General features: G+C 46.4%; 7 protein-coding genes across 12 annotated transcripts; 4 read left to right on the plus strand and 3 right to left on the minus strand.

Moving 5' to 3' along the window:
* The first annotated feature begins 1,530 nt into the window (after window positions 1-1,530).
* LOC134143592 (fatty-acid amide hydrolase 1-like) lies at window positions 1,531-12,337 on the plus strand. 2 transcript variants are annotated; one of them, XM_062581743.1, is made up of 15 exons: window positions 1,531-1,800; window positions 3,146-3,259; window positions 3,969-4,112; window positions 4,833-4,966; window positions 6,107-6,313; window positions 6,743-6,783; window positions 7,546-7,670; window positions 7,905-8,030; window positions 8,403-8,500; window positions 9,059-9,158; window positions 9,458-9,498; window positions 10,191-10,230; window positions 11,265-11,373; window positions 11,757-11,902; window positions 11,993-12,337. In XM_062581743.1, the coding sequence occupies exons 1-15, from the start codon at window positions 1,612-1,614 to the stop codon at window positions 12,119-12,121; spliced, it is 1,743 nt and encodes a 580-aa protein (XP_062437727.1). In that variant the 5' UTR covers window positions 1,531-1,611; the 3' UTR covers window positions 12,122-12,337. The 2 variants fall into 2 exon arrangements, with proteins under 2 accessions (XP_062437727.1, XP_062437728.1); XM_062581744.1 differs by having other exon boundaries at window positions 1,722-1,800; window positions 2,991-3,259.
* Window positions 12,338-15,198: 2,861 nt separating this feature from the next.
* LOC134143370 (vitamin D3 hydroxylase-associated protein-like) lies at window positions 15,199-27,055 on the plus strand. Its single transcript, XM_062581390.1, has 15 exons — window positions 15,199-15,408; window positions 16,851-16,964; window positions 17,317-17,460; window positions 17,860-17,993; window positions 18,351-18,557; window positions 19,110-19,150; window positions 19,792-19,916; window positions 20,712-20,837; window positions 21,881-21,978; window positions 23,248-23,347; window positions 23,777-23,820; window positions 24,517-24,556; window positions 25,520-25,628; window positions 26,418-26,563; window positions 26,867-27,055. The coding sequence occupies exons 1-15, from the start codon at window positions 15,199-15,201 to the stop codon at window positions 26,993-26,995; spliced, it is 1,767 nt and encodes a 588-aa protein (XP_062437374.1). The 3' UTR covers window positions 26,996-27,055.
* A 4,082-nt stretch (window positions 27,056-31,137) lies between these two features.
* On the plus strand, window positions 31,138-42,877 carry LOC134143493 (vitamin D3 hydroxylase-associated protein-like). Its single transcript, XM_062581597.1, has 15 exons — window positions 31,138-31,344; window positions 33,228-33,341; window positions 33,714-33,857; window positions 35,010-35,143; window positions 35,651-35,857; window positions 36,157-36,197; window positions 36,876-37,000; window positions 37,775-37,900; window positions 38,726-38,823; window positions 38,995-39,094; window positions 39,930-39,973; window positions 41,055-41,094; window positions 41,525-41,633; window positions 41,909-42,054; window positions 42,752-42,877. The coding sequence occupies exons 1-15, from the start codon at window positions 31,138-31,140 to the stop codon at window positions 42,875-42,877; spliced, it is 1,761 nt and encodes a 586-aa protein (XP_062437581.1).
* Window positions 39,229-48,652, minus strand: NSUN4 (NOP2/Sun RNA methyltransferase 4). Of its 3 annotated transcripts, XR_009959118.1 has the most exons (8): window positions 47,825-48,274; window positions 47,096-47,250; window positions 46,339-46,493; window positions 45,436-45,560; window positions 43,735-43,847; window positions 41,882-42,056; window positions 40,393-40,486; window positions 39,229-39,637 (listed from the first exon to the last, which is right to left on the minus strand). XR_009959118.1 is itself a non-coding variant. In XM_062581546.1 (6 exons), the coding sequence occupies exons 1-5, from the start codon at window positions 48,184-48,186 to the stop codon at window positions 43,778-43,780; spliced, it is 867 nt and encodes a 288-aa protein (XP_062437530.1). In that variant the 5' UTR covers window positions 48,187-48,274; the 3' UTR covers window positions 40,393-40,486; window positions 43,735-43,777. The 3 variants fall into 3 exon arrangements, 2 of the variants coding, with proteins under 2 accessions (XP_062437530.1, XP_062437532.1); XM_062581546.1 differs by lacking the exons at window positions 39,229-39,637; window positions 41,882-42,056; XM_062581548.1 differs by lacking the exons at window positions 39,229-39,637; window positions 40,393-40,486; window positions 41,882-42,056; window positions 43,735-43,847 and adding exons at window positions 44,107-44,612; window positions 48,582-48,652 and having other exon boundaries at window positions 47,825-48,240.
* A 1,069-nt stretch (window positions 48,653-49,721) lies between these two features.
* LOC134143355 (cytochrome b-c1 complex subunit 6, mitochondrial) lies at window positions 49,722-51,496 on the minus strand. Its single transcript, XM_062581367.1, has 4 exons — window positions 51,380-51,496; window positions 50,931-50,957; window positions 50,492-50,653; window positions 49,722-50,010 (listed from the first exon to the last, which is right to left on the minus strand). Exons 1-4 carry the CDS (start codon window positions 51,419-51,421, stop codon window positions 49,978-49,980), a joined length of 264 nt encoding a protein of 87 aa, XP_062437351.1. The 5' UTR covers window positions 51,422-51,496; the 3' UTR covers window positions 49,722-49,977.
* Window positions 51,497-51,867: 371 nt separating this feature from the next.
* On the plus strand, window positions 51,868-61,558 carry LRRC41 (leucine rich repeat containing 41). Of its 3 annotated transcripts, XM_062581543.1 has the most exons (10): window positions 51,877-52,014; window positions 52,088-52,174; window positions 53,142-53,212; window positions 53,689-54,865; window positions 56,066-56,311; window positions 57,836-58,000; window positions 58,559-58,657; window positions 59,166-59,288; window positions 59,365-59,440; window positions 60,735-61,558. In XM_062581543.1, exons 1-10 carry the CDS (start codon window positions 51,909-51,911, stop codon window positions 60,967-60,969), a joined length of 2,385 nt encoding a protein of 794 aa, XP_062437527.1. In that variant the 5' UTR covers window positions 51,877-51,908; the 3' UTR covers window positions 60,970-61,558. The 3 variants fall into 3 exon arrangements, 2 of the variants coding, with proteins under 2 accessions (XP_062437528.1, XP_062437527.1); XR_009959117.1 differs by lacking the exons at window positions 59,166-59,288; window positions 59,365-59,440; window positions 60,735-61,558 and adding an exon at window positions 58,308-58,439 and having other exon boundaries at window positions 51,868-52,014; window positions 58,559-58,641; XM_062581544.1 differs by lacking the exons at window positions 59,166-59,288; window positions 59,365-59,440; window positions 60,735-61,558 and having other exon boundaries at window positions 51,868-52,014; window positions 58,308-58,650.
* RAD54L (RAD54 like) lies at window positions 61,018-81,739 on the minus strand. Its single transcript, XM_062581545.1, has 18 exons — window positions 81,727-81,739; window positions 81,540-81,617; window positions 81,048-81,167; window positions 80,283-80,343; window positions 78,518-78,653; window positions 77,679-77,748; window positions 74,922-75,210; window positions 73,983-74,107; window positions 71,214-71,364; window positions 69,202-69,328; window positions 67,031-67,105; window positions 66,457-66,587; window positions 66,256-66,366; window positions 65,980-66,103; window positions 65,606-65,684; window positions 65,322-65,501; window positions 63,691-63,854; window positions 61,018-62,463 (listed from the first exon to the last, which is right to left on the minus strand). The coding sequence occupies exons 1-18, from the start codon at window positions 81,727-81,729 to the stop codon at window positions 62,262-62,264; spliced, it is 2,226 nt and encodes a 741-aa protein (XP_062437529.1). The 5' UTR covers window positions 81,730-81,739; the 3' UTR covers window positions 61,018-62,261.
* Between the last annotated feature and the right edge of the window lie 58,072 nt (window positions 81,740-139,811).

Here is a 139,811-nt window from a genome sequence, read left to right on the forward strand (position 1 = left end):
CTCCTCACGCTCCCGCAAAGGTCCGGGGCTTGCCACCATCCTGCACGGCACATCGCCCCCCGCCGCATTTATCCCCCCCGATACGCTTGCCCGGGAGAGGGGAGAAGGTGCCTGGGGGGACCCACGCACCAGGCTCAAAGCTGCTATTTTGTTTTCTTCCTTCCTGCAAGCTGAAAAGCCAGATATCTTTCCTGTGTGAGAGGTTTTAAGCTGGACTAATAGCAGGGAGAGGGTACAGGAGTAATTTTCATGGGACTGCAGTGCCCGTGGACGCTCATGCTGCTGACTGAGCCTCCAAACCCCACAGCCAAGAAGAGTGGGGAGAAAAAGGAAAAAAGAAAGCAAAACAGTGGCTGGGAAATAAAAGCTGTTACTGCAAGTTACCTCTTGACTCCAGATAACAGGGAGATGCTTGTTCTCAAATACAGAGCAAGAAGCTGCGAGCCGTGGGCACAGAGAGGGCTCCTCGCCCGAACACCCGCACCTGGCTGAAGAAGGCCTCTCACACCACAGGCTTCAGCCTTTCCACGTCAGATATTCTCCCGGCTTCAGTACCCTCTGGCACGAAGAGTCCCAGGACACTGTGAACGTGCAATGCGGCGTTTCCCCCCTCTTCCCCCTCCCCAGCCAGCATCTCTCACCAGCCACCAGGGTGCTGCCAGGGGAGCCCTGATGTCCTGATGGCTGTAGCAGTCAGTGACCTGACAGTAACACCAAAAAAATCAGGTCTGGGGGTATGTCATTCTCCATGACGTTTTCTGGCTCAGCACCACATCTGCCAGGGATGGCTTAGGCACTGCCGATCCTGCCAGGAGACAGGAGGACAGAGAAAACATCCCAAATCCTTCCCACCAGGTTTTCCATGATCCTATAGAGAACATCTAAACAGGACAGCTTGAAATATTCAGGCATGAGCTTTTACAGGCAGTGAGGGGTTTTTTTTAGGACAGGCTTGTGGAGAGAGAAATCATTTTGGTGTTTCTCTCCAAACCACAAGTCCAGGCAAGCACTTCCCTGGGGGAGCAGGGATGCAGCCTTCTGGGCTGGACACTGAGGGTTTTAGCAAAGTGCAGGCACTCAACCACTTGCGTGTAACAACATGGACTCTGCAGGGCACAGGCCAAGGGCATTAGTTGTTTTTTTCTCCCCTCCACAGCTGCCTGGGTTCCGGAAATACACTGCTCTTCCAATATGGCCAAGGCCATCCCCAGAGAGCACTGGCTGCAAAACTGCGGGGAGGAGCGCAGAGAAAAGCACATACAGCCCCGGGATCAAAGCCTCTTTTGGGGAGCTGCAATATGAACCTTATCCGAACAGGACCACTCCGTGGTGTGGAAGGAGGGGCGGGTTTTTATACAGGACCCTTCCTGCTCCAAAGCCATCTCCGCTCTGCATGTGCTAGCGATGGCTGCGCCTGCAAAGCTGCAAACCAACTAACCCGCTTCGCAGCAAGTCCAGCCCTTTCCTGTGTGCAGATCCCTCCCAGGTTTTGCCTGCCTCTTCCTTTCTCCACATCCGCCACTGAGTGGCCTTGGACTAAGCAGAAAGAGTCCCTGGTGGGTACAGAGGTGCTGCAGGAGGAGAGAGGACACCCTGCTTGCGGTCGCAGTCATGGTTCCCAATGCGCGGGCGTCTCTGCCCTTCCTGCCCACCCTGCTCTGCTGCTCGGCCGCCAGCCTCCTGCTGCTGCTGCGATGGCGACGGCGAAAGGGGCTCTGGAAGAAGGTGAAGGAGGCTCAGCAGAGGCACGATCGGGGCTTAGCACAGATGGAGAAGGCTGCACTGGGCTTTCGGAAGCAGGTGGGTACAATAAGCTTCATGGGGGAGCTATAAATATGCAAACCACCCCCACCTACCTTGTATAAGCTCATCACCTGGCTCAAAGAGGTCCTTTTCCCAGGAGCATGCAGAGGGTGGTGGGTGTGGAGCCCCTCTTGCAGGCGGTGGGTTTGTGGCTTTGCAATGGACGATTGCCAGGCAGGTGGGAGGCTGCCCGGGCTGGTTCTGTGGAGCTTGCAGCAGCATCAGAGGTTTGCCTGGGGGTGAAACTGGGTCCTGGCTTATTTTTAAGGGCTTGATTTCTAATCAGGGGGATTTTCCTCCTAAAACCTGTGCATCCCTGCACTCGCTAGAAATGCAGGCACCCCCTTCAGTGGAAACCCCCCTGGGGAGTGCAACAGAGAAGAGGAGGAAAAGCTTTGTGGGAGTGCATGGGGCTGCCTGAGCAGAGGAGGGGGCGGGCAATGGGCAGCAGAGCAGGTGTCAGCAAAAAATAGCTCAGAGCAAGAGGAGAAAAACTTCTGCTTCTCATTGGAAAATGCTGTTAGTGTTCCCTGGTCTCTTCTGCCTCAGTAAAATGCTCAGTCTGGATGATAAGGAGGCAGTAGGAATTGGGGAGAGGGAATGTATTGCAGGCAGAGGAGGCCAAAGTGCAGCTGCACAGCCCAGGGACTGTGCCCGTAGGGCAGGGGTGATGCCATGGAGACAGGGAGCTGCTCGTGTCCAGCTGGCACGTCCCGAGATCCAACTTGTGTGCGCTGCTTCTCTCAGGCGGGCCACGGTCCCGCCCAATCGATGGTATGAGCAAACTCGCTCGGGCTCAGAGCCCAGCTTGGGGAATGAAGCTTGCTGCTCTCTCAAAATATTTAGAACACAGCAGGAAAATTTCTACTGGCTCAAAAATGACCCCTGTGCTCCCAGCAGAGCCTCTCAGGCCGCCGTGGTGACACCAGGAGAAGAGCTGGTGCCAGGGACAACTTCTTTCCTGGGTGGAGCAGCATCTACAAATACAGGGCCAGTACACACTGCCATTCACCAGGGAAAACTGTGCTGGGCAGAGCCTGTTGGCTCACTGCAGCCTGTCTGAACAGGGTTTTGTGAAGATTTTCTCCTGAACAGCAGATGCAGGGTGAGACCAGTCCATCTGGGAGTTCACAAACTTTGGATTTGTACTAACTTTGTGAGTTTTTTTTTTCCCCCATACTCACCAGGAGCAGGACTACAGTCTTGAGGCAGGCATTGGATTGGGATCATTTGACCCCTGAATGGCAGATGTTTTTAAGATGAGCGTGAAGGGGAGAAGCAGAGCCCTTGGCCCAGCAGTTGAAAGAGAGGTGGGTCATTCCCTGTCCAACCTTTCCCGTAGAATCCCTCTGTGGACATGGCCTCCATCCTCTCTCTGTCCTTGCCGGAGCTCTCCAGGAAACTCCGTGATGGCTCTCTCCCTCTGGAGCAGGTCTTCTACGCCTACGTGGGCAAGGTAAGGAGCACAGGTGGTATCTCTCCAGAGCTGGCACTGACTCCACTGGGAGAAGCCCAGTGAGAGAGCACTGCCTGGTTCAGACACTGCTGAGCTGTCACATCTTGCCAGGTGGTGCTGGCTCCTTCAGCATGTTTCTATGAGCTAAGGAGATCTGGGTGTCTGGCTGCTACAGCTCTAGCCTTGACTTGAAGAAAAGGGGGGCAGTAAGCACAGCATCTGGGAAGTCTATACATATTTGGGGGCAGGTATAAGCTATACCTGATAAGCTATACTTATTAAGATGCCGGGTGATGGTGTGTCTCCTCTCCCTTCCATGTCTAAGTGGGTCAGAAAACTTCAAAGACTCAGTGTGCGGCTTCATTATCTTATTTTGCCAAAATGCCCTGATCCCTCCTGGGTTTACGCTTTGGGTGTTGCTATTTTATGCAACAACAGAAGCACAATCAGGGGAACAGCAGTCTGCATCCTGCCAGGGTGAGTGTCTGTTGGGACACATCCATTTGTACCATCCTACACTATGGTCCCCCTGCATCCAGAAAGTGTTTTAGTTTGCTGTGAAAATACCTTGTAAAGAGGTGCAAAGGGCTGCCCTGACATAAAACTGCCTGAATGGGCAAAGGGAAAGAGGCAGATGCCCTTTTCAAAGCAATGGCTGTGCAATAGCGCAGGCTGCATCTCACCTGTGGGCTTTGCCGGTTTCCCCTAGGCCCTCCAAGTCACCAGAGAGACCAACTGTGTCACAGACTATCTGCAGGAAAGCGAGACCCAGCTCCAGCACGCAGCACAGCTAAGACAGCGGGGTTTGCTCTACGGGGTGCCCATCAGCATCAAGGACAACATCAATTACCAGGTACTGCCAGCGTCACATGTCCCGAGGTCCCCATGATTTCAGGTTTGGCGCTGGGGAGAGGTTTGACCTCCATGTCTAGCTGCACTGCAGCACTTGCTGTAGAGGATGTGGGATGCCCCTGCCCTGCCAGGTGACAGGGATTCGCTGCCTGTCTCCCACACAAATGGGAAAGGCTGGTCAGATCTATTTAAAAAAAAAAAAAAAAAAAGCAGTGTGTGTGCTGGATGTGGGTGTCCTCACAGCTGCTTATGAACCACTCATCTCAGATCAATGCTCTGATTTATTTAGGTATTTCCTGTGCTTCAGAATATCCGGTCAGTCCATAAGAGGGTGGTGTAGGGCAGGTACCATCTGCAGCTTGGCCAGTAGCGTGGTTCCTGAGCACCGTCCTTCCCACAACAGCTGTGCTGCAGCCCTGTGACCTCTTTTCCTGAGCAGAGAAAGGGGAGGAAATGGGATGTCAGCAAAGGAGTGAGAAAAGCCACTTTTGAAAGCAGCTTTCCAGCACTTACTGTCTCCCCTGGAGACCTCAGTCTGCCTGCCCTCCGTGTGACGTCCCTACACGAACCAGGGGGACGGGTAGTGGAGATGCATGCCCAGTGTATTATGTAAGTGGGTGCTTTTGGGTGCTGAAAAGGCCTTCCACATTTGTGTGACAACCACAGTGCTGAGGAAGACTGCCAACCTCCGTTTGGAAACCTCTTTGTCCTCCATTCCCAGGGCTACGACTCCACTATGGGGTTTGTAAAAAACATCAATAACCCTGCGGCAGAGGACAGCGTGCTGGTGCAGGTGCTAAAGAGACAGGGGGCAGTTCCCTTCGTGAAAACCAACGTCCCTCAGTCCCTCATCAGGTGGGTGGAGAGCTGCCTGCCCTCTGCAGCGGTGGGATTCCTCTCTCCCGGCCTCACATAAGGATTTCTATCAATTACAGTCTAATTCTCATTTTCCCCTTCTTTTTAAATGACACCGATTTCCCTTCCTTAGTCTAAGTTTTAAAGTTACTCAGGATAAAAAATTAATTCTAATTCCAAATGAAATAAAGAAATGAAAGAGGAGAAGAAGAGAAACCTGCCTTGCCTTCCTGTGCTTGGTGTTTCTAAACTACTTTTTATCTGACTAAACCCTCAGAGGCAGTTCTTTCTGTTAGGCAGACAGTGCAAATGCCCCTTTGTGGAGGGGGAAGCTAGTTAGCTACTTAAGCTAGCAACCTTAAATTATCCTACCCACCAAAGCTCCTGAAGTGTCTGACAAGACTACTCTCAATACCATTGCTGTTTGAGTGCTTTCCCAGTCAGCAGCCCCGCTAGCATCCATGAGTCCTGCCACTCTGGCAAAGCTCCTCCGTGGATGACTATTGCTCAGCCCCTATGAACTGCCTTCCGTAGTTTTGAGATGATCACTGGCCATGTGTTTTGGCTTTTTTCCTTTTTTTTCCCATCTTTCTCTTTCCCCCCCTTTTTTTTTCCTTAAAGAAAAGCCATATGAAAGGCCTGCCCCCAGGATTATCAGATGTTACACTGGTTGCTGGGGGAACCCAATGTTCAAGTATCACTGCCAGTTGCATTCAGCCTATTCTCATGCAGAGGCTCACGCTCTGCCATCGCTCTCACCATAGGAGGGCCCAGACCCACCCTGGGCAGGTTGCTTCAGATGGCCAGTGGCCCTCAGTACCACCTGAATGGAAAGTCTTCCCAAAAGGTTTGATGCATTTGTGCTGCCAGAGAGTGTTTCCTTGGTCTGGGGATGACTTGGCACTAAAATGCGTTGGCAGTGAATTCAAGTACTTGGACCACTGTGAAAATGCTGGTGGTCTTAGGAGTTTTTGAGAAGCTCTCTAGAACTAAGTGATGTCAATGTAACAATTAGTGAATTGGCTATTTATAGAGGCTTTTAAAGCCAGCCTGTGGCCTGTGTGTCTTTGATGTGACCTTCCATGAGCAGGTATCTACATTTTGCTCATCTACTCTCTCTCTCTCTCTCTTTCTCTGTAGCTATGACTGCGAGAACTTAATCTTTGGTCAGACATTCAACCCTCTGCTCTACGTTAGATCCCCTGGAGGCTCCTCTGGTGGAGAAGGGGCACTTATAGGAGCAGGTGGGTCCATCCTGGGCTTTGGGACAGACCTCGGAGGGAGTCTGCGTTTGCCTGCTGCGTTCTGTGGGATCTGTGCTCTCAAACCCACCGGGAACAGACTCAGGTACTACAAGTAATGCAGCTGCCCAGGTGAGACCTGCCCTGCCACCCCACTGACTGCTATGTCAGGATGCTCCAGCTTCCCTCAGCAAAGGGAACGGGGCAGGGCTCATTTCTCCCCTCTGCCCAAACAGACACTTCAAGGGGGCTGTATGGAGGAAAGCACCATTCTGAAACAGGAATACTGACCTAGAATGGAGATGGGGGAGGCTTTCCAGTCCCTATGTTAAGGGGTCATTCTTGACTGACAGGACATAAGTCATTTTGACCTAGTTTGGGTCCCTCTCTCGTCTTCCTCTTGGCTCTTCATTGTCTGACCTCTGCATTTGCTTAGGAAGGGCAGTGCTTTTTAGTAGCACTTGCTAATGCTTGAAGACTTTGCCTTCTCTGAAAACTGCTCAACTGCTGTCTCTTATGTGTCTTTACTTCACAGCAAAAAAGGAGTCATTTCTGGTATCCTTGGGCAGAAGTCAGGTAGGAACTGATGGTTGCCCTCCAGAGAGGGGAGTGGGGCAGAGATGGAGAAGGTCCCCAGCTATGGTGCTTCCCAATACTTTCAAAGAGGGAAGGTTTCCTTCCAGACACCCTTTCCAAAGGCCAGCCCCATGTAGTATCACACAGCTGACACAAGGCAGCCAAGTCAGACATGGGAGCCTTCCCTAGGAGACTCACTGCACCTTGGATATTGATGGGGCAATTGTACAGTGCTTGAGATGTGCCCTAGAACAGGCAGGGTGTTGCACTGCAGCTGCACTGCACAGGTATGACCAGAAGGCCCAAACACCCTGGTTTTCCTGGAACATGCATGGCTGTAGCTTGGGCTACAGGACCCCTTATTCCCTGAGTCAGAAACTAGAAGGCTCTGGACAAAATGTCTGGGTACTTATCATTGGATAATGATTCTGGGTCCATAGCCACTGCAGTGAGGGCTTGTGGAAGCAGAGTTTTGGCAAGGACACAAGCTCCTGTGCCCCTGGGCACAGTGTCCTCTGAGAAGGGCAGGCCGCATCTTGCCTCCCACTACTTCAGCCAGCCATAGGCCTGTTGGTGGGAAGAGCAGTGCATGTGTCTCCAGCTCAGCTCTCAAAGAGCTAATGTTGCTAATGCTAGATTGGGTCAAAACAATACCAAGGGGCCCTGCTTTTGGAGGACATTCTCTGTGCAAGCTGTGTACTTCCTCAGAAGACGTTCTTCCCAACCCCCCAACCATGAATGCTCTTTCCTGATCTCCTGCAGTGGTTGCAGCAGTGGGGCCAATAGCAAAAGATGTGGAGAGCCTGGCACTGAGTATGCGGGCGCTGTTGTGCGAGGACATGTTCAGCCTGGACAGCACAGTGCCCCCCCTTCCCTTCAATGAAGAGGTAAAGGACTCCAGACGGGGAGGATGAGCTCAGAGAAGAGCTGCCTCTGCTTAGTCTCAAAATGCCAGTGGCTCATGGGAGCCATCCGGGAGCCATTCCAGCCTGTCGCATGCTGCGGGTGGGCACGTGGGTGAAAATTTTACTGCTTTCCAGTCTTGCCCTGAGGCATGGGTGTGCTGCCAGCTGCTGACATTGCTGGTGCCCTTCCAGCTGGAGCTCTCTCTTGTTCCACAGGTGTATTCTAGCACGCAGCCACTTCGCATAGGCTACTATGAAACCGATTTCTTCACCATGCCGAGCCCTGCCATGAGACGTGCTGTTCGGGAGACAAAGCAGCTTTTGGAGGATGCGGGTCACACAGTAGGACATTACATTAACCCCTTGCACAAAGATCAGGAGTGAAGTGGAGAGTGCAGATTTGTGCTCTCTGTCACCCTCAGCAAGATTTTGGAAGGGTTTTTGTGTCTTTGGCCATCAGGCAGCCAAGCCCATCCTGTATCTTTTGAATTATCAATTGCTGCTCAAAGGGAAAGCTGCATTTTTTGTGGGATGGATGGTTGGGATGGGGGGGACCTGGTGGCCTCAGATACCAGAGGCTCTCTGAGGGGTTCATGTCAAGAAATCCTCAGGTGGTCAAAAGAAACCCATCTCAGGGCATTGCAAGGCCTGAATGGCTTTTCCTACCCAGTTGTTGTGCCTGCGGCACTGACTTCTCTTCTACTGTCCTTTCAGCTGGTGCCCTTCAAACTTGATAACATCAACTACTTCATTTTTAACTTATGTGTCAGAGGATTGTTTGCAGATGGAGGCACCTCATTTTCTAGCAAATTGTAAGTATAGCTGGGAACAGCTCAGTGTGATTGGTGCCTTCTGTGAAAATCCTCCCTTGGGGGGGGGGGTCTGAGTTTCTCAAACAAATGGTGAATTAGATTTAGGTCTGGTTTGGTACTGATCAGGTGACAAGGCTAAATAGGTCTGCTCTTTGGGTGCTGGATCTGGAAGAGGAAGAGCTGAGTTTTGTTCCCAGCTTTGTTGCAGATACCCTGTATGAGGCACTTGCTGTGTCTCAGTTTCCCCATTTCAAGGTGTCTGAGGCCAGTGTCTGGATATGGGAAGCAGACCCACTGGAAATATATAGTGGCTGATGATACTCATTCAGATTTACGGGGAAGTTTACAGACAAGCATTTCAGCTGAGCCTTGGGTTTGGGAGAGTTACCAGCATGTGACAGATCAGAGTCAGATGCTGATATCCTATAAGTGCACAAACACCATGGGAATCAGGAATGCAGAGGGATGGACAAACTTGTTTCTGTCACTTAAATGCACTGTTCAGGGGGGTTGGCCATGCAAAAGCTGATCTACTGTAATTGCTTTCTTTCTTTTCAGCAAAGGGGAGCTGAACAGAAGCGGCATTGGGCTGCTTTTGCGGTTGTCAGGAATGCCAGACTGGCTAAAAACTCTCCTGTCCTGGATTACCAAACCCTTCGTAAGATCCGTTTCTTCCTAGCATAGACAGTCAAGCAATAGCTGGTGCATAACTCATTTCCTTATTGGAATGAGGCTTTGTTGCGGGGAAGGCTCCAAGGCTTTGCTTCCTGGCTGTGTTCAGACACATTTCCTCCAAGCTGGAGTGATGCCATTTCTGTTCCTCCTGTACCCTTTTTGGGGAAAATCCACAAGTTCTGCCTAAGCACTGAGTCAATCGCTTGTGTTGGTGCTAGAGCTGTCTAGGAGGATAAGGCTGTAATTAATGTAACTTCTTTTCTTTGTCTTTTGCCTCCTCAGATGCCCCGATTGTCGAGTGTTATAAGAAGCATGAGAGTAAAGTGAGTAAATCTGAGCCAAAGCAAATGTGTAAAGATTTGAATTTCTCTTCTGGATTTAAAATTTAAACACCAGTGTTTTTTATGTTAGGGATACTGCACAGTCAAGTGCATCTGAGAAAATGTAAGCCAATGATGGGAGCAAACAGAGCAGAATTATGCCAATGCTATAACTCTGCAGGGTTTGTCAAACTCTTCTAGTACTGATGATGTTAATGAGGACAGGAGCTCACAGCCTCTTTCTTACAAATTAAATGAAACTTGCAGACATGAAATATGCTGTTAGCTTCAGCGTTGGTTGATGTATCCATCATGCTATGAACTAGGGGCCGCGTAAGACAGAATGAAAGGCAAATGCACAGGAATGGAGGCTGGCACTCCCCTGCTCTGATGCCAGTGTTAAGCTGCCAGTGGCAAGAAAGCACTCGATTTCCATAGCTCAGAGGCTGTATTTTGCACTGTGCCTCCAAGACTGTCCCCACATCAGTGGATTAGTCTGTCTCATCCAACATGGCCTTTTAGAAGAAGAGTCATGGTCTTGCAAGAGGTGCTTGTTCCCCTGAAGGCACTTGCATTTCTCAGTCACAGAGCACTTTGGGGAAGATACTCTGGCAGTTCAATGGGAGGGCTGAAAGGGACTGCAGCCAGCTAATAAATAAGGTATAAAGACTGAGCTACTTTGCTTCCTTTTCCAGCACAGTGGAAGAGCTCTGGAGTCTTCACAATGAGATTGAGGTAAAATATCACCATTTGGGTGTTGGATGTTTCTTTCATTCTCTGCCTCTTTGGGAAGAGGTGGATTCAGTGGCCACCAAGATTAGGAGACTATCAAGTCACTATCAGCCTGAGACCCTAAACGTTTTTAGGGTGAAACATGCCAATCTAGTATATTTTCATTCACTTATTTTCCCCTTAAGTATAACAAAATCAGCACCTGCATCTTGCAAGCTGATGGTATTTTGGTAGGGACAGCTAGAGATCCCAGAACAGAGCAGGTCCCAGTGTACCAGACTCTGTACAAATATGTGATAGGAGCTGCTGCTTCTCTCCAGTTCCACACAGTCTAAAGAGACCAGATGAGCAGTGAGAGGAGGGGCTGCTTTGCCTAAAGTCACCCATCAGATTAGTGGCAGAGAAGAGAACAGAGCTGGGGTATCCCAAGGCCTATCTCCATGGATCACACTTGCTCCTGTAAGGTTATGTCTTCTACCCTGTAAAAATTGTTGTGCAGCTTTCAAAAGCAAAGGAGTAGCAAAAGAAGCTCCCATGAGCTTCTTTCCCACCCTGGCTGGTCCCGTGTGTGGCCTCAGCGATTTCGCTTTGCTCCAGGGAGATACATGTATATATATACACCCAGGTTTTTCTAAGTGGAATCACACAGAAGTGGCTTCATTTTCACTAGGTAGGAATGTATGTCATTCCAGAACTGATCTCACTTGGATCTGCAAGGTTTCTGCACACTTAAAAATTAGGGCCACGCACAAAAAAGGTATTCCTTTTCTTGAATTAGTGTTTAATTTTTTTTCCTCTTTCCCCCCTCTGGTGTTAGCAGAGGTGAGGGCACTTTGGTTGCAGAGAGGGCTGCCAGCAGAACAGCAAAGTGTTGCTGGATTTTTATCAGGCTCGGACCTGACATAACTTGCCCCAGAATCGGTGGCTGCTCCTTGGGAAGGGCCAGAAGCCAGGCCGAGAGCCAAAGGAGAGATTTTGGCTGGCAGCTGGGTGGCAGCATCTCTACCTCACTGATCAGCAGTATTTTTGCTCCTCAGGAGTCTTGCCACAAATTCATCACCCAGTGGAAAAAACTGAATCTGGATGTCATGCTTTGCCCTGTGCTGAGCCCCGCTCTTCCTATCGGCTTCCCTAGGAAGCTTCCAGGTAGGACTCCCTGTGTATGCAGGAGTAATCAGCCTTAATCCTTTAACTCCAGTGTCCCCCTCCTGTTGCACTTGCACCAGTTTGAATGGGAGATACTGTCCTTAACTTCTCCAAGGCACTGCTCAGCAGTGGGGAGAACTCAGCTCTTGGGGCTGCTGAAGGTCCAGCCTCTTGGATGAGCCCCACAAAAACCACTGTGGTGCGTGAAGGAGCCAAGGGGCAAGATTTGCTTCCCACAGCCCCTGACTTTTCAGTGCAAAGGACCTGTTAACTAGAAGAGGCTTTGGGCATTTGCCGTAACTGCGTGCTACAGTAGCCTTCACATGCAGAGGGCTTTTCCTCATGATACGCTGGTGCTGCGAGCTTGCCCTGCTCTCCCCCAGTGGCAGTCAGCTACACCATCCTGTTTAACTGCTTGGACTTTCCTGCTGGAGTGGTCCCCGTCACTGCTGTGACGACCAAGGATGAGGAGGAGCTGAAGGACTACAAAGGGCACTTTCAGGACTGGTGGGACCGGATCCTGGCGAAGGTGAGTACCGCCGTGTCCCTGAGGGATGCAGGCATGCCTGGCCCATTCCATAGACTGCTCCCTGCCCTCACCCCACTCTTTCTGTGACAGGGCTTTCACAACAGCGTGGGGCTGCCTGTGGCTGTCCAGTGCGTGGCGTTGCCGTGGCAGGAGGAGCTGTGCCTCCGACTCATGCGGGAAGTGGAGAAACTCACTCAGGAGAAAAATAAACTCTTCTGAGGCCTGCACATCTGCCAAGAGCGGCATCCGAGCAACACCTACAAGCGCTAACAGTGGTACAAGCCATCGTTTCACTTAATTAACGCACAGGACTCTCTACCACCTCTGAGGCTACACTGATAGCTGTGATGGTTGCTCGTTTTGGGGCACAAGGGGAAACTGAGGCGAAGTTTTGGCAATGATTGTCCTAATACAATCTTTTTCATTATTGAAAAAGTCTGTTATTTCAAGGGAGGTGTGCTCGTGTTTTGGGTGGGAATTAAGTAATGCTCTCAACATGCTCCAGGGAAGTGCAAGAAAGTGATTTTTATGAACGTGGAAACTGAGGCACAGGTTTTGTGCAAGGCTGCTCAGTTGTTCGGTCTCCTGCTCGCAGTGCCATAGAAAAAGAGCTGCTCCCTGAGTGCTCCCCTCTGTGGAAGCTGCTCTATGCGTAAGAAATTTGGTATTTTCCCCTGCTACAGATCAGTAATTGGAGATCAAAACTGCAGTCTCTGGTAAGCAGGGAGGAGCTGGGCAGCTTCCCACAGCTTGGAGCTGCAGACACCCACCTGCCAGCTGGGCAGGCACGCAGGGAAATGCCCAGGGTGGTTCCTAGCTCCTCGATCTGAACAAAACACCTCTTGTTTTTCCTGCAGCAGAGGTACAAGCCGCTTCAGCCTGCCATACCGCATGTGTAAGCGTTGCGCCAGTGTCGGGTGTCCAGCGGGACATTCAACCCTGCACGCTCCCTCCTCCGTTTGGTGGAGAGAGCCAGGCCACGTTTTCCAGCTGGGTTTTCCAGCTCCTGGCAGGAGCTGACCCTGGCACTGGCACACAGGGTCGGTGCTGCTCTAGCTTTCCCAGGGTGCTGGCTCTAGCCGTGGGGCTGAGCAGGGATACCTCACTTGAGTGTTCGTGGCAAACAGCCAGCCAGTGCCCAGCAGGGCCTGTGGCCAGAGCAATGTTTCTTCCCCTTCAGAGCTCAAAAGACTTTTCCCGAAGTAGCAGTGTCACAAACAGATTATAAGAGATGTCTAGCAGGAAAACTTGTTGGTTGTTCATTTACTTCTGCAATTCATGCAAAAGCATGGGATCTTTTCAAGGGCTAGCCAGAGAAGTTTATCCTACCCTGATTTTTTTTTATCAACAGGCATTAATAAAGGAGACAGAAAAGGATCTCCAGGCAGCCCAAGATCGAACACTATGTAAGGACAAAGGACATTTATTTGGAAGTTTGATAGAGAGGTCTTTTCCTCCAGTACAATTGCAGAACATCACTGCCCACTGAAAAAAATGTTAGAGGGGGTTTTAACCTTTCTGTGTTTGCATTTTAAAGTTAAAGCTTGTAGGAGAGTGTCCCAGGACTGGCAGTGCCATGTGCTGTCCTGAGCTGGTGGGATACTGACCCAAGCAATGTGCTCTTGAGCAGCTAAGCACTACATTGCCCTGTCCACATTCTCTGCTTCATGTGGATGTGGCAGAATGTGAGATTTGAAGCGGTGGAGATGGCCTGCGAATCCAAGCCAGGAAATGCTCTGCTTTGGGACCTCAAGTGAAGGCCATGACAGCTGTCAAGAAGCAACACATTGGAAAGGGCAAAGGCTGCTATGCAGCTGCTGGGACAAAAATGAGCCCCAGCCCAGCATAGCCAGAGAAAGGTTGGTGTATATGGTGGCACCAAAGCTGAATGCCATCATGGGACAATTTAGGATCATCTATGCCAGGGCCACCAGCTCTCAGCTCCCTCACAGCCAGTGGGGAGAGGTTGAGACAAGTGAGCTGTTTGACTGTTTTCTCTCTCCATCCTAACCGAAAAAGGAGGATCCTCTTCACTTTTCCCAGTTGGCAACAAATTTCTCTGCCATGTCTTGCTGCTTCTCTGAGCTTCCTCTCTGCTGGCACAGGAGTAATCACACAGGAAGTGTCCATAACAGGTAAGATAACACAACAGTAGCAGGAGCACCGGCTTTCAACACTAAAACAAGACATCTCTGTCAGAGAGCAATGATTACCCTGGTCAATATCTCCTTACAAGTCTGCTACTCCTTTTCCGTGAGCAGAGCCAATATCTGCTGACAAATCCACATCATTGCAGATGTATGAGGTATCTGGGCAATGAGCTTCCAGAGACATCCCCCATTCCTTGTGGCTTTACAGATCCTCAAGGTTTGAGAGAAACTTGATCTTCAGCCCATCCTTTCTGTGCTGAAATGCCATGGCAAGTGTCAGCTTCTGTGGTCGGCAGGATTGCAGGGTCCAACTCCTTTGTCTTGTGCTGGTTGGAAGAGAGCTTGGAAACTGGAGAGCAGATAAGGTACATTACAGGGATTTCCCAAGGGTGTTCATCACCTGATCTGGGTCACCAAGAAGGCATTTCAAAGGGGTTTGGCTTGAAAATGACACAGCAGTCATATTCCTTGAAGGTGTCTTCACACGGCTCCTCTAGGCTTTTCCAGAGTCAGCATGTCCTACTTGCTCCCAAACCCTGCTCAACACTTTTCATTATCCTGGCTCCTGAGTTTCCTCCTCTCTGATGGTTCAATTTCATTCCCTATACTTGCCCTCCCCCCTCCCCGGGCAAATAGAGCTACTGTTGTCCCCAGGCTCAGAGGGCTGCACATGCTGTTGTCAGGGAGAGAGAGATGACAGCTGAGCACCTCTGGTTAATGGTCTTAGCTGCTAATTAATTATTGCTAGAGATGTGGTGGGAACAGCCTAGAGCTGGGTTGTGCAGATATCCATCTCTGTTAATCAGCTCTGTCTATTCCCTGAAGCCAGGTGAGGCAGCAGTCAGTGGCCTGGGGAGACCCAGCCTTGGTTTGTCATTCTCCCCCCCCCCTTCAAACTTGATGTGATCTGAGCACTCTTCTTGTAGCCCGGCCTGCAGTGTTCCTTGGGCAGGCAGACCGTTTCAAAGTCCACGGTCTAAAAAGTCCATTCCTGGACTTTGTTAACACAACTCTGCTTCAGAGCTGATCTTGCACAGGAGAGAATTGAATAGGCTGTGCATTAACCATCCCCCTCTAAGGAGAGGGTAGGAGCCCCAGGTATCTGTAGCTGGACCAGAACAGGAAAGAAGGACCAGCAGAGAAATCATGATCCAAGAGCGACTGTGGCAGGTCCTGCATCCTTCGTGGGCAGACTCTCGCACCCTCTTGTCCCTGCTCTGTGGTTCAGCTGCAGCTGTTATGTTGCTGAAATGGCTAGGCCAAAGGCAGATCCAGCAGAAGATGGAAGAGGCAAGGAGGATGCGTGATCTGGCTCTGGAGCGAATGGAGAAGGCAGTTTGCAGGTTTAAAAAAGAGGTAATCAGGGCAGAAGTGTTGGGAGGAAGGCATTGTATTTTGGGTACTCTAACAAAGGTGGGAGTCCTGATCAACCACCCTTTGAATGGTGTTTAGGACAACAGTGGGACTGTGTGACACGCATGCGCCTTGGGTCGGCGCTAACTCTTTTTGAGGGTCATCACTCTGCTTTGTCAGGAAAAGCCCTGTAAAGGCAGCATAAAGGAGACATTGCTTAACACAGACCTGTGGTGGGAGTCCGGAGGATGACTGCAGGACGAGAGTTTGGGACTCCTTGAATCAGGCCACCAACCCCAGAAAGTATTCCCAGACCTCCCCGCACCCTTGCATCTTCATCTTTCCCTACCGCCAACACTTTCTGTTCCTGTCCCCTCCCCTCTTCCCCGTTTGTACGAAGGTGTTTGTCCCCTCATCCTCAAAGTGCACTTTGTATCTTTACATTCATCCGACTGTGACCAAAAGCTGCTCCATCCTACTCACCCTCAGGTAAAGAATCACCTGGGTGGTTTTTTTTTTTTTTTTGGGGGGGGGGAGAATTGTTTGGTAACATTTTTGTTTTGGGGTAGGTGGTGTGGATTTTTTTTTTTTTTTTTTTTTTTTTTTTTTAGGAGGTTATGTGCTTGGATTCAGGACTTGTCTTAAACTCAAAATAAATACTTGTTGCTTTGTTGCTGCTGCTGGTTCTTTTGGGGGGGGGGGCAGAAAGAGGGTGTTGCATACTGCCCAGATGCTTCTTTTCCTAAGTTAATGATAAATTTTGAAAACTTCCAGCTGGTTCAACCGTCTTTCAACACATTGTCAATTAATTACAAGGGGCCAAAGGCCTGTAAGAAAGTAAACACAAACAGTCCACATAAACCTCTAAGATATTCATGTAACTCTCCAGGCAGTAGCTGTTTTTCTGCCCATTTTGGTTCTGTTTTTAGCAACCAAGACTCTGTAAATTCCCTGTCAGCAAATTCCTTGCTCCAGCACACTGTTCTCCGGCAGGTCGGTGTTTCTGTAGCTAATATCCCTTAAAATGCTGCATTCTAGTTCACCACTCAGTAGATGTTAGAACTGATCAAGAAACAAAGTAGTTTCACGGGGGATTTTGAAGCTGTTGCCTTTTGCAATATCAAAGTGGAGTAATTTCCTGTTTATTTTTGTTGGTGTGTCCTATACATGGTACTTTTCTGCCAGAAATTGTTATCTGTCATGTTTATTCTTGGGGTCATTTTTAATACCTTCGAGAAAAGAAAGTGTTTCAGTGATGGGAAAATAGCTCTATTATAGTTCTTTGACATTCCTCAATATTCTTCAGTGGTGCTGCTAGAGAAGCAGGAATAAACCATCCTGTGATATGACTGAATACACCTCAATGGTATTTAAGTGAGCCAGACTCTTCCCTGATGAAAACTGCCACTCTCTCCCCTGTGCATCCAATTTTCTACCCTTTGCAGAACCCAAGTGTCCAGACTGAGCACATCCTCTCGCTGCCAACAGTGGAGCTGGTGGAGAAGCTGAAGGAGGGGTCCCTGACCCTGGAGAGTGTTCTCTACTCCTACATGGGGAAAGTGAGTGATACCTCCAGGGTTTCCGGATGCTGCAGGGCTCTTGCACAAGCAGTGTGAGGGAGGCTTCCAAACTGAAAAAAAGAGCCTGTTTGCTGGGAGAACTAGCAACACTAGCGATCACAATTTGCAAACGTTAATAGTTGAAGGGTGGCTTATGGGCAAATAAATTGGACAGAGATTTAGGGCAGAAAATTATCCCAACAGGCAACAAGCAAGTCTATAGATGAGGTCTGAATAGTGAATGCTGCAGGCTTGAGGAGACTGAATATTCAGCTGGAAATCTCAGTTTAAATGCTGTTGCCTTCCTTCCATCCACCTGTCTCATTGCTCTTCACCTTGTATCTTTGGAGAGGCTTTGGAGGTGACCCAGGAAGTGAACTGTGTGACAGATTTCATTCATGGCTGTGAGTATCAGCTCCAGAAACTGAAGGAGCAGAAGAAGAAGGGGCTACTCTATGGTGTTCCTGTCAGTATCAAGGACCACATTAACTGCAAGGTATGTCCTTGATTCTCCTGCCCCTTCTCTGTCCTTGGGCTTGGGAACAGAGTAGGACATCCAATCCTCTCCACTCCATACAAGGGTCCCAAAGGGATCTGGGTTTGTTCCTTTTCACCCCGTTGAGGCTGTCCAAGAGTTCCCTCAGACAAGGATTTTCTGGACCAAATATCTGTGGATTCAGCAAATTCACTTTTCTTCTGAAGAAAATTTTGTCTTGGGAGATGTGTAACTTGCTCTGATCTGGTTTCTCCAGGGGTAGTTCGGTTCTCTTGTGGCCATTAGAAAAGTTGGATAGCAACTTTGTCACAGGAGGTTTCAGAGCTTATGTCCCTTATTGCCATGGCTCCAAACAGCACCTTCCCTGGTGCCTGAAGAGCTTTGTTTCTGATCCTCAAGGGCCACATCTCTTCTGGCGGGATGGTGAAGTTTCTGGGCCAAGCAAAGGAAGAAGACAGTGTGATCGTCCAGGTTCTAAAGAGCCAGGGGGCAATCCCCTTTGTGAAAACCAACGTCCCACAGACAATGATAAAGTAATCACATGTTCATGAAAACGCTACACCACGTGACTCCTGTGATCTGAGAGTGGACGTGCATGCTCCCACTCTTGTCCAAACAAATCATGTGCATTAAGCAATTTCTTCCTTATTTCAACCTGAGTCATTTCCTCATTGTTTTTCCTACAGAATACTATAGAGACAGAAAATTATTTCTCCTGTATCTGATTCCCCTTTCTTTCTAAATCCAGCTGTCCCAACAAATCTATTTCATACTGATCCTTACCCTCCAGGATTAATTCCACGCTCATCCCTGTGTGAACACTCAGTGCCATGTATTTACAGTTTGCAGAGACAAATATTGCACTCATCTGTTGATCTTCCTCTCCCCAGCTATGATTGCAGCAACCTCATCTTTGGCCAGACGCTGAACCCTCTCAACCACAAGAAGAGCCCTGGAGGCTCTTCTGGAGGGGAGGGAGCTCTGATTGCAGGGGGAGGCTCCATCCTGGGAATTGGCTCAGATGTAGCTGGGAGCATCCGCTTACCATCCAGCTTTTGTGGGCTGTGCGGACTCAAACTCACAGGCAGCAGGATCAGGTATATCCCATCATCGCTCTGCTCTTCCACCCACTGTGGAGGCTGCAAAATGCCCCTCACAGTTCATCAAACTGTACAACAGATATCCACGATTTCATCTGGGATTATGTTACTACCCTAGCCTGCCTGCTTCCCTGTCATATCTAGGGCTTAGGACTAAGCCTCTAACTATGATTATCTCTAACTACTAACACAGCAAAGAGTTATTCAATCTATAATAGCCCTGGCCATGAAGCTGAAAGAAACTACTATAGGGCCATCTCCTCCTTAGATGGCTCCTAGCCCTTTCTTTGCTTGTAAGAGTTCTCTGTTTATCAGGCCTGGTTTATTCCTAGATGAGGAATTATACCCACCAAAAAAAAGGAGATGATAAAATGTTTCTCTATCTCCTAGTAGTTTTCAGTCCATGAAAGTCTTCCTAGCCTAAAAAGTGCCAAGTCAGTGCAGGATCTTTCATTCTCCTAGATGTTGGCTAGGGGCAAATGGGAACCCAGCATGGCAACTTCCCATACGAGAGCTGCTACTAATGCACTTTTCCCATTATGTTTCTAGCAAGCTGGGTGTGGTTTCTTCTATCACAGGAATGAAATCAGGTAAGTCCATCTAGATGATACATTACTACTACTATCAAAACTTCTTTTTTTGCATCTCTTTCCACTGCTGAGGTGTCAACAAAAGTACTTGCTCAGTTGTGTGTCTTATGACTAGTTTAAGATAGAGGTGATCTAATATACTAGATCCTGCCTGTATTACTTCTTCATACCAGTTATTCTGTTCTTGACTGTGGTGGATATTAATTTAATTAGAACAGAATCGAAACAAAATCACTTTAAGAAATTCAGTGAGTAGTAATGAGAAATGAGAGGAAGGTGCCCAAAGGCCTGGGATATTTCACTGAAGAATCTTCAAAAAGACTTCTGGATTTAGCTGCTGCCAGGTGATATTGCTGTTTGCAGATGGGCTACAGTCCTTGCTTCTCTTGAACAGATCTCTGCTTGCGCTGTGCCAGCAGAAGCCTGACCCAGAATGTCAGCCTCAGGAGGTGGTAGCCTGCTTCAACTCTGGCATATGGGTCTAGGGCATATAGACCAACCCTCTGGGTCTCGTTGTTCGCTTCCCTCACAGACATTACACTGTTCCCGGTTCCTAGCTTGACTGAAACTCTGCTCTGCTGGGTCCCTACCAGTAACTAGGGGCCCATCTGCCTGCAGTGATGGGATCTCTGTGCTTGCAGTGACTGGGATGCTGGGGCCGATGGCGAGGGACGTGGAAAGCCTGGCCCTGTGCATGAAAGCGCTGCTTTGCGAGGAGATGTTCCGGCTGGACCCCACTGTGCCCCCCATCCCCTTCGACGAGGAAGTAAGGCTGAGTCAGAGGCAATCTCATGCCTCCATTCACCCGTCAGCAAAGTGGGTTCTTAGGAGACTCCTACCTGGTTTCATGTCTCACGATAGCGAAGGACTCAGAAGCAAGTTTCCTTCTGAACAAAGGGCCTCCAGCATGAGCAACTGCAAGAAGCAGCCTCATGGCAGGTTGGCAGGCCCCTATCAGCTTGCCCTGATGAGATCTGCCAGATACTGAACCCTTACCTTCCCTTTCTAGGCAACGCTCAAAACAAGCTTGTTGTTTCCATCCTGGCCCAGTCCCTAAAGGAGCTGATTTCTCCTGAGCAGAGATACTCACTGCTCACATTTTAATGAGAGCTTAGTTCAGCAGTCACTAACCTAAGAAAGAGCTGGCCTTTGCCATTAGCTCTCTGCTGTTGTCATCTGGTTGCTGATTTTTTTGGCTCAGGTCGTAGGACCCTGATCTTTCAGTTGTCCCTGATACTCAGACCAGTTGCTTACACTACAGAAATAGGCCTCTGAAAACTCTCTGCAGCCAGGCATCCCAGGCATTTTGTCTACATAGATGCTATCACACCTGCCATCTCAAAGTTGGCATATATTCACACAGCAAGAGAGTCAGAAAAACCGTATCAAGGACCACTGCTGCAGACCCATGTCCTGGCCATCACTGTTGCTGCTTTCCACCAGCCTTATTGCTCCTGTTTTTCCTCCTACCCAAGAATTCTCAGTTATGCCTCCCTGAGCCCTGAGAATGATCCTGCGTGGTACTTCTCACATGTCCAAGTGATGGCTCCTCTCCCTACAGATTTACTCTAGCTCAAAGCCACTTCGGATTGGGTATTATGAAGGAGATGGCTACTTCCAGCCCTCACCCAGTATGAGACGGGCTGTCCAGCAGACCAGAAACCTTCTCCAGGAGGCAGGACACATAGTGAGTTTTCATGCCTGTGGTTGCCAGGATCTGTTATCCTCCTTCTCCCTATGAACTTTGGACAAGTCACTTTCCATATCAGTTTGTTGCCTGTAAAACAGGTTCCTTTAACCATCTGCTGTGAGGGTCACACAAGAGAAAACAAATGTAATAGTTCTGAAACAGAACCAGTGCATCTGTTCCTAGTCTGGCAAACAGGACAGTGACCTTCAGATATCTCCAAGTCACCCTTTTTCTAAAGCCCAGTGTGGGATACTGTTTTTTCCATGATGTCTGGTGTCCCCATAAGTATCAGATTATCAGCAGTTTGTGTGATCCTTCAGCCCACGAACCCAGTTTACACCTTTCTTGGTGGGCAAGTAGGAAGGGAATTGGAGCAGTTGACTCCACGGGGATACCTTCTAACCTAACTTACTCTAATTCTACTGAAAGCAATTTCTATATAGGGACTATTCTAATGATAGGCATTAATTAAAAATACTGGGTGTTTTGAGGTCTCTCAAGATCCGTCTCTAAGAAGTAGAGACAGATTGCATCAAAAGTATATGTTCATGTCTTGAGGCATGGAGAATGGCCACGGGTAGATGCTGCCTAATCTGGCCCCTTTGAAAATGAGGCCTTGCAGGCTAGCACACTCCCTGCTGTGAGACCTCCACCTCTGGCCTGTTATGTGACCCTACATACTAGGAGGTCAGTGTCCACAGTCAGGGCAGCCAGCTAATCCGGCATGTTGCTCGACAAATGTATGAGCTCCAGGGGAACTCGAGGCAGAATCCAACAGTGTGAGCTAACTAGAAGAGTCCTACCATGTCCCTTAAGCCTGAGAAGATGTTTAATGAGCCCCTCCACAGTGGTAGGTTGCAACCTCCTGTGTAGGGGTGGAGAACTGCTGGCCCCACTCTACAGCTGTGCTACTGCAGCTAGAAGAGCCTAAACTTCTGATCACTTCCCACTCACCTCACTAGTGAGACAGTGAGATTTACAGAAGGATTTATAAATAGCGCATTTTTCTTGCCTCTTGAATGTGGATGGTTTTCCTGCAGCTTGTTCCTTTTGCACCACCCAAGATTGACTACATGGTAGATGAGCTGTTCACTAGAGGTCTTTTCTCAGATGGCGCTGCACACCTGGTGGATTGTTTGTGAGTAAATCCCATTTGCTTTGAGCGTGGGCCCTGGGACTTGACACCATATGGCCAGGGGACTGCACACATCCAGAATGTTTTTATTCTCATGGATGCATATTCAAGAATGGGCAGCAGAGGAGCAATTTCTGGAAGGATGAATTTAGTAAGGACAGCAGTTAGTTCACACACATGGATAAGAAATATTGGGGTGATAAGATACCATGTGTAAGCAGTGCTGTGGTAACTGATTTACTATGCTTGGTTAGTCCCATAGCACATGGGAGACATCATGTATTATTTTAACCTCCTTTGGAAGCTAAGCAAATGTTCAAGCTAGCTTACATTTTCCGTGGGCTAAGGGCCTACACATGAAGAGCTGCTGCAGACTGGCTGATTTCCAATAGCCTGATCTATACCCAGAGAGCTACCTCTGAAGCACTGCAGCTCCGCTGTCTATAAGAGCTTGGGAAACATCCTGAAAGCCAAGTAGAAGGCTGGCCCTAGCAGCCCTGTACTCCTCCCTCTCTGGTTGCTAGTGGATGCAGAGTTAATCAGTCTGTTTCATTTTTGGGATATCTACCAAGGTCTGCCCCAGCTGATCTGATTTCAGTGACTTTGCAACATCCAAGTACTGCAAATGAGTCCCCAAGCTACAAACTGAGGGGATGTTAATGGCTGGGAGAAAGTAGCACATCTGTCCATGTGTTGTACTTGGAGGGTGAAAGGGCCATTTGGAGAACGTCACCTTTTGGAAGCTGCTTGGGCACCTAACCTGAACCAAACTCTGGGCTTGACTTGAAGGGAAAGGCATGTTCTGGGATAGCACTTTTAATCAAATCAAGTACTGTCCCTTCAAGTGTCCCCTTGGCCTTCACCAGCTGCAGCAACCCTCCTGATCACAGATACTGAAGGAAGCTGCAGTAGTTTTTGAACTCTTTTAAGTGATTGCAGCAGAACTTCAAGGTGAAAGATGTCCAAGGTTGTCCATGTTACTCTGTGTGTGGACCCACCTCTGCAAAGCAGTTCAGAGCCGTTACAGTTATGATATAGGAGTTGAAGTATTCATTTCTTTATAGATCTTGAAATGAGCATTTATGCCTGAGCATCTAAACTCCATGGGAGTATTTTTTTATTATTATTATTCAATGCTTTGGACTGAAGTAGACAGACTTTTTTCTAGCAACTTCACCCTAAGGCAAGCTCTGCTTCAGAAGTAGCATTGTTAGAGTAGGTTTAAAACAGACAGGCTTGTCCTGACTACCTGTTCACTCTATCATCTTCCAGCAAAGGAGACATCGTGGATCCCAACCTGAAATCCCAGTTCAATACGTACAAACTTCCTGTTCTCATGAAAAGGCTTTTGGCTATCATCTTGAAACCCATAGTAAGTGTGTGGACATCTCATCTGCACCAGAGTAGATCTTCAAGATGGGAAATTTTTCACAAAAAGAAAGAAGTCTGCTCTACTCTGAGAATGTTTTGCTGCTTCTTGTTAAGTGCCTGACAGGATTCAAAGTCAGATTTAACTCATTGAGTAGCTTGGCAGCCATGTGTGGGAGTTTTATGTGGGGTGGCTAAACTATGGTCCACTTTAATGGATTCATAAGCCATACAGCTCATCAAGCAAAGGGCTCCACAGAGAATAAAGATCACTAACAAGGATCTAAAGAGCATCCCCAGAGCTAACAGCATGGTCTGGAGCCTTCTTTGCATGGATGCACTGTTATTGACTAATCCCAAGGGTTTTCTTTGTTTTTTTTTTTTTGGTTTTTTTTTTTTTTTTTTTTTTTTTTCTTCTTCTTCTCTCTGAAAGTATCCACGAATTGCTCGGGATCTCAATGCCCTCTGTGGAGTCGGGTAAGTAGCACCGAAGTAGCCCTAGAGAAAGGGTGTGTGTGTGTGTGTGTGTGTGTGGACATGCCCACATAGATTCTTGTAGGTAGATGCCAGCCCACTGTGCAAAGCCCGTCACAGCGCTGTGCGGTACAGACTGAGCTTGCATGAAAATGTGCTGTTTCAACACCACCTGGGCTCAGCATAGTGTTATCCAGGGTTATGTAGCTAGGGATTATTTTAAAAGCTCAAGGATCCTTATCATAGCAGGCCTGGGCTGTCTCCATGGAGCTCTGCATGGATTGAAATAGCCTACTGTCCCTGGTACCAAGTAGATTCTGGTACGCTGCGCAGCATGAGCCATGTTAATGCAGATGTCTCTGCATGCTTGCCTGTGCAGCACCTGCCATGAGCATATCACCCTTGTGAGAGAAACAGAGACCAGTAACACTGAGAGAGAGCAAATTTAGAAGACTTTGCCATGACTTTTGTCTAGCTGTAAGAGCAAATGGGAATGTCACAGTATGTCTTTAGAGAAAGCTCTTTTGATGTACCTGTAGGCACGTGTGAACGGTCTAGAACACATGTGATCACCTATGTGATACTATAGCTATTCCCCAGAATGAGCTTTCCAGAATAGTGGAATAGCCATATACACATTTTAGTGGTAGTTCTCTGTTGCCAAAGTCCCAACGCTGATTAGTTCTATCACCTTTCTAGGTCTGCCAAAAACCTCTGGAATCAGCATGAGGCAGTGGCGGTAATGTGATTTTTTTTTGGGGGGGGGGGGTGCTTACTAATTGCAGTTAGAGATTCCTCAAGTCTTTTATTGAATTTCTGAACAGTTGCTTGTTGTGTTTCCTGGAAACACATTCTCTTTTGTTGAACTTTCAGAAAGGAGGATCTCAGATTGAGGATGAAACTTGGTGTCAGACAGAATACTCTTGTGATTAGGCCTTTAATAGATGTGGAAGACTTATGGGGTAAGAGACAGCTGCATGGAATACAGGCTAGAACATGGGATAAATATGTCCCATAGCAAGCATAGGCTGCAGAGTTGGCCATGCTCTGGTCCACTGATTTATTTACTGAGACAAAACAGAACAGCTCTTAAAGGATGGATTTTTTTCATTGCTTGATGTTCACGAAGATGTGGAAGACCAGAGTGCAAATCTAGGTGTCCCTTGGATCTACAAGCTCTTTGAAACTTCTATCTCATGGTGGGAAGACCTCAGCACTTAACTATCTGTCTCTTGTGGCTTCTTTTTCTTACCTATATCCTGCTGCAGAGTAAAAGGTTTTTTGGTAAGATTTAGAATTCATGTTTTCTAGATCTCCCTACCAAAAAAAAGTTTTTAAGAAATGTATAGTTCAGTCTTCTAGAAATGGTTCTTTGAATTATTATTGATCTTCCTTCAACCAAAATCAAGCACAAAACTATGCATAGAAGATTGGGGTAATGCTTAAAAGAATCAACCCTGAAAAACCCATCTGGCATCACTGTCTAGGTCTGGACAGGACATGGTATTCTTCCAGGAAGCATAAAGGTGGAGGAACAAAACTCATTGGTTCTTTGAAAACGCAACTCAGATCTGATCTGATTTTTCAGTTGTATCTAAGAGTTCTTTTTCCTCCTCTTTTTTTTTTTTCTATCTGGTAAGTATTGATCCACCACTGCTGTCCAACAGACACTGTTTGTCGTCATCTCTGTCTTTCTCTGCAGGTTTACCGAGCTGAATTCATTGCTAAATGGAGGAAGCTAGGGCTGGATGTGATTCTTTGTCCTGTGCTGGGTCCAGCCTTTAACCATGGCTATGCTGGGAAGCTATTTGGTAATATCTAGTTAGATGCCTCTGGATGCCCACATATGGTATTTGTGGGCATGTGCAGTGCCTGGCCTTTCCACTGGGTGGAGAAAGCAAAGGAGAGGTCTCCTCTGGGTGGGTCTTCTCATGCCCCTGCTTCACCTGAGGTGCAGCTGTTTGGGTTATTGTAGAGTAGCAATTAGTGGCATATTTGTTTCAGTCATTACTGTGTGACCTTCTCCTGGATTATCCATCCTGCCCCCAGGAGGTACTGCCGTGTCAGACGGGTGGCAGACCTTGGCACAAGTGCCAAGCTCTTCTGAACACTGCCTTCTCACATTTCCCAGGACTTAGACAACAGAGCCTGTCTGCTATTTGCAGTGACTTGCAGAGAGGCAACTCGATAGCTTCTAGCAAACAGTCAGAATTCTTCATCTCTCTAGCAATAAACTCTTTGAAATCCAAAGTCCCCAGGACTGAGCTGGAAAATTGGGTTATCTTGAAAACATAGCATGAGTATTTCCTAGGGTATGGGAGACACGGAGTCAGGCTCCGTCTGAAACAGACAGATATCTCTCCCAGAGCAGATCTAACCTCCACCTCACTGATAATGAAAGGTTTTCAGGGCCACACATCTGCTGAAACCAGAGAAACTTTCCTACAAGAAGTCCCATTAAAGCTAGTCTTTTTTCATGGTTTCCTCAGCTTCAGCACCTCTAGTCCATGATTTCTCCAGCCCAAATTGTCATCTGAAAATCGCTGCTGGCCCAGCACATTAACCATGCTATGTTGTATGCTCTGTGTGATCTTTTCCAGCTGCTACCTCCTATACCAATTTATACAACGTCTTAGACTTCCCTGCTGGGGTGGTGCCAGTCAGCACAGTCACAAGAGCCGATGAAGAGGAACTGAAGCATTACAAAGGGCACTACGGGGACCCTTGGGATAAGAGGCTGAAAGAGGTCAGCAGGGAAAATGTTTAAGTCATAGCAGAAGGCTCTAACCAGCATGTTGGCATCACTGGACGTTGCTCCAAAGGCCTCTCTCCAACTCTTGATGAGAGGAGTTTCTTTAATAGTAAAGTTGCATACACTGTATTAGCACCCTAACTGTGGTGCAGCTAGGCTGATTTACAACTAGAAGTCTGCTCTCCCGTATGTTTTCCTTGATCTGTCTTCTCTCTAAAGTCAAGAGATTGCATTCCCTTGTGTGGCTCCCCAGGTGTTCTTACTCTCACTACCCTGACCTTTTTGTTGCTGCTGCAGGCTGTGGAAGGAGCTGTGGGGCTGCCTGTGGCTGTCCAGTGTGTGGCTTTGCCATGGCAGGAGGAGCTGTGCCTTCGGCTCATGAAGGAGGTGGAGACAGTCACTCATGGCACAAGGAGAAATGTGTAGTTTCTTGGGGCCTGCCTTCACCGTGAAGATGGTTTTGATTCCCTGCCCATCACCCCAGCCTCTGTCTATCCAATGCACAAAGCAAGCTATAGGCTGTAGGTAATGATCTGCAGACTCTGATTCACTGTTTCCCTAAACTGGCAATAAATGCTGTTTTAAAACAATCAGCAAAATCTCATCTCAGTTCAAACAGTGCTTGTTTGTTAAATATGAGCCAAAGGTAACTACCAAAATTAATGAGAGTTAATGGTGGACTGAAGGAGTCCAATAATAATAGTGTGTGTTGTGCAATGTGAGGTCAAAGAGACATTTACCCCAATATTTTACCACAAGTGGCCAGTAGCAAATATTTGTATTTCTATACAGAAATATAGAATTCTCTCTCTGCCTCTGCCATTAGCTTGTTGAGAGACTTTTTGGCTAAGAGTTGCAGTCAAGCCATCATGTTTAATAACCTCCAAGAAAGGTCTCCTTCATAAACCTGCTGGGTCCCTTCCTGAACTAGTTTATTCTCTTAGACTCCACAACATCCTGTGGCAGTGGGCTCCACAGTTTAATCGGGCAGCAAGTAGGGGAAGAAAAGCTTCATTTTCTTTGTTTAGGTGTATGCTGTGAGAACTAGTATGTAGTACTTCTTCATCCACTTCTGTTCCTCATGGTTTCTTCCAGCTGAGCACTGAGAGCAGGGTCTTTATTAATTGCTGGTGGGCACTTGATGGAAACTTGAGTTTGTCTCATCTGTGAAAACACAGCTGCAACAAAAATACATGTTCCTGAAAGAAGCTCCAGTTAAGTCCAAAGAAGGTGCTTAGGAATAAATGAGACACAGATTGCTGGTACTACCTGTGTTTCACATGAGTATGGTCACCACTCCCATCTGGGTATCTTGGACCTGAATCAAAGCCAGATGAGAAACTTTGGTGAAAAAGCTGCACTTGAGCTTGTTTGTTTATCATTAGTGCAACCTGGAGGAATGAACTGTGAGTCTGACAGGCCTGACTCCTCTGCTATGGACTTGAGGTGTCATTTGGGATGTCTTTTTGCTTCTCTGCCTCAGTTTTCCCAAGTACAAAAATAAATGGGGAAAGCAACATGTTCAATCATGTTACTTGAAGGTTGTAAGCATGGATTAGTTCATGTCAGTGAAGTGTTTTGGGCATAGCAAGGCATTGCAGGTGTGTGACACTTTATAGGTTTGCTGTGGTCTTTGCACTTTCTGGGTTAGTGAAGAACCTAGGGAAGCAGAACATTGCTCTGGAGGTAATTTTACTTCCTTTATAGAAATGGTAGACGGTTGTGCTCAGGAGGGGGTTGATGTTTAACTATGCCTTTGCTTACAAAGTTTTTGAGGGCTTCTGTCTCAGCCCAGAAATGAAGTATGAGACATTTCTCTTCTCAAGTTGGGCAGCAACAGAAAGAGCTGAAGGGAAGAAAATCTATATTTTCCCATATCCTTTTAAACTCATACTGTACAGAAAGTTAGCAATCCATTGGCTCCCTTGACACTCAGTTAAGCCTTTGCCACCATACAAGACTGAGCTGTGTCATCAGAGCTCAGTCTGGAAGCTACCATGGAAGCTGTAATGTAATGCAGAAGAGCTGAAACATTACACAAGGCACTACAGGAACCCTTGGGTTAAACAGCTGAAACAGGTTAGCTGGAAGCAAGAAAGGTTATTTTTCATGGGGAGCAGAAAGGAAATTTCTTTGCCCAAGTCTTAGTGCGTTTCTGGGGACTGAGCGATGCAGAGCTGAGGTTGGAGATGTACTGGGGACTGGCCCCGGTATCTAGTATTTGCCCTGAGACAATCCTGGGTCTGTCTTAGCTAAAGCTCTCATTGCAACTGAGCTTTTGGGAACAGCTGAAAGCTGTGTAGGCCACCATGGTGTTGTGGGGTGAGGAAGCAAAAAAGGCTTCCTATAGCAGATACCTAGATCTGGAACATCCTTGGTGCTGGACCCACTTTGCCTCAGTGCAGAAGCATTTTTTGTGAACTGGATTCCTGGGGTCAGGGATGTGATCAGCTCAGAGTTGGCTTCCCACATCCATGAGGATAGTGGTCTCTTTCTCAGAAGCCTTGCCTTTCTTCCCAAACACCTCCTCTTCCCCTTAGCCTAGCTGAGAGTCCGTACAAAGTCCTCCACTGGGATGTCAGCTCATCCATCTCTATGTAGCTGTTCCCATCCAAGGGAAGGACTTTTTAATTTCCTTGGGTCTCTGTGCAAGGTGAAGTGCCTCAGCAGCCCAAAGGCTGCTGGTGGGAGGCCTGCTGAGGCCTACTCACAGGGTGCAGAAAGGGATTTGTGTTTCCTCAGGGAGGATTTAACCCTCATTCCCCTCCATACATTTCCCATTGCCTGTATCCTTGTTGCAGGCTGTGCAAGGAGCAGTGAAGGTGCCTGTGGCTATGTAGTGCATGGCTTTGTTGTGGCAGGAGAAGTTATGCTTCCAGTTTGCGAAGGAGGCAGAGATGCTTACCCATCAATAAGAAAAGGTACTCCCTCAACAAGGTTTGGCCTCCTGGAAATGCAGCTGTGCCTGCTGATAAAGTCTCCCTTTGAAATTCCAACTCTGCTCAGACACAGCTGGTTGTTTCCATTAAACATTTACCAAGCGTCTAAAGGGCAGGATCAGAGCACCGGAGCTAGTGTGCAAGTGGATGTGGGAAGTCAATGCCTCAATTGCCTCCCAGGAAGAGGTAAATAACTCCATCTGCTCAGTCTGTCGCAGGAGTTATGTTATCATCACACCCAGACACCCAGAGCCCACCTCTAGTTCAGGAAGCCCTTGCACAGATCCCTGGAAGCTGAGAGAGGATTTGGGTGTCACTGCATGCTGAATCTGTTCATATGCACCTTCCCAAGGCATCTGCTGTAGCTGGCGCTATGGGGCAGAAGAGAGCTAGGTGGCCTGCTGATCTGTCTCCAGGTGAGAAGTCTTGTAAAACCAACAATTGTTTAGCCTGAGGATGCATCCTCTGAGACAAAGATGTCATGAAAGGGAACACAATAGGAGGTCACCTTAACTAAGTAATTGCTGTCATCTTCAGACTGTTTCTTAGAGAATGCCAAAGTCAGTTTAGTCAAGACCCTTATGAATATCATCAGTTAAAAACAAAGAGAACATTTGCTATTTTAACCAATTTTAAGGGGAAACAACAATGAACTTGGCTAACTGTTTAAAATGGACCTGACAATGGACGAGAAAGCAAGTATTACAGGATTCTCTAGCCTTGATGAGGGAAGGCTCTTTACCTTTCTTTCTATAACTCTTCCGTATCCATCTATATCCATTCTATATACTCTGTTAGACTGAGATTGGATTCTTGCATTCTGTCATGGCTCTTCTGAGTAGACGGTCATGAACTAAGACAGGTGGAGAGGATCACAGATAGACCGTGGTCTAGCTTGAGGCTGATGTCAGCTAGATTGTTGCAAGCAGTGTCTGCTTCTTGCTGGAAGAATATCAGCCAGCAGATTTCTCTCTTTCTACTGGGAATAGTCTGCTTTTGTGCTGCAACCCTATGAGGATTTTCCACTCCTAAAGTGGTATCGGCAAATTCTGTGACGAGGTGGACCCAGCCTTTCCCCACGGTGCATGTAGACATCGTGGCAGTGCTGAGCTGTATCTCACAAGCAGGCTGAAATGGGAGCAGCACAAGCTAAGGAGTTTGGGAGTTGATGGGCGCCCAAAAGGTACGTGTCCTCTTCTCTGCATCACTGCGCAAGGAAGTCTTGTGATTTCGAGCTGGATTTTCCCCATTTCCCATTGTCCTTTTAGATTGCCCAGGAAACAAGAGAAGCTATTTCTTTGCTTCTTCTGTTCAACTATCCCACAGCCATTCCCTCCCAGAGGTGGTCCTACCATGGTCCAGAAAGTCACTCAGTATGAGCCTGACACACCTCAGAGGTTCACTGGCCATGCAAATTTCTCATTCTTCACTTCCCAGTCAATCATTCTCCTCTACACACCTCACTGAAGGCAACTCTGCAGCGGTTGGCATTGGACTTTCAAACCATTTTCTGAGCTGAGACAGTGGTGGTGGGTACAGGGACAAGTTCAGAGAGGCAGTTAAGCTGTCCTGTTCCTGCCTTGCTTTTCTTTATTGCCCCATCTCCAGAGACTAGAAAGCTGCATTACGATGCAGCAACAGCTCAGACAGCTTCTACCAGATGTGGAGGTGGGTCCTTCTGCTGCTCTCACCGTATTCTTTGGCTCCGCTGCAGCCGTGGTGGTCTGGAAATGGCTGGGCAAACGGCAGATCCAGGAGAAAATGGAAGAGGCTCGGAGGACCCGGGATCAGAGCATGAAAAAAATGGAAAAGGCTGTTCAGCAGTACAAAGAACAGGTAACATGTCCCTCAGGGGTCTGAGTCACATGGGGCAGTCAGGTGATGTTGTTCTGTATCTCCTCCTACTAGTTCGATCTTCTATACCCTTTATAACAAGGAGTCCAAAGGAGATGTGCTGGCAGCCTTCAACAACAGGAAAGGCTGCTTTGAGAGGAAGGGAGATCACTGCTCTCCTCGAGCTGGATGAGATACAGTGGAAGTCTGTAGCCAGAGATGTGAATTATGCACTGGGAAGAGGTTTAGGACAACACAGGTGGTTTGGACCTTCACTGATCAAAATTCAAGCTCTTTTGGGACCTGGAAATGTCTCTTGCCTCTATGGGTGCAAGAAAGAAATGAATTTCTTTGTAACTCTGAGTTTATTCATCTGTCCATACCCTTCCCATGTATCTTTATCTCTAAAATCTAGCTTCTTGAAGGCTCTCGAGTCTTCAAAAGAGTTTTACCACGGATCCTAGCAAGGGAGGCCGCCCAGCCCAGTAGGCTGCCTAGAAGATGTTTGGCCTGACTTAACACTAACAAAGCACAGGCATTTGGTGTCCTCTGGGAGCAACTGGAACACAGCAGGGGTGAATAAGGCAGGCACCCAGCTAGCATGGTCACAAATTCCTACAGTGACACTGATCGTTAACCCCCTTTCCTCCCTACTCCACTCTTCTGAGAATATCCTGGTTAAACCATCATATATTTACGCAGATAATGTACCTGCACATAAAGCATACCAGCTACAAGTGATATATTCAAAAGAAATTATAGAATCATAGAACAAGTAAGGTTGGAAGGGACCTCTAGAGATCATCTAGTCCAACCTACCCACTCAGCACGTCACTTAGAGCATGTTAGACAGGGTTGCATCCAGGCAGACCTTGAATGTCTCCAGAGAAGGAGACTCTACAACCTCTCTGGGCAACCTGTTCCAGTGCTCCATCACTCTCACAGGGAAGAAATTCCCCCTCACATTCAGGCAGAACTTCCTGTAGTTCAGTTTCTGCCCATTGCCTCTTGTCCTATCACATGGGACAACTGAAAAGAGTTTGTCCCTGTCCCCTTGACACCCTCCCTTCAGGTACTTGTACACATTGATAAGATCCCCCCTCAGTCTTCTCTTCCCCAGGCTGAACAGGCCCAGCTCTCACAGCCGTTCCTCATAGGGCAGGTGCTCCAGCCCTCTGATCATCTTCGTAGCCCTACGCTGGACTCTCTCCAGTAGCTCCATGTCTCTCTTGTACTGGGAGCCCAGAACTGGACACAGTACTCAAGATGAGGCCTCAGGCTCATAAATGTATATAAGATGAAACTTTAAAAAGAGTTGGCAGCACTGAGAACTACCAGGCTTATTCATCTGAGTAGTCCTTATTCACCTGTGAGCCCTACTGGCTTCTTTGTAGTTTGCCAGACTTGGGTTATTAGATGTTTAGGCCAGACTGGGTTGACTCCAGGGCTGACAACACAGTGCCTGTACCCACGCTGAGGGATGAAGGGCCAACCTGAGACTTATGTACAAGGAATTCATTAGCAGCTTTTTAGCACTGGTGTTTGCGCAGCTGGGATTACCTCTCAGTCATGGGTAAGTGCCACAGTGCATGGAGGAAGGATCAGAAGTGATACATTGTCTTGTCCCTTGCTGCAGTGGATGCATGAATGTCTTCTATATGTTCAGACACAGCTGGGCTAGTGTGATTTATACCATGTTCATGCCATCCACAAGGCCTATAGAACAGCTCAAGCTTGGGTTCAAACAGCCAGAGTCTGCCTTTCCAGAAAGCTCAGTTGATAATGTTGATAAAACTTAAGGGACTTATCTCTGAACTAAGGCACAGGCCCCTCCCTCAAGTATCTGGAAATGCTGTCCTGGCATCCCCTTCTTCTTCCTCTTGCAGATCTCCCATGTCCAGACTGGTGCCATCCTGTCCCTGCCCCTGGTAGAGCTCGCCGGCAGACTGCAGGAAGGGACTCTGTCCCCTGAGACAGTCCTCTACACCTACATAGAGAAGGTGAGAACCTATCCACAGCAGGAAGGGATAGGTTCATACATATATACATGATAGGTTCATTCATACATTCCCCATACTATGCTGTGTGGGTTGGTGGTTGAGGAGACTTGCTGGAACTGTTGATTATGGCAAGTCTCTAATACAGCAGATATCAGAAGAAAGATATAAAAGGGAAGGGATCTCTGTCTCCTCAGTCAGACCCCCTCACGGGGTAGTCCTTTTACAGGGTTTGAGCTGGGATATTCTAGGGAGGGCTTATCTTTCATCCTGAGCTGTTAGTCCTTGCTTTACAGATCCAGATAGCAACTAAAGGCATCTAGGTAATTACACTGTTCCTAACTAACACATCTTTCTCAATGTGTCCTGGCAAAGGCCCTGGAAGTGACCCAGCAGACAAACTGCTTGCGACATTTTATCCCGGAGTGTGAGGAGCAACTCCACGAAATACAACAACGGAAGGAGAAAGGGCTGCTCTATGGCATTCCCATCAGCATCAAGGATCACATTGGCCACAAGGTGCTTCCCTTTGTGCCTGTGAAACATCCCACTGAGAGTTAGGCTTGAAGTTAGATGGGCTGCGAGGTAAGGGGGACACAAGAGGATGAGGAAGGGGCCTAATGCTCTCCTGCTTACACCACAAGAAACCTTGCTGGTCTGAGCCTGTGGCCTCACATCTCCTTGAAGCTGCATCTCTAGCAGTTAGAGAGTTGCTGACCCTCCAAGAAGATGAGCATTGCCCCTGCATCAGCAGTGCTGCTCTTCTGACTGCTTTCGCTTTGAACAGAAAAAGCCAACTAAGCCAGAGTGGTTTAAAGAGCAGATCTTCGCTAACCTTGCTCATGCTGATGGAAGCAGGCTAGGGAGCCATCACATGAGTGATCCAGCTGCCAGAAAAGGATGTATGTCCAAAGCCTGAAAGAAAAAAGTACTGAGCAAGAGATCCCAACTGTATCAGCAAGTCTGTCCCGGAACTTCCATTGGCCAAAACCAAGGCATGAATAGTTATACACCCAGACAACAGGGTTCAGCTTCTGGAAACCTGCTAGCAGCAGGAACTGTTAACCTTGAAACCCTGCTACACTGTAGCCTGGTCACTGAGCCCCTTACCATTAAGCCTGTGTTCAGAACAGATGGACTAGTGATCCTGTCACAGGGACAAGCCCTGATGAGGACTGGCCTTGAAGACCATACTCCTGAGCTGTATTTGTTGGGCTCTGCTTCATGCTGAGTTACCAACAGAGCTAAGAGCGCTCAAGCCCAAAGCAAGCCCCAGACGCCAAGGATAACTGAGAAAGGAGTACACTATTTGCCTGGTTTTATACTGCCTCCCTGAATGTCCTCTGCTGGCTACCTCTGGAGAGCAGGATATTGGGTTTGATCTTGTGACAGTGGGCAAAGGAAGAACACCTGTAGAGTTGTGTCTGGGATGCAGGAGAGAAATAGCATGAAAAGGAGCAAGGACAGCTTTAGGAGAAGCCTTAACCCTGTGAGTGCTTGGCAGCCCTTTGCTGCCATGGGCATCACTGGACCAAGGAGCCCTTGATGCTTTGTGCAAGGGCACACACAGTAGGGAGCAGATTAGTACCCCAACATGGGCACCAGATCTTCCTTTCCAAACTGCAGAGGAACTGCCCTGACCCTCTCTGCTGTCATTTCTCCTCTTCGCAGGGGCATCTGTCGACCTGTGGGCTTGTGCAGTTCTTGAACACCCCAGTGGAGGAGGACAGCGTCCTGGTCAAGGTTTTGAAGAGACAAGGGGCCATCCCATTTGCATTTACCAATGTGCCACAATCTCTCTTCAGGTAGTACCTCAGAAATCTCTGCTCTAGTTGTGTTCCTGAAGCCAAAACCCAGCCCAAGGGTCGGGGACAGGCAGCCTGTGTGTTTCTTGGGATGTTGCCTGTCTGATTTCCCCCTCCCATCATCTGCAAATAATCCTAATTCAGGCGAAAATAGCTTTTATATAAGATTTAGGGGAAAAGACACATCCTGAAAGAAATCTAGTGCACTTATGCATGGGAGGGAGAACTGCGATACGTGTTTTCTTACCACAACCTACAGTAGGCAGCCTGAATACAATGCTGGGACTCGGAGACCCCAGTTCTATTCACTGCCCATGCAGAGTGATCTGTGACCTCAGCCTGTACCTCAGTTCCCAACTCTTTCTGATGGAAACAAGCCATGCCCCAAAGGAATTACAGGGTGGAAGGGGTTGGTTCTGCCACACAGACTTACAGTAAGGGACAGTCAGCAAAGTCAAGGCATTAGGCTGTTCCTGACAGTCTGCTTGCTGGTTTTCTTCTGCCCAGCTACGACTGCAGCAATACCATCTTCGGCCAGACGCTGAACCCTCTCAACCACAAGAAGAGCCCCGGAGGCTCCTCCGGTGGGGAGGGAGCTCTGATCGCAGGGGGAGGCTCCATCCTGGGCATTGGGTCGGACATTGGTGGCAGCATTCGCCTTCCCTCCAGCTTCTGTGGGCTGTGTGGGCTCAAACCCACGAGTGACAGGCTCAGGTAGGTGCTGGGGCCTGCTCTGCCAGGAGCCTGCAAACTCATGTTGCTCCTTACTGAGGTATGCACAGCCCCTCTGAACTCATACGTACCTTGTCCTACACGCACTGCAATCAGGGACAAACTGGGGCTGATTGAGCAAACTGATGGTTCAGCAAACAGCTGCCCGGTCACACAGAACAGCATTTCTCTGGTGAGGGAATGGGAATTCAGACTGAAGACTCCACAGTCCATTCAGACCTCCTGGGAATATCTCACTATTATTGAAATGACAGTATGATTTTTTTTCCCTCCCCTTCCAGTTTGTCTGGAGCAAGTGGCCCAGTCAATGGGATCCTGTCAGGTATGTGAATTTAGAATTGTTTTTCTGTCTGCTGTGAAGAGCAGAAAGGGTGGAAGGAGGGAGAGGCTAGCTTTGCTTGCCTGGACACTTCACAGGACAGCATGAGGCTTTGACTTGGGTTCAGAATACCCAGTTGTAGATTGCCACAGCTGCTTAGGATCACCTTATTAAAAAGTCATGTCATATCTAAGGCCTACTGGCCTACTGTAGAAGCAGAAAGGTTGTATTCTCTGTCTCTAATTTGTCTGTTTAACTTAGCTGTCTTCAGTTCAAGGATCAGCTCTTTATACGCCTGTGTACATGAAGTGGAGGATGACAACATACTATTTTAGTGGGGATGTTTAGACTCTCCTTAAGTACCACTAAAAGATTGATGCCTCTTACAACATTTGCTTTCACAGAGGCAGTCCAGATGGATGGGCTGGCAAAGCAGGAAAGGGTACTCCCCCTGCAGCTACCTTGATCTTACCTTTCCTCACAGCAGACACCTTGATCAAAATCTAAAGCAAAAACCCAACGAAGGTCAGAAATGGCCAAGACCTGTCAGAAAGCTCTCTGGAACATCCCACTTCATTGCCTGACCATCCCTTGCAGCCAGCTTGGCTGCATGGAGGAGGAGACCAGTGTTTGGTATACCTGCTTGTTTAAAGTGGATATCTGTTCTCCTCCTCCCTCCAGTTCCCTGTGCACTGGGGCCAATGGCAAGAGACGTGGACAGCTTGGCCCTGTGCATGAAAGCGTTGCTCTGCAAGGAGATGTTCCAGCTTGACCCCACTGTGCCCCCCATACCCTTCAATGAGGAGGTGAGTCCTTAGTGAAAGAGCCCTGGTCCTCTTGGGGGTGCTTTCACATCAAAACACGAAAAGGCTGCTGTTTATTTCAGGGATGATTCACGATAAAGTGTTATTTGCCACTGTGGAGTTACAAAGACAGCAACAAACACCAGGGCATGGGACAGATAAAGGGAGGGAGGGTCTGGTGTCCAGCCAACTCCAAACATCCCATGGGATACCGAGGAAAAAGTACCTGCACAACATATATATTTTTAAGGGTCCACAAATCCTTACAGTATAGGTTTCTAGCAACATTAATTTTCTTTGAAGGCCCAAGTCATAATTGTTAGAAAAAGAATGTTTAACAAAAAAGTAGTTATTCTTTCTGCCTCTCGGTGTACGAGTTATTGGATTGAGAGACCCCAGCAAAGTGTAGGGAAGGAAAAGATCAGGAGCAAAAAAAAAATGTAAATTTTTAAGGAAAGATGGTGCAGGCTGGGTAACTCCTGCAGCAAACCTCCTGACTGAGGATACTTCCTCTTCCTCTGTGCAGATGAACTTCATTTTTTTTTCCAACCCATTCCTTTGCAGCAATGTCTGAACCAGCCAGTCTTGAGTGGCTATGCTTTATCTGAAGGGCAAGATGAAGAAGAGGCTGGAGAAAAAGGGTGACTTGTAGAAACCATAAGCAGCAGCTCTCTAACATCTGGATCTTTTATCCCCTTCTGAAGTGGGCTTTAGGATATGAATAAGCCTAGTCACAGTAAAGTTGGAAGTCTTCAACTAGTGGCTCCTTTCCTTTAGGTATATTCAAGCTCTGCTCCCCTCCGGATTGGGTACTACGACACGGATGGCTACTTCCCACTCCCTCCTTGCATGAGACGGGCAGTGCATGAAACCAGGGATGCTCTGCGGGCAGCTGGTCATGAGGTGAACTTGACCTCACCAAATTCTTCCTCCCAAGGTGTCTCAAGCTTTGCAATCACTCTTTAAAGACAGCAGATATAGCCCCCAAACCCACTGAACAACAGACTAGCCAAGGATAACAGTATGGGAAAAATAAGGGAACGGAGATTCTGATGAAAGTTACTACATCCATATGCACAATGCAGTCCTAGGCCAGCACATCGCCTACCAGATTTCTTATAGCAGTGCCCTCTCATGGGGAAACAGCACAAGTGACTAGTAAATCCACTTCTGCAGCTGTGATGCAGACCAGACAGCAGGCTCTGTAAACATGTTGCATCTTGTGTCTGGAAGGCGGCCCTGGCCTTTTCTAGCTCTGTCCTTCCCCACTAGGGCTTTGGGAGCCAGTGTTGCCCTTCCTCCTCAATGCCCAGGGAGCCCTCTCCTGGACCACTGAGGGAAAAGGGTCATTGGCAGGGTTTGGAAAACACCTTCTCATCAGTCTAGACCTACCTGTAACAAATGTGTTAATGCTACCTGATCTTTATAGCAAGGCGGGTCTGTGTTTGAGCATGTGTCAGTTCTGCTGGGATATGGCGAAAACTGGTGCAGTTTCTGGCTCAGTGATTGCCTAGAATAGGAAGAGGGAACGGCTCTGGAGAGATCTCAGAGCTGGGCTGAGCATTCCTCAGGGAAAAATAATCACATGGGAAAGGGATGAACTGGGGCTCTCCACAGGTGTGTGGAGACCTAGGAGGCTGCTTTTCCGCATTTGAAGTATTTCCACAGTCAGGCACTGGAAATTATTCACACTCCCAAGCTGCCACATAATCTTGTACTTTGGTGCAGTTGGTGCCGTTTGCTCCACCTCGGATCCACTATGTCATGACTGAACTGTTTTTGAAGACATTTTTTGCTGATGGCGGCCATGCTTTTTTGGATCTGTTGTAAGTAAGAATCCTCTGGCAAGAGTGCCGTAAAACACCTCCGCCCCATGTCTGTGAGCACCATGAGTAAAACTAGCTCACCTCTCCTGCCCTAAACAAGAGATACTCAGGTTTCTGAGGTAAGGCAAATGGCTTCTCTGCCATGATCCCCTCCTCCTCTTTGTTTCTCAGCACAGGAAATATTGTAGATCCAGGCTTGAAACCACAGGTGAATTGCTACAAGATCCCAACACTGGGGAAGAAGCTGCTGGCTCTGATTCTTAAACCTCTGGTGAGTCCCTGGCCTCAAGACCAAAGCAGAGTGGTGTGGGAAAGCCCTGCAATGCCTGAAAGGGTGGTGGTACTGGGAGATGCCTTTAACTGGAAACCCTGGGATTTCAGACCAAAGCAAACACTTGGAAGGTCTTTTCTGGCATCTTGCTCGGATTTACGTAGTACCAAAAGGAAATGAGAACAGGACCAGCCAAGAGTTGTAAAATAATATTTCAGAGCCCACAGGAAGCAGTTCTTCAAACACTAGACCTAGCAGTGCCCAGTTTCCTATTGATTCATGCAACTGGGAAACACTGCAGCAGGCAGACTGGAGTGTGAAGCTCTAGCCCTGTGTTTGAGGCTTTCCAAAGAGCTCATTTTCATGGCAATTCCTCACGGTTAATAAGGGTTAATGCTCACTGTAGCACCTTCACCAGGAGCATCCTTTTGTAGGTTTCTCTCTTCCTTCTTGTTTTCTCTCTTCCTGTCCAATTGGGTTGTTCTCAACTAACAGGATCAAAAAGGTAGCAGCAAGTGTGAGATAACCAAAGAAGTCTTGTTTCTGTGGAATAACATAGTAAAAAGTGTTTTATTTACCAAAAATAATACAAGGTGACTTGTTTCATGTCAGTGATTTCTTTCGTGAGAAGCAAATATTGCGCTGAAAGAAACAAATCAGGATTCAAGTTGGAAAACAAACTAAAATGAGAGCTACGAGGAACATTTTTAAGCAATTTCATTCACTATCAGAGCAGCATTCCCAGGGACAGTCAGGCTGAGAGTAGAGGTCTCACAAGATGACAAGTTGCTGCGCCCCACATCCTAACCCTCACAGGACTCTCTTGCCTTTTCAGTTTCCCCGCCTGGCTGACTATCTGAGTGCCTTGTGTGGAATGAGGTAAGACAGCACCTTCCTCAGTTGCCTGCTGGGAGATGAGGTGTCTGTGGAAATGAACTGCACCTTCTGCAATGGGTGTCCATAGTGGGGAGGGGGACACTGGGTTCAAGACACACTCTGATCCACTCTCTGGAGGGGCTGTCCCTCTGTCCTGGACTGCACTTTAGTCTTTAGGAACACATCTCCCCACATTCCTAGTATTATAACGCCTTCCCACAGGCCTTCAAACGTGCTCTAGGTTGCTGTAAGGTGAGAAACAATAGTCTACGTCCTGCATCTCCCAGGGGCAGGACGCAAAATCAAATGCTTAACGTTACAGCCAGAAACTCAGGAAACGTTCCCTCTGGTGGAGGTTCCCAAAGGATGTCGGGGTGTCCCAGGAACCAGATGCACACCTGTCAGCAACAGCTTAGACTCACCAGGCCTGCCTGGGATGGGGGAATGGAAAACAGCGTCTGGTCTGTCACCTCCATTTTCGGTGATTCTCCACATCAGACTGCAGTCCCCCAGGGCCTGGGACAAGTTATGAAACACTTAAGAAATTTGCTTTCAAAGCTAAAGCAAAGTTTTATGTGATGAAGGATTAAATGACATACCCCTCACATCTCACTTTCATTATGCTCTACAAAGACGAACTAGCACTAAAGATACTGACAAAGAATCCAGATCCCCTCCAACACAAATGAGGTTTTCCCTCCAGCTCTCTCAACGGCTACAGCTGTCTTGCTCCTTCAAGATGTGAAAGATTTATCTGTTTTACAACTACCTCAGGCAGTCTGGTAAGAGCCCTTCCCTCTTGTAGTAAATCTGGGATCCAGAGGAGATTAAGGGACGTACAGAAGGTCACACAGTAAGCTTGTAGCAGAGCTGAATACTAAATCTAGCCTCACAAGAGAAACCTCCTTTCTACCTCTCCCAGACATTTGCTCAAATCCCAGAAGAAACTTCAGAGAAATAAGGAGAGATGCACTGTTTTGAATAATTGCTAAAAACCACCAAGGCTTATCAATTTGGACGATAATTTAAGCAGTATTCCTCTCCTCCTAAGGCTTAAAAATGTTACTGTGGTTTCCATTTGCAGGTCAGTGAACAAGATGTGGAATCATCAGCATCAAATAATGGTATGTTTTGAGGACTTTTCTCTCTGGCATCATGCTATGAGCTGAGGCTTTACAGCAAGTACCAGTTTGGGAGTCATTATTTAAGCAAGGGGTTGCGCAATGGAGTGCTGAGGAGAGATGGAGGAAAAGGCACAAACAAGAAACAAGACTGGGCTAGCTGGACTTTCAGGTCAACCCAGGATGCCTTTATGGGTTGCCCAGTGCTCATGCCCAAATGCCCATGCTCCATGGCCCCAGTATGCAGCATTTAGGGCTGGGTCCTTCACTGTCCCCCACCTTCCCTGCTAGCGTTACGATTCTGGAAAAGTTCCTCCGTTGTGCAGACAAATGCTGCAACCAGCTGCTGCCTTGGCCCTGCCTCTTTCCCTTACATACTGATCTGCTCCAGTGTTGACATGCCCTCTATGCTATCTCTGCTCTCTTTCCCAAGGCATATCGCACAGAGTTCATCGCCAGATGGAGGGAGCTCAGGCTAGATGTCATGCTTTGCCCTGTCCTGGGTCCGGCTTTCACTAGAGGTTACCCTGGCAAAATCCTAAGTAAGTGAATCAGAGGCTTCCCCAGGAGAGAAGACCACTGTGGCTGTGACTTACTGCCTAACTAAGCATTTTGTGGCATTACTGGCAAATGGAGACAGAAATGTAGATGAAGGGATTTGGGGAAGAGTTGTTTGTATGCAAGTCAAAGTCCACTGCACAAACCAGCCCTCTGCAGTATCTCCATCTACTTCTCAGGGGGCTTAAGGGACATGCTTGAGGTATGAAAGAATATAGGTGGCTGTGGCTACCTGCAATCTTTCTTTTGCTTCTCTCAGCCGCTATCTCCTCCACGATGTTGTACAATGTCTTGAACTTCCCTGCTGGGGTTGTACCTGTCAGCACAGTGACAGAAGCTGATGAAGAAGAGCTGAAGCTTTATCAAGGATACTGTGATGACCCCTGGGACAGGACACTGAAGCAGGTCTGTAATACGGAAAGGGGAGGAGCAGAAGCTGTTCAGGGTGTTCAGAGTAATAGTTTTGCTGAAATTAGGGGTTCCTAAATGCTTCCATCAATACAGGCATAGTGAGAAGGAAAAAAAAAAAACTCTATATATGCTTTACAAATCCCTTTTTTCCTAAGTTCCAAAAGTCGCAAGTGAATAAACATCAAAGAGGGACTTGGGGGGCACCCAAGGCCTGGATCATAGTCTCTTACCAGGAACAAGCCATGGAGCTAGGCTTCCTCGAGTAGGTCCTTCTGATAGCCACAGCCTGCAGCACTGCACTGCAATTTTCTTCTGCCCTATGACCTGTTCTGCCAGGCCCAGGCAATCAGTAAAGTAGGGATCAGGCACAAAGAGGCTGAAGGAAAAGGGATCTGGTAGTAAGACAGCTCAAAGCAGAGCTGACTGGGGGAGTGCTAACCTCACACATGCTGCCCAAGACTTGGCAGCTATTTCCATCATGAGAACAGCAAGAGCCTTTTTTTCTGCCCCAGTGTGCTTTAGAGATGAAGCTTGCCCCTGCTTGAATAACAGGGCTCAGTCTCCAACCTCCCTGCTCTCCAGGACAAACCGTGGGGTCAGAAGGGACTAGCCAAGTGGCTCAGTCAGGTTTCTAAAAGATTTTGAATGTCTAAGCTCTTGTAACACCTCACTCCTTGTGTCCCTGCTGCAGGCCGTGGAAGGAGCTGTGGGGCTGCCTGTGGCCGTGCAGTGTGCGGCTTTGCCATGGCAGGAGGAGCTGTGCCTCCGGTTCATGAAAGAGGTGGAGATGCTTAGCTGTGCTAAGACAGCAATGTAGCCTCTCCAATCCTGCATCTGCAGGGTCAGAGAAAGCCAAGACATGGACGGAGTGCGCTCCATGACTTCTCACTTCTGATCTGAAATGCATAAATTACAGCAAGGAGGGAAGAAGAAAGAAACAACTATTGATTCTCCCTCTCCTTGCCAATAAGCACACAGCCTGGAAGGGACTTAGTGGGTTTCCTAGTAAGCCCTTAAAGGGACTATGAATCTGCCTAAATTCCTCCATCTTTCCCAGGATGCTGCTGGATTTATCTCTAAACATCTCAGTGGCTGAGACAGAGACCAAGCAAGTGTCAAAATAATTTCTCTAGAACATCATCATGTAAACTCTTTGCACCACCAAACCCTTCTGCTAAAAAGAGTCCCTGCCTTGACTGCATTGCCTTCTTCCTTTGAGAAAAAATTCACAGTGCCTAAGGGCTCCAGACTGATACTGCTGCAGCTTCACAAATCATTCTATAATCACATCCTGCTGCTCATTCCCATTTCTCCTCTCCTTTCCACCAGTAAACTGATCCACCAGAAAACAACCAGTTTCTTCTACTCTTTAATGACTATGCAGGGTTCTGTGACCCAGTACACTGTGCAGCCAGACTAATGCTGTGATGTGATTCTCTAAGCTCTGCTTCATTATTGCCACATTTCACAAATCTTATCATAAGCTCCAGTAATCTTACCATTTACTACTCACTGATGGGTTCGATTACGTGAGCACACAAGTATTGCTTACTCAAAGTCATAGGAATACCTTCCCACTGCATGTGAAATAACATCTAGTGTGTTTGGGCCTGTTCACATCCTCTCCCTCAATCCAAGCTATCCTGTTTGTGAGAGACTGCAGTAATCACTTGCCTTGCCACAGCATTGCATTCCTTCCACCAGCACATCTCGAGCATCACAAGGACATCTCCACCTCCACAGCTTCCTTAAGAATCTCTTCTTCAAAGGACCTCAGGTTGCTCTTTCTAAAAAATGCAAACAAATAAGAAGCAGAGAGAGAGCTGCAACTGAGGTATGGGCCAGAAAATCTGGGATCCCCAGATGGTTTATGAACCTGCTCATTCAGGATTAAAACAGAGAGCAGGGAGAGAGAGCAACATTCACACAGGGCGATTTAGCCCATTCTGAGACAGGCATAATGGATTGCTCTTCCTGGTAGGACCTTTCTCGCTTTCCAAGACTAAACATCTCAGTCTTAAACAAATAAATAAGTAGGAGACTCCATGACAGGTCTTTCTTTCTCATTTATTCTCAATGTTTGCAGTAAAGAGTAGATTTCCTTTGGGACATTTTAAAAGGAAAAATAAATACAAAACAGTTCTGCTTTCCCTGGAAACTTGGGGTATTTCATTAGAGCCAGCAGTGGGGAAGCAAGACCAGTTCCATTCAAGATGGCCCAGGGAGGTACAATGTGGAAACTGGAGTTGCCACAGAGCCAAGAGGTCTGTCATTCCCTCTACACTCGACGTAATTTGCAGAAATACATAGGTCCAAAGTTGGCTGTAAGGTGAGGCAAAACAAGCTCCCCCAGTCTGCAGTCTGAGGAGAAAGAAAATGTATCCTGGAAGAGTGTCCGGAAGTGGCTCAAGTCCTCAACACGGGTACCAATGTTAAATTCGGTTTCTGCAATTTCTATTGCTCTCTCGATCACATATTCATTCTGCAGCTGAGAGAGGGAGCACGTAGAATACACAACTTCTCCTCTTGGCTTGGTAGCAAGGATCCCAGCCCTACGGGCAAAATGAACAAATGTACCATCACAAGAAAAGGACTGCAGTGGGATATCAGCATTTCTACCTCCTAAAATTAGGAAACCAGCACTTAACTCCTAAGAGATGAAGAGAGACAAGTCTCCTTGATCTCTGCAGACTCAGCAGCTTCATAGTGTTAGTGCAATTTCAAGACTGTTTTAGACCACAGCAATATGCATGAGACAAATACTTAGACTGATAAAACACTAAAAAATGGGAGAGTCACTACTGCAGAGCAGTTGAAAGGAATAATCTTACACTCACATCCAAGTAAGAGAGGTAAGAGTGAATACAGGGCAAGAGGCTCTTGTAGTTAAAGCACTATGATGGGATTCTCTGAGCTCGCTTCATTATTGCCACATTTTGCAATCAGCTAATTTAGCCCCTTAGTGAAATGAAGGTAACAATGTTCCTACATGCCTGGTGTTGCTGTGAGATGTGCACAGCTCAGGAATCTTCCACAGCTGACTGCCAGGACCTGGGAGATCATCATACAAAAGGACATTGCTATATCCAGTCCCTTTCTTAAACTCTCCTTATTACCTCCTTTTGGTTACTGCTGGAGATAGAAAGGACATTTGGTTCAACCAAGCACGCTTTTACCTCCTTACATGCCGTGTGGTTTGGTATGTTCAGCTACTGCAGTTCCAAAAGCTACATGCATTTTCCACATTTGCCAATAGGAACCTGAGCACATGTACAGGCACATGGAATGGGAAAAGGGGTTTCAGTGCTGGGCACTCAGAGAGCTGCTATCATGAATGCACAAATGGGAATATAGCATAGCTTCAAGCTTACTCACACCAGCAGCTGCAACTGCAGCATTGGCAACATCTGACGTTCCTTGGATCTCCTTCTGTTGAAGATGTTGTTCTCCTCCTCCATGACAGAGTGCCTGTCAGTCGTGCAGGGCACATCCACAAGGACCTGTAGCAGCAGAGATCTTGCATTAATTTTGTGCCCAGTTCAAGCTCAGAGAATCTTCTATCACAACCTTCTCTTTATGCAGCAACTCCACCCTGCCCACACACACAAGCTAGATCAATGCAGCTCTTTGTACTTTGTCTAGCTCATCATACTGCTAGAGTGCAGGTATATACCTATGCTGAATTGTTGTTTGGCTGCTTCTGATGAGCAAATAGACACGAAAGTGCTCGATAATTTCACATTCTCACACACATCCTCATTTAAAGTTTCCGTTTAGTGCATCTTGCTGATACTTGCTGCTGTGGTGGAGAGTTACCTATATCGATGCAGGTATGCACTGTCAAAGCCTAACCATCTCCTGGAGCAACAAAACCACCTCCCACAAGCAAAACAAACTGTTAAAGTGCAAGCACAGCTGGAACACCAATGAATCACCAGGGAGGACTCTGGGGCTAGGATGTGGTTGAGAAGACAGACCTAACTACTTAAGCCTCAGATTTAACCCCTTGCAGATTATAAATTAGGAAGGGTTCTTTTAAGGGGTAATATACAAATAGATACAGCTACAACTTAGGATGTCCCTACTCCAGATCCTGTAGGAAGTAGGAGAGTATAGCTAGAGTAAACACTATATATAAGCTCTTAGCCTTACCTTTTTCTCTACGTATCAGACTACGGAGAACTGGACCTACTCAGTTACACTGTTAGATAAGCTATTGTCTTCCTCTGAAACAGGAAGCAAGTGAACTCAATGGACTTCATGGTTTTGGTCACCTACCTTATGGAAAGTTCCACCTTCCCGTTCCCCCCAGTTCCTTCCATCCCATGAAGTGATGCAAACAGTTTCCCTAATTTGCTTGGGAACATAGCTATTGAGAATCTGGTACAGTCTCTTTGTGCGAGAAACAGAAACATCATTGGCTGCAAGATACCCTGAAATAAGAGAGACAAAATACCACATGGAGAAATTCACTCTGAAAATACTAAATCTGACTCCTACCTCTTACATCCACAAAAGATTAATGGCCAAATAGGCATTTCCTAGGGGAGCAACATACACTGAAGACCAGAGGTTGCCAAACTTCAGCAGGTGCAGTGAACATTGCAGGTACAAAAGGTACATCAAAGCTATATGTTGCCTTTCTCCCAAAGACAACAGAAAAAAAAGCTTCCTGCAAAAGGCAAAAGCTTTCATCTCTATCTACCTCCTAGCACTGAGCTCACAGGAGCTCCCAGCTCTATGTGAAAGAAAGAAAAAAAAAAGATGCTTTTCCTCCCACCCCTGTTTCTGGACAGGTGCTGAGCCAGGAACTTCATCATCATCATCAGAGTCACAACCTCGTTCTGCTGGTAAGAAACACACCCAGTTTGGAAAGATCCACATTGAAATAACTCCTGGAGAATCATTTCTTATTGCCCTCAGTGTAGCTCTCATCTTAATCCTGGAACAGGAGGAGTTACCACAGTGAACTCTCTCATCCAGGTTTTGCACAGCAGTGCCAGATTGATGTGTGGGGAATAACCCCTTTACTTACCGCAAAACCCCGTCTGCAGGATACCCAGAGTCTTGCCACCTGGAGCTGCACAGAGGTCAAGGACAAATTCATCAGGTTGAACATTAAGTGCTAAAACAGGCAAAAGAGACGCTGCATCCATGAGGTAATAGCTGAGGATTCCCAGAGTGTCTGGCCTGGTTTGGGGGGGGGGGAATAAAAAGCAAGTACACGAGATAAAAAAGCAAGTGGAAATTAAGATGGGTACATACAGAAGAAGCTGATGTTAATACACACTCAAACCCTGAGACTGGCAATAATAACATATGGCTTCCACTACAAGTGTTCAACAAAACATTAGAAAGATCTGGCAGAATATAGTATAGCACTTCTCATAACCAAGTAGTAATGTATTTTAAAAACATAATTTTAATTCTTTAGCTAATTCAAGCATAAATGTGCCAGTAGTACATGCATTTAATACTGGGGTGAAGAAAACAGAATGATGACCTTTCCTCATCCCAGAGGCTTTTGAAGAAGGGTTTTGTTTTGCTGAAGTCTTACAACACTGGGATGGTATCAGTAAGTTTTGTTTCTATTCCCAGAATTCCTGTAATATCTGTCCTGAAATTGCTACAAATGGGCTCCTCCAAGAAACCTGAACTTGTAAGATGAATGTCCCTTTTCAAGGTGAGCTGTAAAAAACAGCTCTGTAAACGTCTGCATGCAGCACAAGACCCCCCAATGCTCCAGTTAGCATGGCCACCTTACCGAGCAGGACGAAAGCGAGTGACATCTCCTCTGGGGAACGTGTAACACTTGATATTGGAGGTGATGGGGGCAGAAAGCGGCGGTGGTGCCTCTGCCGCTTGCACGGCGTTCTGGCATTCGCCGGGTGCTTCCTGGGACGTGCTTTCCTCCCTCTCTGCTCGTTCCGCAACCGAATCCTGCTGCAAACGTCGTGCCTTTCGGGAGGCTTCAGAAATAAAATCCACAGCATCTAACTGCTCCAGCTCCCGGGTGACACGCTCAACGTCGGCGAAGTTGTTGACAAGGGCCCCGTATTTCTGCTCCGACAGAAGGCTGACCCGGATTGAAGGCCAGGCGTCCTTGAACTGCAAGCTGTAGTTCATGTCGAAGTTCTGCAGAGCCAGCGCCGTGGACGGCACCCGGGGGGCCGTGGTAGCCTTCAAAAAGACCAGGCGACGTGAGGGGTGATACAGCGACAAACTCGCTCCGTGTCCCAGCGGCCCCCCAGCCTCCGCGTTTCCCAGGGAGGCCCAAACCCTCCGTGCCGCGTTGCCACAGGTCCCTGCGGCCTTCGCAGCCCTCCCGCCACGGCAGCGGGGCCGCGCTGCGGGCGCCGCCGCCCGCCTGAGGCAGCAACGGGGCGAGGGCGCCGCGCCTCAGCTCGGGGGGGGGGGGGGGAAACGGCGCGGAGGGAAATGGCGGCCGCCCCCCCTCCCCCGCCGCGAAATGGCGGCGCGGCCGCGAGGACCCCCCGGGGTCCCGGCCCGGCCCCGCTCACCCATTTCTCCTTGTAGCGGTAGCGGCGCGGCGCGGCGCCCAGCACCAGCGCCGCCGCCGGGCCCCGCCGCCGCCGCAGCGGCAGCAGCGCCGCCGCCCGCCCGCCCAGCGTCGCCATGGGCCCGCGCCGCCCCCGGGGCGGGGAGCGCCGAGGCGGCCGGGCGGGGCGGGCGGCGGCAGCGCGCAGCGGGCGGCGGCAGCGCGGCCCCGCGGGCGGTTCCCCCACCGCGGGCTTCTGTCGGCATCTCTGACCAAACCAAAAGAAATAATAGTAAGGAAAAAAAAAAAAAAAAAAAACTACCATTACGCTCACTTAACGTGTTACACTTATCCTAAGAAACCTCCGTTTCCATCCCTTAGGGATCAAATGAGCAATCCAGGAGGATTATGGACTTTATATTGATACAACAATACCAACTTTTAAAAAGCATTATTTTACCTTGATGATTTAAAAACAAATGAGAAAGCATTTGCTGCCCTGGGAAACATCCCGGTTGTTCTGGCTGCCTCTTACTCAGAGCGGAGCGCGCGCCACGTGCACAGAGAGCGGGGGGAGCCGCCACGCCACCTCCGTCCGCAGCGAGACCGCGCTAAAGAGGCTCCTCCAGCCTCTGGCAGCAATAGGTGGCAGCGAGGGAGGGACAGCTGCCAGTTTTCCCCCACTTAGGACCCTTAAAAAAATAGGTATATAATATAAAATATATATATATATATATATATATATATATATATAATATCATGAGAAGACTGCTTAAAAGGAGACATCTTCAACCAGTACAAAGACATAATTTTTCCCAATTTTTCAAGTAGACCATGTAAGTCATCCTTCTAAAAAAAGGTCTGTCCACATCTTCTGGTAGGCAGCACGTGTTTTTGGAAGGAGATTCATTTAGTCAACTTACTGCGTGAACGACATCCATCGTGGGGCTTGGAAATACCTTTCCAGTACTAACAGAAAAACTCTTACCTATGGGATTGCATTCTAGCTGCTGCTCATAATGGCTGTACAAAAAGGATGTTCCCAAAAGCAAAGAAAAGCCTCTCTCGTCCACTCCCACAGATGCTCCAACCCACCCCAATTTCATCTTAATCTGGTATTGGTGCAAGTCAGAACCACAAGGATTAAGAAATAAAATGAAAATATTTCCATGGGAACTTTTAATGTTTAATATGGAAAATTACAGAACATTAACATGGACTTTGCGTAGCTGCACATCTTCCATGAAAATAGACACAGTGACATGCTGACATTCAATCACTGCCAGGCTGCCAGAAAGCTGTCTCATTTATATTTCACATTCACAATAAATAGGCAGCAGGCAGTACTGTGAATCCAAGAAGAACCTAAAAGGATTTCCTGTTGGATTGTGGAAGTAGATGGACAATTACTCCAGCGTTCACTTCAGTTTATTGAAGAGTTTGTGAGCAACCTAAAAAGGAAGGGGAAAAGCACTTACCAACTGTTTAGTTCTCTCAGTTCAAAAGATCTGGAAACCTGCACAGTTTTTTCACCCATCATTTGATTTTCTACACGACTAACGCACATGGCCCTACACCTCTGTGCTCTTCTTAGTGTTTTACAGGTATGAGGAAATCATTAAAAAAAATAGCTGAGATTTCTTACAAAGCATCACCTCAGATAAAACGAAGAGTTAATTCTGAATGGATAATGCTAACATATTATTTGTATGGCACAAAAACATGATCTAGATGTGCTGTTGTTTAAAGTCTACAAAAATTCAGATGGAATTGTAACAAACATTTACCACAAAATCACAGTTCTTCAGAGTTCCTTTTTGACTATGACTCAACCAAGTCTCACACTCAGATTGTTTTCACTCTCAGAAATATGGTTAAATACTCTTCTCACAGTATCAGCAGGGATGTTGCACCCTTCTATGCTGCACTTACGCAGTGGTCCCTGGCATGCAGGAAATCAAAAAGCTCCTCTGTACACTGCTCTTCTGTATGGGACCTTGAGGACACCCGTGCATCACACAACTCCAGACGTTCCCGCGCCTTCACGCATTTCTCAGTCTGCTCACAGTGCTCCCTAATTGTAGTTAAAGGATCCTGCAGACACAGAACTGTGATGAGAACAGAGAGACCCTGAAACGCAGCGATTTTCTCCCAGCAGAGTTAGTTGGGTTTTTTTCATTTATGGTCTGATGGGAACCATGCACCCATTCCAGAGCCTGGAGTGGAACCACTTCCACTCTAAACTTTGTGTCAGCAGCATAAACCAGCAAGGACGAGGGTGCAAGAAGGGCCCAGTTGCGCCGCACCCGCCCCTCCCGGTCCGCACGGCCCATCAGCCCCCTCCCCAGCGCTGCTGTCTCCAGCGTCTTACCACCAGCTCCTCTTCCTCCTCCTCCTCCTGGGAAGAAACCAGAGCACAGCTGTTACCGGCCCGCATCGCCTCGCCCCCGGCCGCACACATCGCCTCCCGCCCGGCGCGGCTCAGCGCACCCGCCTCGCCTCCCTGCGAGCCTCGCGCCAGGCTACGGCGGCCGGCGGCGCCCGTAACGCATGGCCTGCACGCGGCTACATGGCCCGGCAAGGGTCAGTGCACGCCGGATGGCAGCTGCAGGCTGAACGGCGGCCGGCAAGGGTCACACCGAAACCAACGTTCGCTCTCCCACAAAGAGGCTGCAATACGGCAGCCGGCAAGGCTCAGTCCGCGGTACGGCGAAGACGGAGCGAGGATGCACCCGCCCCACTCCGCGCTACCCGCTCCACAGCCCCGTCGCTCGGACAGAGCAGGGAGTAGACGAACACAATGGTTCCGGCGCTGCTCACCTCGGGCTCTCCAGCGTGAACAACGTTATTGCGCAGCCCCATCGCCCTGCGCCTCCGCTGCAGTCAGGCAGAAGGACTCACCAGGGTCACCCGCCGGAAACGCCGCGGCCCGCCCCGGAAACGGAAGCGCGCGCCGCGCCGCAGAGACGCGCCTGGTGACCTTCTCAAGAGAGCCGCGCTTCAGGTCGAGTGCTTCCCTTCCCAATATGGCAGCCAAATATCGCCGGGCGTGTAACCGCCTCAGGAGAGCTGCTGCAGGATGCTATGTCTTGTTTTTTTCTCCTTCAGTAGAAACAACACTGGTGCCCAGTGGTTGAGACCTTCGTGGCTGGGCTCTGCTCTGTTGCTAACCCGTCTTGCAGGCTATGGGATAGAGACGCCGCTCACAGTGACCTACTCAACATGGCCGACAGCGCCGTCCGTCCCTCCCCCTCGCCAAGATGGCGCGCACGGGAGCGCGCTCCCCGCCCTGCCCAAGATGGCGGCAGCAGCAGCGCGGCGGTGGTGCTGAGCGGGGCTCGCCGCGGCCATGGAGGGCGGCGGCGGCGGCGGCGCGGCGGGGCCGCCCAGCCTCTTCGCGCTCAGCGGCGCGGCGGTGAGCAGCAGCATGCGGGCCCTGGAGAGGGACGTGTGGGGTAAGGCGCGGGGCCGGGGGGCGCGGGGCGCGGGAGCCTGCCCACACGCTGCCGCTCTCTCCTCCTCCCGCAGCGCTGCCCGGACACGTCCTGCGCGGCCTCCTGCCGCTCCTCAACGTCTTCTACCTGGAGCGGGCCGAGGGCGCCGCGCGCCGCGCAGGTGGGCCGCGGCCGGCGGGGGGGACCGGGGCGGGGGGAGGTGGGACCCCACAACTGGAGATCTGGGCCCCAGAGTGGAGGGGCCCCCCCCACAACTGGAAATCGGGGCCCCGAAGCGGAGGGACACCCCCCAGAACTGGAGATCTGGGCCCCAAAGCAGAAGGAGAGCCCCCAGAACTGGAGGTCTGGGCCCCAGAGTGGAGGGAGAGCCCCAAAACTGGAGAGATGAGCCCCAAAGGGGAAGAACGCTCCCCCAGAATTGGAGAGATGAACCCAAACCTGGAGGGACACTTCCCTCAGGCTGGAGAGGCGGACCCGTAACTGGAGGGTCAGCTACCCCTGAAGTGTGGAGGTCCCCCCCCGAGCTGGAGGAGCAAACCGCTGCACCCTGGAAAAATGAACCCCACACCAGAGGAACAAAAGCACGCGTCTCCTCAGCCAAATGGGAGGGACGCCTCCCACCCTTGCTCCCTCAGATCTGAGGGACAAAGTCTTGCAAACTGGAAAAATAAACCCTAAACTGGGGAGATGAACCTAAAGAGTGTAACTCCTGCCTGAGACCCTGGTAATTTGTCTTTGCCACCTCATCACAAACACAGGGAACTCCAGCAGGAAAGGCAGCTACTTCAGTCCAAAATTCCAAACCCAGGCATGGGTGCAGGTGGGGTTTTATGGAAATGTAGGGTATGCTGTAACTCTCTTGGCTTACCAATTTGCTTCTTCTGAGGACCAACAAAAACAGCCAGTTTCTAAGTCCTATTTCTTAAAAGGCAATTTTTTTAACCTTGTCACATCCTACATAACAGATGCAAAACATCTTCCTTCTGCTCTAGGTCTGAATTTGCTTCCCCCTAGAAACCTATTCCCTAATCTGCCCAAATGCACATATGAACCCCAAGGAGGGAGAGTCTGCAGGAAGATTTTAAGCTGTGGAAAAGAGGTAAAGGTGCCTAGTTTCTTTTTTTCAGGCCTTTCAACGCAGCCAATTTGGCGCAAGCTCTGGGATGATGTGATGAAGACCAGGCCACCCAACTCAGAGGTAAGGAAGAGCTGCTTATGGGAGTGGAGAAGGAGCACAAAGCAAATGCTCTGAGTTGGGAAGAATTTTCTTTACATAGAAGAACTGAATAAGCTCCATTGATTTGGCATAACAGAAGAGTGGTTAGGAGACAAGTTAACCATAGCCTGTAAATAGACACCTAGGAAAAAAAATTTGATGCTGTTTTATAATTTAGCTTCACCTTCAAACCACTGACTATATTAAATTAAGCTAGAAGAGGAATGAAAATATAGCAGTGAGAGTAACTCAGCTTTTAACAAACACACTGAGAAGAATGTTGTGGACTAGGGAAGTAATTTCAGTTGTGCTAGTAGTTTTGTTTGAGGCCATATTTACAATAAGCTTAGCAGCTAATACTTTGATTTAGAATGAGAAAGATGTTAGCTGACTTTTTCTTAACGCGGCTCTGTTGAATGGGTTTTGTCCTGGTTGACCCTAAGGTGATGTAATTGCAGAATATAACTTGTTGGAGGAAGAAGTTCCTTGAAACATTCTTCTCGAACATTCTTCATGGTGTCTTGGATGTTTCTTCTGATTGGCGTCTCAACGACCATCATTTTTCACCATTGCTCCACAGCTCACAGCACGTTACCCAGCTCACTCTCTGCAACATGCTGCAGGGGGTGATTGCGCTCACTGCTGAACACAACCAAAGGGTGCTTGAAAACCTGGCTGGCTCCCTGCGGATACTGAAGTTTCGGCACCTGCTCACCTCGGACCAATCTATCAGACGTTCTCTGTTTTTACTTCTTCACCGGCTGATTCACCATGGCTCTGTCAGCCAGGTGTCCATGTATTCCTGGCCTGTTCCTGACACAGTTCTTCTCATTCTCATTTTGAGCATGAGTGCTGGGTATTGGTGCTCGGGAAAGGTGCTTACGTATCAGAGCAGCCCTTGTGGCTTTTGTACAGAGGACAATGTCCAAAGCCAGGAGACAACACAAGAGCTGTCAGAAATGGACCGTTGCTATGAGAAGGAGCGGAGTGATGGCGAGAACCAGCAGGCTTCCCTCAGAGCACTCGAGGAGGCTGATCCTCTAGCAGAGGTGAATGGACATGGGGCTGGCACTCCCCAGGGCACAGCCCTCTCTGGACTGAGAAGTCATCCTTCCCAAAACCTAGTATGTGAGGAGGGAAGTGGTGAGGCATCCTGTGACCCCATCAGTGTTAAAGAACCCCTTGGGGGTTCTTCTCATTGTCTCTCAAAAAGGCAGTCCTGTCGCCCCATTCTTCGAAAGCCGCGTAGACGTCTGAAATCTGCAGTAGGGAGGAGACGCCGCTGCCCCAGACGAAATAGGGGGACATATGATGACCCAGAAGACCTTTATGATTTTGTTTTTACTGTTGCTAGAGAGAATACTTCAGAATTACTGTATGAAAACAGTGTCACAGAAGGAGAAAATACTGATAACTGTACTAGTTCCTCCACAGGATCTCCATGCTCCAGCAGGGCTCGTTGTAAGAAGAGAAGAGGATCTGCTGGGAACTTTTCTCTGAAAACTGCTCACCGCTTCCGAAGTGTGTCCACATTGGAATTGTTCTCCGTTCCTTTGACTGGGGATGCATGTCGGACTCTGAGTAACTTGCTGAGCTCCTGGGTGTCGTTAGAAAACTTGGTTCTGTCTTACAATGGTTAGTGGTATGAACAGGATACTTCCTTCCAGCCTTGTTTTAATAGTGTGACTTACTGCTCAGATTTACCCTCTATTTATTTATTTATTTTTACTATCACGAGCATTTTACGAGTAATTAGTCATGAAAATTGCATTCACAGAGACCTATAAAGAGTGCGAGGAGTTGTTTGAGGCAAGGAGGACAGCCACGAATGACAGGGAAGGGCCATTGTGTGTTAGAGGAAATGGTGCTGAGATGAAAATATGGAATTACACAGCTCATCAGGGATGAGGGAAGGGAACGGATGTAGACCCAGTAGGATCTCAAGGGCATGCGATGTGGTTAGGAGACAAAACAGAATGCAGGGCAAACTCTGTTCAAATATTGAGTCCACCTTCCTTGTGGGAAAATAAGACAGGCTCACCCTGAGCCTGGCTGTTTTTCCTGGCATGTGGATTCTCATGTGCTATGTTTTCATATGGGAGCAGAACCCTTGCACTGTGGGGTAGGTAACAGGATGGGAAACTGATAACAAACTAATGTGGTGAATGAAGTGTAGCAAGTTCTGTGGGTATTGAACTGGAAAGAACAGAGTTGTTATATGTCCACTGGTCAGGACAGGAATCTGTGACTTACTAGTTTTGCATCTGCAAGTGTTGATCCGTATGAAAGATCAGAACGGAACATGTACAGCTAAACGCTAACTACATAAATTCTACTCCTTAGAAAATGCTTTCATCCATTCATTCTTGTGATATGGATTTTCCTCTTTATGATTTAGTGAAAGATTGCTGGATTAGTTTTTACCAACAGGAGGCAATGTTCAGTTTTGGCCTTACATTCAGTCCTCCTACCTGCCTGCGAAAGACAGTACAACCAGAAATACGGGATGTTTCACAGGCATATGGGAGGTGTATGAAGTAAGGAGAGAATGGAGTCCTTCTGCTCCAGGCCTTGTGCTCAAATGCTTTATTGAGAAAGGGAAGAACCAAACTTCTTTCTGCCTCTCTAAGCTCTAGCTTAAGAACTTACAGATAAAATGTATGTATCGGAAAACTTCTCCGGCACTTGATGGATTTAGCCCTTGATTTTCAATTGCTTTGCTGGGCACTGAACTGAAAGCTCCCCTGTTGATGAAACTCCAGCCATGTGTGCTTTGGCTTTAGGCTTTTGTGTGTGTGACACCAGTTTTGCTTTCTGTAAAAATGTTGGTTCCAGGCCTGGGAGATAACATCTTCTGCATCCTGTCTGGGCTCCGGGCCCTCTCCCGCCACTCAGACTGCTGCCTCCACGTGGTGCGTGTGAGCGACGTGTTCTCCCACATGCCTTGCATGGACCTTGTTCGCTGCATCCTGAGTGCCTTTCCCCGGCTCCATACGCTCTCAGTCAGCTTCGATCTCAAAAACCAGCTGGAGGGGAACAGGCCAGAAGGGAATCCAAGCTGCACTGAGGTAGAAATCTCAGGTAGGAAACAGATTTTGAGCAATGAACAGGATGTGGCTGTTAGAGCCGTAAAAGCTTGGCACAAAAGATTTGAATTCCACAGTGTCCCAAATGGCATGTAATTAAGTGATTACAACCTCACCTTTGTGCTTTACATACTGCTGTAGTTTGTTATTTCCAGTCTTTCACATGGAGTTTGGAGCCTACATCTCTATGCTTTGTACAAGGCCAGTCAGAACCTGCTAGCAATGCCTGTCCATGCAGCCTGTAGGGAGCACATCTCACCAGACCTTTAAATTGGTCAGGAGTTTCTGCTCTGTCTGTCATATTGTCTGTGAGGCTCTAAGCCTTAGACTGCTCTGGCCTATCTTTGGGTGGAAGGAAAGTACTTTTTTTGATTATCGCAGTACCAGAGCTGATGGCAAAGCACTTTTCAGGCCTCTGGGTTACAGTCTGGGAACAGTAGCAGAGTGTTTTCAGCTTAGAGGTGTCTCATCATTCTTGTTATCCCTTGTCACAGATGAGTGATGGCACTTCACTCATAAGAGAGAAGCAGCAATATGTTTTACTGAGGTAAGACAGTGATTTAACAAGGTTCAGTGGCAAGGTACACTCGGGTATTTTACTGCATGGAGGGTAAAACAGTAATTACATACAAGGTTCAAACAAAATTGTCCTGGAGACCTTCCCATTGAGTCAAAAGATTCAGAGTGGACACCCTTGCTTTCCAGACTCATTCTCAGAGGAGTCTAGGCGTGGCTGGATCCAGTCTTAGTCCCAGACTTGATCAGTGGTTTGTCTAAAGGATTATATACACCATCAATCAGAGATGCAACTTAGCAAAGTTTTAGCGTGCTATTAGTCACTTATGGAGGATCTGTTGCAGGTAAGGAACCTCTCAACCTCAAAGAGTAACCTTGAGAGGCCCGCTGCTGTGCAGGAGAACTCAAAGGGGTTTGGGGCTGCCCCTTATTTGTAGGGTAAGATGATTGACTCGCCCTATTTGCATACCAGACACATTTGGGTTGGAGCATGTTCAGTTAGCCCTTGACGACGTGTTGTTACCTGTCTCTCCAAATTCTGATTTGAACCAGGAGCAGCTATCATGACTGTACTGATGGTTATCACCCAAGCAGGGTTGCGGAGAGGTCAAGGTGGGGAGAGAGCACACTGTCCCAGCCCCTGAATAGAACAGAAAAGCAGAAACCAAAACATGAGTGAGTATTGAGTAGGGTCAGTGGAGACTGTGCTTTGGGGGAACACTGACTGGTTTGTGGATGGATGGTGAACTTTCTAAAGTAGTGTTTTGCTGCCAGAACAAGGTAGAAATTGGTGGCCCTGTGGTCTTGGATGATTCCTGAAATGTGCCTGCAATGACCGTAAGTCTGTGTTGTGTACAGCTCTGTGGGGCAGGAGGCTTGGTACAGGCACTTTCTACCAGTTTAAATGTCAGCCAGGTCAGCTGGGCTTCTTACTTGCTCCAGTAAGCTATACTAAGGACAGGTACTGCAGACTGAGTTTTTTTCATTGTTTTTCTTCCCTTAGAATGCTGCCTAGAGCAGCTGGAAATCCGATTCCCCAGGGAACCGCTGCACACTGCATTCCTGCTGCCAGTGCTGAGGGCATCAAGGTCTCTCCAGCAGCTGTCCCTTGACAGTGCTGCACTGCCCTGTCCTCAGGAGCTTGAGCACCTTTTGCAGGCGCTCAAAGGTACTGTGCCAAACCATATGTAGCATGGCTGGAAGAGAGAGAGTAGTCCCTCTGCTGTGATCACCCATCTTTGGGGCCTCACTGCTTGCTTCTTAGTTGGTTTGGGCTCTGCTACAGCCTGATATAGACACCCCCAGTTGCTGCTTGCTGTTAAGCCAGACAGGCTCAGCTTGACTCTGGAAGCAATTCTACTGCATTCGTAAGGCTTTGCACTCAAGCTGCTAGGGCGTGCCTGCTGGAAGTACGCAGATGCTCAGACACCTGAACCTCCTGAATGTAAGCTCTGTGCTCTTGCCATGTCCCTCAGTCTTTTCAGAATGCAGCCAGCTCAGGTGGGTCCCTTTCTTCCGAGGGGACATCCTTGAAGTCACTTGAGAAAAGGAAATGGGTATCAGCCATCCCATTTTGTGCTGAGCATGTAAATGATCCTGCACAGCAGGTTGGTCCCTCTTTCTTTATTCACAATCCAATCAATTTCTGAGTATTAACTGGCAATTGTGTCAGGTTCTTAGCCTAAGGCCATGCAGTGCTTTACCCAGGAACTTGTCTTGCTTTTAGAGTGCAATCCAAACTTGAAGAAACTGAGCTTTCACGATGTGAACCTGGCTGATCACCAGAAGGAAGTTCTGCTTTTGCTTCAGGATCCCGTCCTGCAAGGTATGGTAAATTAAAAGGTACTGATGACTGAAAAGGTGCTCTGTGCTCTGCAGGTGGCTGCGTTTGGCTGGCTGATGTTTTGAGGTGATATTAGAATGCACAAGGCTTAGCAAAATGCCATTGCCCCAGGACAGATCTGTAGCTGTCGGCAGAGAGAGAATGTGTCTTTCTCTGAGCCAGCAGGGCAGAGAGAGGAGCAGACTGTGCTGCAGACAGGAGTCCATGGTCTTGGCTATAAAACAGTTTCTAGGCTGCAGAGTGTGTCTGCTTTTAACTGGGTCAGCTGGCTAAACCACCTTCCTGGGTGTGATCACTGCTGTCTTCAGTTAACAACACAGAGGCGCTGTCCTGCAATACCCACTTCGAGCATGTTACCTAGTACACACTCCTGAGGAAGCTTTGTTTTTTGCATATGTATTAGAGCTGGAGCCATCTGCTGGATATAATTACAGAATAATGAAGTGTGCAGGGAATATTAAAATGCACTGTCAATCCCTTTCTTCTGTAGAAATTACATTCTCCTTTTGCCGGCTGTTTGAAAGTTGCACCACTGAATTTTTGTCGGAAATAATCAGTACAGTGAAGAGAAACTCATCTCTGAAGAGCCTCAAACTGCCTGGGAACCGCCTTGGTGTGTACTATGAACTTAAGTATTTGGGGTAGTTTGCAGCTTGTATCTAACAAACACCTGCATTTCCCTCTCTTAGGGAATCACAGGCTGGTTGCCCTTGCAGACATTTTCTCTGAAGATTCCTCCTCTTCTCTTTGCCAGCTGGATGTCAGGTATTGTGCCCTGAACTGAATTTCATGTTCTAGGAGGCTACAGCTGAAGCAGGCTCAGACAGCCTGAGCACAATTCTGTTCGTTCCCAAAGGGACTGTATGCCCAGGAAAAGCTTAGAGCACACTCTAAGAGGCACATAAAACCTAGGGGACTTCCAAGAGTCACCCAGGGCAGGCCTTGCCCTCTGAGGAATCACACTGTCTCTTTCATAAATGAACCAAACTCCATCTTAAAAGCAGCTTTGTTTTTTTTTCTGCCTGCTGCAGACCCTCCCTGCTCGGAGGGTTAGAACTGCTGTCCTTATGTACATTTATTTTTAGGCATCAGCTTGAATAGCTGTTCACACTATCCCTGTCTGTTGAGAGTGCTCTCACTGCCCTGTAAGATGCTAAGAATGCCTCTGTAATCTTTTCATCATCCTTGGTCCTTCACCTGAACTGCTCCTTTCTTGATTGCAAATGGCCATGAACATAGAGCATAATCTAAGTGCATGAGGCCTGGTATTTCTGTAATGCTAATGACTAAGTTTTAACAAACACCCCCCCCCCCACGCACACCTTAAAGACTCCTTTTGTTACATTTGTTACAGTTATGGCTTGGCTTGCTGACCTACATGGCCCTGACACTTAATTTGACCACAGCCACTTCTTTAGCAGCCTTGAATCATGAATCTTTCTCCCCCACTGGCTGTTTTTGTGCTTCTCATAAAATTCAAGTCCATCAGTCAACTTTGTATTTAAAAGATCATTTCCCCTGCCCAGTGTATAAATAATCTTCTGGAATACTGGAACCTGATACCTGTTCTCCAGATGCTCCCACAAGGAAGAGATCATTTATCTCTTACCACTGAGGTTTGCGCTGGGATCCATGAGCTGGGCTAGGCCTTTTGGTCCAAGCACTTGCTAGCTCCTGTGAGACTGGAGAGCACAGCTTAGTTAAGAGTCTGGGTCTAAGATTTTAAGGCCCTCAACTATGTCTACTCAAGTCACTGGTAATAAGGCCAGGTGACCAAATTTAACTTACCAGTGTTTCCCAGCATAGTTAAACACTTGTAATAACTTCCAGCCCTTACTATAACTTACTGTAACTGTGCTTCAGTTTTGTTTTGCAAAACTAAGGGATCATTCTCACTCTGTATTGCTGAAGGAGGTTTAAACCTCTTGTTGCACTTTGCACTGAAACATTCCAGAGTACCTGTATGGGCATTTACTGGAAGGAGCAGAAATTGAAACTGATCAAACTATACCCTACAATCTTAATGACTTCTTTTTCCTGTCCTTCTTTTCCTGGAAAGCTCAAATTGTATCAAACCTGATGGGCTCCTGGAATTCACAAAAAAGCTGGAAGGCCACATCCAGCAGAGAAGGGGACACATTAAATTCACCCACCTCAGACTCTTTCAAAATTGGCTGGACCAGGATGTTGAAACAGCTCAGGAAGCGCTTCGGCGTCTCAAAGCTGTGTGCAGCGTGGTCAATGACACGTGGGACTCCTCCCAGGCCTTTGCTGACTACATCAGTGTCATGTGATGGACACAGGAAAAGGAAAACTGATCAGCTGGTACAAAAACAGTTCAGTCCATGGCCAACAACATTTATTTCATAGCACTGGTGAGATTTTTTTTCCCCCAGTCCAAGCAGGGTACACAGTGTTTCTTGTCACTTCTCTGTTGATTTGAAGAGGAGGTGCTGCTGTGAAGATCTGATGGATCAACAGGTGTAGTTCAGAGTTGTCTAACACCCCCCTGTTCCCCAATGAGCTACTTAAACTGAGACAGACACTTCAAATAAAATTCTGTGACACCCTGCAGGTCTCTGAACAAGCAGTTAATTTCACTTAGTTAAGAATTTATTGCAGCCAATTTCTTATAAATAAGAACTCCTCCCTCCACATAAAAGGAGTAGAAAAGCTAAATGAAGACCCGAGCCTGGACCTTATATTTGGGAAAACTTCGTTAAAAAAAAATTACATCACAAGTAACCTGCTGTTTATTTGCAATCATTAATCAGTGTCTGAGACAAGAATTATTCTTGCCTCTACTCTGTGTCTGCACTCATTTTACAGAAGTTTTGAATAGTTTGTTCTTTTACAATGTTTTTATAATAAAAGTAGAATTAAGACCCATAATGTACCAAAGTGTGAAATTTATTACTGCATTTTATGGAGATTAATTAAAATACTGCTAGATCAGGGGATCCTGCCCATAATAAAGCAAGTGGTTTTGGAAATGGCAAGACCTTAAGGTCTGATTTCCTACTGCCTGAATGTTCTTTCAGGCCAGCAGATGTTCAAAGTACAAGTTGAAATGATTTTTTTTTGCATGAATCCTCTTGTTCCTGAGCAATTAAAAATGCTCACACTTCACAACAGAAATGGATCCTGCCAGTTTCTGCTCAGCAGCTGTAAGCCATAGGTGTCAGGGAAAAAATTGCAACTATGCACATCAGTTGCTCTAAAGCTGCAGACTTAACTTAAACTTGAAGGCAAAACTTGGCTGAGTAAAAGGCACAGACATCAATAGCAGAAGAACCAGTACTATCAAGCGCACACACAGTTCAGTTATTCCCAGTTCCTACAGGGCTGTTTTCCAGGCACACAGTACAGTAGCAGAGAAAAAGCCATAGGATTCCTTGCTGTTGCAAGCAGCCCTTGCCCAAGCCCAGGGGCCTTCCCACCTCTCAGAAGCCACCCTGTTCTGCTCCTCCAGAGTCACACAACAATCCAGCATGTACTGCTGTTCACTGTCCCTTTTCTTGAAAGGGATTAAAGCAGGGTAGACTGCCACAGGAGCCTGCCCTTGTCCCCGCAGCACAGTGACCTGTTAGAGAATCCCTCGCTGCTCCTCATGGGAGTGATGATGGAAGGTGAAGGTGATGGCAGCATCCCAAGCAGCTTTTAGCACAGAGTCCTGCAGTCCCCGCTTATCGGCGCAGTGGTTCCACTGGGAGAGGTCAGAGGTGCAATCAGACCCTTCAGGAGGGGGCCGTACCTGGTGGCCATTTACACAGCGACGACACTTGATCCTGGAACAGAGAGAACTAGTCACGAAGTGGTGCAAAGTCCTTCTTCCACTTCTTTGCCACGTTTCTAAACATCCATAAGCCAAGGCAACGTGGCTGCGCTCTCCTTCATCTGCAATATTGACAACTGGATTTTTAGGCAGGCTGAATCACTACCATGGGTGTCATTTAAACTCACATTCTCTGGTATGTATGACAGATGTGTAAAGAATCATAAATGTTTTGGAAACCCTGTGGTTTTGCTTTTAATGGTGCTCCCCCTCCCTATTTAGCCATGTGGGAATGGGCTGCTAGAAGTCAACCCAAATCCAAAAGGAGAGAGGAGCGCACAGTGCCCAGAGGCAGTTTGGGATGAGTTTCTCTTGAAAGGTGAAGGGTGTTGCTCAGAGCAGAGCCCAAGACTGAACTCCCTCACCACTAATGCATTCTTAGCACTGCCTCAGACTTCTTGAGCTCAAGAGAGCACAGAATGCTCTGACCTGCTCTGTCCTGGCTCCCACCGCAACCACCGAGTTATGCTCAAGCTGGTGCTCAGCTGAGTTGCTGCATAAGGATATGAGCAGCAGCAGCCCTGCCAGGACTGCAGGCTTGTTGCCATGCAGACAAGATACCTATACAGAGCTACGCTTCAAGTAAGCTTAAAATTAATCCTCTTAATTTCTTGCCTGCACTAACAGTCTTATTAACTGTTTGAGTGAAGCATTTTCCTTCTTTCCCTGTCCTTTCTGGTGGCTACAATACCACAGGTCTTGGAAAAAAAGAGCAATATAAGATTTTTAGTCCCCATAGCAACACTCAGGTTGGCTTCATGAATTCTTAAGATCTGGTGGAATAACCCTGACAGTAGTAGCAGTTCAGCATTCTGGTACTTGGGGAAAAGTCAAACCAGCTGAAGGAGCATGGCAAGGAAGTCCAAGTTGCTGGAGTCCAACTTGGTCCAGTTCTGGCAAATACCTCTTTCCCATTAGCTACCATATTTCACAACCTCTGAACACAGGGAGCTAAGAAGATAGTTTACTCATTTGTCCAGCTATCAAAGCTTTTCTAAGACAACAAAAAAGGAAGCCAGCAAAGTGGTGCTAATCTCCAGAAGGTTAAGATTTTCAGAGGCAGACACTCAAGGCCTGCTCTTGTTGAGCTTCCTCCTGATGCTTAAGAAACCTCTGAATCAGCACACCAAACCACAGAGGGTTTTTGCTGACTTCATCCATCATTATTCAATATACTTACTTATCGTGAGTATCACTCGTAGTGGCCTCATTCAGTGTGAACAGCTCCTTGAGCTCCCCAAGCGAGAAGTGCCTCTCTACATCCTGCTCCTCATCCACTACGCAGCTGCTGAGCGCTTTTTTGTGGGTTTGACGTTGGAATATCTTCTCCTCTATGGTCCCCGTCTACAAGGGAAATGGTCAGAGATGAAGCACGGTTGGGACACTAGTTAAACACCACTGTATTGGGAAAAATGTTACAAATCAAATGGCAGTAAGCTGTCAGGACATCTCGTGCCTTGCTGGGCCAGTACGAATGACAGCATGGGTAGCTGGGGTACACACGCTGCACCAGGTTGTGATGACAGAAGAGGAAGGAGCTGAACAGCTACAGCCCTCTCAACCCTTTCTAATAGATCTCTCAAGATGCAGAACTTGCACAGCACAAGCTCTTAAAGGCATGAAACAACCATCTTGGTAGTAGCCAAGAGGAGGTCACTGACTCAGAGCAAAAACATGCTCTCCAATTCCTGCTAAAACCAGAAATCCCATAAGTAAGAATTCTCCTATCACTTGTAAAATTTCATCAACATTCCTGCCAGGAGAGCTCAGTAGTTCAGGAGCTAGCAGCAGCACTGTTTCCTAGAATCAGCTGGTAAAGGACAAGAAAAGCTATAAAATCATCATTGTTGCTTGGCACTGTGGTGCTTCACTGAAGCAGTATCTTCTGCAATCAGACTGTCCTCAGAAAAAAGCAACAGCAAGGGCTAGCTATAGATGATATGAGCATCAGCAGTATTTTCTGGTACACCCACACACTGATCAATCACACCTTCTGACTGGAGAGAGATAGCTACTCCTAGAACAGATGTGCTTAAAGGCCAATATGCTACAATTTTAAGGCAAAATTTAGGAGAAAAATCCACGGTTGTTCTGCAAACAAATGTAATGCAGCAGAGGAGGGTGATTAGTCAGATTCGCAGACTGACTTGTTAGTTCTAAAAGGAAAATAGAGTTCTGCTTCCAGATGTAACCAGGTCAGAGAAAAAGTGGAACGCCATAAGGAACAGCTGAGCAAAGAACATACGTACACATGCACAGAAGACAGAAAGCAAAGATTATCTCTTTTGTCTAAATAAAATAATAAATGATCAAGGAATACAAGCTTACAAAAAAAGTCAGTCTCCTTCCTGATTTATAGAGTAGTTACCCCATCTATTGACTGGTATCCCCATTCCAAAAGCTACTGTAGTTCTGGGAAAATAGCTGTTTAATAAATACATGTACACACAACCACAATAGACTGCAGTCAAATTGATAAACAGACTTCAGCATCAGACACCCTGTGAAATCAAAGTCAGATGCCTTAATGATTTCAAAAAAAAAAAAAAAAAACTTAGTAACAACAACAAGATACTATTTTCTCAGAAGTCAGTCACTATTAGAAACCAAGGCCTGCAGTAATGACCCTCCAGCTTGAACATTCATTGCTTTCCATAGTAATGCACCTTAAGCTTGGAAGCAATCAAGTTCCAACCAATTCTGATTACTGACACAGAAGCATTCTCCCCCTTCTGGTCCTAATCACATTGGCTGCAGTTTGGGACAGCTCTGAGAACCCTGTGTTAAGGGGGCAAGAGGAATCACACTCACTGAAAGCAGTCGATAAATGTAGCATGTCTTTTTCTGGCCATCCCTCCACACTCGAGCCATGGCCTGCTCATCGTTAGCTGGATTCCAGTCTGGGTCAAACATAACCAGTCTGTTAGCACCAATCAAATTCAAACCACAGCCACCTGCTTTGCTGCTCAACATGAAGATAAACTCGGGGCTCTGTAGAGAAAGACAGGCATGGATTAAACAGAGGCAGCCCCACATTTACTCGCAACTCTCTGAACTGGGAGAATAGCTGGGGGCAACCAGCAGATTCTACATACCGAGGGGCTGTTAAATCGCTCCACAATCTTTGCTCTCTTTTTAATGGACATGGTGCCATCTAGCCGGACATATAAATACCTGGAACACACAACATTTACTACAGCCCAAGTGTTGTGAGAGAAAAATCTTTCACAGCCTTGTAACAAGGGGCTGGGCTTTATGACCTTTGCAGAGGGCCAGAGCTTTTCTATCGAGTCACCCCCAACAGCCAGAGCACAAGTCACATTAGTTCCAGTTCAGGAATCTCTCTTTAAGGTACAAGACAGGTCACAAGTTTCTGCTGATAGAAACCTTAAAAATAGCCAGTTTCTTCTACAGTGTATGCTGAAAGTACAGTTCTGGAGGATTAGACAAATGAAATTGAATGACAAACCTTCTGTTCCTGCAGAGCTTTTCAAATAGGTCCAGTGTCTGGGTGTAGTTAGAGACTAGAACTACCTTGTCATTACTGGTACTTTTTGTAACAGCAAGGATATAGTCCAAAACCAGCATCTTTCCTGGAGGGAAAAAAAAAAAAGGAGAGAGAAAAAAACCTAGAGAATAAGTTCCCAAATTCCTGACCCTGGAGGAGTATTGTTGGGCCACTAAATACAGTCTTACAGGTTGCCTGTGTTAGGTAACACATTTATACTGTTAAGCTCCACATTACCTGAAAGCTGAGGCTCCACAGCTTTGGTGCTGTAGCCAGCAGGGAACAAATCCAGGGCTCCGGTAAAACCTTCCTCCTCTTCCACACACTTGTCATAGATCAGGGCAGGGTCTGGAGAACAGACAGAGCTCAGCAACCATGGAGTGTGCACCAACAATATAAAAACCGAATCATCCATTCAACCCCAGTGAGACAACTCACGATTGCAGAGCTTCTTTAAGGAGGTGATGGAAGAGAGGGATGACACACTGATCCTGCCCTCCTTCAGCTCCTCCACTGGCTTGGCTTGTTTCAGGAAGTTCTTATACAGCTCAGCCTGCAGAGGTGTCAGTCTGAAACAGAACAAGAGCTCTGCAGTCCCAGTCCTCCCCCAAACCAAACTCCTCCTTCCTCCATCACCTACACAGTAGGTCCTTTTGATTCCATTCCCCAAATTTTTTGCTAAAGTACAGACAGCCTAGAACTGCCTTCAAGGCTGAAGATGGAGTGTTTATATCTTAGCCCAGAGCTGGAAGAGATACTTGCAGATGCTCTGCATAGCCCATACCTCTGCTGTACACAGCTGCCCAGAGCATGCCAGCTGGCTGGCAGAAGCCCATAGCTGTGGGTTGACCATTCCTGCTTCAGGAGGAAAAGCAACATACTGCTAATGGCTACAGTTCTATTCCTAGGGGAGGACAGTCATAACAACCATCCAATGCAGGGCTTTTTGCAACTGTTCAGTCCTTCCTGTTACTTCTTCCTTCACCCAGAGAGAACACATGCTTTCTGATACCTGCAGCAGACCACCTGCTCAATCTTCACGGGCAGATATTTGGACAGGATGTCTGAAGTTCTTCGGATTAAACATCTGCAGGGAAGGAAAAGAAAATCAGATGCCTGGATGACATCAAAAGCCTGTTTTGTTAGTATTATTCCTCAGAAGTTTGACACAATCCTTTTGGTATCTAATCATCAAGGGTCTGTCTGTGATACTCCAACACATGGCAAAATTCAGGCATCACCATCCACATCAAACCCATGCTACACCATACACGGTATATCAGACCAGACTACAGAGTCTAGACTAACAGTATCTTTGTGAGGCTCCCACTTCTCGTTCACAAGATTTGGAGGCATCAGGCTTAAACAAGCCTAACAGAGCCTTGGCAGAGAAACTCAACTCTTTCTCAGTTTACCAAGGACATTCAATCTGAGCTACAGCAGAGCAGTCATGCAGATAGAGAAGAGGGCAAAGGACACTGCACACTACGGATATAACAACATACAAGCAGTCAGCTCCCCACGTAACTCAGCAGTCTTCCTCAGCAAAGATGGGTTCATTCTCTGGCCCAAGATTTGGAAAAAGAGCAGATCCTCTGGGGCTGTGGAAATGTCCCACAGAGCAGTTCTAACACATTTCAGAAAAGATGTGATGGACTATAGGAAGTGCTGAGCACAGCAACCAGAATAAAAAAAGGTGCAGAAACCTAGTTCTGCCAGTAAAGATTGAGAAGTTGAGGTTATGAAACCTACACAAGAGAAGACAGCAGAGATATAATGACAGCCCCCAAATCTGTCAAAGACTCCTTCAAAGAAAGAAATAATCTGTTCTGCAAACTCATGAACAGTAAGATGAAAAGTCCTAGGCTTAAACTGAAGTAAGGAAGATTTAAGTTACACATTAAGAGCATTTTCTAACTGCAAAGACAGTGATGGTCTGACAGTGATGCCCTGGGGAATCTGTGAGGTCTTCAGTGCTGGGTAGGGGTTGAGTAAGGTATGGCTTAGGTCTAACTTTCTGTCCCAGGACAGCAGAACAGATTATGCCTTCTACCAGAGAAGCCTACCCCTAAGATTCCACATTCTTCGATCACAGTCTAATTTATAAATCCTACCAATTCTGACCAATTCATCTGTTACTGTCTGGGTGTGTCCACTTCCCTGCTTGTATACCATGACTGTTGTACAATAAAAAAGGGATCTCACAACACAGCCAGGCACAAACATTCTTCAACACACTTTTGCACCCTTCTCCATTAACTGCAAAAGAACTGCATCCACCTCAGGAAGAAATAAGCTCTTCTTCTAACCTTTCCTTTTGCTCAGGCCTCTGCAAGCTGGCCTGAGTCAAGGTCATGGCTGTTTCTATACATAGGCTACACAGTGTGTGAAATTCAATCTGCCATGACTTTGAACTGCTAGGGTGTATTTGTGATGATGGCAAAAGGGCAGATTAAAAAGGAAAAAAAGAAATGAAGGCACTAGCAATGCTGTGAATCAAAAGAGACTCTAATAAAAGTCTCTTAGAGAAAAGGGATTGTGAGAAGACATGTATACTATGGTTTTACTCTTTAACAGAATGAAACCACACTTAAAAAAAACAACAAAAAAAAATCAAAGAAATAAGATGGCATTTTACATGACAGAGGTGCTTCTTCAGGATCAAAAGTCACATTCGACACTACTAGTCTAATCGCATTAGCCCTACAGAGCCAACACAGCTATGAAAGAGTAAGCTGGGCTCTTTTCCAACTTGGGCAACATCAATAAAACTGAAAAACATCCCTTGTACTCTTTCTGTCTGCTGCTTGCCACTGGGCTTGATGGATTTTCAGTTTTACCCAGCCTGCGCTATTCTTATATTAATATAAATAAAAGGATACTAACTGACTGTTCAGATCCCAGGACAAAACAGAAACAGAAGAGTCAAATCATGATTTAGCACCCAAGTACACATGCTTGGGGATTACTAAAGCTAAATCCACCATTTTCACATGTTGTTTTTCAAACTAAAGCTATAAGCTATGCTGATCTTTTAGGGCATAAGTACTCGTACAATCACTTACTGAACATGCGTAACTGGCAAGAGAATCTGTTACGGCCAGGACTGTAATTTGGAAAGATACTCAAGTGCACCAAGGATTTATGCAAAAGCTCTGTAAAGAAAAGGGGGCTGAAGTTCACCTGTTCACAATGCTGATGAGCTCTTTAAGCCTCTCTTCTCCTTTGTGTCGCTCAGCTTCACTTGCATCTGCATCTCTGCCTTTCAAGATGGGAATTTCAAAATGTCTTTTAAACTCTTGTGCTGTTCCTGTATGAAACAGAATGGAAAAGGCAACATCTACTATCAAACAGACTTTGATCAGCACTCCCGCTGCCTCAGCTATCATACCACAAGCATGGGATGCTTGCCCTTCAATATGATTTTTTTTTCTAGCCCAGAAAGATTCAAACAAGGCAGGCAAACACATACAATAGGAAAATATTTTGTACTCCAACAACATGTCACTGCCAAAGATCATAAATTTTAATTAAATCTGAGTCTCATCAGGCATATTTTGGTTTTGCTCACGTATCAGCTACACTTTCAGTCTCAGAGTTTGTCCTTGCAAACAACAGCACAGATATTATGTCTATCTGTTCCAAAATTACTTGTAATCAGTTGCTTATTACTGGTCACAAGCTGAAGGAATGAAGAGTGACTACTATATGCACACAGCTTTCATGGCAGCATTTATAGTATCAGCCTCACCTCAGAAAGAACTGGAAGTACAGGAAGACTAATCTTGCCCAAATACAGGTCAATAAAAATCCTATCAGCTCTCTGCAATAACTCCCCAAAATTGAAGCACATGCAAGAAGCAGGTATAGAGCATCTGCTCCCAAGATTTCTCAAGGAGAGGATGGGATGGGGTGGTAGAAGAGCTGAACAGAAAAACATGCAGCCTAAACACTGAATCTGATGACTGGTGTCCCTGGATTTAACAGCAAGCCTTTTGGATTGCATGCCCAACAACCTGACACAAACATGGCTGACAAATTACAGCAACAAAGAAATTATTTACAGACTGGTTTACTTTCACTCCTTGACAGAAAAATGACCTTTCTTGACAAAGATGAGTATCTTCACGCTGGAAAGCTGTAGAGCTGCTCCTAACCCAGAATGCAGGCAGGAGAGCATGCTTTGAAAATGAGCTTACAAACATAGTCAGAGTATAGCAGCCAGAGTCTTTTTTAATCTGTTTAATTAATAAAATTTAAATCTGCTATATCTGATATTTTAATCTACTACCAGCAATTGCAGAAGGTGTTTGATTCTGAAAACTCACACTAATCAGCATCTCTCTTTCACAGTCTTTTTTTCTGTCTCAGATAAGGTTTACCCCAGATTCTCAGCCCTCCTTAGCTTAAAATGAAGCAGTCTCAACTCAGAGTAGTGATGTCTAGCACTTGGAGTGTTCTATCAGAAACACCTGAAAGCGGAATGATGGACTGTCAGAAAGCTAGGCTTTGTCAGCTGATCTACCGCAAGGTATTACATTCCACCTTGCACCAGTCCCTTCAACTTCTTGTGTTAGATGGGTATTTAATTAGGGGAGCTTTTAAGATTAAGATAGCAAGGGGAAGCTAGTCTCTCAGACCTCCTCTACGCTCAGTAGAGACAGCAAGTCATATCAAGGCCTCCTCTCCAAAGCATCTCCCCTGCAAAGATGTCAGTTCTGGTTCAGGAGGTCTCCGAATTTGCTGTAGCCTGCTAGTGTTGTGGGAAGTACCATTACGAGCTCGTCTTTTCTTGCTCAGCTCTTCCTGCAGTATCTCCAACCTATTGTCAGAGGAACTCCCAGCCTACTCAGGCCCTTTGGATGACCAATATAGCCACACAAGGAGATCAGCTGTCTAGCACTCGTGATAAGATACTGATTTTACTTTAAAAATTAATTCCCTTTCCAAAACACTTCCATTAGACTCATCCACTTTACGTAACAAACTCCTTACATATGGAATCTAGAACATGGGATCCTGATCTAAACTATCCAGACACAAGTCAAAGGAGAATTAAGTCTCCAAACTGTACGCGATCTTTCCTTTCACTAATGTCTTGGTTTCTGCTTTTGCTAGTAGTCATGCTCGAAGGAGCAACTCCCTTGTCAGCAGCTCCCCCATTTTTACATCTGTCTCACATTCATGTTTCTTACCTAGGATGCCTGAATTGACAAAGTGCACCAGGCTGAAATATTCAAGTAGGTCATTCTGAATGGGGGTGCCAGAGATAAGGACTCGTCGGGGTGTATTTAAGCTGTTGAGAGCCTGATATGTTTGATTTTCAGAGTTCTTCAGTCTGTGGCCCTTTGAAAAAGAAAGGAATGCAGCTCATTATAAATCCAACAGCTCTAATGTGAAGCAGCTTGGAGTCCCCACCAACACACTGTATTTGCCACAAGGCACCTCACTGCTTTTCCCCTTTCCAACTGTGCTATTGATAACAGTTTTATCGTAGGTGCATTCTACTGTTGTTCCACAGATTTCTTTTAAAGACAAGAACTTAGGGAAAAATCCAAAGTTAATACGTGAGAAAACATGATACTCTTATTACAAGCTCCCCAGACAGGGGACATCCAAGTAACATCTAGGCAAGAGGGCCTGATGTGAAAATAATGATAACCACAAGGTCTCCCTACAAGAACTGTTTCCCATTCAAAGATAGGGACATGTCAGCTACCAGCACCAGGCACCAAACTCTGGATCAGCAATCCTGCAGCATCCAAGCTCAAGACCACAAGCTATTTAGGCCATCTATACCCAGGACTGCCAGACCTTTGCACACTAATAAAAAGGGTTCTGCACCTACAGGGAGTGGTCTGACTATGGTTCCTATTTCTTAACCACAAAGATAAGGCTGAGGTGGATAACACGTTGCACTACATCACTGTTTTCCAGCTCATGCTCCCTGGTCACTCCTGGAAGAGCCAGGAGGCGAGATGAAAAGTGATTCTCAGGAGAAAAAAAAAACATTTAAGAAATAAAACACACCTAGAGTCTCAAGTGCATGAGCAAGCTAAAGAAACAACCCTGCAAACAAGAATGGAGCAAATCAAAGAAAGAGATGAACGTTTAAAGCCTGCCCACATTTTACTTTGCTACAGACAGAAACTGTTGAGATTGAAATTGCACATAAACACAATTGGGACTGCTGAGGGCTCTTCGATTACAGAACTCTGTCATGCTTTGGTAAAGTGCTCCAGGACACTACCGCCTGGACAAATCAGCTTTATTAGTATTTGGGTGCTATGCTGCAAGACAAAGTTTAATCAGGTAGACACATTTTGAAAGTGTTAGACCACCGCAGAGCTGAGTATTTATTAGGAACATGGAGAAGACACAAGGCCAAGGACCTGCACAATCAGCTGCTGTCTGCAACAGGCATGCTTGGCATCTCCCTCCCCTCTGCCCAATCCCAGGGGTAATTGGAGTGGGGGCACTCAGGGACTCACAGGGTAAAAGCTGAATGGGAGTTATCCTACTGAAGGAGGCTGTTGGCTTTTTAAGCTCCTCTCAGCAGTGTTCTAGCAGACACACCACCAAACCACTGGGTGGCATCAACATTTAACAAATCCCCTCTAAGAGGCAGCATAGGACATCCCAACAGGGGCCAAGACCCCTCAGCTTGATCATTTCAGAAAGGCAGAAGGGATTTGTTTAATTATCTCCTTTGGGGAATCTCCGATTCTCACTAGCTACAACCACAAACGGGGGAGAAAAAAGCAAAGATCAAATCCACTTCAGCCATGGGAAGGCAGAACTTGGAAAGCCAGACTTGGCAAAAACAGATCAAATGCTCAGCAAGCAAGGAACGAAGCCAGGTTTGCCTGCTCTGGAACAAGCAGCACGCATGGCAATGCCTCATCTGGCTCTCCTACCTCCTCTCCAAGCGTACCCATGGCAGGAGGGAGCAGAATGGGGTCTGCCATGGCAGACCCCTTCAACAATCACACCATCGCCACCCTCAGCACAGAAAGAAGTCTTCTGAGCTTGCAGCTTCAGAGAGCAAGTCACTCTTACTCATCTCCTGTCAGAGAAACAGACATTCTGGGACACAAGACTGCAGGACACCTGTCTATTTTGAGATCCAGGTCCCACTTCCATAGGATATCTGTTATCTCCAAGAGAAGCATGATGGCACCTAACTTAGCCCTGCTGGGGACAGAGTAAGGCTTGGACAGTAGACAGGGGAACAGAGATTCACGATGTTACAGGTGGGAGAATGTAACCTAGCAATTCAGGAGTCTGGGGGAAAGGGTGAATCAGGAGACTTAGGTACAACAACTAACTTGATGCACTGCCCTCAGCAAGTCCTTAACAGTCTGAGCAAAAAAGGACCTTCTCCATACCACAAGACTGCAAAGTAAAGCAGCTTAGAGCAGCCAAACCTACACATAACACTATGCTGAATCACAGAACTGACCACTTTGAGACACCTCTGGAGACCTCTCCTAGTCAAAGCAGAACCAATTTCAGCTACCGGGTAGCACATGAGGCTGGACAAAACCAAAGGCACTTCTCATTTAAGCAAAGACAGAAGAAAATAAATAAAAACAGGAGCAGTGCGCTAGGACACTGTCATCCCAACAGAGCAAGCCAAGACATGGAACCATCCTTCTGCTGCATACTGACACTGGTCCCTCACACTAAAAAGGCCCCAGCAGGTGCAGGCCCCTGCCAGGAACCCAGGAAGTAATTACCAGAAGGTAACACCAAGATTTTTTTTTCCATCTCTCACTACCTGAGAATATTCTCTCATTCAGGCCCACCTAGTATGGATGAGCTGGTTATCCAGAGCCTTTGAAACATAAGGATGTGTGCTTTCCACAGCTAACCACCTCCCTTCCCTTTAAGAAGGCAGATGTTTCCTTGAGATCTAGGTAAAACTATGAGGAACTAATTTTCATTGAAGATTTCCCCCATACCTCATCACATATGACCAGCCCAACGCTGCCCTTCTGTAGTGCCTCAGCATGAAGGCGGAAAGTCTCATAGGAGATGATCAGGATGGGTGAGGGCACTCGCAGTCCACGCTGGTTCATAAAGCTAACTGTGGATGGAAATGGGGAAAAGGAAAAAAGAGGGATAAGGAAAATGGTAAGAGAACTGATTTCAAATTTAGCAGCTGAGACTGATCCTTTTGCCTTAAAAATTTAAGAGAACCTTTCCATCTATTTCAATGCCTCAGACCATGAAGAGCTGCTTCCTCCATAGCACCTCTTCTACCTGCATATACCCATGTTGCTTTCTCTGCAACTGTTTCCATTGCTAGCCTTCTCCCACCTCTGCCAGTCATCTTAAACCGCTTCAGCTGCTCACCTCCTCATTATCAGTTGTCCCATGTGACAGGACAAGAGGCAATGGGCAGAAATTGAAGCACAGGAAGTTCCGCCTGATTGTGAGGGGGAATTTCTTCCCTGTGAGAGTGACAGAGCACTAGAACAGGTTGCCCAGAGAGGTTGTGGAGTCTCCTTCTCTGGAGACATTCAAGGCCCACCTGGATGCAACCCTGTCTAACATGCTCTAGGTCACCCTGCTTGAGCAGGGAGGTTGGACTAGATGATCTCCAGAGATCCCTTCCAACCTTACTGATTCTGTGATTAGCCCATTCCTCCTAGCTAGAGAAAGGAGGCAGCACCAGAACCATCACGAATTAAGCATACAACTGGATTTGGATTATTCCCAAAGATCAACTATTACTAAACACGCAAAGACCTTATTTAGATACGAAGCTAGAAGAGAGACTTTTTTTTCAGCTTGCAGGGCTCTAACGACAGCTCACAGATCTTCACCGCAGCTACAGCTGGGCTTTCCCTAATTTAAGATTTTGACCGAAAGCGCACCATTTGCAAACATTTCTGTACCTAGCTTACGGTCAATCTCTTCTTTGGAGCCTCCATCAATGGCCAGCGGCTGGATCCTTCCCCCCAGCCATTTCTCTACTTCGTTGTACCAGTTTCTCACCAGACTGGAAGGAGACACCACCATGGCTTTCTCGATTTCAGGCTTGCAGTCTGGACTTTGACGGAGAAGTGTCCACATAAGAGTGATACACTGTAGGGTTTTGCCCAGTCCCATCTCATCTGCCATGATACAGCCATGACTGCCAGGGATCCGCCTGCTCGTCACACAGTCCCACAGGAATTTCACTCCCTGCCAAGAAATTGTTCTCTCAGAGCAGAATGGGGACACAGGCAGAATGACAGGTTCATTATTGTACAGGACTGATATTACAGCAAACAGCAAATCCACGTAGCATTTCCTTGGGTGCCTGCAGTGTTCTAATGAGGCAGAGGGAAATCACTAGAGATGCAGCTAAAAATGCAGCTGCATCCTGGTTGGAACAACATTACCGGTGCTGACACATACCTCATAACATTTACATTTTAATTGTACAATTATAACCAGCTTCCTGACTCAGCTTCCCAGAAATTCCTATCCTTTGTTACATTATTTAGGCTCAGACCAGCAGCAACCAGCTACTCCAAGTTAAAACTACCGAGCTGTGTATTGTTCAGATGCTTGAGAACAAAGAATCATAAAAAGCCAGACTTGCTTCTGTTCCCCAGTTAACTCCCAGAATACCCTCAGCAGCCCTCATCTTTTCTGCCTAGAGACACAGAATCACTAGGACTCACCTGGGGACAGATAATCCAAAGCAGATTAAGCTTCAGAGAAGACACAGGGCTGAGCCTACAGCTCAAGTCACATGCTAGGAGAAGAGTACAACTGTGCCCTGTGTTAGGCTACGACATGTGACTCAGATTCAGGAAAGACACAACATAGACTTTGAAATATGTTCCTCTAGCATGTGAGGATAGGGAGTCAGAGAAGACCTGCGACATTGTCCTTGGATTACACAAGCTCCCTGAACCGTGTCAACAGAGTAGGAACTGGGGGGACAGGACCTGAAAACACCTGCATGGATTCACTCCACTATGGTCTGTTGTATTCGACTACAAGATGGAACAGTCGCTTTTACTTGCGCTTCAAGCTTCCCCCCGCTTTTTTTCTTTTCCTTTTTTTTTTTTTTCTCTTTTTTTCAGGCCCTAACAGCAGGGTATTTGAGCCAGATGAATAATAAATCGTTCACTAAGAGTGAATTTGGCTAGAGATCCAGTAGGGTAACCTCCTCAGGGACTGGACAAAAGACATGATTTAAACTGAGCAAAGCTGTACAACAGTCTGGGAGCATCAGCAGAAAAAAAATAGCACAGGAATCTTAGCTGATAAAGAGTGATCACTCTGACTAGAGCTGACTGCTATATGAGAGATACCTAGCTGTCAAAAAACAGACAGAGTGCTCAGGACACCAACACTACTGTCATTACTTGAAAAAAGTGCCAGCAGGCAGTATCTTATCCAAAACAGAGTGCCTCCAGCTATGTAGCCAGATACCAGCATTACACTGGGTCATAGGTTCAACACCAACTCTGAGATAAAAGTACAAGCTAGAAGCAGCCTACAGCGCTCTTAGAGCCATCTAAAAGATCCCTTGTGCAGGGACACATCCAGCTTGACCTGCTTAGCCTGCAAGATCAGCAATCACAGTTTCCATCCATGCTGCCCCTAGGCTTAAATGATAATACACTGTATCCGTGATAAATCTCAAACTCTCTAGATGCCTAAGGCAGATATTTGGGGATTAGTACCCACAGTTTCAGGGTAATGATGTTGCATATATTTAAGATGGAAAGTGTTTTTCAGCACTCTCCACTGGCTAATTCCAAATCTACAGAAATCACTGACAACTTCCACTTGCAAAGCCAATAAGCCGTCAATAACACGGGTGAAGTAGGACACTGCCCCACACTGTGTTGGGAGCTATCATACCAGAAACAAGAGGTTCTGTATTTACTGGATCAGAAACTGCAGATCCAGTTGGTTCTGCTGATCAGTAAAACAAAGTGTTTTGAACAGTCCACCCTGCACGTGTCAAGATTGTGCTCCTAAGAAAATTTATTGCAATAATATTCCATCATATTCCAAACTGAGTTCCTTTATGAACCATTACTATATCTCCAAACTTCAAGATAAGTAAAGGCTAGATGTTCAGCTCTAACTCTGCAAGATCCCATTCTCCATGCAGAAGCCAGTCTTCTCCTAAGGTTTCAAAGTTAACACAAAAGCAAGCCAATGTGCTTTCCTAGATCTATGAAACCAGTGCACAGCAGTCTCAAAAACTCCGCAGTTCCCAATATAAGCAGATCTGACCTATATACCCACAGAGAACAAATCTGCACATAAGGAAATGTAATTTTTATAGTGGGAGTGCACTGACCCTGCCAGATCAGAGGCAAGAAAAGAGAAAGTTCCTACCCCTAGAAAGCAATAAATTCCCATATTTTTAAGGCCAAACAGGACTGCAACAACAGTCACAGCACGCCCTCTTGCCTAACTCAGGACAGAGAATATCTGCAGTGTTCAGGCCTCTAAGATGGTGGTTAAAACAAACTCGTTCTAGTTCACTGCAGACACAAAATCAAGGAGTCTATTATGTAATACAGTCCTCACAGCTGGTGGGTAATAATTCCAGCAGAGAAACTGCAGCTTTTGAAATGCATCAAGACCTCCAGGGTAAGACCTCCAGGCATACCCTCAGCTCCCAATACAAAACTTACTTCTCTCTGATGGGGCCGTAAAACACGGCTGAGGACAGGATCCACCACAACATGGACAGGTGCTTTGTCCCTGTAGGAGGCAGTCAAGAAAGATGAATATATGATTAATGCACACAGTACAGCATATGTTTGTTTCTCTTAATCTCACTGCTATTCTAAGCACTCCTCGGTGGCTTGAGGGAAGCAATTGCCAATGAGAAAAAGAAAAATGCATGAATTTAATTTTGAGAGAAGAGTCACAGGGGTCTGATCTACCATCTGTGATGTCAGTAAAGCTGGGTGTATATTGAGGGCATGGTTAAAACAAGGCCAGAACACAGTTCAGAGACACAGTTGAAAGTCATTAGTATTTTTCTTGCCTGAATAACAAAACTAACTGCATTACTTAAGAGATCAAATCAGGAACCTCCTTCTCTACCCATGAAGATCCAACTAACCCTTTTACATTACAGCAACAGTACTGAAGGAACTACTTAAGAATAAAAGCCACCAGGCAACCTAACATTTGAGTGTCAGTCATCTTCTGCTTGTCCCCAGATGCTGATGTTACCATTGAGCCATAAAATTTCCTTAACAGCCTTCCACTGAGCGAATCCTCGGTCCCTTCTGCAGGTTTTGATGAGTGGAAAATCAAACAGCCACTTGAAGAACACAGACTGACACAGGTACATTTATTCCTTTGATTAGTACTATATCTGAGCATTTCAGAGGCAAAATATCTGGACCCAAACTTCTCTTGCTATTCAGATCCCAGTCCAGACACCTCCGGGAGGAAAGTAAGCAAACCTTCATGTACAAGGAGGTCAGAATGGAAGCATTTGTGTCAGGTGATGACTCACTTGTCTATTTTCAGCTGGTCATGGGCACTCAGCGGTGGGGGCTCATACAGAACCAGAGCTCCTTCCTCGAAAGGGTCGTGGAGAGGGCTCCTCAGCCCTGCCCGTTTGATACCCAGTGCCCGCAGGCCCAGCGGCCCTGAAAGCAAACAAAGGCATAGCTCAAATAATTGCTTTGTCCCAGAGGAAAACAGTGAAGGAGCAGAGGCAAAGATGGAGCTATGACCCTGCAAGCCAGAGTGTACCAAAACAGGCATGACTGGGTACAGCAGATACCGTATATGTTGGCACACAACAGTACCAGCTGTTTTTGAAAGTGACTGGTGGCTTCATCCCAAACCTGTGCCACAGGCTTTCAATCATCAGCAGGCACAATGCCTCCCTCAACTACCTTTGAATACACCTTTTAAGCTGTTCCTAGTTCTCAAAGACTATTGTTTTGCTTCCTTGATAATACAAGAAGGATTTAAGGACGTACACTTTACAAGTTACGTACCTAGGAATGTAGGGTAAAGGGCCAAATCCGCTGTTGGAGTGCCTAACTCGGGCCTGGCAGGACTTGCACCTTTCATGCAGGGTTAGAAAGATCTTCAACAGCAATGAAGTTTTATTATAGTATCACAGTTAGCACCATACTACCATTATCTAGTCTAGAGTATTATTTTCTCTCTGCTGAGCAACAGCAGATGCCTGGCCTCAGAGCCAGTTTCTGTGAAAAGCAGAGACTAAGTATGAATCCCTTTTCCTGAAATTGTATTTTGATGTCACAGCTCTAGAATGGAGGTGAAAATAAAAACAGCATGCATACAAACCATTTCTCCCATCAAAGCTCAGCTCAGAAAGACATATCTGAGTCCTGGGAGGAAACTCAACTCCCCAGGATTGATTTTACTTTAGAAAAATTAAAGCAGGGTCAATTCCCCTGCTGCTTGCTAAAGTTCCTTGCAAAACGAGAGTGTATCATAAGCTGAGACAACAATGCCTGCACATCAAGAAAAGAGGAAACAGCCTCATCTCCCAGTTAAGAAAGGATAACAGTCACAGAAAGCACCTTCCACAGTTGCAACTGAATTTCAGTATCCTGACAAATTTGCTTTTCCATCAGCCAAGAACTTTGTCAAACATAACTCTTTTTAGGTTAGTCATTTCATACTCAGTGTTTGTCTATAGACATATTTTTAAACTAATGTTTGAGCAAAACTGGATGACCTGTCTTTGAAATTTTAGCTGGAGGGTGAATGGGAAGAGAACAGTCCCACTTGTTTCTGAGACTTTGTGTTCCAGTGATTCAAAACCAGCTGAGGCTTTGAACTTCAAAACAACCCCTGTTTTGAAGTTCACCTTGAGACTTAACACACCAAGTCAAGCGCAGAGAAAACTGGCACATATTTTCTTTCTCAGCCACAGTCGTTCATCAGTTAATACCATTAGGCTATTATTTAAATGATAAACTTTCAGGGCTTGAAATCCACCTTGCTTTTGTGTTTGCAATATGGGATACAATGTTCTGGTTCTACATAAATTACATAGCAGTAAGTATTAAAAAAATCCAATTCTGAAATGCAGCATTATCCAAACTAAACACTAGGAAGAAATAAGAAAACTTCGCATATGTTTCAGAAACCCTGACTTCGAAAGAAAAGTACTGACACATTCTCATCAGTGCAAAACATAACAATAATCGCACAGACATATTTGACAGGTCAAAGTATCATTTGCTCTGCTACAATCAGACAATACAGACAACTCTTAAATCTCCTCATCTTACCTTTATAATTTGGAATGGGAACTTTGAAGGGTTTGGACAAAATGCTGCGGATAAAAGCCTCCTAAGAACGCAGAAAGAAAACATGTTTAAAGTTTTACATCAAAGACCGCTAGAAAAGGAAAATCCAGGGTATTTCTTGAGAATTCATTTCTGCCAAGGGCTTAGAGCCCCTCTGTTCTCACTGAAGCTTCAATCCCAACTGTTTTCAAGGACATCCAAAAGCAAGGAAGTGAAACACCACAATTCCCTCCATTAACCCTGCTGTCTAAAACTGTTTTCTTCTGTGTTTTCTACGGCATGAAATTAATTTTCATAACTTCACCTTCTTAAAACCACTGGCATTATTCACTTCTCTAAATGCTATTGCTTCCCCACCTGCTCCAATGATGCAGTCCATCAACTCATTTCCTGTAAAGAAGTTAACACTGTAAAAACAGTCATGCTGGACCAGTCCAGTGTTCAGCCAGCCCAGCACCTGGTCTCCAAAGGTAGAAGCCCACAGAAAACAGAGCAAGCAGAGAGAACTTGAGTCACTTGTTTGGAAAGCTACCCACATCCCTTGGCACGATCCTTCACACAGGCTCCATAACACTCCTTTATTCAGATTTTCCATTATAGGAAGTACCCACACACATTTCATTCAACATAACACAGTTGGACAAAAGGTCTATCCTAAAAACTGTGGATGAAGTTTGAATTCCCTTGATGAATGAGTTCCATACGCAACCCCCCATCCGTCCTGTGCTAGCAGAAGTACCCACTTACATGTTCACTGCTGTCCAGGCAATGAGGCCTATTGGTCAGCTGAGCCAAAGGTTTCCGGAAAGGCGACCTGTAACACTCCCCGCTGTCCGCCTCGCTGCCAGGCTTCTGTCTCTTCTGGGTCTGAAACAGAGCATCAAGGCAGAGCTCACGGCTCTGCGGTGGCACCCAAGACGGCAGATGTACGGCTGTCACGCTCAGCGAGCGCCTAACCGCACAAGCAAGCCACCTGCGGTACAACAGTTTTCTTCTGCCAAATACACTCCCGGGCACAAATTCTCCCCAAACTGATGAAAACTGCATAGATCCCAGACACATAAAAGACCAATATGGTTGGAAAAAAAAAAAAAAAAAAAGAGGCAAGCAAACAAAAGCCCAACCCTAACGGGACACCAGGTGCTGCACTACCGAAGCCAGGGGAGGAAATACCGGGCAGGCAGGCAGGCAGGCAGCCGTCCCGCAGGCCCGGCCGCGGCGCCCCTCAGCCGTGCTCACCGTCGGGGGGTGCCAGGCCTGCTCCTCCTCGTCCCCCGCCTTCCTCTTGGCCAGCTGGCTGGGGGCCAGGCTCCTCCTCTGCAAGGGGGGCACAGCGCAGGGCTGAGGGGCGCGGCACCGGGGAGCGCAGGGGAGCGGGGGGCTGTGCCCGGCCCCGGCCCCGGCCCCGCGCCCGCTCCGCACTCACCATCGCCTCACGGCGCCGCGCCGGGGGGGGGGGGGGGGGGGGGGGGGCAACGTCCCGCGCGCGAGCCGGGCGCGGCGGGTGCGCTGGCGGCGCGCGAGCCGGTTCGCGCGCGCCGTCCCGGAGGCGGGAAAGGCGCGGGGCGGGCCCTGCCCCGCCCCTCCTCCGGAGCGCCAGGGGTGGCCAAGCGAGCGCAGAACCGGCTGGGCCGCATCGACCCGCTCTGGGCTCGGCTGAGGGAGGAGGGAAAGGGACAGAGGGACAGGAGGGGCGAGAGAGGGCTGAGGGAGGGAGGGACGGACGGATGGACTGACTGAGGGATGGACAGACTGACTGAATGACTGACTGACTGAGGGATGGACAGACTGACAGAATGACTGGCTGAGGGATGGACTGACAGACAGAATGGCTGGCTGATAGATGGACTGACAGACTGATGGATGGGCTGACTGGCAGACTGACTGGTGGACTGATGGGCTGACAGACTGGGCCAACCGACCAACAAACAGACTGCCTGACAGACAGACTGACGGATGGACGGACGGACGGACGGACTGATGGGCTGACAGCCCGCCCGGCAGACTGGCCCTGCAGCGGGGCAGCGGGCCGTCTCCGGGCCTGGAGCGGGCAGCGCTCAGCGTTACAAGCCCGGAGAAGCCCTGGGAGCAGCTTCCCCGCTCGCAGACGGGAGCCAGCCCGGCAAGCAGCCCAGTCACGTCCGCAGGCTGCGCAGCCTCCCCGGCGCTCGCCTGGGCCCCCGGGCCTGAGCCGGACGGGCTCCCTCGGGCGCCTCCGCGCACCCAGCGTGGACGCTCTGTTCAGAGCCAGCGGGCCGGTGTGCTCTGGCTCTTCCCTGCCGGCAGCAATCCCGCCTTTTCCCGAGTTTCTAGGCAGATTTCCTGCACGCAGCCGGGCAAGTAGGACCCTCCCACAGAGGACAGCAGCTGTGAATCCTCATCAGCCTGAGCAGGAGCCCTAATGCGCCGTGTCATGTGTCATTAAGTGCAGCTAATGAAGCCTTGCTAATGCTCTGTCAATATCAAGGATCAGGTGCTGGCAGGAAAATACATGTGACATCTTCGATACTACAAACTCCCCGAAACCTCCGCCCGCGCCGGTCGAGAGAAGGAGTGGGGCAGTTTGGCAGGGCTGCTGCCCTCCTGCTTGAGCTGTAGCTCTGTCTTCTGTCCTGGGAGAGATCTCAACCCGCGTGACTCCCCTTAAACCCCAGAGCCTTGCTACAGCCTAAGTGGAGGGAGGCGAAGAGCATTGGCAGGGCTTTTGGTAGTCTCTGAGAACAATACTACAAAGGTGTTAAGGTTTGGGCTTGAGATTTAAAAGTGAAGTAGGTTGGATGTTGCCTCTGAACCCAGATGCTTGTAGCTGCAGTGACTCCTGTTAGCAGGAAAGAAATTGTGGGTGTTGTCACAAGCTGGTGACCTTTCATGCCGAGGGATGAGCTCAGTGGAGTAGGAGGCACCTTCTCTCTAGATTCCCTTTTCAAGACCTAACCACAAAATAAGAATTTTACACTCATTATTTTACATATTTACCTGTTTAGGGTACAGCTGACCTGAAAGCCATGAGACCAGCATCCATTTGTGCACACACAGACCGAAAAAAGCACAATGCCTTTCGTACATTCTCAAGGGCATTTCTGGCATTTAGGGTGAAAAGCAGACCCACAGCAGCAGCAATTTAGGAGTACATTTGTTTTCCTTGGAAGTGAAGGGCTGGTTAGTCCTCAGGAAAGAATGAGTCTGTTCTCCTTGTTCCATGGATCACAGCAGACAGATGATAAATTATGACTGATGCTCATTACGCAGTTATAGGACAGACTTCTTACAAATTGAAAAACCACAGGATTTTGGAGACACCCAGCTAAATTCTCCTTTGGCTACCCAGAGGAAACCCCAAATAACCACAAAATTATTCCAGTCCTTCTTAGTTTTATATAAGAACAGTGGAAAGCAAAATTCGCTTTTTAGTGCAGTGTCTCAGCAGATGCCCCAGTGGATGGGGCTATTGCATCTCTGTGTAGGAGAGCAATATAGTCCATAATACAAGATATGCCCTTTAGTAGAACTAGGAGCATGTGGATTCCTAGAGGCCTTGGTCACCAAGAGCATTAATATATCTCAGGAAACACGCCAGTTCTCCAGATGCTGGCCATGAAGCAGCCATGTCAACCAGAGGCAGGCAGGAATGGAGCCTGACCTTCAGTGCAGTCAAGACAGCAAGCAGTTCACCATACAATGCCTCATCAGTGCAGTTCTTAAAAGGGCTTCCTTATGCACCTTTAAAATACAGACTATAAAATAAGAGTGTGTATAACATAAAGCCAAATTCTTGCAGCTTCAGGACTTCTGAGGTGCAAGTGGGCATAGATTCCTCACATTTACACCAGTTGAAGATCTAGCACCTTATGTTTTTTCCTAGCTTTTTCTTTTAAGACCAAATGCATTTGTCAGTATTTTATTTCTGAAGTGCTTTCAGAGCTCAGTGACTAATGTTAGATGTTGCAATTACTGGCTCACTGGGCAGAGAGTGGTTCTATAGGAAGGTAATTGGCTATTTTTCCTGGCATGAATAATATTCACATTAATAGCCTCCCTCACCACAGCTTAGAAAGCCATTCAGCTTTGTGCTTTCTGCCTGTTAGGGGAAGAGACACATTTTCTGGCCTAGGCAGGCTGGATCAATAATAAGAGGAAGGGGAGGCAATATGTTTTTCCCTGCTTTGTGTAGACATTAATGCTACAGCAACAGGAAACATCTTAAGTCGTCTTACACCCAACACAGAAATAATGACAACTCATTCCTATTACGGCTTTTCTGTTGTAACAATTCATGAAAAGGTCCCAGAGGAACATTTGGGCTGATGCCAACACCTAGGATGGCTAGCCCACCCCTAAGCAAACACCACCGTGAGGCTGCAAGCCTGTAACAAGATGGGTAGATGCACAGGAGATCCCATTATGTTTGGTACAAATACATACTGTGAGATATTCCCAGCCCCAAACAATGCTGGATAAGAGATAAAACGAAAAGGAATATTCCTTTCTTTCTCCAGAGAGAAAGCCTGAAGGACTTGCCCAAGGTGATAAGCAGTCAGCAACAAGGTCAGCAGCACACTGAGCTGTTCCAGCACTGTGGATCCCATCTGAGGAGACACTCAGCACTCACATTCCCACTCTTCTCTCCAAACCAGCACCTTCAGGTAGAGGTAACTCTCCCCCAACTTCTATCTTTCTAATTACACAATTTACTCATTTTCTGGCTGTAATCAGCTCCCATTTATACAGCCCTGAGAGATCACAGGATAATAATCACCATGGGGAATAATCCTGTGATTTCCCTTGCCATCTCTGCAGGATGTTGAGTCCCTCCGGTACGAGCAAGGAGAAGAGATGACGCTGAGCATCTTTCTCAGTGAATCTATAGGATTAGACAAGGAACAGCCCTAAAACTGTCAAACTGAGCCTTACTTCCAGTTGCCACCATGGCATTAATTTATGACACTTGCTTGGAGTCAGCCAACAGCACACTGCAGTGACCAGGCCCTGCACCTATTTGGTGCTGAGACCAGGTATCTGATCACCTTCCCCATTCCACCCCTATATGTGCATGAGGCTGGGGGATTGCTCTCCCTTGTGTGAGACAGCAGTGAAACCCAGGGTCCTACAGAGAGGGATTGTGTACTGAGAGACACAGCCTAGTGCAGGCTGCCCTGGCTCACAGCAGAGGCGACTTCCCCAGCACCCTGAGCCCAGCATCCCTCTCCTCCCTTCCCGGTTCCTATTCCATCCAGGTCCTGGCTGATGCAGCGGCTCTCCGGTGACATCTCTGATTTAGGGGACCTTCCTTCTTTAATCACTTTTTTTTTTCTTTTTTTTTCTTTTTTCCTCCAGAAAGGCCCCTCCCTCTTGCTCTGGAGCATAGGCGTCCCCCAGTTTCACATAGCAGCTTTTAGGAAACACACTGCAGAAATCAGGGCCTCATATAAAGACAGGCCTGCCCAAGAGAGTTCACAGCCTCCTGTCCCCTCGAGAGAGCTTGTGATCTTAGTGGCAGACAGAAAACAGCATGAGTGAAAGATAATGTGAGAAAATGTCTCCTAGTGGAGGCAAACCTCAGACCTTGTCTAACAGCTTCAGCCATGCTGTAACAAAAAGTGGAGGCAAAACCTATAATCAGGATAATAAGAGCAGAGTTTCAGCTTTGACAAAATTCAGCCATGCCATCTGGATCCTCTCAGGTGAAGGTCTGAATGGACTGGGATTGCAAGATCAAGACCCCAGCAAACCAAACCAGTATAGTTTGGACATACTCAGCTGAAAAAATAATTATTTAAATATCTGTCCAAGTTAATTTCTTTGCAAACCACGAGAGGGAAACTGGGTATGATTCTACCAACTTGCTGTCAGCTGGAGTTGTAATCCCCTTTCATCACTGTCAGAGATAGCTCAAATGCCCTTCCACCAAAGCCACTTACTGAGAGAGATGAAACATTAAGTGCTTTAAAAAAATTAACTTCAGAGAGAAAAATCTTTTAGCTTTCCTGAGGTCAGGTGCTATTCAACACGCAGCGAAGCTGTACACTGCATGCTAGTTGGAGGCAGAGGTTTACAGAGAGGACCTCCGCATTGCAACTGCTTTCGGCATGTTTTCACAGATGTCACAGAAAAGAAAACTGAATCATGAGTCCAGACTGATTCAAGTCAGGCGGCTGACAGAGTTCCCACCCCCGGCCGTCTGGTAACTGAGCTGTACATGAAGGAGCTCTGGATCTGCCACAGCAGCTGAGCACCGAGCTGAGGTTACCTCCTCTGCCAGGTGCTGTGGCTAAGAGGGACCCATATCCCACCCAGCCATCCCTGCTGCAGCCTCCATCGGAGGAGTAGCTCATGCAGACGGGGACAGCGACCACTTCAGCCTTCCCGCCCGGACCCCCGGACGCTCACAAGCGCACGCGAAGGTGCAGCCCGGCTGTCGCAGAGCAGGCTAGTACAGCTGAGCTGCTGCCCGGCCTCTGTCTCGGGGCTCTTTGCCATCAGGCGCTATGCATTGGATTTCATGGTTTCTTTTTATTCATTTATGACTGCTGTCCCTTTGGCCCAACTGGTACCTAATCTTTTTTATTGTCAGAAAAGAAAAAATAAATCTTTTCTAATCTTATTTATTGACAAAAAGAGACACACAAAGTCCTATTTCCATAAAGCAGCAAAGCCGAAAGGAGCAGCAAGATCCGGGGCTGAGAAATCTCCATGTCCGCTATTCCAGTGAGCTTTGAAACCCAGAACAGTTGTGTCCCTGGTTTCTTTGTCATGGGTTTGATCACGCCTTTCCAGATGCCTCCTTGGCCCTGCGTTTGAAGTCAGGAAGACCTCCCTCCCAAGGGCAGAGACCTCCGCACCATGCTGAGCTGTGCAGCACTGGCATGAAAACCATGAAGGGCAGAAAGGAGCGGAGTGACATGGAGACAAAAGAAGGATATGGGCCAAGCCATATTCCCAAGATAAAAGAACAAGCTCCTTCAGGTACCAAGGCCTGTGGCAAAGCCTGGGACCTTCTCCTTCCACATTGCTGCTGCGTGCAGCTTTAACCACAGTCTGTCACTAACTTGACAGTTAATAAGCAGCTGATTCGTATTCAGGTTTGCAGCATTGGCTGGAGGAGGCACTGCTTTCAGGCACCCACTCTTCCTTTAAGAAGGCCCTCCCCGCAAAGTATTTTCCCTACCCCACATTTGCTTCTAAATTATTGTTGTTTTGCAGGAGTGTTTTTGAAAATGCATCAGTCTGACTCAGGTTTTGAATCAACCCAAAACATTTCATTCAATGCAAAGCAAAATGTACTGTTTTGTTTATAAGCTAATTAGCCTTTCTTATCTCCCTTTTTAAACACAGGCAAGCCAACAACCGAACCTGCAAATATAAAACAGCCTGTTTTTTGAAAACGTCATAGTCACTGTTGGCACTTCCAAAAGACATCCCTTATTTCTTAAGGGGGAGGAGGGGAAGCTGAAATGGCTGCCCAAATTTGGCTTGATTTTGCAAATTGTTTTGGCCCTTCTGAAGCTCCATTTTTGCAAGAAATTTACAATCAATTGCAATTTTCCTTGCCAAGCTCAGCCATTTACAGAGCACTCAGAGATCTGCAGAACAAATCTAAGGGCATGATGTAGCCTCAGGGAAGGGAGACAGACAGACCCCGATCGTACTGGGTCCTCACTGGCCACCCAACCAGCCATCACAATTCTTTTAAGCTGTATTCATGGGTGCCACCCACAGATACAAATATGTGTCTGTGCAAATTCAGCTGAAACAAAGAGAACTGCAATCATCTTCCCAGGACAGGTATTTCCATCACACCACTTTAATGATCTACAGAGAGACACTCACCATAGTCTGGATGTGAAAGTTGAAGGAGAACATACGCACACACACAAGCATGCACATGCACACGGATTCACTTTCTAAGCAGTTAAGCTGCCAAGAATCCTCAACCACATTTAAAATATGTGCTTATCAGCTTGCATGACCAAAAAAAAAAAAGACTTTGTTGCCAATATGTTTTTCTCCAAGACAGGTAAAATTGCTTCCCTCCCTGCTGGCTGAGCTCCATAGAGAAACAGGGCTGGTTTCTTAGGAGAGTGGTTTGGCCCCTGCATATGATTCTTGCTGATTTACACAACCCTTGAGGGCCAGGAGCAAAGCTGGCTGTCAGCAGCTATGCCCAGATCCAGGTTTGTATAAAGCTGGTGGCTGAGAACATCTTTTGAAGTGTACACACACCATCACCTCAGCTGCTCTGTTCAAAGAGGGGCTGGCAGGGGTTGACAGTAACACTAAGGCAAATGGGTTTTCACAGGCCTTTCGCCACGGCACGCAGTCCTGCCCAGAGCTGCTCACCACGGTGCTAGGCTGCCCCAGGCCCTCTGTGCCTCCCGCAAGCTTTGGGACCCGTTTGGGAGTTCGTAGCAAGGACGGTGCAAGCTCAAATACACCCAGCTTTACCCGATGGACAGACCATCATACTGCTCAGCCGTATCATCCTGAGCTAATGTGTCATCCTAACTGCATGTGACTGCTCTCTCCAGCCCCAAAGCACTTCGCCTTCGCTTAAAAAAGCTCTTCCTCTGGCAGGAGGCAAAATTTTATTTTCTTTGAACCTGATTAAATCTTCAATAGTAATATAAATTCTGTCTCCTATAAGTAATGGCATAGGACATAGGAAACATCATTTCATCGGGGCAATTAGCGCAGTCTAATTAAACTCTAGTCTTCTGATCAGGCTCTACTGATTAAGTGGGTTGCAGACACTCTGGATTATATTAACGAAATGAATCAGTTAATTACATGACAATCAATAAGAACTAAAAAGTAGGACAAGCTATTTGCCTTTAAATGACCATCTAAATTCATCAACATGATACATGTTTGTAAGTGTTAAAGGGAGGTGCAAAGGAAGGATCTCTTTGGCACAAAGATAATCATTTCTGATGGTTACAATCATGAAGAGCAGAGAACGTACAGCATCTCCCTGAAAAAAAATTTTTTTATAATAGTTTACAAAAAATCAGGGCATCAGGTAATGAAATTATGGGGGGAATAAAAACTCAGAAAATTTAGCTCTTTGATAAACTGAAAATCTTAGTTTGAAGTTGTGACCTAAAATGATCAGCACTGCTTTGAACCAGAGACATTGTGGTCTTGAATGAGTATTTGACTTAGAGCTCCAATCCAAATTGAAAACCTTGGTGAAGTGGGAGCTGGAAAATAACATTGTTAAAGAAGCAATTTTTGCCTTGAAAAGCTTACAGCCTGAATGGAAGGACTTAAAAATAATAGGCGAAAACTAGTTTGTGAAAAATACAGAAATGCCTGTGTTGTTCTCATTTTGCAAGGTTCAAAACAGTCTATGAGGGTTTTTCAGCATTTGTAATGAGCGTTTTTAATCTCTTAAAAAAACAGAAAGTGTTATCAAGATGGCTGTTGAGAATTTCTCCTCTCTGAAAACAGGCTTTTCAGTTAAGCTAAAAAGCAGTAACTTCTTCAAAAAAAAAAAAATCAGTGAAAATGTCATAAAAATGAAATATCTGACAAGCACAACAGTTTTCCCATTCTTGAAAAAAAAAGAGATTTGTGGGTTTATTTTTGACTTTTTGCTTTAGGATTTTGGCTCGATGGATAAAGCAGAATTAGAAGTGTAACGTCTCCCTCTTTCAGAGATGGAGACTGAGGACCAGAAAGATGAAGCAACTTGCCTATGCTGGCAGTTATAGACTCATTTAGGTCAGGAGGGATCTCTCGAGTCTCTGTGGTCCAACCACCTGCTCAAAGTAGGGCCAACTTCCAAGACAAAATCAGTTTGCTCTGGCCTTGAGTTTTGAAGATTTCCCAGGATGGACACTCCAGCACCTCTCAGGGCCCTTGTTCTGAGTCACAGAGAAACTGCACACAGATTTGGGCCTCCAGGTTTAGTGCTCCGATGAAAAAATATTCTAGTGCCCCTCATAGCCCTGAGATAGTAACAGAAAAAATCCAGCAGGGTCTGTGTGTGCAGTGGCATATAGAGTTGCAGTGTGAAAGAGAGCCTGGGAGAAGAAACTGCAGTGAGACAGAGGCTTCTGAAACCTTCAGGCTCTGCCCACAGCCTTCAGAAGGGACACAGTAATTGAGCCTTGGAGCTTTCCAAACCAGCCTCATCTAACAAGCCACACTGCAGACATTCAGTCCTGCTGCAAGCTGGTCTCTAAAGCTTGCTGAGAGCTTGCACCCTGCACACACACACGGGACTCGAGCTCAGAGTGCGCTAGGTTTGCCTTAGACCAGGAGCACCATAACCTCGGTTCCCTTCACTAAACAATGTGCAAATGCTGTAAGGCAAAGCTGGACTAACTCCACCAAGCATCACTCTTCGCCTCACACCATCAACACTGCTTTATCCGCACTGCAGAACGGCGATATCTGGTTTGTTGTCCTTGCTTTCTACTCCCCCGCCTCTTCAGTCTACTGGCAATAGCATTTCTGAGGGCACCAAGGTGATTTATGTGTTGCTCTAGAAACAAAACAAAAAGCAAAACTGCAGTGCCATGGCCTGGCACACCAGGCAAGGAATTTGCTTGCCATTTGTGGGCAATCATTTGCCAAATGCTGCCTGCCATGCACATGGAGCGGATCAGGCTTCCAGGGGACCTGGCAGCATTCAGCGCTAAATTCATTGGAAAGAAAAAAAAAAAAAAAAAAAAAAAAAAAAAGAAAAGAAAAAGAAAAACTGCAGGAAGCAGAGGGGAGCAGATTGCAGTGAAACAGTTCTGCTCACGCAATGGCAGGTTTTAGTGATGCTGAGAGCTCTGGGCTCCTCGAATTGCCTTTCCAAACTCTCCAGCTGTTGCTGAGGTAGGGTCTGCACAGAGTTCAGGCAAATATCTTTCATCTTTTTTAAGCCTTATTTCTGAAGGAAGGATTATGTCGCTGCTCTCTCTCTCTTCCTAATAACTTTTAAATCATTTGGCTGTTTGCACCAAATTTTTCAGAAGGGAACCAGTCTCAAAGATAGGCAGTTCTGACAATCTGAAGTAAATTAGCAATTGGGGAGAGGAAAGAGGGACGCTGCTAGTGCAGAGTGTCTCTCATTGACAGTCACACCAGAGCATGAAATATCTCATTTACTGGGCATTATGGTGTCCAAGCAGAGCTCAGCCTCCAGGAACAACTCTGTGGGAAACAGGCTGTGCTGATTCAGCCCGTCTGTCTCTCAAGCAAGTTGTTCTGCTTTATGGCAGGGTTTTGCAGTTTGCCCTGAGCAATGCTTAAATATGCTTGTTTCCATGAAAACAGGAATAAAGAGTTGATTTGTAGCACAGAAGGAGACTGGGCTCAGTGCTTCTTTAGTCCTGAGCTGCTAGAGCCAGTCCATGCGCAGCTGCAGAAAAAGAGCTTGGTTTCATCCTGGGGTACACAAGGAGGCATAACCCATCAAGGCATGTACCCAGTTTTGGGTAACCGGTTTCAAAAATATGTGGACTCATTGTCAGGAGGACAGAAGAGTGACCACTATTATCAGAGTCCTTGAAAACAGGAGATTTAGATAGACTGAAAAAAATCAGGATTACTTATCCTCAAAAAGGGAAGTATGAGAGCAGTCTGCAATTTGCAAAAAAAATCTTGCAAAGAGGAGACTTCTTTTCTCATAACAGATAGGGAAAGAAGTAGTAGACTTCAGCTGCAGCTCATGGAGATGAGTTAAAAATTAAGGAAAACCTTCCCTCCAGGAAGAATATTCAGCCACAGCACATGCTGTCTGGGCAGGATGATATTCTATCACCTCAGGTTTTAAAAACAGGCAATACACCCTTCAGTTAGGATCATGGTTTGGGTTGGGGGGACCCTTAGACCCCCCTCCTGGCCTATTTTCTACAGTTCTATAAAGAAGCGACTGTCATTGAGGAGAACATTAGCAGTTTTATGCACTGCCTGAATGGATGGCAGGATACAGACCTTACAAGAGAGGATGGCAGTTTGTCAGCCGTCCTCTGACAGTGGTACGCTTGGTGCGGCACAAAGCCCAAAGACAGTCCCTGCCTCAATGCTGTAGGCAACAAGGATGCTGCAAATTCCAGGTTCTCGTTCATGTCTAAGTCTCCTACCTCTATTCAGGAAAACCTTGGGGCCTTCCTTCACTCCAAAACTAAGCCACAGTGAATTAATTGTTAAAAGCTTTGTTGAATTATATATCCTGTTAGAACAATGTGACTCTTGCTAATTCAAACTTGGCCAAACCACTATCCCAGCAAATAGTGGAGAACTTAGGTCTGGATCTAAACTTTGTCATTGCTATCCTGGGCATTTGAGCTTCCAGAGTAAAAATAGTGGCAGAGGAAACAGGCCACTGAACATGCCCAATATACACATAATGCATGTAGACACACCATGGCAAGCCACACACCGGGCATTACAAATGGCCCTCTGAAGATTAGGAGGAAGCACTTTCCCCCCTCAAAGACAATCTACTGACTTGTTCTTCTTGAAGAGTCTTTTTTTAAGATATAAGGACTCTTAAGTCAGCTGATTGTGCCACACAACCTAGCCAGCAAAACCTGGCACATTCCTGTTCAGAGAAGGTGGTGGGGGGGATTAACTGCTTGCCTTTCACCTTAACTAAGCACACTTTCATCTCAAGAAACCTGAGTGCTTGGAGTAAAGAAGCACAAGTTCAAAGAGACAGCAAGAAGTTAAACTGAGAGCAAAGTAATTAAAAAGCACAGCTATTCCAATGCTTCAAAATAAATGACATCGTCTGCCATTATATACTCACTAAAGCAAGTGGATCCTCAACTCTTATTAATCAAGAAAAAACAGAAGATTGGGGATGCATGGGCTGGACTGCAAAGGCAGGAATTGATGGGGCCCCTCACCACCCTCTCCCAGGCAGCAAAGGCTGCATCAGCATAGGTGAGGCAGGGAACAGGCTGCTTTAGGATGCTGACATCTAGGAGCTTTTAGGAGGCTTTCCACATCTAAGTTCACCTCTCCTTTCCTCTCCATCAGGAACGTCTACTACAAAAAACATGGTAGAGTTACCCAGGAGAGGAGCTTAGTAAGCTTTAGCTTTTAATAGGCAACTGCCTATGTACCCCTTCTCCCCCAGCACCCTCTTGCACAAGGTCCCACTGAGCCCCTCACCCTGCCTTGCCTTTTAATGGTTTTGGGGTGGAGATCAAAATTTGTCCTGCATTTAGATCACATTTGGCACATAGTTGCAACAAACAGGAGCAGGGAAGACTTCTGAACTGTCAAAATGTGTTACTTCTTCTTCTTCAAACCAAAATATCCCATTTCAATGATTTCCATGCAAAGTGCATTGACTTTTCAGTGCAGTGTTTTAGTCATTATTTCATTTTCAAAAACTAAAGTCTGGCCAATGCTTGTCCTGGGAAGCCTGGTGACAAATCAGAGACCCCTTACACTTCATATCTCCCAGCCCCATGCAAATGTAATGTCAGAGCTGGACTCATGATCCTATTGCTGCAAAACTGCAAAAGATTCTCTGGAGTGTTCACCAAATCCTTCCATTTCTAGCTCCCCATCTGTATAATGCAGCAAACCATTGCCTAGGTTTTGTCTGTACGCTCTTCGGGACTGTTCAAGTTCACCTACTATAAAGAGCCTCTTGCATCAGGCAAATAGAAGATGACTTGCATGAGCTGCATGCAGGCAAGCCTAGCAGTGAGAGGTGGCATCCTTCATCAGAGAAGTTGATCCACAAAAGCCAAGAGGAGCAGTTTTCTCTCTAGCAAGCAACATCAATACACATATATGGATGCAGTGCTAGTATTTCTCCCACAGCATTCCCCTTTCAACATCCTCCCTGCCCTGTCCCACAGCAGTATGACATTCAGGTGACTGCTCCCTGACTCAGGCTTTTCACACCTTACAGCTAGGCCTGAATCCCTTTTATTGGTGATTCAAAGCCAGAATCTCTCTTTTTTTCCAGATGTGTGCCAGACACAGCTGAGCAGCAGGAGCCACAGTCCTCCATTCAGCTGTCTTTGACTTAAGGAGTGCCAAGGAGGCTCTGGGACCTCACTGCTCCTGGGGGGCAGGAAAGCAAATCAACAGCTTCTTTCTCTTCTTCTCCCCCAGTATCCACATCATGCAGCGTGGCACAGCCTTGGAGGGCAGATCCTCTCATCCTGGAGGGCTCAGAGAATTGCCTGGATGCTAAGCAGGCTCCTGCTGCTCTGGAGTTTAGAAGATGCCTGTGGGAGTGTGTGATCCCTGGTGCCACGCTTTGCTGTCAGCTCTGCTCACAGGCAGATCGCTATAAGCCTCCCAAGCCTCTGTGGAGCTGGGGCTGCTGGCAACAGTAGGAGCCCTTTCCCCTGATCCCTCCTAAAACCTGAAGCGATTGCATTAATCAGTTTGCTTCGAAGTAGGCCATGCTGAATGTGTTTGAGCTCAGGTGATAAAATGAGGAGAGGAAGAAGTGCAAGGAGATTAGAAAGGGATCGTGCTTAATTTGGGAACGTCTCTGACGATTTATTCCAAAGCATGAAAGCTATGGAGAACACTCCCGCCCAGAGATTAAAGATGCTCTGACTCACATCTCTGAGGCCTGACAATAGCGTATTCAGGAGAGCTGCCTGCAACCATGACACAGAGGATACAGTTTTCCCACAGCATTTCAACTTGAGGCAGAAAGAAAAAAATAGACTTTATTAGTTTCACCAAATACAATGACATGCAGTGGTCCTGACCTTTCCTAAAGCTGGCTACAGATCCTTGCCCTTTGATGGGCCTGAGAAAAATACAGCCAGCAGCTGATCACAACTTCTGAATTGCCACTTTCTTGAGTCTTCCGTTGCCTTTGACCTCCAAACCACGGCAGAGCTAAGGAGCCAGGAGAAAACCCTTCTCATTCACAGAGGAAGAGAGCAATCAACTCTTTCCTGATGTGCCCCTTCATGTCTCCATCTTGTGTCATGTCTCCATAACATAGAAGTTAAATTCAGAGATTAAAGCTGTACAACTATTGTGTCCAGTTGGCTTCTTGCAGGCAAAATTGCTCTCCCTGCTACATGGTCAACTCTGCGAGCATCATGCAGCCCCCGTATAGATGTATGTCCCTATTCTGCAGTCCCATGTGCAACCCACTGAGCACTGGGTGTGTGGATGGTGCCTAGACCCCAGTGCCTCTCAAAATCACCTCTTACAATCAGTGTAGATACAACCTTGCACTTTTACCCACAAGGGCCTTTCAATAGATAGTCTAGTGAAGAGCTTGTGGCTGATGTTATTGGCACCAACACCATCAAGGTGAAGGCTAACATGAGGTACACCAGCTTCAGCTGTATTTATACAGCTCTCTGATCTTCTTGGCACCCACATGCTTGTCAAATGAAGGGATGGGAGGCATCACCTCAAGATCAGATTGCTGCTGCAGAGTATAGTGCCAGCAAGGTCCCTCTGTAGAAACCATACTCCCTGTAGACTGGGTATTGCAGCTCAGGCCAGATACTAGGCAAGTAGCCACAGTACTGTGTTAGTGATGCAGGAGAGGCTCCTATGCATTGCTGTGTGGCAGATCAGCTTTGATACAGCAGTAAGGACAGCCCTTTCTGAGTAGCTGCAATCGCTGCTCCTTGTTCTGCTCTCCAAGAAAGCTGGAACAGAGATAAGCCTGGCCCCATAAGCAGCTCTGCAGAGTCTGTTTTGATCTTCCTGCTGATGGGGGAGGACAGCCAGAGCCTGCTGAACAGAAAAGGCCGAGTACTAGCTCTCGGTGTCCAGGTAATTGTACTCATCTCCCATCCATCATCCTCAGAACAGCAGGTTCTGTTGCCAGACCTAATGCCCGTTATGCCATTTCTTTCATGAAGCGGGCTTGAAATTGATTTTGAAACAGAAGCAAGAGCCTGTATCAATTTTCCCCTTGGAGGTGTGACAGCATGTCTGCTTTCTGCCAGGTTAGTTTAGTTTGTTCTCTGCACTGTGTGTGTGTGTCCCTTTTATTCACCGGGACAGGTAGAAAGGATCCCATCTTTCTAATGTCAAGGTGGTGGGGGACAGAATGTGACTTGGTAATATGACATGGCAGAATGACAGCCACCCCGACACCTTCCGCTGTGTTGATCACTCTCCACTGGCTTGTTTGCCAAGAGAAAGGTTCAGGGAAGTGATCTGAAGGCGATCTATTCTCCACAGCTCAGTCAGGCATTTCCAAACCATGATACATGATGGCAAACTATGGAAGGAAACTGGGCTTAAAGGCTAATGCACAAGTCTTCTTCATCTTTTGCAAGGGAATTCCATTAGAAGGCACCCCCAGATTTCTAAACAACACAAGGTTATAGGACTGCTTTTTGGTGGGTTTGAACTCTGAGGTTCATGCTTTAAAATCTGTTTCTGTAACTAGAACCTATAAAGCTAAGACTGTACAAGGAGGTGACAGCCATGAGCACCAGACCACCTGCTCTAGTGTAGCCTTGGTGCAAGATTACAATCTTATCACTGGAGACGGAGCCTAAAGCAGAGTTTGAAATCCAGCCCCCTCTGAATCTCTAAGAGAAGGAAAGTGCAGGCTCCAATTGCAGGGGGTCTCCAAAATAAGAAGGAGTTTTCTGTACAGACCCCCTTTAGATTAAATACTACCAAATCAGTCAAGTTTTCCCCCATTCTTAAGCAGACATCTTATAGGACCATTTGATCTTGCAATATTCCTGTAACCAAGCAGAGTATCATTCAGCCAACGCAACCACCAAGTCCAGTCTTGTGACAGCTTGAGACACTGCCAGCCTGTGTGGACCTAACCTGGTGTGAATACAGGTAGGGCTGGAGGAGCCTTCGAAAAGCCACTTAGTCTAGCCTACTACATTAGTTTGAGCAGATGTTTGTTCAACCTATTCTTTAAAAACTCCAGCAATAAAGAGGTTTGGGGATTTTTTTTTCCTAATGACAAATCTGAATTTCTTAGCTGTGATTTCTTCCATCCACCAAAGATGCTAAAAACTTCATTATTCCATACCTTTTTGCAGTAGCATTTTCCTCTTTCCAAAGCTGTTTCCATGTTTTCTTTCAATCTTCCTTTCCACAGACTGTTGTTTTTTCCCGTTTTCCCTGTTACATTCATGTTTCCTAGACCCTGGGATACTTTCCCCTCTCTTCCCCTTAAAAGATCTGTCCATGTCTCACTTTTTCCCCTCTAAGTGATTCACCTTTCTGTTTTCTCTCCTGATTCTTCTTCACTGCCCTTTGAAGCTGCATTTCAGACAATCCTTCTTTGCACCTAGCGAAACCTTTTACCATGTAGAGACACAACCCTGTACAGTAAGAGATGACTCTCTCGTGATTCACTCTGTCACTGAAGGGAATAGCTCTGGCTTGTAGCACAGACTCATTCATCAGTGTTTCATATCTATGCACCTGAACCTCTTGCGTTCAGATTACTCTGAGGCTAGTTTTAATAGCGGTAGATTGAGTGGACTCAGCACAGCTCTAGTGAAATATCCACATCTTCTGTCCACTATGGAACAGATGGAGCTGTTCTCAGTGAGACATTCATGCATATGCAATATCTACAGAGGAAAACATTTCAGGTCTTATAGCTGCTGCCAACAATACTGCCTGTCAGCTTCTGGATGCACTTGACTGAAATTTACTTAGGCAGTATCGGAAAGGAGCATCGGTAGAAAATTCCTCAAGTCACGTAAAAAATGCCATTGATGCTTCTGGTGGAAAATCTTCAAATGTTGTAAACATCCCATTGAGATTGCTTTTTTGTCATTGAGTTGAAATTCTGACAAAAACACTTGAAAAAAGATCCTTTGGAATATTTTGACCAGCTTTTCAGAAAAGAGTATGATTAATAATTACAAACGGCTTCTTTCCACTTGAACAGTCCTTTATACCTAGTGGAATCTTCTGGATGAATCAGATTAAGGTATGAAAGACTTCAGGAAGCGAAAACATCAATAGATTCAGAAAGGACAGAACATAAAAAAAAACAGTGCTAGACATCCACACTAAGCAATATTCTAGAATTAACATTAAGCCATTTTTGTACTTGTCCAGTGATATAGGAATTATGCAGCCAAAAACAGACATATGAGGTAGTCTTATAATTAGAGAGACAAGATTTTGCTGCTCTTATGTTAAAAGAAACCATGGAGCAAGGACAACAAGTGGAACTGTTCTCTCACCACCTGGAGATGGATGCTGTGGCTAATGCACCTGCCTACCATAATCACCTACAAGTTTATACAAATGGCTCAGTGAAGTGAGGCAGTGCATACCCCTGTGTACCTGTAACACAGCAGACCAGCTCTCCTCTCCCTCCCCTCTCCTTAATTCTTGCCCTAAAGAGTTGTATTAAAAAGTTTCCCCTCGCTCATGTCCATTTTCTAACCATCATCCCTCTGCCAGGCTGTCCTCCCATTCACCATGAACAGTCTAAAATAAAAAAGCTAGTGTTTTCAGCAAAACACAAAAGCCACAAATGTCTTGAGCAGAAACTGAGTTTTTCTGGATCTTTCAAGTGCAGGCACAAATTTCTGTAAACTCTGTCCCTGGGTGTGTGAAATGCTGAATGGCCCAACGGAAGAGCTCGGGCAGTGCTTGCATTGATTAACCAAGCCCTGATTGATGTGTGGATGTTTTATGCTTTGTTCTCTAATGCACTTTCAGCAGTGCTAATAAAATTTCCTTTGAACAAGTGCGAACAAGAACTCACAATTGTGGGTGTCTTGCATGTCTAGATGACTCAGCCTCATGTTGTTGTCATAGCAGCATGTCCTCGTCATGGGCTCTCATAGTAAAGTAGAGGTCTTCGGTATGTGCTGTTTTGCAATTTGTAAATAATAAACAAAACCTGGTCACCTGCTTTGTTGGAAGAGGATTATCTCTGTTGTTAGAATTGTAACTGCATTTAAAAGCAGGAGGAAAAATGGAGTGGATTGTTCACATGCCCAGGGCAATCATGTTGGGGTTTCCAAAGATAAAAACGCAGCCCAGGTTTGAAAGATCTGTTAAATTTGCGCCTAAATCCTCTGGAGTCAGAATCACGTTCCCTTTCCTTCTGAAGGAGTAGAAGCAACCGTTTTGGCAGTGTTATGTCATTACTCATAGCATAACCCAGGGAGCAGGACTTCAGTTATTTAACCTGCTCTGACAAATGCTTCCCTCCAGCTCCTGAGGCACAAATTTAAACCTTGATCTGAATTTATGCTGGACACCAGCCATCCCAGCACTGTGTACTGAGACTGCAGCGATACTAGCTGGGATCTAAGGCTGTGTGATGTGGTGTGGTGTGGTGTGGTGTGGTGTGGTGTCATTTCATTCATTTGATGTCACATAATGCTGTCCTGATCACACTCCAACTTGTTGGCTATTTATGTTTGCTCTTCTCCATGATATCCTGGTTGGGACTCTTATACCTTTCAGGCTAATCACTGTGTATCACCACAGCCCAAAGGCAGCATGGAGGGGATCTAAAACAACAGCAGTGTATCAATGCCCTGTAACAAAACATGCCACCCCAGTCTGCCTTACAAACCAAGCCAGCTGAAAAGACACAATTTATAGCCTTATTAGAAACAGCCAGGTCTGAAATCTGCATTTCTCATTTTTTTCCCCACATGCATATAGGTGAATACTCAGTGGGACACTAAACATATGGAGAACCTTAAAGACATGAAAGAAACTCAAGTTCAGTCCCATGGCTAGGACCCTGGCAGACATGACCAACTGTACGCCTGGGAAAAGTCCAAAAGCCACAGAGGGTTTGTGTGAGCTCCAGCTGGGACATAGCACTGGCCTGTAACAGTGTATGTGAAGCACTCAGTGTCACGTGCTCATCCTGAGAGCCAACAAATCCTTGGGGGAGGCAGGGGAAGCACTTCTGCTAGGCAAGACTCCTGTTGCCACTTTTGAAGAGACACTTCTCACATCTCATCCCTGTGGCATCCTGCAAAGTCAAATTGACTTCCACGGAGACAGATCCTCCATCAGTGCAAACTGCAATCAGTGACTAGTTTAATTTGCTTCATAGGCAGAGGGCCTGAGCAGATGCAAGTCCATCTGAAGTTGATTTACAGCCAGTCGTGTTTAGGGGCCTGTGCAAAAAAAAAAAAAAAAAAAAAAAAAAAAGAGAGAGAGAGAGAGAAAACAAAAAAAAACAAAAAAAAACCCAACACATACACACACAGAAAATGGTTAAGGAAGAGGAGAATGAAGATCTGTAAGATAGTAAAATCTTAGATTTAGAAGCATTTTGAGTGTCACCAATTTTCCTTCTCTGTTTGCCCTAACAGACAGAGCACAACAGGATTCAGGTGTCTAAGAAAATTTTTGATCATATTTAAAAAGAGAGAGTGAGAGAGAAAGAGAGGCTGAGGAAACTAGAAAATGAGATGGGATTGCACTGTAATGGTGTGACCTATCTGTGCCCAGAGCTCTGCCTTAAATTGGAAGAGAAGTGCCAATTAATCTGATGCTGAAGAAGGCACAGGCAACAAAACCATTTCATGCCTGCTCATTTCCCCCTGTGTTGCATACTGCTCTCCATCTTGCTAATTGCAGAAAGCTTGCTAACTGCTCTCTGATACCGGTTTAATTAAATATTTTTGAATGCCTCTGAGCTGCTGGAAAAGACAGTGGAGTTGTTCCAAGTCTGACAGTCTGAGGGATGGCTTCAAATCTAGGACTCCTTTCCTCATTGCTGAAAAAACACCAACCTGTGGGAGCAGCAGAGGAGTCTCTAATAATGATGGAGCTAGAAACTAACATCTGATAGCATTTGACAGTAAAAAGGAGGGTATTCCACATGCTGACAGCTCTTATAATATTGCAGTGAAGACACCTGGGCATCTTGGGAAAGATTGAGCAAAGGAAGGGCTCTGACAGTAGAAAGATACCCCTGCAAGAGAGTATCTCCAAGATGTGGATCCTGCACACTGTCTCCCAGGAAGAAGAGGTCCAGTCGGGGTGTGGAGTAGCCAAGGGTGGTGGAGAAGGGAGGAAGATGCGCTCCTGGGGGTGACAGACAAGGAGAGGTAATTCAAGTACCTGACAGTGTTCGAGAAGAGCTTTGTCCCAGGACCACAGGAGACAATTCAGCAGCTCTCTTCTGTTTTGTGGATATACAGTGGTCCTTGTGCTTTCTTATAGGAGCAGCCCTGCACTGGAATCAGGGCTCCCATGTGTTGAGACAATTTGTGTCCTAAATAGGAGGGCAATACAGGACTGATTTTATAAACAGTGAGCTGTGGCACGCGGAGACGACGCGTAAGTGTGAAGAGGAAGGTGATCACAGATACCATGTGGATTGCAGCGCATTGACTGAGGAACCCAGATGCCCTGACAGTGAGGCCAAAGCCTCAGCCATGAAACAACTTTTCCTGTCTCTTTAAAATACCCATTTCCCTCCCTCTAGTCACAGTTAGTTAAGAAGCTGTATGGATGTGAGCTGGGAATGCTGTCTACAGCCTAGGCATTGCAAGAAAGAACTTGCAAATAATCTAAAAGCAAGAGGAAAATTTTCAACAAGAGTTTCAAAGAGTCTATTTAGCTTATCAGAAAGGAGGTCAAGAGGTGACTTGATTACAGTGCATAAGTGCCGTCAGCAGAGGAAAACACCAGTTTCTAAATAGCTTTTTAATCTATCAAAGAAAGCCAGAACAAGAGCCAATGGCTGGAAGATGAAGCTGGACAAATGCAAATGAGTCATACAGCACATATCTTTAGCAGAGAGGAAGATAAATGAGAAGAGCAAACTCAAGGAGAATGGCACTCTGTATTTTTAGATGCCTTTGACTTGAAGTTGGATAATAGACCTAGACTGGACAGAAGCTGGGTTCCAAGTAGGGGCATATCAAGGTGGTGTTTAGAAGCCTGCAGCACATGGGTATAAATTCATTCTGCTTGATGGCAAAAAAAATGGTTTCTAACTATTCCTTTATTTTTGCCATATTTTTTTCCTTTTTTACTGCATAGTTTGTCTCAGGAAAGGAAAGAGTTTAACAAATAAATCAAGCAGGGCCGTTTTTGGCTCAGGGGCTACTTTATAGTGAAGCCAATATTAAAATATTCACCGCTTAAATACAAAGGAACTTCCTAGGTTATGCTCTCTGCTTATTGAGGATTGAGTTTAAGTCATGGTTCAGCCTTGGAAATGAGTTCAGCAATGGGTGTTTCCTAGCGAGAAAGTAAATTCTATCACCATTGAAACCAGCTAAATTCTCCTCCCCTCCACAGGCTGCCAGCAATGGTGGTTCCCAAGCAAACTCTATCAGAGATTTCTTCTGTTCTCAAGAAACATCCCCTGCTCTGTGACAAGCTTTGGAGCATCAGTTAGATGCCCTTGGAGCACTCCCATGGCAGGTTGGAGCTGAGGTAACCTTTTGCAGCCTTTCCAGATTATGTCCTTCTACGTTTGTTTATTCCCAAAACTGTGACCAGGTTTAAAACAGTGTTGAGAGAGCTCCCATGAAAGCAGTGTTCAAAAAACAAAATAAAACAAACAAACAAACAAACAACCTTAGGAACCCACTTGATAGGACACACAAAATATTAGAAAAAGCAAAGTTCAGTCGTAAGAGCTTGTTTCACTGAGGGGAGCGGGAGAGTGTGAAGCAGCTGAAATTACTGGCTGCAAGTCTTTGCACTAGCCAGGAAACAGCAAACTGCCTTTAATCGATTTCAATTGCTGGCAACAGTTCAGTTCATCCAGAGCACGGGAGTGAGAGTTTACACCTGCAGGTAGACCTTGCAGCTCACCCCACTCTCCTGTCCCCTGGGGTGAAGGTGACAGGACACCAGAGCTGCAGAAAGACAAATCAGAAGCAGGGCACCTTGCCAAATGTTTACAAAACCCTGCTCAAGACAGCCATCCTGACTCAGATGCCAAAACAAGGGAAAAACATTCTGAATCAGTCCATTTTTAGCTTTGAAATGTTTTTAAAAATAAAAAACATTTTGTATATCAGCATTCTTTAATTTTATTTTTTTAATTTATATTTTAATTTTTAAAAAATCAATTTACTTTATAAAATTCAGGTTAAACTAAAGGGTAAATAGTCAAAATAAAAAAAATATATATATAACAAAGTATCAAAAGAAAACACGTTAGCTGACCCACACTGAGATTTAACTACTTTGGGTATGCAACAAAAGTCAAAATTTAGCTTTCGAATTCAGTTCATGCAAGGGAAGATTTTTCAACTCTTGAAAAGTATCTTGGTTGTGACAGCTGTTTCCCATACTTGTTTGGGTGGGAAGCTGGAGTGAATAATCCTGCCTATTCAAGTCATTAGGGACAGATAGGAATTTTCTTTACTGTTTGTTACGAAACAGCATGTACAGAGTTTCCATCTGGGAATTAGACCACCCATTCCCAGCCACACAAGCGAGGCGATAGGCTTGACATGGAAGATTTGGAATCTAAACACACAAAGATTGTTAGTCCCATTTTACAGAATGGATAATAAAACCCAGAGTCTTAGAAACTGAAACTTAATGATTTCAGTAAGAGCTGGAGAGTCAGAGCAGAATACAACTTTTGTTTTCTAAACCTGCTTTTACCTTTTGAGTAGATCACCCCTTCCCCAAGAAAGAAAAAAGTTGCCCAAAACATCACTTGGCATCATGGATTTTTTTTTCCCCAAGTGTCTGCCTAGGGGTGAGGGAAACACACTGCTGAAGTGCAGCTCATCCACGGTTGTGTTTGGTCGCTGTCATTTCTTCGAAACTAAGCGATGATGCAAGCGCTTTATATCGGCCATCTGGAGACGAGCCTGGCATGGCTGGACCATCTGCATCCCCATTCATGCTCACAGCCGTGCCACCCATCCCATCTGGCCAGGCAAACTAATCAGGCCAGGAGCAGCACTAGGAGAGCAGGCAGCACAGGGGTCCTGAGCAGACATCATATGGAGCAGCTCCTGCTGGAACATACTTCAGGCTGTTTACTAAGACCCATCAGCATAGGTTTTCTGAGAGCATCTGGGAAGCTCTCACATCAAACACACCAGAAAGTTTTTATTCTAGGCCCCATGAGATGTTGTTATTTGGTGGATAAGGAGAGGCATAACTTCACTGTGAGCTTCTAGAAGCATTGTGGTCTGTAGGCAGAGACCAGATCCTTAAATAAACTATATATGGGGTTGGAGCCCTCAAAGCATATGCCTGTACTGTCCTGGGTAAAGGAACAGCCAGCCTCAAATCTTCTCCCTTCATTCACACAAGAGAGTGAATTTTCAAGAGTCCGAAAACATGCGCTTGATGTCAAAAAATAATAATCCACTTTGCCTCCTTCTCTCTCTCTTTTTTTTTTTTCTCTCTCTCTCCTCTCTTCTTCTTCTTTGAACCTTTAGGGGCAATCTGACCTCATTTCCCAGTTTGGGGCTTCTTTCCCGATCTCCATGGAGCTTCAAAAACTAAAGTAAAAATGAAAGGTGAGATACTTATCCCATGACTCTGGAACCTCAGGCTTTACCAGAAACATGAATTTTCAAGAAATCCATGCTACAGCTCTCAAAGCAGACAGTGCCAGGTGGCAGCCACTGCAGGGCAGCATCAAAACCTTATTCATCAAGCCAGCACCATTTGCTTTCAGTTATTTTTAATCCTCCCTCAGGATTCCCTGAGACTCTCTCAGGGAACAGCTTGGATTCTCCTGTGCATTGGAGAGTTCAGTCTCCCTCAGCAAACCCCAGAATTAGGCAGTTAACAGTGAGGAGCTGTTCACAAAATAAAGGGCTGGACTCTTTAAAATGGATGCTATTAGCGTTCTGGGAAGTACTCCGGACTTGTGCTCATTAAGTTTGCAATCTCCAAAATATTTATGGAAGAGAAAAGAGCAGAACTGGCTGATATTCTTGTAGCAAATGATCAATGCACTATTTGAAGAGCTATAGTGCCTGTGATTAATTCATAGCCACAAATAACAGCAGAATACCTGCTGTGTTGCCATCATCTTATCTCTGCCTCACTGGTTGATTCTCAGGTACAAGTAAAGCTAACCCTTAATTACTTGGTTAAAAACCTGTCAGCTGCTGGGGAACAAATGGAATGATATAGTCACCTCTGCTATGGAGTTTTACAGCTCCCAGAGATAATTGAATAGAATGAATCTCACTTTAAAATCACACAAGAGCCAACATAGACAGTAAATACCAGGATGTGTCTTGAGGAACTGTTAGGGACCAAGAAATGGCCAGTCAGAGGGCAGCAGACCTATCACATTAGTGAAGAGTTGGATTATTTCTAATCTACCTTCAGGAAGTCCTGATTTGGCCATCTTTTCCATAAAACTTGAACACCTCCCAGCCTATTTACAGTCATCCTTACTGTACTCATCCCTGTGTTGCATTTACTCCCCATTTTGGAGAGGAGAAGCTGAGACTTTGAAATACGCATGCCGTGTATAGGCTGAAACAGGAGTGCCACCTTCTTCAGGAGTTTATCCTTGTCAGCCCTGTCTTGTGCATACCGCAGATACTGCTGTGCAACCTGCCTTCCCTTCAGACGGGAGAGAGGGCAGTGATTCCTACGTCTACAGCAGCAAAGTTCAAGGACGGCCACCCAGCACTCATTACCTCTCCGGTACAGGCTAAGGAGGCTACATGCATCCTTTGGCCTCTATCCAGCAGATTCAATCACAACTCCATCCACTGAAATTTGATACTGCACAGAAGCAAGGAGAAGATGCTCCAGAAAGGAAAACTATTAAATCTCTAGTAGGATGTATCTTCCAGCTGGAAGTAGGGGCAAATATTCCTAGTTGTGCTTCCACTGTGCATAGCCATGATCATTAACATCAGGATTGTATCCCACAGTCTTGTTGGTATCATGCCCAGACATGACTTATTCACTGGGTCACAGAATAACTTAAGCTGGAAGGAATCTCTGGAGGTCTCTGGTCCACCCCCACCTCCCTCCCAATGTAGAGCCAGCTTAGATCAGGCTTCCCAAGGCCTTGTCCAACCAAGTTTTGAGCATCTTTAAGGATGGTGATTCCCCCACCTCTGCTGTCTGTGCCAATATGAGAACAGCCACCTCCTACGGAGAGTAGTAGAATAATGCCTTCAGGCCTGCATTGTTGTTCTTCAGATGGACCAGGGCACCCTCCTAGAGCCCAAGCTTTTGGGACTGTGTAATTACAGAGAAGTTCAGATGCCCTTGACAAGGCAAGCAGCCAAGTTTGTTCACACTGCAGTAGGATACTGCTGCGGGATGGATGTAATTGCTTCTGAGCCACCCTTTAATGGCACAAGCAAATAAGAATGCAGAAAAAAATCAGCTGTGTTACATGGTGATGCTTTTAATTGCCTCAGCTAAATGGGAAATTAAATACTGGAAACTTCAAGCCCTGTTTGATGTTTAGCATTCGTGCTCTGAAAGGACAGGATCTCCAGCACTGCTTTGGTACACCCAGGGAGCATGAAATCACTCCCAGATTGCTCAACGAGTCAGGTAATTGGCCTCCATTGCTTGAAACACTCTGGCTGCAGAAGCAACCACTTCTTCCCAAGCAGAACAAATTCAGAGACCACAGGGTCTGCTTACACAGCATCTGTGCACCTGACGCTGAGGACTCCCTGTCTACCCAATGCAGGCAGCACCTACTATGGCTCTGGAGGAGCTCAGTGCCTGGCAGGATTGGGGACCTACATCCCTGAGACACAGCAGGCGAGAGACTTCCTATCAATCCTGAGTTTTGAGCTTTCCATTTTCTTCTTGTTAGGCTCAATCAAGATGCATTTGATTTGAGGTTAGGAGGCTGTGAGTAATATCTATTTCCTAACTGAAAAGAGGGAAAAAAAAAAAAAATCACAGGTTGAATATGGCAAGCTTTGGTAGAGCATATTTCCACAGACAGAAAATCACATACTCCCAAAGGCTGCCATGCTTTGAGTGCCTCTTCCTCCCAAATGGGAATTTTTGCTCTCTGAAATAGGATCCACAATAGTCCACCTCCCAGTTTATTTTGCCCAATAGCCATTTCTATCCTTTCCAGTTCTGTCCTCAAAATCCTCTACTTGTCTCCACCTACAATATTATAGACGAGACTCTGCAAATTATTGAGAAACATTGGTCACAGAGTGCAGTCAGGGAATAGCCACTGCATGCAGCAAATATGTTCCAAGAAAAGACAATTCAGAAATATCCCTTCTATTTTTCAAGTGTATGTATGAAGACACGCCATTTTAAACCTATCATTCACTGTTTTAAACTTGTCACTCGCTCACTTCATTTGATGCCTCTCCAGGCACTCCAGATCTTTTATCAGATCACCTCAGCTATTTTTCTAAAGGCAAACAGTCCTATTCCAGTTGTTCTTTGAGACAGTACGGAGCTGCAGCCATCCTTGCTGCCTCTTCCAGTTCTGCCAGGCCTTTGGAGATGGAGATAAAACTGAACATAACATTCAAAATTCAGGTTCAAGGATTTGTACAGTGACTCAGTGACATTCATTTCTGTTCTTTTGTCCTTTCCTAACAGCTTCTTCCAGCAACAGGAGCTGTCACAACACTGCTTTGCAAATGCATTCAACACCTCAGGACCACTGAGTAGGGCTGAGATCCAGTTCCAAGCTCACAGGCTAAGCTTCAACAGCAATTGCCCCTTGCATTTCAGGACTGTCCCTCCAAAACTTCTGTACTCTCCAGAAGGCTATAAGCCTCTAGGTAATGTGCAGGAGCTCCCATCCTTCCACACTCCTCAAAGCTGTTTCATTAGTCTCATTCCTGGGTGTGATTTGCTGCCAGAGTGCAAGAAATCTTGGCATGATCATGGGATGTCAAGGTTTGGGAATTAGCCCAGCTGCACAAAATCCCTTTGCACACATTCTGCACCTATGGTCTATGCTGCTGGCCTCTCTAATTTTTGCTTTCCAGGTATTTGCTTAGAGATTGGGACCACAGGATCAGAAGACAGAGCCTGCAACAACCATACACTGCTCTGAATCCTTGGCCAGGAAAGAGCCCATTTCCTTAAGAGAAGTTGTTCTTCTAACCAAAGAAAAGGTGACATTTGGAAGCTTGGATCTTTTTTTACCCCAGCCACAACAGGCAAGATTGTCTTTTGTAAATGGTTGGAGCTGCATTAAAACTAGTTTCTAGCTGTTGGAAGCATTCAGGTGATCAGATTTATGGTTGAACATGATTGTATTGGTCATTAAGAGAGTAGAGGAAGGGACTTCATGTGTGTGTCATGGTCAATACAGCTGACAAAAGCAAGAGGGGAAGGCATCCTAAGCAATCACTTAATCCACCCTTACCTGTTGCACTCTTGTTACTTCCTCAGGGCTTTCCTCTCAGCCTTCTCCCCGAGCTTGAATCCTCCCCCAAAGTCCCCAGGATATATACAGATGATCCCTCACAAAGCTAGTAGAGGGCATTTCCATCAGATGTTCCAAAAAGCCCATAGAGCTTTTTTTCCTTCTTCCTTTCTTTCTCCTCCTTCCTTTAGTTTTGCAGTCTCAGGTGAACACAGGAAACTTCAATGAGATCTCTGCTGAACACTAAAGCTTTGAAGCCAGCTGGTAGAGCAACTTCAGATGAGGGAGGGCAGGAGCAGGACCCAGTTGGGGTATCTTCCCAGGAGAACTGAATCAAAGCCAGATGAAATGACAGCACAAGCCAATCTAACCCAGTCTAGGTGAGGAGTTTTCCTCCCTTTGTTACAGAGCCTAGCTTGATGGACCTTCCTGATCTTAAATTAATGAAACCTTTGTTAAACTTCAGATTAAGTTCCTAGGTCACTAGCAGAGAAAGCCTGTAGCAAAGCCCTGGATTTTATCTTTAATTACCATTAAGAATTTTACTTTCTCACAGAAACTGAGCTGAGAAAAAGAATATCTGTGATCCCTGCTGTGGAGCTGCCAAGGGAAGGTGGTATTCAGGAAGAAAGGGGTCAAGAGAAGATGATCTTCTAAGTCTTTGATGATCTTCTAAGTCTCTCTCTACATAGAGTGAATCTCTAATATGTTTACTTAGCCAGATGCAAATCCTTTTGGCAAACTCACAGCACTGCTGAGTACAGCTAAACAGAGAAAGCTGAGAATGCTGGAGCATTGATTCCTCATCCATAGCCAGTAAGAGGAAGCCAACTGTTACTACATGTTTTTGAGCCACTGAGAACCCTCTGCTTAGCACCCTATAATGAGCTGGAACATGGTGCACTGGCTAGGAGATGAGGCACAGGCTGCAAAGGACAGGAAGATAAAATAGTGTGTGTTGAGCTGTTCATGCCACAGACAACAGTAGGTTGGGGCAAGCAGGAGCATCTGGAGTTTCTTTTATCAGGTTTTTTTAAGCTGCTCTTGATAGGACAGACACATGGGTATGTGTGGATGTCAGATTTAAGGTTATCCTGTATTTGGACCAGCAAAACAAAACCTGAGGGGAATGGGTAGAAAGAAAGTGCTGGATGGCTTTAAGCTTCACAAGGAATGATGCATCTTGAAAGTGGTCACAGCTACCTAGAAGGTAGAAAGTCTTACATCCACTGCCTGCCCAGGTCCCTTCCTAAGGCACTCTTCTGCAATAGTACAGAGGTCCAGAGATCCCCTTGAAGCAGACAGTGATGGAAAAGGAGGAATGAGACCAGCTTAAGCAGAGCTTGTTTAATACCATTCCAATCCCAGCCAGCTAGGTCAATTAAAAAATAAAGATGAAGGCACTCAGTCTGGGTCTGCTGTCCCCATCAAATCCGTTATCTCCCCCTCTCCCCACAACAGAAAGAGGGCAACTGTTCACGTAAGACACAGCTAATAATATCTGAGTACAGGACATTGCTGCTAAATTATAGGGAGGGCTTGGGAAGGGAAATTAGTGTCATTTGCAAGCCCAATAATGGGTGCAGCATGAATGCCGATTCGAGAGCAGGCTGGAGGACAGTGTGTTAGCTTATGTAACTGTCCCCATCCTCCTCCAGCAGGCAGAGCAGGGCCGGGTTTGACTTGTGCTGGCAAGATATAGCTGCATTCCCACATCCAGCATGGCCAAACTGACAGCTCTGCTGGGATCTGACCCAGAGATATTTCAAGCCAGGATGGGGGATATAGGACCCTGTGTCCCTTACAGCCTTGTGCACCTATTTCCTCCTCCCGAGCAAAGCTGCAGATCGCAGTACAAGGGGGCTGTGAGGGCTCACAGAGCTCAGCACTAGGAAATCCTATTGTCCAGGCAAAGGGACACCACCTCGACATCTGCAAAACAACTGGAGAAGTACCCATGGAGAACACGGCCTGCAAACCGTGTGAGGTGAGGCTACAGCAAGGCCTTGGCAGAGATGACAGGGAGCACAGTGCCAGGTGCTAGATCCCTGACTTACAAGCCAAGGTAAAATAAGGGGATATCAGGACAGTACCACCTCTGGAAAGGAAAAGCTGAGAAGCAGTCTAGGAGATAAAAGATGGGTCTGAAAGCCATAGGCCATTAAAAACAAAGAGAAAAGCAGCTACCTCTCTGATGGCACTGGCTTAGGTATCAGGAGTTGTTCCTGTGGGAAACGGCTCAACCACTCCCTCACAGACAAGCTGCGTTTTGGCAGAACCTATGGTGGGGGTCCCCAAGGCAGCAGCTACCAGGGACTGGAGGTCTGATAGTTTCAACTGAGGGGCCAGCTCTGGGTCAGCTTTTAGGAAAAGACATCCACAGGGGAAACTGAGGCACAGAGACACTGCCTCACACTATAGGCTCTGAATCTTAAGGGTTTTGAGCACTCCTCAGTGAAGTGTGGTGCTGCTTCTCAGGGACAGCTGCATTTCTGCAGGGGGCAAAACACTTCCCGTTTTAGATATAACCATGCTCGGGGCTAAAAAGAGCTAGAGGGGAGCAAAAGTGCTCTCTGATCAATGCTCCCAGGCTAACATACTTACAGTACCAAAACCATGCTCTAGGTAATCTGTGGAGTTCTCATGACTTGTAAACAGCCACCAGCTTTGACCTTAGATATAGGTAATGGGAAAGCTGATTACAGTAGAGCAAAATGAGCACCAATGTTTTCATAACAGCATCATATCCAACGTTCCAGCCACAGGACAGCTGCTGCAAAAGAATATTCCTGGGAAAGCAGATTTTTGCCAGCTGGCAAAGTCAAAGGCCAGTAAATACTTCATAACCTGTCCAAAACCACCTTCTCAGCCACTTTGAAGCCCTCCAACCCCCATGGCAGCTTGGCTGAAGTAGTGTAGAACCCTGTGCCTTTGGCAACTGTCCCCTGTGACATTGCCTCTCCCACCACCATCAACTTCGCAGAGGACTGTCCTGGGTCTGTGACAGAGTTAGAGGTGCTCTGTAGTGTTTCATCCTCAGAATTAACAGTCTGGCTGCAGGGAGGGATGGCTAGGAGGTATTTACGGCAATGAAAGCGTATTCCCTTGGGAGGCTTAGCCAAAAGACTTTACACCGAGGATGCCATCCTCCTCCTCCTCACACCCTCACATCCTGCTAGTCCCTACTAATTCACACTAGATAATTAATCAGTGCTCCATCAGCTGCTTTCATATTCGAGGTGGAGAAGGAGCCAGAGGGATATTTCTGCACACACAGAGCCTATGTATTACCAGCTCAAAATAAACAGTGGCAATAGAGCCTGGGGAAAGGAGAGACCCCAGGGACTTTGGGGGCTAGCAGGACTGTTACACAATGCACCAGGAAGCCTGTGTGACCCAGGGACCCAGTCATCTGCTCCTGCAAGCAATGGAATGACCCAGCTCTGTTTGCACAGGACATCTCCAAGCTGCATGGGGACAGGCTCTTGGAGACACCTGACATCCTGGCTCGAGGAACCAGGAACCCTCAGCACTGGAGCCTGAGGAAGCACCAAGCCTGGTCTGTGTCCCTGCATGTGGCATGCCAAGAGCCAGACCCCAGGCAAGTAGCAAAGATGCCACTAGTCTCATCCCTTCCTCCCTCACATGTGTGACAGCAAACAAATCTCCAAAGGCTGCCTGCAGTCCCTAGTACCTTCCTGCATAAGCTGCTGCTCTTCCCTGAAGATCCATCATCCGGGCACCTCTCCCCAAGGAGGTCTTGAAGCACAGACCCTAGGATGGATGCCTGCAAGGGACGCACACACCTGTGTTCTGCCTCCTCCTCAGACTCCTTCATCCTTCCCTCAAGCCCGTGGGCACAGAAGTGCTCTCTCCCTTCCCCTTTCTCTCTTGACATCGAGTTACTCCATCCTGTCAGTCAGGCTCTGTCTCAAAGATTTCTCACACAACAGCTACACAGGCTTTAGAGAGATGCAATTAAGATGAAACCCACTTATTTAAAACAGCTCTTCTCCTAGTATCACTGTCACCTTTGATCACTGAAACCAACCCAGCACACTGACATGCCAGGATACTTCCTTTCATTTTATCTCCTTTCCCATTCATTCCATTCAGACAAAACTGGTTTCTTTCTTCCTCTAGTGCCTCCAGCTGCTACTCCAAACACTTTGCAGACCAAGGCATCTGTCATTTTTCCACTGACCTGTGATTAAAACAAACAAATGTTCTGGCTGTGGCTCATGAAGGTCAGAGGAGAGCGATGCTGTGTATTCAGCTCTGATGGGCTTTGGCCCAGGCGCAATGCTGGGAACCCCTGTATAAACACATCCAAAAGGAAAAACTCCAAACTTACCAGTGGGTACTGTCACCAAAGGGGAAGGCCTCTGAGACCAGGCTGGGCCATCTCCCCCATTTATAATGGTTGATTCTGCTTCTGCCAAAACTTAAGTGTGTGTTTCGCTTCAAACCTTCAGGCAGGCTCCTTGCTCTCACATACTGGGACCTTCGATGGAACAGTTGCTGGACTGGGACCTTCTTTTCTCAGCAAGTTTTGTTTGTCAGGCATTGAAACCACCAATCTGTTAGACACAGTCATCAGATTGCATTTCCTATTAGACTGGAGGTTTCCTGGTTGTCAGCACTTCCACCCACATGTGCAGCTCCCTCTTGAACTCTGCCTTGCCGCCTCCAAACCTGCCTATTTCGCCTTTTCTTTGAAAAAAGAGAGCAAATATGCATATCCCTTTCTCCCCTAGAGAGAAGGGCTATATACAGGGTTCCCTGGGGTAGATAAGCATCTTTGGCTAAACTCACTTCAATCTATTTTGTTTTGATCTCCAGGAGAGATTGCTCTCCTCAGGGATGGGGTGAAGAGTAAAAAGCCATCTTGTTACAAAAAACACCAGGAATTTGAAATTCATCAGACTAGACCCAGGTGCGTTCCGCTGGCATTGCTGGATGGCACTTTTCTTTAATGCTTAGGAGCAGAAGGTATCATGCCAAAAAGTCTCAGCACTGAGATCACTGGTTCCCTCTGATCTCTCCAGAGGAAGATCTTGGATTCATCAGCCTCTGAGGATTTTCAAGCACAGTGCAAACTGCTGCATTACCTAGATGATAGCCCCTGGGCCAAGTTCTTGGTCCTGGTCAGGACTGTTCTCACCCCACAGGGAGAGACCTCCTCCCTTAGTGGGGTTCAGTCAGGGTCAGGGGTTCTCACTACGCAGCTGGTCAATGTAGTAATGACACATCCCATCCACAGGATGCCTATGCCTGAAGCCACTCTGCTGGGTGGCACTGCCTGGCCTGGCTGCTGGAAAACCTCTGGTCACCCCTTTCAGAGAGGGGCTAGACAACCCTCAGCAAAAGGTGCAGTTTTAGAACAAGGGGAAACACAGCTCTGCAGCCCTAAAATCATCCCGCTCACAACAGGCAGCTGTCGGCACAGCTCCTGCTGGGGGCTGCATCACTCTGCCTGCTTCAGTTAGATAGAATTGACCCTGCTGACGGCAGCAGGGAAAGATTAAATATTCCCTGTCCACCTCATGTCTGTGATGGTAGCCAAACAGTCTGGATACCAGATTCCCCGTATGCTTCAGGAGAGAGGTGAGTGTCAAGGATGACACTCGGGAACAGAGAAAACAGCTAAATTGATTCTTGCTTGTAAGTCAATCGGAAAGGCCTTTGCTAATATGCTAAGATCCAGGTCCTCTTCAGGACAGCTTGTATGAAGACAAGCTAACCAAGCATACCAGGGCCTCCTCAGCACACCATACATACAGCTAGCAGCTGCAGAGGGATAAACATGAAGCAAGTGGTTTCACAGGAACGCTAAGATCTCAACAGCACAACTCGTTCCCCCAGCAGATGAGTTCAAACAGCAACTGTCTGAAAGGTTGTCCCACCCTCCTGCCTTTTTCAGATCTCTCATTGCCCTTCATTGTACAGAGATGGGTTTTTGTCACTTAAAAGCCCTTCATTTCCTGATCGCACCTTTTAAAACACCGCTATTACGAACAATAAAAACAATACATTAGGAGCATGTCTTTCCTCATAGCCATCACCTCTGTGTGCTTGGATTGAAGTGTTTTGCCATCAGAGCATGACAGCATGCTGATCCATCACTATAGCTGTAAAGCTGCTGGTTTTATTACTGTTATTAACTGGGTTTTCTAAAGAAATGCAACAGCACACCATATGTATGTATCACTGCCTGTATGTCAATCCACCCTCATAACTTTTGAATAATTTGGCTAATTCCAACAAAAATAGGTCAAAAGGTAGAGAACGACAGGATATTAGCTTGTATATGTTCTACCGGAACAGCTAAACTGGGCAGAGCGCTTCAGTGACATCCCTGCTGACACAGGATGGGAGGAAAGCACAGCCCCTTATCAGACACCAGAGAGCATTCCTGGGAGAGCATAAAATGCCCCACTTCATTCCCCCAGAGATCCCAGGAACACCACGGGGTGGGGGGGGGGGGGGGATGCATTACACACCACACTGCTGCTCAGAAAACAGCTTGTTGCTTCCCGTCTGAGATGGAGCCAACACCGAGCTACAGGATCCGGAGAAGTTTAGGGCTGCATCCTCTGTCCTCTTTCGTCTCACGATAGCACTGGCAACAGGCAGTTCCCAAAGCCTCAATCTGAGAGGTAAGCACCAGGAAATCTCACATCTTAAAGAGACTCCTGAGGGTTTTTCAGGAGCTCAGATTGGGCTGGCTCAAAGATAACTGGTCACCCTAACCCAAAGTCAATAACTGCTCAACGCTCATCTCCAGGAACTCAGTCCTGTTTGAACAATTGCGCAGCCACTTTTCATAGTTATTCCTCCAGTCCCACAAAACTCAACTCCACTGCTAACAACAGTTCTCATCCAAACCTGCTTGAGCACTGGCTGATAAGCTTCTCATCTCATCCTTCCACAGGTAATTTTCCCTGAGGATCATTGATTAATTTTCCTCAAGGGCTGTTAAGGAAAGCAGGTCAGCTTTGCTCTGGGGAAGTCAGGGCTGCATATTTTCTTTAACAGGAATTTGTTGTCTCTTACCAGTCCACATGAAATATAGACCTGTGTACACAACCACAAGCTACGTTGCACGCGTGAGAGCATAAGATGACAACTTACCTTGCCTAGGTCACATCCAGTCCACCATGCATCACACCAGCACTAACCAAGGCAAGTAACAAGACTGGCAAGCACAAGAAAAGTTTCCCATGGAAAGCTGAAGCCCAAATCATGGGCCCCATTCACTCCAAAATCCTTATTCCTCACACTGCAAGATCTGGGAAGCCAGGAGCTCACTTGCCATTGACTACTTGGAGCTCATGTATGTTTGAGTCTTTCAATTCAGCCCATTCACACACAGCTGAGACCAGGCATCTCACTAAGGGATCTCTGTTTACCAGTACACACAGAGGTTCTCTCCTAAACATTAGGCTCAGAGCAATTTGTTCTTATTTCTATTTTCTTCCTTCATTAATAAGGCAAATAAGCAAGGAGGAGATTGTCTTGATACTTGCTTCTTGAAAGTAGGATTTACCATTATAAAAAGGTCTCTAGATGAGACAGATTAGATCTTCAGAACTACCCCTCCACTAGTAGAATCTCAGTTATTACTGCCAGCCTCTCCTGTCCTCTCAGTTGCAGGAAGGCTGGATTTCACTCTGCCCAGGATCCACACTGAACTGCTGTGTGTTGGGTCCAAAGGGTGGTGTTTAAGAACTGACCTACTTCCTTACCATGGGAAATCCAAGCATCCAACTTGACCTCTATGATGCAGCATGTCCCAGAATCAGAATGGGGAGACTGGGCCAGCCCAGGGGCTGAGCAGCCCACCCAGCTGCCAGTGACAGCCCCTAGAGACAAGCACTTGGGAGAGAGAAACCCCACTTCCATTAACCAGCACCTTTGGTGGTTCTATGGAAGCTGGTGGCATCAACCTGGAGCTCCTGAGATAGGATGGAAACACTACTTTAGGGGAACCACTGTGGGTTGGTAGTAAGGACTCCCTACTACCTTAGTCCCTGGGGGCAGCAGGATCTTTCCTGTCTGCTAGTATGAAACCCTACTTCTTTTTTTAACTCTCTCCTTCTAGAATGTACAAAAACTTCTGCACTGAGGAAGTGTCTCTGAAAGGCAGTAAGTAACAATAACATAAAAGTAAAAATATAAAAAAGGAAAATCTATGCCAAGGGCAGAAAACTTGAACCTGGCCAGAAGTTGAGTATAAACCAAACAGCAGTATCCTTTTTTAAGCAAGGCAGCAAAATAAATGAAATCACCAAAATGGTCACACTCCCAGTATCTTCAAGATAGAATTTTCATCCCTCCTTCTCCAGTATTTTGGCTTTGAGTCTGCTTTTCACAGGTGCAGACTGAGGAAAAAAATGGGGAGGTGACTTCAACCCTTGTCATTCCTCGTCTCCCAGCAACAACTGTCTTTTCCCCCTTGCCCCCCTTCTAGCTGCTCACAGCAGGCAGAGAGCTTGTTACAAATAAACACAACTCCCTACAGTGAGGATTGCCTGGGAAAAATCTGACACTGGTGTAGCACAGAGATGAGCTTTTCACCTGGAGAGGTGACTGTGGTGACTGCCCACTGGTTCGCAGGGCAATGAGTTCTCAAGCCCCTATTTGTAAAGATCACTAGCTCCATTTCACAGGGGAGAAGGGAAAGTGAGGCACAGTTTGGTTAGCCATTTTCATAAGGCTGTATAGCTGGGCACAGAGTCCAGGCTGAGGCCCAAGCACCACAAAGGTAGCTCTGTCTCTATCCAGACCTGATCCCAGGAAAGGAGGTGAAGCTAGGCACACGAGAAGACACTGTCACCTTGCCCAGTGCCATTAAAACCAGGAAAGTGATCCTGCGGTTATGTCATTTGCTGTCTCAACTAAGCTGAAGGACAGCTCTCTAGAGGGTGGATTTTGCTCTGAGACACCTTTCTGTGCTTGTCTCTGGAGGAAGATTAGCAGTCTGAGCCTCCTCCAGATCTTCTCCTCTTTCCAGTTAATATATAAATAATCAGCATAATTTCCTGTCAATTGCCTTGTGTTCCTACACCATGGAGGCTGCCCTCCCCCAGCCTTCTGCTCCCTTTCATGGAACTGAGTAAGTTAGGTGTAAACACTTACAACTTCCATCCCCTCAAATATGGAATATGAATATACAACTTTGCTGCAACAACAGACCTGGGCAGGGGTTGAACCAGACTCTCACAAGATTATTGGCACAGGCAGCATGATCAGTGTTTAAGGACTTCCGGGAAAGGTTTACTGAGGAGAAATTGTGGCTGGAGACCTTTCTTCTGAGGTGGCTCTACAAATAATCCAGCAGTTTGACATCAGTAATTCATGTGTGTGGTCAGCCATGCATGTTTGGGGACAGCAAGAGTTTGACACCTATACAGATGTGTTTGACATTTTCAGTTGTAAGCACTTCAGCTATCAAGAAATGGCACAGAAAGGCCAAAGAACTGTTCTAATTTGTGCTGGAAACCTTTCCAAAAAAAAAAAAAAAATAAAAAATAACTTATTTCAGCTTCCAGATTATTTGGATTGCTGGCATGCTGGGGGAACAATTGCTTTCCTACCATCTCAGCACAGCCTCTCCTGACACATATTGTGGATGTCTGGCCATTGCACTGGTTACAGTGATGATGATGGACCAGAAAATTTTTCTTCAGCGCATCCACATGGATTATATTATATCCCTGTTATCTATCCTTGCCAGAGGAAGGGAAAGATTTTTGTCTGAAAATTTCCTAGAGGAAACTCCCAGGCAAGAAGAACATGCAGACAAAAGGTAGAAAGATATGCCTAAGTAGTCCCACACAGCTTGTGAGGAACTCATTAGGTGCCAGGTACAAATGGTCAAAAACAAGATGAATGTCTGTATTCCTAAAGGCAGGCTTGTCTCCAATCAGCTGTTTTTATTGTCATTGACCTTGGTACCTTTGCATGCTACCATCAGCCAAACAAAGAATAAGCATTAGCAAATGCATTCAGCATGCAATAAAGTGCCACGAGCAAAGGAAGGACTCTAGGTTCCCTGTGGAACAGCAGAGTGCTGTGCAGGAGGAATCTGACCCAGCTTGATTTAACTGAGGGAACTACAGTTCTTGATGGACCAATGCAAACAGGAACATGCAAGTCCCTCCTTGAATGAAGGGTCTCTACCTGCTTAGAAACATCCCTTCTAGGAGAGGAGCCCTTGCTTGTTCTTACTGTAATAACTGAAGAGAGATTAATCACTAATTTGAGATATTTGAATCCCCTGCCTCTGTTTTTATTCCAATAGCACATCATGCTTGGCTTAAGCCACCTGCCAAAGGAAAAAAAAAACACCTCACAGGTTAGGCCTTGCTTATCCCACTCCTGATCCAGTCCCATTAATCTCAATGGAATCTTCCCATCGGCTTCTAGAAACATAAGATTGAGGCTTCCGTGGATGAAGGGCTGTGAGCCGGAGGTACTTGCTCCAGACCATGAAGGCCCTGGCATTATGCCCATAGCCATAATCACCTAGAGGCACAACATATCTTCTGACCCTTTTCCTCTAACTGCAGGACAGCAGTACTGTTATCAAAATGCCAGCTGGGCTGGCAACAATGAACTTTTAAAATCTGCCTGCAAAGCCAAACCGATACAAGATGACCCTTGACTTCACTGAGTGCCCTTCTGGGGCACCTGCTGTCTTCCTTCCCATACAATGTGTGTTTGTGGGCATATCCTCAAGCTGTGTTTACAGAGGGATTTCAAGCTCTTTTAGAAGAGGTTGCTATAGAAACAGCAGATCAGAGATTAAACTCAGTGGGAGAAGGCCTAGGCTCTGTTGGCTTAAAAGACATAGGGAAATTCATCGCCTAGAAAAATGCATGTGGGGCATGCACCCATTTAGGGAAGAGCAGTAGACTAATTCCTCCAGCACTGGAAATTTTGAGTGGTTCTAGAGGATGAGAGGAAAGTCCACTAAACAAGGAACACCAAGAGACAGACTTCTACCCTTGAGGTGGGGTCTGGTCACCTAGCAGGCTTCAAGTTCAGCAGCTCTGCTGGAAAGCTTCAACCTAGTTGGAGGCTAAGCCCATGGCTCAAGCCTGCTTTTGCCATTCCATGCCTTTGGGTGGTCTGAACAGGCAGATGGAGGAGCAACTGAAAATGCAGAGGAACATGAAATTCAGGGCATGGCTGAGTGTGGGTGGCTTTATAAAACAAAACAGCTACAATAAGTCATGAGGACAGAGTCCATAGAAACATGTATGAGTCATTAAGAAGGTGATCAATTCTGACCTGGCCTAGAACCATTTGAATGAAAAATTGAAAAACAAGCAAATAGTAAGTCTGCCACAGGCATGCATCTTCCCAAAGGATAGCTCTGACCACAGAAGTCAAGCATGTTTGGCTACAGATTCAAGCTTCCACCTTTTCTTGTTTCATCCTGCACCCAGCAGCAATTCTAGCCACAAACTAAGATACACTACCTGGAATACATCACCCTTCAGAAAAGAACCTCTGTGCAAAGCTCAGTTGGGGCCCATCATCAAAATGCTGTGATTAACCATTGAAATAACAGGGTATTTCCATTTCCAAAGGCAGAGCTACCACATAGCCCTGAGAAAACCTCTTCACAATCAGCCTGTGTTGAAACAAATGCAATCAGCTAGACAGTGAGAATGAGTGTTCCTCTGCAGATCCCTGCAGGGAGCTGATCTGATTATAAAGTGAGCCAGGGAGGCACTAGAAAGCCCTCAGTGGGGAGTAATAGAGAAGAAAATCAGAAAGGCATCTCATACCAGAAAGCTTATGAGCAATAAACTCAACTGGCTGGCAAGTAAGGAGTGGTGTGGGGAGTCTGCAATAAAAGAAAAAAAAAAAAATGAACTGTATATCCTCTTATAGCCTCCCTACTGAAGTGGTAGGCTGGGAACTAAAGAACTGGGAGTACAAAGAGAGAAGGCTCCAGCTATGTTGAGATCTGGGGACTCCACCCCGAGGAAGACAACCTTTCCAAGCCTGCAGACCCCATCACAGAATCTTCTGAGCCAAGTAACTTCCTATGCCTTGGACAACTAAAGACTTGGCATGGTTCATAAGGTGAAGGGGGGGAGGGAGGGGTAACACCTGCCCATCCTCACAGCCACAGTGCATGGTAAAGCCTGCAACTGATTCCCCAGGGACTCTTCCCTTGAAGGCAGGCTGGTTACCCAACCACCCTGCCACTGGGCAGGCAACAGGACCCAGATGTAGCAATCAGCAGTCCATGTCTCACAAGCATCCATCACAGCTCCAAGTAGAAGCCTCCAGGTCCTCTGGAAGGACTGAGATGCCATCTCAGCCTTCTGAGCCTCTTGTGGAACAGCCCTGAAGACAGAAGTGGAACGAATAGATACACTGAAACAAACCTACCTCCAGCTGGCTTTAAATTGAGCCCTCCAGCACCTCCTGCATCTAGTCATTCACCCTCCTCCCTAAGACTGTTCCCCAGATATGATTTGCCTTCCCCACAGCTCTGTCAGATGAGCACTGCCACAAGCACCGTCTCCAGCTGCCAAGTGGAAGTCACAACCACCACAAGAAGTGGCAGAATTTGTCCTCCCAACTCAATCTCTGCTGTGCACTTCCCCTACCAGCAAATGTGTATATTTGTTGGGGTGGGTAAGAGGGTCTGCACTTAAACACTGGACAACATCTTGACCCCATAGGTCTGATCCAAATCATTTAGATCCACTACTCCAATGCTTAAAGCTAAGTCTATGGTACTTTGGATGGAGTCCTCCTTATGTTTCCCCACATTAGATATGCTTGGCAGCAGAAAGGGCCTGAGCTGGTGACTCAGAGCCCACTGACTGCTATGTTTCACTGCACAGTCTCTCCTGTCATGTTGCAGCTGGGAGCTAAAGGACCTTGCGAGACAGGCACCAGAAGGAAGCCATGCAGAATAATCCGCAAACCAACGTCTTATAATATTGCCAGATCCCCAAAGGGAACAAGGAAGACAGACAACCTGAAACTAGCTCTGTCAAAACAATATACTCCCCAGTGCTGTTAGGGAATGGGTTTCTCACAAGGTGCCAGAGTCACTAATTTAACCTTTCTGCTCACCCCTGTCTTTTCCTTTCAGATTAGAATGCTTACACAACACCAGGAGAAAGAGAAAACAGAAAGCAGAATGAGAGCTTGTGCTGGAAGTAGAGACTAAAGGATATTAGAGGACAGAAAGAGAGCCAGGAGAAAGGCAGGTACTTTAGGATGGAATGTGTGCTCTGCTGCTGCGTCAGGACATTCTCCCCTTGGCCAAATGCTGTTACAGACAGCTGGATTCAGAGATACAAAGACACTGACAGTAACTGAACAAACTCTACTGGAGTCAGGCAGAAGTTCTTCCTGTTATTTCAGGAGTGTTAAGCAAAGTCCCAGCCACAGCCCCTTAAACAGAACAGGAGACCCTGTAATTGATTCAGAGGCCTTGATCCATCTATGCTACACTCATCTTTCTACTTGTACACCCACTCTCATTCCTACAATCCAGCTTTTCTTTGTTTCTATCCACATCCATCTAGCTACTTGTGTTATGCATCCATCCACAGCAGCACTGGACTGCAATAGCCATTTGAGACTTACTGCATGGTAACATCAAAACCCAGGAAAAATCTTCTTTCTGAGGCAGGATTCAGCCAGCACCCAAACCCTCAAGGAACAAGGCATTGCATTAATTTTGCATTTGGGAAAAATGCAGGACTTGCATAAGAAAACCTTCTCATGTGCCTTGGAGAGGGCAGGGCATCTGTAGCCTTCCTGAGGACTGCCACTTCCAGGGGCCTACACCTACAGGCAGGACAGGCTTGGTAAAAGCACAATCCTGTTTTAATGAGGAACATATTTCAATACTGCTACTGGAAGACAAGTAGATGTATACCTACTCTCCTCCATTTGCCATTTTAACATTAAAATTAGCTAACTTTGGCAAAGAGGAGGCAGACTGTTGTACTCACTGTCTCAAGAGCACAGAAATCTCTAGAAACAGGATCAGCAGGACACAAATGAAAGGACCTCTCTTCTACCCAATACTAATGCACCAGGAAAATGTCCTGGCTGGGATCAGCCTGGTTTGCATTGCACACAGATGCCCGTTTGGTAAGTTTTGGCCAAGAAAAATTTTATGCTCAGAACATGAAAATATTAAGAGCTCCTGGGACAGTGGAAAAAATGATGTAAATACATGCATGTGTAAGGAGGCCCTGACCACAGCCACACCTGAGCACACTGAGGAGTAGAAATATGGACAGTTATTTCCTCAAATGGAAAAAGAGGACCTGTATCTCTGATCTCTTCTAAAAACTCAGCATGGCACCAAGTCCTCTGCAAAGCCAACAGCCAGCTTTGGGACAGAAGTAATAATCAGGCAGAGACTATTTGCACAAAGTCTGCGGATCAACCCATAAGTGCCCTCTTGCCTTAGAGCATGGCTAATTTCAGGGCAGGAAGGACATCTCCTGTTGGCATACACAGTCAATTGCACATGCTTAGAGGTCTACAGATTTAGAGAAGGCATGCAGGAATTAAGCCCCAGCCTAAGGCGCAGTGAAACAAGTAGCAAAGTTTGTAGCTATGATCTCTGCAGATTCAAGATACTTCCTTGAACTGTAAATCAAATCAAGCACCTACTCCCATCAGATCAGGAACATAATGATCGATCAAGCTGGCCTTGTCCCAAACTTGACTGGGGGAGAGAAAGATGGAAAAGACAGACATGCACTCATCCTCTCAGCTCCTGAGGGAAATACTAGAGTTCATGGTCTAGTGCCCATTATTAGGGAAAAACAGGACACCTCCCATTTAGATGGTAAAGGAGGCTCAGCTAGGACCACAGCAGACAATGGGGTAAGAGGAACTCATCTTCCATTTAGAACTAAAAAGAAAGGTGAAAGAACACTTAATCCCTTCAACAAATACTTCAATAAATACTTAAAGTAGCAGTTATATTAGTAACTTTTACCAGTAAGGATTCAGTTGAAGAAAAAGCAAGCTGAGGTGTCTGGGAGCAGCAAAAGCAGGCTGCTGCCTAAGGGAAAGCAAGGTGGGATCTGTGGTGGCCCCAGGGCACACAGCAAGCTCACCAACCAGGGCAGGCAGAAGAGGGTGCTGACAGTCTGTTGACAGACTCAGATAAGGCAAGGCAACAAATCAGGTACAAGGTCCATCCAAGGAGACCAGTCAGGAACAGCAGGAGATGGAGACGAGCCACTTACAACATAGGTCCAAGGTCCGTGAACAAAATAAGGCTAGCTTCAACAGAGAGCTAAGGACCAGATTCAAGAAGAAAGCACAGGCATACCCACAACACAACTCAGACTGAGTTGCTGCACCCTGAACTTAAATGGAGTCCCCAGACCAATGGGCAAAGGGTGTGTGGATGAGAGTCCCAGGTGAGGCTGGTCAGGACAATTAAAGTCTGTAAGCGCTCAGGGGAAATTTGCTTTACAGTAAAAACAATTGTGTTTAGAAAGAGGGTACTTGGGCAGCAGCCAGAGTCCATTAAAACACACAAATAAAAATAAATCAAAGGTAGCAAAGGGTATTCTCATATCTCTTACTGATAATAGCATATTGCCAACCAGCAATAAAAGGGAGCAAAGAATTAACTTCCTCGTCATGAGATACCTTCTCAGAGATGCTGAGTAGGGTAATGAAACAGAAAAATCATCTGCAAAACAAATTCAGCCCTGAAAGCTGAATATCTTCTCCTGAATGGCTTAGGAGTAAGGGGAAGGAAACAAATTATGATCATCCTCTCCAAAGGTTATAGCAGAAGTTGAGGAGTTCACTTAAAAAAATGGTTTTATTTTTCTGGAAGGGTTCACCAATTGTACTGGCCTTGCCAGGCAAATTCACCCAAGAAAAGGTTATGGAAATGATACTAACTAATGATTCTCTGTGGTTTAGCCCCTGTTTGAACTGAAATGCTGAACTTGGAGATTCAGGGCACAGGTGATTCCATCTCTTGGCTATATTAAAAGCCAACACTGAGATGCTTTAAGTGGGCCATATTTTATGTGGGCCTGTATAGACAAAGCCAAAATGTGCTATATATCTGCTGAGTAACATAGCATAAATGCAAATGAAGCATCTGGCTAGGGAACGTCTAGGAAACTTGGCCTCACAGCCCTCTGCCTTACGCTTCACTGCTGAGGCTAAAGATAAGAGAAGCAACTGAATTCCTCTGGAACAATAGTTTACATTGCCCTGAAATTACAGTTTGAGCACTAGGGCCGTGGAGTGATATATCCTCTAAGCCATCCAGTTCTTCAGACTGGAACAACGTTCCCAATGGATTATTAGCAAATAAGAAAGGTGAGCTCAAATGTGAGGAAGCCCATCATAGTACTTATGCTGGGTATGGAAAGAGGGTCCCACTAATGAGAAGTCTGAATGTACATGTGCAGAGCTTGAGGCTCTACAGCCAAAACAAGATAGGAACGTAAGCTGTGCAGAGCCTTTACAGCAATCTCTGCTTTCGGCAATAATCTCTTCTAGCAAGCCTCTTCATCAGCTGGGCCCTTTAAAGGGCATGTGGCCACTATAATGTGGCCACTATAAAAGGGTAAGGATGTGAGATGGAGGATTCCACTGGTGCAGGAGCTGTTAAACACACTTCCTAGTAACCACTGTCACCAGGTGTCAGAGAATTACAGAATCACAGAGTGTTTGAGGCTCTAAGGGACCTTGAGAGATCATCTAGTGCATGAGAGATCATCTAGTGACCTAGAGCAGACTGCTCAGGAACCTGTCCAGATAGCTTTTGAGTATCTTTAAAGATGGAGACTCCACAACCTCTCTGGGCAACTTATCCGGTGCTAGTTACCCTCACAGTAAATTATTTTTTCCTTAGATTCAGACACTGCTCCCTGTGTTTCAGTTTGTGCCCACTGCCTTTTGTCCTTTCATGGGCACCACTGAAAAGAGTGTGCCCCCAATGTTGCAGAAGAGAGCAGAGAGGGAGAATCTGTGTCCCAACCCCCAGCACTCCCCAAGTGGCATTTACACTCTCCTTAGACAAACTTGGCCAAAATTTGTGACTATCTGGGCCCAGTTCCAGCCAATCCTTTCTTATCTCAAGTTAAACAGCCTCTTTAAGCCCAGTCAGTTGGCTCAAAATGCCCCTCACATTCTGCAGCAACACTGCCTTCCCCTTTCCCCTTTGGACAGGTCTTCATCCTTCGGTGCTTTTTTCCCCTTTAATGATATATTGCAGGTTACTTTCCTGCTGAAACATGTGCTGAATAGCCCATCTGTTTGCCTTTAGGACAGGCAGCTCCTGGCAGATACCTGCCAATTTCCGTACTCCCCTATCACTCTCCTGTCTGCCACTGCCTCTTGGATATTAAAAATCACCTGGAGCAATGATTCCTCTTCCGCTCTGTGCTCCCTCCTTCAGTCTGTCACTGCTCAAACCACTTGACAGGTGATTATTTGGTCATTGAAGCTGGGCAAGCCAGGCTGTAGGAAATGAGTATCTCCTCAAATAAATATGCAGGCTGAATTAGAGTGGGTTTTGTGCTGGAGCAGCAAGCTGTTTGGGGACTTCTTCACTGAGCTGCACTACCACTCTGTAGATGCAGACTCTGTGCCTCTGTGTGACTGGCCTGCTGCCCTTTTCACTACGGATGATCTCTCGTTGTTCTTCCCCCGACTCAATGAAATGCAGTTTAGCCTAAGCCATGGCTTGGCTCTTGCTGGCTTGTGATCATGATTTCTCCAAGCCTCTTGTTATCACACATGAAAGTATAGGCTTGGGGTTCTGGTCCCATTACTTGTGCGCATTTGGGACTCTGCTTGGGTTTCCCTCCCAATAGGCTGAATTTATTTGGCATCTCTCAAACACACTGAAGTCTGGGTTTCAGGGGGTCACAACCAGACTTGGTCCCCGCATTGGAGCTTCCGTCTAGCTGTCAGACTCATGGGCTTTTCTCCCAGCATGGTCACTCACTTAATGTTCTTCCAGGATAAATCTTTTTTTCCCCCTTCATCATATAACATGGATAATAAGCAACTCAAAAAGATACAATGTCAAATGCTGGGAATCCAAGGCTGCTCCTCAGACTTGTACTCCGTTGTTTTGGTTAAGGCCTTGCAATTTTGGGCTTAAAGAACAAATTTTACAAGGTGGAATCTTTGCTGCTATGTCATCCCAGACTAAAATCCCTTCCCCTCACCACACTCTTCACCAACACAGGCTTCTGTTCTTCATACACACAAGTTATTGCAGGTGGATTTGATTTATATCCAGCAATTAAGCATGCAAGTTTGCCGGTGCCCCAGTGTCACAGGGCTGTAACATTGTGATATGGAACAAGGAGTCCTCAGACCAATTCTACTGCCCGCCAAACCAACAACTTCAGCTCATAGTGTGCTCACTAGACCCAGAGCATAAAAACAGCCTGTGCTGACAGCAAAGCCAGCTGCATAGTTGTTACTGGATCAGTGACGGACTTTGATTTAGCTGCTCAAAGGCACCCAAGATAAGTCTATAGCAGGTGATCACTGACTACCAGAACCAGGAGCCGTAACACCTTGTAAGCTATTCTCCATCTAGGCTAATAAGTCTTGTTTCCAGCACAAATTCCCTGATTTGATGCTTTTAGGTTCTGACACTTTGGAATTTACTGGCTTCTCCTGAGCTAGCTTAAAGCAGAGGTGGCCCTGAGGAAGGATTTTAGAAAACTTCTCAGCTACAGAAATTCATTAGCTAACCTATGTGGGAGATTCTACCGATCTGCTACCTTCATCTCCATGGAGAGAAGGGGAGGAGCCATTCCATGTCATACAGAAGATGTTGACCTCAGATTGATTTACCCTCAAACACCTTAGCAGGAGATCCTCACAACTAGATGAAAAGCAGTGTGGAATCAGCCCTGTGGCTGATCAGCACCTCACCCAGTGCCAGCAAGCAATTCTAGACTCAACCTCCTTGCAATACAAAAAACAGGCATGACTCTGTGTGAAAGTCATGTCACTCTCCGGTTCATTGCTTAATGATCTCTCCAAACTACATTTCACATGGAGCCAGACGCTGTTTTTGCTTTCTCCAGCCCCCTCTATGTTCCTGACTGTCCTTGCACTGATAAGGTGCCTGCTTAAAAGAACTCCATCACTCAGAAAACCAACATGACAGAGAATAGCCAAGAAAATCATCCTCTGTATGTTTTCCAGGCAGCTTGGCATTTAATAAGTGTGCTCTACAGCTTGAAAGGTCAAGTAGATTCATGCTACTGCTGTGGCACCTTGTTATGTATTTAGAAAACTAATTAGAAACATGGGTACTACAGGGGAATTCTCTTCTGTCCCTATGCAGCTTAATCCATTGTCTCTTTGAGACACTAAAAATAAAATGAAACAGAGAAAAGAAATAGAAAAATGGCACTTGAAAAAGTAATGGTGCAAAGTCCTGTCTCTATCTGCTTGTTGCACTGATCATCACTAAAGCAGTACTGCAAACATCATCCTCTGTCAGTCCATGGCTTACAAGGGAGAAATCAGGGCTTCTGAGCTGTATTTGCAGCAACACAGCTGAATGCCCCAGCAGCTTCATCAATGCAGGAGGCAGGGGACCCTACAAACCTCTTCCATGGAACAGACCTCTGTATTGGTTTCATGGGGCAGGAAACAAAAGAAATTTTGCAAATACCAAGAGATGCTATTCCCAAAATGCATTGTATGGAGAATATCTAAAACATAAGGAAGGAAAAAAATCTATTTCAAAGTAAAACACGAAAATAAAGAAAAATAACTAAAATATCCTGGAGACCAAAAGTACTCCTGGTTGTGTAGCTCTGCAGAGACATACTGGGTGAGCAGCAGGATGAAAATGAAAAGATTACTTCTGAGACTATAAAGAGGCTCATTGGAACCAAATTCATAGACCCTTTTATGTTGATTTTCAAAGAATATTTTCACTTGATGGTAGGAGAATTCAAAACTTAAAAAACAGAGGAAAGGGAATTTTAAAGGACTGGCACAAAGGCTCCTTTACTGCTGATTTCTAATTTCCCAGCAACTTTATTCCTGTAAAACTGTGATTCTCAGAGTTAGTCTCCCATATAGAGGACCTAAATACACCACCTGAGTAGTTGGTGTTACTCATGAAAACTTACCTGGGAAGATCAAGAGATCTTAGTTCTTATAGCTCTGCTTATGGTTTGCACCATGACTTCAGGTAAGATTATTCAGTCTCTCCATAGTAGCAGGCCTCTTGAACTTTTCTCATTCAGGGATCAAGGAGGTTATCTGAGAGCTGGGAAACCCAACCCAAGGAAGGTGAATTTCCAAATGGTCATTGCTGTTAGGGAGTAACTGTCAGCAACACATAGACCAGAGAGTTGTTACGTGAACACTGACTTCTGGGTCCATCTGATAAAACCACAGCCTACTCATATATTGCAAACAAATGAAAAAGAGTAGAAATCTGTAGAATCATCAAGTATATCAAACATGATCTGCCTGGATCTGTCAAAGGGCAGGCCCATGAAAACAATCTTTTTTATTGCCCAGCTGCAAGTCTTATAGGTCCAGAGAGTCCAGCTAGAGCACAAAAGCAGAACAGTAGCTGCTGTAACTGATTTCCATTGGCAAAGGCAGGCATCACTGCCAAAAAATAAACGCCAAGAGTTTTAGAATCAGTTGAGACCCTGCCTTGGAGAGGCAGGGAAATGAGGGTGGTGGTTTGCACTGAAATGGGTGCCATGTGAGTATTCTCACCTCTGTATTTTCTCTTTTTATTCCTCTCCTTCACACTCTCCCACAACTTCAAAAGGAGGAATTTGGTACCCACTGCTGTAAAAACACAGGGGATGACCTTTCCTTTAAAAAAGTTCCCTTCTGCTGTTCAGTTGCAGTTTTCCTCACCTCATGGGTTAGATTAATCAGATGAGACAGAATATGTGAAGACATAAAAAATGAGATGTTTTCAGAGCAACTTAACAGCCTCTGGGGGGAACCTTCAACCCCAGAACAGTGCAAGTGCCTGACAAAAAGGGACTGTCTTTTCAAGATCTGTTTCTAGGTCATTCCTGACCACCAGGAGGATGATGCAGGCCTGGGACACATCCCCAGAGAGGAGAGGAGCTCTCTGGCCTTGGAGATTTCCAAGATTCAACTAGACACAGCCACAACTGCCTTGATCTAGTGATGACAATCCTGATCTGAGCAGGAGATTGGTCTGGAGACTGTGGAGTCCCTGTCCATTGAGCATTTCAGTGATTCTGCACGGTTCCTTCTATTTTCTTTCTTCATTCAGCCACTACATCTGTTCTGCCAGCACGTGGTTCACTAGCAAAAGTGACAGAGAAATCCCAAAACATCTTTACGTTCTTCGTCTCTGATCTGGCCTTGTTCTGGCCTGAAGCTACAAGACTTCTTTCCAGCTTGCAGGCTACACATCTTACACACACTCTATTGCTCTGTCACACTGTGTTTTATACCGCTGTCCCACTGGCTCCATGCATCCGCTTACAATATGACTAATCATCTCCAGAGCCTGGCAACACTTCCTACATTCTGGATTTACATTTTTGCTGCCATCTGTCTCTGCCATAACCTAGCTTGTGCCAGCAGCCCACTTCTGTGCAGTCATAATTAAAGTCTCCATTTCTCTTCTCAGTGCTCCCTTGACATGCCACTTATCATTTCCCTTTTCCATCCTGTCCTGTTTATGGCAGTATTATTACTGTGACAGTATCTGCTCATGTACTGAGTACAATTTCTCCTCTTCTAATAACTGAGGGCACAGCCATGGTTTGCATTTATCCAAAAATTACTGGCAAGCTCTTGATCTCTACCAGTTACTATGTACTGCACCTGTGACATGAGCAAATATGGTATTTTGCCTTATGTGAATTTTGCATTTTGCATTAGGGCAAGGGTGTGCTGCCTGCTGTACTAACATAAGAGAGCCAAATGTCACCAGCAAGAATATACAGTCTAGCCATAAGAGATGTTATACCAACATCAAAAGCACAAGGTCTCAATGGCACAGCTGTTGTCAGGCATGAAAAACTCATTTCTGTGGTGGAGGTCGGCTTCCTTGCTTATATGCACCATCCCATACGATTCTCTGAGCACAACTGTGCTAAGACACAAATGATCAGGCCAGACCTCCAAGGAACTGCTGGGACTCTGTCCTTCATCATAAGCATAAAGCAGTATCTGGACACATTCAGAAGAATGCAAGTCCCCACTACTGCACATGGCTAATGGTTGAATAACTAGTTACTGCCCACCCCTTTCCTCCTCTGCAGAGGAAGATATTCTCCATGCCGTCAAGGGTATGCAGCAAATCCCTAGTCTGTGCAAACACACACAGTCAGTAATTGCAATGTTCTCTTCCCTTTTCCCAACATCAATCTACAGAAACAGAGTTTTTGCCATTTGTGACTCCCTTAAGCTTTCTGGAATCACTTCTAGGCAACATGCCCCACAGTCTGAGGAACAGGCTTGATTTAGCATTGCAGCCTGTGAAGAATCTGTCATGCCCTAGCTCAAGAGTCTACATGAGGGTTAACTTTCCTCTTAAAAATGTATAAAGCACTTTCAGCTCAGCCTACACTATTTTTTACTTTCCTTCATATTTGCATCTGGTGTATTCTTCTCCTGCCAGGTACAGTCTCACAAGCAGCTGAAACACAGCAAAGGAAATTTGCCCTAGCTACAGGAAATGCTCTCTGGATGGAGTGGGGATGGATTTCTAGTCTGCCTTAAACTACTGTCTTTGCAAAAGTATATTAAAAATGACATGAAAGTGAGCTTCTGATTTGAAAATCCTCTTCAATAATGGCATTGCAGTTGCTGCACTTACTGTCTCTCACCAGAGTTCAGATCAAACACAATCATTTTTCAAGTGAAAAGGATGGCTCTCCTGATCAGATTGTTAACTGCTCTTTCCAGTTCAGGCTTATCACCAAATCTTTTCCCTTGCAAGACTCAAATGACTGCTTATGTGTAAATGAAGACAGAGATAGGCTCTGCAGCTGGGACCTCCTGAATAACAGTCACAACCTACAGCTGTTTTGTTTTCATTCACACTGAAGTCACTCAACTAAGTCAAAATGGGAACACAAAGCACAGCAGTGAGTCCTCTGGACTTGCTCTCTGCCTGATCACTCCCCATTACTCTCATCCCACCTGAATCCATGGTGTGACAGAATTTATTTCATGTTCTCTTTGCTGTTTAGTTGTTTTCTCCCCTCAGGAGAAATCTCTTTGTCTGATGAAAGTATTTTGTTCCTTTCCAAATGATCGTGCTATCTGGAAATAATTGTCTGCGTCGAGCAGAAGACCTAATAGCCAGGATTAAGCAACAGGGGTAAAAAAATACCATGGGTCATTCACAGTTTGAAAATCTGACCTGTTTGCTGCTCAGCTTTCTGCCTGTCATTCTTTTCCTAGCCTCCCTAGTCAGATGAATTTTGCCTTGATACTGTCATACACTAAAGGAATGTCTTTTTTTCCTCTGCCAGAAAGGCCTGCTTGCAAGCTGGTACAAATCAGCTAGAAAAGCAGAGGGGAGCGAGATAGAATAATCGGTATTGTTTTCAGATCAGAAAATGAGGCATAGAAAAGGAAAAGTGAGTGTACAGAGGTCAAATGGTTATCAGTGGCAGAAAGGAAAAGGGAACACAACGTGTCTTTCCAAGGCTGTGACTGGATCTCACAGCCTCTGGCAGATATGTTTAGAGCACCACAGCACTCCTCTGGCCCTATTGCAAAGCATATCCCCACCACAGGGAGGGAGAGTAGGAGATGGGTGCCCAGCAAAGCAGGAAGTCGGATGAGAGCAGGACTGGTGCTTGTCCGTGGGTGTTAGCCAGTCCCTGACGCTGGGGTCAGTTTTCTTTCCTCTTGGACAGCACCCATCCCTCTCTCTCCTCCTTTATTTCTGCCCTGATGCTTACCTTTCCCATCCATCTCCTTCGTCCTTATCCCCAAACAATTCTGTTACTTAAACTGATGTCAAGCTGCTGCTAAGCAATGTCACTTCTGTCCCAGGGCTGTGCCACAACTCTCCCCTGAGCACTGAGATTCTCAAGAGCATGGCCATATTAACATGGGCATTGCTGAAGTCTTTATCCTTCCCTTTGGAAACTTCCCTGTGGGGACCTAAATTCCACTGGAGATGCTGAGGGCTTGAAAATGTGGCTTTGAGCCATGAGTTGTCTCCATACAGAGGAATACCAAAAGTTTGAAGGAAACTGTTTGAAGGCAACAGATAAAAGAAAAATCTCTGCTTCTAGGAGAAATTCCTCAGGCTTGGAGCAGGGGTTAGGTTTCCTAGAGCCAGGCAGTCTGGTTCTTGAGTCCTCAGCTCCAGAACTAGATTTATGAAGACAACTAGTTCCCACTGTGTCAGGTATTCTACTCCGGGGTCTCTGACCATGCCATGCGGCAGCTGAGAACTGCTCCCAGCTCACATGCTGCAGGCTAGCCTGCCCAGCATATCCTCCCACAGCTGGATACATGTCCTCCAGCAAGTGCCAGCTTTCTAAACAGACCTAGAAGACAGGCATTACATAAAAGGCAAATAGTGCTACAGAACAGAGAAGAGAGAGAACATTAGATGAAACATTTAGAGCTGCCTCTTCCTGATGTGTCTCCCTCCACACCATCAGCTCAATCTTTTCTTGCTCTGCAGTGCAAATGTGACTGGCTCTGACTGATTACTCCTTATTTCCATATTAAGCGAGGCAGTTGGGAAATTAATGCTTTCCTCTGCCATGAAGCCCTGTCTACAGTTTTTATTAAAAGGTCGTTAACTTCCTTTTTCTTTTTTTTTTTATTTCCTTCTTCCAAAGCCTGTGCTTTTGCATGCTATTAGGAGAGCCATAGGAGACAATTCTAAGAGTTATGAAATGCCAAATTTTGTTAATTAGATTCTGGATTGTCTTGGCAGAAATCTGGCACGATGAGGAACCTCCTGCACTACACTGGGGACCCAATATTAAGCCAGGGTCATATATAAATCTCCTCCATTCATGACCACTTGATGTAATCCCACCAGGTCAAGATATGGTCCCACCTGGTCTTCTACAGTGAATATCCCAGGGCATTGCTAAGATCATTTGCTCAGTGAATTGGAAATCTACCTACTGCTGTTACCCAGCCTATCTGACACGCCATCATCTGTACCAGGCCATGCTCTACAGAAGATTTTTATTAGTCAAGTGTCTATCAAGATACTGGGGTTGATGGGCTTTCTTTCCAGAGTACTAGGTAATTTCCTTCCCTGGAAACAGCTGTTTCTCCTACTACCCCATAATAGATGAGTGCAGAACAGCATAGGGCTTGCGTGATTGCTTCATCAGAAGGTTCTTTCATCGCTCTCTCTCTAGCTAATCGAAAAGCTCAATGGGAGCTGAGGAAAACAAATAGCTGCCCTTTAACATGCCCGAGTGCTTTCCTTCATTAAAGAAGGCTCTGCATTCAAATGAGCTGCGTATTTATAACCGTTGTGCTTGCTTCAAGAACTGTACTGCACATACTTTGATGAATACAATGAAAGGTCATCTGGTCCTGCTTCATGGGGAGCGCTACTGAAGGGCTCTAAGATTCAGCACTCTTTCATGCATAAGCATCACAGAAAGCCTAAATGTGTATGTTCAGGAAGAAGAGATAATACAGTCTTTCATTTCTTTTTTTTTACCATAGAGAAAACATCACCATCAAACCTAAGAAATTCAAGTTAGTAACCTTTCAGTGAAAAATGTTACTGCCCCCATCTGAGACATTTGTCAAAGCTGCTCTTTTTTTCACCTGCAAAACATTTCAGCTTCAATAAATCTGCTACACTTCTGAAATAAACAGAGCCAAGGAGAGAGAAAGGAAGGTTGCTTTTGCCATTTCAAACTGGGTAACTTCTGTCATGGCCCAAAGCTGATGTGGAACCAAGGTCACATCCAAGGTCACTCAGTAAATCAGCATCACATCAAAGATTTGAAGCTATGGGGCAAGTCCTCTATCCTCACTGGATTTTATTATTGCCTTCCATATCACCAGGATTTCTCTGATGCTTTAAAATCTCTTGCCCACTTTTCATCTCCAGGGTTACATGCAAACCATATTACCTCTTTAGGAGATTAATGGGACCTTATCGTACAGGAACTGGTGAATTTCCACTTCATTCATACCATTAATCCAGCATCCTCATTCAGCATGCCTTATGATCACTCTACCTGCACAGCTTGGACATGACCAGAACAGTAAGCAACCACTTCTGCTTTGTATGGCACCTCCTCAGCACTGTTATTATTACTAAAGCAAAGCACGAGACTGTGTGTTCCTGTTAGAACAACAGCTTGGAGGCCTAAGCATCATTTCAAGAGTGATATTTTGACACCTGAGTTATTGCTAGAGGCTCCAGGCATGGTCAGATCCCTGAGCAAACATCAGAGCATGATCATCAGGAAGGGAGGTGGAGAGAGGCTCTAAGGCAGCAGTGGCAGAAAGAAGTCTGGATCTCTGAGGTCTCCACAAACACATGTGATGGTAAGAGCACAGTAAGAAAGTAATCCCCAGGGCTGCCATAGCACTCTGGGATATTTCTAGAAAGCACCCAGGGACATTCCTAGAAAACGAAGGGGAAAATCCTGGAAATCATCCTGGGAGATTCCTAGAAAGCAACCTCAAAAATGCCTAGAAGATAACATGGAAATTCCTAGGAGACATGGAAAAATCCTAGAAAACTCCTTCTGACATTCCTAGGAAGCATTCAGGGAAATTCCTAGAAAGGAAAGAAGGAAATTCCTGCAAGATACCCAGAGATATTCCTAGAAAGCAAAGAGGGAAATTCCTAGAAAACCACATGGAAATGCCTGGAAAGCATCCTGGAATATTTCTAGAAAGCAAAGGGCAAATTCCTGGAAAATATCCTGGGAAATTCCTAGAAAGCATCCTATAAAATTCATAGAAAGTAGCATAGGAAATTCCTGGACATAACATGGTGAATTTCTGGAGGACACCCTGGGACATTCTTAGAAAGCAAAGGGAAATTCCTAAAAGTACCTTGGGAAATTCCTAGGAATCAACATGGGAAATTCCTAGAAAGTGCTCTGGGACATTCTTCGAAGGCAAAGGGCAAATTTCTGGACAGCAATATGGAGTTTCTTAAAAAGCACCCTGGGAAATTCCTAGAAAGCAACATGAAGTTTCTTAGAAGAACGCTGGAAAATTCTGAGAAAACATTCCTAGTAATGTGAGACTTTTCTGGAAAGCACCCTGGGACTTTCCTAAAAAGAAATGAAGAAATTCCTGGAAAGTAATTTCCAGAAAAGAGTAGACATTCCTAGAAACTATTGAAGATATTCCTAGAAAGCATTAGAGCAAATTCCCCAAAAGCACTGATGGTGCTGATTCTGCAGGAGAAGAACATGTGATGGTTCTTCTAGAACCAAATGGCAGTGCTAGAGAGAGAGGGTGAGAAAGACATAGGCCAGGTCCTGGGGAACGCAGGAGGCTGAGGTCCCTGGAGCAGATGGGATGATAAGAGAGAGGAGAGGTTCAGCCTCACAAAGCCTCACAAGGCAAACTACACTATGTCAAGCCCTACATCCTGCAAAGGTGCCCTCATGGCCATAATGCTGGCCTCTCTTCCCTCTGATCTTTAAAGGGGACCATGAAGCTCTTGCTTGCTCCCCACAGCTGGCTGCTTCAGTGACCACCTGCTTAGTGTAGGCTGGCTTGGGCTGTCACATGGCTGTTTCCAAGGACCATAAGGAAGCTGGAAGTAAGCAAACAGAAGAGTGACCCATATCCTCAGGAACATCCAACCCAATTTCCTGGATGGGACACCCAGGAAAGCAGGTGTATCACTTCAGAGCACCAAGCTCACACATGAAGGCACCTAGACTTTCCCTCAGTCTCCAAGCAGCATTCAGTCTGCCTAAACTGGTCCTGATACACATGTATCTAGCCTGTTCTGATGGATAAACTTCCTCTCCAAAGGCAGGATCTCCCTCCACTTACCTCTCCTCAGCTCTGGAAGGGCTTTCCTTGGTGTTTAGCTTAATCTCCCTTCCTCCCTTTTCATTCTGTCCCCACAGGCACTTAGAAGTATGTTTTCCTTGGGTCATAGGATAATTCAAGTTAGAAGGTAGCTCAGGAGGCCTCTAGTCCAACCTCCTGTCCAAAGCAGGGTCAGCTCTGAGGTCAGACCAAGTTGCTCAGGGCTTTATCCAGTTGGTCCTTAAAATCTCCAAGGACAGAGACAACAGAGCCTCTTTGCCCACTTCTAATGCCTGACTGTCCTCACAGAGAAAAGTTTTTCTTATATCCAGTGTGAACCTCTCTGGTTTCAGCTAATGTCTACTGCTGTTAATCCTCCCACTATGCCCCAAACTGAAAAGCCTGGCTTTGTCTTCTTGATAACATCTTGCAAAAGCCTCCTGAGCATATTCATAGCTATCCACACTGACTTCACAGCATTCCCTTCCTCTCTGACAGGTCTTTTCTGGCAGACCCATCTTCCCTACTCCCTCAAGAATAGCTTAATTTTTCCATGCCTTCTTCAGAAGCTCTGTTTCCTCAGCCTACTCCTCCAGCTCTAGGGGAACGAAAGATCACAGAGAAGAGAAGTCGGTGGCATCACTTTTATGATGTTCACTTCCCCAGCTGACCTAGCTAAGCAGGGAAAGCTCTCTGAATGACAGTCTGGCAATTATCTCCAATAGGCCTTCGCACAAGTGATTGATTTCCCTTTGTTTCATTCCTGACACTTCAAACACTGGGGAGGGGAAGGCAGGGGAGGATTTGGCTAATCAAGTGAAACAAGGACTCCAAAATATATAGCTGCCTCCTCTAGAAAGCAGCGCGTGCCTCAGCCTCCCTGCTGTACTCAGTCTCCAGGTTACTGTCTGCACTCCCAGACTTAACAACACAGGCAATAATCACTTGTAAATATTGTCTGAATGGCAGAGCCAGCACCCACATTGCTCCCTGAAAGCCAGCATGGAATTGACCTCAGAAGGTGAAATCCACTCTTGGAGACTCTCAGGCTTCTCTTTTTGACGTAGTGACATGACATGACTCAAGAAACCTAAACTCTCACTTCAGTTCTGCCAATGACCATAAGCAGCTCCTTTGACCGGTTTGTGCCTCAGTTTCTCCATTTATCTCTTTTAGCCAATGATGTATAAGGGCAGTGTCCAGCACTGCAGGCTGGTGATCTCATCAAGCTACACAAATAATACAAGCCTAGTTTGGTCATGGGTAGGTGGTCATGGTATAGCCCATATCACAGGGTCTAGCTTAACCTTCTCCTCAGAACCAGGTGGCCTCATCCATATTACCCTTTGAGAATAGTTCCTCACCTGGCTGTCCCCATAACTGTGCCCAGTCACTGGGCACAAGTATGTTAACTGGCACAGACAAAAGTGTGGCTAGGAAGATTGCTAATGATGAAATAAGATGGGCAAATGTGGGACAGTGCCCTAACCTCTTAAGTACTGGAATGAATACGTCTATCTCAGCCCTCTGGGGCAATCTTTGCCTAGTGTGGGCAAAAACAGAGCCACATGACCTGCTCCCTTCTGTTCACACTGCTGTGGCTTTTGTTTATCTCTAACTCAAGCTATATGTGTCCCCCCTGGGCTTAAGAGACGAGTAAAGCCGTCCTCCAGGGAGCTGTTTCAACATCCCCATATTCAGCCTCCCCCAAACCATCTGGAGAGTTCATGGGGCGTCTCTGCTGGGGGTGGCTGCTCTCCCAGGGAATTCCTGCTCTCCCAAGGGAATTCCTGTTCTCACAGGGTGCAATTTTCTACCTACAAGATGACAGCTGCTGCTAAGGCACAGCCATGCACACCCACATGCCGGCTGAATAATGAAAACAAAAATGCCTTGCTCCTGCTGGATGCTGTTTTATTGCCTGACTTGTAGTCACTGCCATGTGACTTAGTTTTGGGGGAGGCCACCCAACACTTCTGTTGCAGAAAGCAAAAACAATTGCAGCACCCAAGTCACAGTGTGGTTAGAAAAGCAGATCAATACACATTCGACAGATCAATCACCACCCTGGGCAAGGGAGTTCTAGCTAGAAAAACTCTCTTGTTCCTGCTGGTTCATTAGTAGAGCACCCTGTTCTAAATCAGGGCTTCCATCTAACAACGGTGCTCTACTTGATTAATGCTGATTAGGCCTACTTTGCTTGTATGTTGATTAAAAAGCAAGGTTCATTTCCCAGGTTTCCTTTCCCAATCACATTCCCTAATTTCTTTTGGCACCTCCACAGCCTCTTAATTCTCCAGTCGTCCAAGAAGCTCATCAGACAAGGACAACGCTGAGGCACTCGCAAACAAAGGTCAGATGTGAATTAGATCATAAAGGAAGCTTGCTCTCATGCTTTGTCACTGCAAATAGTAGACTGGCTAGTCGGGGCTTCGCCTTGCAGCGTTACTTATGGATAACTTTAAATACAGATAAAAACCCAATGTTGCTCATGATTTCTTTAGATCTCAAGAGCGCTCTCAGCCCTCTCAGATTTATCAACTTGATTCTCACCAGCTCTGGAAGCAAAGGGCTCCATAATGCCTCTTCTCCAAAATATTGGCTAAATTGCACCAGATGAATGACTTTATGGGCTTAGACCAACGGCCCACCCAGCCAGTGAGTCACTAGTAGATACCTAAGGAGCAACAGAAACAGGGCACATATGAAGTGAACTTGGCCAAGTCCTCCCAGCTTTAGTGATCTCTGATACAGGGACCTGCTCTCTTGGTTTAATAGCCACCACAAATTTGTCTAATACCTTTCTGAACTGAGGCCAGGCTCCACCACATCATGTAGCAACAGGCCGGACAATTGAACTGCACTTCATGTGAAAAAGTACTTACTTGTGTCCATGTCAAATCTGTTACCTCTTCACTTTTCTTGGAGACACCTGGTCATGAGGAAGAGACAGCAATCCTTCCCTCCTTCCCGCTCTGTATCATTCATGATATGATAAACCTCTGTCATTACCCATTTAGGCACTCCTTGTTCCAGCCAAGGAGTCTACCTTCATACAGAATCAATTTTACTGATTATTAGAAGTCGTTTTAATAAAACAACCAGGCCTCAAGAAACGAAGATCCCATTCCTGCCTTTGTTTCACAATAAGAAAGTGGAAATTCAAAGAGTATCTTTAAAACCCAACTAAGTAAATAATAATTTGGCACCGAGATCAATGAGTTAATCTGACATCTGAATATTCACTGCCGTTAAATAAGATGAAGATATGCCTCCTTCAGCTCTTATGTAAATGAAACTCATCTGTGATG

This window comes from Rhea pennata, chromosome 8, assembly GCF_028389875.1.
Source record: "Rhea pennata isolate bPtePen1 chromosome 8, bPtePen1.pri, whole genome shotgun sequence".
Classification (NCBI taxonomy): domain Eukaryota; kingdom Metazoa; phylum Chordata; class Aves; order Rheiformes; family Rheidae; genus Rhea; species Rhea pennata.

Excerpts from the sequence above, each read along its gene's own strand:
- LOC134143355 (XM_062581367.1), bottom strand. The coding sequence starts at position 51,421 with ATGGGGCTGCGCAATAACGTTGTTCACGCTGGAGAGCCCGAG. Across the intron at positions 50,958-51,379 it reads TTCACGCTGGAGAGCCCGAG|GAGGAGGAGGAGGAAGAGGA; the intron begins GTGAGCAGCGCC and ends GTTTCTTCCCAG. Across the intron at positions 50,654-50,930 it reads AGGAGGAAGAGGAGCTGGTG|GATCCTTTAACTACAATTAG; the intron begins GTAAGACGCTGG and ends CTGTGTCTGCAG.
- RAD54L (XM_062581545.1), bottom strand. Across the intron at positions 69,329-71,213 it reads TGTCAATTCAGGCATCCTAG|GAACAGCACAAGAGTTTAAA; the intron begins GTAAGAAACATG and ends TGTTTCATACAG. Across the intron at positions 67,106-69,201 it reads CTCATCAGCATTGTGAACAG|ATGTTTAATCCGAAGAACTT; the intron begins GTGAACTTCAGC and ends CCTTCCCTGCAG.
- LRRC41 (XM_062581543.1), top strand. The coding sequence starts at position 51,909 with ATGGAGGGCGGCGGCGGCGGCGGCGCGGCGGGGCCGCCCAGCCTCTTC. Across the intron at positions 56,312-57,835 it reads CACTGAGGTAGAAATCTCAG|AATGCTGCCTAGAGCAGCTG; the intron begins GTAGGAAACAGA and ends TTCTTCCCTTAG. Across the intron at positions 58,658-59,165 it reads TCAGGATCCCGTCCTGCAAG|AAATTACATTCTCCTTTTGC; the intron begins GTATGGTAAATT and ends TTTCTTCTGTAG.
- LOC134143592 (XM_062581743.1), top strand. The coding sequence starts at position 1,612 with ATGGTTCCCAATGCGCGGGCGTCTCTGCCCTTCCTGCCCACCCTGCTC. Across the intron at positions 7,671-7,904 it reads CCCTTCCCTTCAATGAAGAG|GTGTATTCTAGCACGCAGCC; the intron begins GTAAAGGACTCC and ends CTTGTTCCACAG. Across the intron at positions 11,374-11,756 it reads CTTCCCTAGGAAGCTTCCAG|TGGCAGTCAGCTACACCATC; the intron begins GTAGGACTCCCT and ends GCTCTCCCCCAG.
- LOC134143370 (XM_062581390.1), top strand. The coding sequence starts at position 15,199 with ATGATCCAAGAGCGACTGTGGCAGGTCCTGCATCCTTCGTGGGCAGAC. Across the intron at positions 16,965-17,316 it reads TCTACTCCTACATGGGGAAA|GCTTTGGAGGTGACCCAGGA; the intron begins GTGAGTGATACC and ends ATCTTTGGAGAG. Across the intron at positions 23,348-23,776 it reads CTATCATCTTGAAACCCATA|TATCCACGAATTGCTCGGGA; the intron begins GTAAGTGTGTGG and ends TCTCTCTGAAAG.
- LOC134143493 (XM_062581597.1), top strand. The coding sequence starts at position 31,138 with ATGCAGCAACAGCTCAGACAGCTTCTACCAGATGTGGAGGTGGGTCCT. Across the intron at positions 41,634-41,908 it reads TTACCCTGGCAAAATCCTAA|CCGCTATCTCCTCCACGATG; the intron begins GTAAGTGAATCA and ends TGCTTCTCTCAG. Across the intron at positions 42,055-42,751 it reads GGGACAGGACACTGAAGCAG|GCCGTGGAAGGAGCTGTGGG; the intron begins GTCTGTAATACG and ends TCCCTGCTGCAG.
- NSUN4 (XM_062581548.1), bottom strand. The coding sequence starts at position 48,186 with ATGAACTACAGCTTGCAGTTCAAGGACGCCTGGCCTTCAATCCGGGTC. Across the intron at positions 46,494-47,095 it reads CCTGCAGACGGGGTTTTGCG|GGTATCTTGCAGCCAATGAT; the intron begins GTAAGTAAAGGG and ends CTCTTATTTCAG. Across the intron at positions 44,613-45,435 it reads CTGCAGTTGCAGCTGCTGGT|GGCTGGGATCCTTGCTACCA; the intron begins GTGAGTAAGCTT and ends TTTTGCCCGTAG.